At 39.1% G+C, this 144,179-nt stretch overlaps 1 long non-coding RNA gene across 2 annotated transcripts; it reads left to right on the forward strand.

Annotated features, from left to right (window-relative positions):
- The first annotated feature begins 17,911 nt into the window (after positions 1 to 17,911).
- LOC137502390 (uncharacterized) lies at positions 17,912 to 117,707 on the forward strand. 2 transcript variants are annotated; one of them, XR_011018760.1, is made up of 4 exons: positions 17,912 to 18,056; positions 26,486 to 26,613; positions 62,507 to 62,587; positions 116,500 to 117,707. It is a non-coding gene; the product is annotated as an uncharacterized lncRNA (long non-coding RNA). The 2 variants fall into 2 exon arrangements; XR_011018761.1 differs by lacking the exon at positions 17,912 to 18,056 and adding an exon at positions 18,401 to 18,503.
- Positions 117,708 to 144,179: the final 26,472 nt, after the last annotated feature.

Consider the following 144,179-nt stretch of genomic DNA (forward strand, 5'->3'; position numbering starts at 1 on the left):
TGTTTGGAAACAAAGCCACGTGCTTTTTTGACAGCTACCATCCGCCATCTTTAATCAAGGGAGCACCGTGCTGCACTCTTCAGTTGAAATGTGGTGGCGGCAATAAGAAAAATTCTACTCGCTCTTGTTTGGAAACAAACCCATGTGATTTTTTGACAGCTGCCATCCGCCATCTTTAATCAACTGCCCTCTTTAGCTACAAACATTTAACATGTGGTGGCGGACAATTTGAAAAATTCTTTTTGACAGCAGCCATCTTTAATCAACAGAGCACCGTGCTGCTATCTTTATCGTAGTGGTAGACAATTTCTACGTCACAGCTGTCATCCGCCATCTTGCATCACAAACCTCAGTGGCGCACTCTTTAGCTACCACCTTTGATATATGGTGGTGGATAATTTAAAAAGAAAAATTCTACACCAACCATCTCTCGACGCTAATTGCACAAAATGGTGGCTATATATGACTCCTTAAGGGTGCTTACGCAAGATGGCTGCTATACATAGGTTCTTATGAGACTCCCTTGGGATGCTTGCGCAAGATGGCGGCTATACATGGCTCCTTATGAGACGCCCTAGGGATGCTTGCTCAAGATGGCGACTGGTCTTATGTGACGGCTTAAGGGTCCTTGCACAAGATGGTTTGAGACGCCCTAAGGATGCTTGCGCAAGATGGCGGACACAAGATGGCGGCTGTACACGGCTCCTTATGAGAGGCCTTAAGGGCGCTTTTACAAGATGGCTGCTGCTCTTATGAAGAAAGCTTGCTTAGAGGATAACGTGCCGTGCTAGTTCGATTCATTAAATTTGGGGCTTAAATGCAAAATGTTAAATATCTCGAAAACGGTGCATTGTAGAGCAAAACGGACAAAATTTTTCCGCCTCATACCTAGGTTCGCAGTATGAGGAACATGATAGCATAAGAAAAACATAGTCGAATGATGAGATCAACGGTTCGGTTCCTACTTAGGCCCTTTGGCTTTTGCACTGTTTTAGCTTGTATTGAAGCAAGTTTTTGTAACATGATCAGGTCTAGGTATGGTAGAGAGTACAACGTGCAGTGCTGGTTCGATTCATTAAATTTGGGGCTTAAATGCAAAATGTTAAATATCTCGAAAACGGTGCATCGTAGAGCAAAACGGACAAAATTTTTCTGCCCAATACCCAGGTTCGCAGTATGTGGACCATGATAGCATAAGAAAAACATAGTCTAATGATGAGATCAACGGTTCGATTCCTACTTAGGCTCTTTGGCATTTGCTCTGTTTTAGCTTGTATTGAAGCAAGTTTTTGTAACATGATGAGGTCTAGCTATGGTAGAGAGTATAACGTGCCGTGCTGGTTGGATTCATTAAATTTGGGGCTTAAATGCAAAATGTTAAATATCTCGAAAACGGTGCATCGTAGAGCAAAACGGACAAAATTTTTCTGCCCAATAACCAGGTTCGCATTATGAGGAACATGATAGCATAAGAAAAACATAGTCTAATGATGAGATCAACGGTTCGATTCCTACTTAGGCCCTTTGACATTGACGGCTATCTAATTCTACAAGATGGCGGCTATACCTAGCTTCTTATGAGAGAGCTTAAGGGTGCTTGCACAAGATGGCTTGAGACCCCCTAGGAATGCTTACGCAAGATGGCGGACACGAAATGGTGACTATACATAGCTCCTTATGAGACAGCCTAGGGGTGCTCGCACAAGATGGCGGCTACTCTTATGAAGAAGGCTGGTTTAGGGGCTACTGCGCAGGATGGTGGCTGCTGTTATGCATGCGGTGGAGGAAAATTTGAAAAATTCTATTTGCTTTTCTGACGAGCTGCTATCCTTAATTAACAGAGCACCGTGCTGCCATCTTTAGCTACTACCTTAGGTACGTTTTAGCAGGTAATTTGAAAAATTCCACGTGCTTTTCTGATAGCGGTCATCTTTAATCAACAGAACACCGTGCTGCTATCTTTAGCTACTTACCTTTGGAATGTGCTAGAAGGCAATTTGTGACAGCTCTCATCTTTAATTAACAGAGCATCGTGCTGCTATCTTTACAGCACTAAATCTCATACTTTTGAAATGTGGTGGATAATTAAAAAAATCCTCGTGCTTTTTTTAACAGCTACCAGCGGTCATCTTTAAACAATAGCGGTTATACTTAAGCTGTTAAGGCCTCTTCTTATGTCAAGGCATTGCTCTATAGAACAAGTTTAAACCTGCATCGCGAAGGCAAGAGTGCAGTGATAAGATCATTATGCATGTTTAGACTTGCAGATGATAAAAGAAACATAACAAGACTAGAATCAAACGCTGTACTCGATACAACATGTGTTTAGAACATTGCTTGATGCATTCAGAACACTAAATAAGTCATCAAGACTAGAATAGAACACTGAACTCGATACAACATGTGTTTAGAACATGTTAGGGGATACCTGAAGATCAGATTAAAAAAGAAGTGATTGAAATATAACAAGACTAGAATCGAACACTGTACTCGATGTCGTTAACTTCAACATGTGATCAGAACATTGGTTGATGTGTTCAGAACACAAAATAAGTGACCAAGACTAGAATCGAGCACTGTACTCGATACAACATGTGTTTAGAACATGTTAGGGGGTACCTCTGTTCTAAGAAGATCAGATTGAAACATAACAAGACTACAATCGAACACTGTAATCGATGTTGTTAACTTCAACATATGATCAGAATGTGTTCTAAACACATGTTGTATCGAGTACAGTGTTCGATTCTAGTCTTGTTATATTTCAATCACTTCTTTTGAAATCTGATCTTCAGGTATCCCCTAACATGTTCGAAACACATGTTGTATCGAATACAGTGTTCTATTCTAGTCTTGATCACTTATTTAGTGTTCTGAATACATCAAGCAATGTTCAAAACACATGTTGTATCGAGTACAGCGTTTGATACTAGTCTTGTTATGTTTCTTTTATCATCTACAAGTCTAAACATGCATAATGATCTTATCACTGCACTCTTGCCTTCGCGAAGCAGGTTTAAACTTGTTCGATAGAGCAATGCATTGACATAAGAAGAGACCTTAACGGCTTATGTATAACCGCTATTGTTTAAAGAACCGCTGGTAGCTGTTAAAAAAGCACGAAGAATTTTTCCAATTACCCACCACCACATTTCAATAATATGAGATTTAGTGCTGTAAAGATAGCAGCACGATGCTCTGTTGATTAGGGATGAGAGCTGTCACAAATAGCCTGCTAGCACCTTTCAAAAGTAAGTAGCTAAAGATAGCAGCACGGTGTTCTGTTGATTAAAGATGACCGCTATCAGAAAAGCACGTGGATTTTTTCAAATTACCTGCTACCACGTACCTAAGGTAGTAGCTAAAGATGGCAGCACGGTGCTCTGTTAATTAAAGGTAGCAGCTTGTCAGAAAAGCACATAGAATTTTTTTTCAAATTTCCCTCCACCGCATGCATAACAGCAGCCACCATCTTGCGCAGTAGCCTCTAAGCCAGCCTTCTTCATAAGTGTAGCCGCCATCTTGTGCGAGCACCCCCAGGCTGTCTCATAAAGAGCTATATATAGTCACCATTTTGTGTCCGCCATCTTGCGTAAGCATCCCTAGGCGGTCTCAAGCCATCTTGTGCAAGCACCCTTAAGCTGTCTCATAAGAAGCTATGTATAGCCGCCATCTTGTAGAATTAGATAGCCGTCAATGTCAAAGGGCCTAAGTAGGAATCGAACCGTTGATCTCATCATTAGACTATGTTTTTCTTATGCTATCATGTTCCTCATAATGCAAACCTGGGTATTGGACAGAAAAATTTTGTCCGTTTTGCTCTACGATGCACCGTTTTCAATGTATTTAACATTTTGCATTTAACCCCCAAATGTAATGAATCGAACCAGCACTACACGTTGTACTCTCTACCATACCTAGACCTGATCATGTTACAAAAACTTGCTTCAATACAAGCTAAAACAGTGCAAATGCCAAAGGGCCTAAGTAGGAACCGAACCGTTGATCTCATCATTAGACTATGTTTTTTTGCTATCATGTTCCTCATACTGCGAACTCAGGTGTGAGGCGGAAAATTTTTGTCCGTTTTGCTCTACGATGCACCGTTTTCGAGATATTTAACATTTTGCATTTAAGCCCCAAATTTAATGAATCTAACTAGCACGGCACGTTAGCCTCTAAGCAAGCTTTCTTCTTAAGAGCAGGAGACATCTTGTACAAGCGCCCTTAAGGCCTCTCATAAGGAGCCGTGTATAGCCGCCATCTTGTGTCCGCCATCTTGCGCAAGCAACCTTAGGGCGTTTCAAACCATCTTGTGCAAGGACCCTTAAGCCGTCTCATAAGAGCAGTTGCCATCTTGAGCAAGCATCCGTAGGGCGTCTCATAAGGAGCCATGTATAGCCGCCATCTTGCGCTAGCATCCCAAGGGAGTCTCATAAGAACCTATGCATAGCAGTCATCTTGCGTAAGCACACTTAAGGAGTCATGTATAGCCACCATCTTGTGCAATTAGCGCCGAGAGATTGTTGGTGTAGAATTTTTCTTTTTAAATTATACACCACCATATTTCAAAGGTAGTAGCTAAAGAGTGCGGCACTGAGGTTTGCGATGCAAATGGCGGATGACAGCTGCGACGTAGAAATTGTCTACTACTACGATAAAGATAGCAGCACGGTGCTCTGTTGGTTAAAGATGACTGCTGTCAAAAAGAATTTTTCAAATTGTCCGCCACCACATGTTAAAGGTTTGTAGCTGAAGAGGGCAGCACGGTGCTCTGTTGATTAAAGATGGCGGATGACAGCTGTCAAAAAAGCTCGTGGGTTTGTTTCCAAACAAGAGCGAGTAGAATTTTTCAAATTGCCGCCACCACATTTCAACTAAAGAGTGCAGCTCAGTACTCCCTTGATTAAAGATGGCGGATGGTGGCTGTCAAAAAATCACGTGGCTTTGTTTGCATACAAGAGCACGTAGAAGTTTTCAAATTGCCGCCACCACATTTCAACTAAAGAGTGTAGCACTGTCCTCTCTCGATTAAAGATGGCTGCTGTCACGTGGAATTGCCTGCCACCAGGGTGCAGCACGGTGCTCTGTCGATAAAGATGGCTGCTATCAAAAAGCATTTTTCAAATTATCCGCCACCACATTTCAAAGATATGTAGCTAAAGAGGGCAGCACGGTGCTCTCTTGATTAATGATGGCGGATGACAGCTGTAAAAAAAGCACGTGGATTTGTTTACCGATTCAAATCTCGCGCTAGTAAGGTTATGTTGGTAGTACTAAGGTTTAGGCCCGTCAAGATGGCAGCACTGAGGTTTGCGATACGTTGTTGTCTGTCAAAAAGCACGTGGCTGTCAAAATGCACGTGGCTTTGTTTACCGATTCAAATCTCGCGCTAGTTAGGTTAAGTTGGTAGCACTGAGGTTTAGGCCCGTCAAGATGGCAGTACTGATGTTAGCGATGCGTTGGTTTCTGTCAAAAAGCACGTGGCTGTCCAAAACGTACGTGGCTTTGTTTACCAATTCAAATATCCCGCGGGAGGAGGAGCAGGCCCCTGGGAAGGCCTCCCAGGAGGAGGAAGAGGAGGAGCAGCCCCCTGGGAAGGCCCCTCGGGAGGAGGAGGAGGAGGCCCCTGGGAGCCCGAGGAGGAGGAGCCGGCGGCAGAATCCCTGTATTATACTACTTGTCGGCAATGACACGGTAGTTTTCAACACCCTCTTCCAGCATCACCCAAGGCATATGTACACTGGATATCGCCTCGTGATAGAGTCAGGAATCTGATTGATTTCATCTTGGTGACACAACGTTGGAAGACATCTGTTCTAGATTGTAAGACCTTTCTTGTATCGGAATGTGGCAGTGACCATAATCTGTTGTCCATGAAAGTACGGCTAAAACTAAAAGTCACCATGAAGATAAGAGCAAGACAGTTTAGATTCACTAACCAGGAATCTCTTGCACGCTTCGGGCACCTTGTACTGCCAAAGCTCTCAGATTTGCTACTAAAGGAAGAAGAATCACCTTGTCTGACGTGGGACAGAATTAATGAAATTGTCTCCTCATCTCCTTTGTATTCTTTTGCGTCTACCTCCCACCTACTCTGTATGGTTATTTGTGTCACCGCGAGGCCTGACTCGCTCTGTACGAATCGCAATTTGGATGGGTTTTGATGTGAATACGGGACCTGCTGATCCCATTGCCAAATTTATACTTATGTATACACATGACCCTAATAATTGGGAACCGCCTTATACCGTCCTTGGTGTCGTGTTATTGAAGATTTTGAATCCTTTATGGACACTCAGGACCGCTCTTCGCGTTTATTGCTTTGTTGAATGACTGTATTGTCCCCGACCAGGTCCGCCGGTGAACAAGAGACACCCCAGGGGTGCTCAGTTCGACGGGCCGCTGACTTAGAAAAAATATGAAAGTGGCAGGATTGACATAGGGTTCGGAAAATAAGAATGTTCTAAATGTAGAGAACATATTACATTTTTATTCAATGAAAATAAAATATTAACCATCCTGACATCTATGATAATGAAAATGATCGCTACTTTACGTTAATTACTATGGCACTTGATGTGACAAAAAATATACAAACAAATGGGGTGGAACACGCAACTTAGTTTTCCTATCATTCTAACAGAGTGTTTGAACATAACATTGTTTTCCTTCGTTTTAAATGATTCATTTAGTAATTTAAAGTCGAGTTAATTTTTTAAAGAAAAATTAGGTCTTGCGTATCATTCCTCGAACAATCTGAAAAATGCATTAATTTTAATAAAGGGTATAATAAAAATATCCAAGATTAATTAATTTCACTACCATGACAAAATAAGGGTGAAATTCTGTTCATCAAAATTTTTGTTAACATTGAAATAAAAATTTGAATTTGCCTTTGTTTTCTACAAGTTAATTCGAGACGTCGAGTATACCTGTTCACGTCTTCCCACATATTTCCTCGTGATAACTAATAACAAACTCATAATCACTTGGTCATTAAATGAACAAAAAATTAGCATTATGACCCTACGGAAAATCAATGAATAGGGAAAAATATATCCTCAACGTGGAAATCCTGTCCACATAACGAATTAACACCATTAAAGTGTCACACATCACCACAACACAAATGTATAGAAAATAAGTGTCTTACCAATAGAAATTCTCTAAATCTACTACTAGCTACTGAAAATATTAAAGAAGAAAATATCTACAATATTTACACATCATCATCAGGTGATAATCAATCTCACCACTCTCCCATTAACACGTTCCAACATGTTAAAAAGATAGATTCTCCACGTGAGTACGAAATAATACCTCGAAAAATGAGCATGCCTTGTTTCGAACTGAAACATTATCAGAATATTTAATTGAGGATCTGTTCTCCAGACCTAAGGTCTTCCAGTAAATTGTACACGTACCTTAAACTCGGAATTATTGACTTTCACGAACACTATTAGGATATTATCTTGAATTATGGAGTACCTCGATCAACATGGACTTGTCCTTATCATCAGAAGACATAATCATATTAACTACACCTCGTAAAATCTCGAAGATTCCATACTTCCATTATATCACGATCAACATCATGTTTCAAATATTACTACATTAACATGTGAAAACTCAGTTTCACGAAGACTCATATCGTACATACAAATTCCTCATAAATGACACGTACAGTACAATATCATAACGACGACCCTAACTCATCGTAACCCATTATCACTCACATGTAGTCATGAAAATTATAAGGACCTATCATCGTCCCAAAACAAGTAATATCCTCCTTAAATTAGTCTCGATGATTAACTAATCCATTAGTTATCACATACCACAATGCATGTACTGTAAATAAATTCACACACTCGATTCGGTATTAGTATCCTGATGACACGCTATCGTAAATGTAAGTTACGAGTAAAAGTCCAATTTCCATGAAAATGTTAAAAATATCGGAAAAATATCACCTCGATAAATTCACCAGACACAGGTCTGCTCACTATCGTAATGAAATTCGTACAATAAGAAAGGATGATTTCGATAACACATGGATAACCTCAACTGATCCATCATCATCAAACTCGTCAACACGTGGTCATGAATTAAGCAGGTATGCAAATTAAGCTACAAGTCCTGCCACACATCTAGAAATAACCAGTGAAATGTCGTGAAAATAAATCACTAGATATTATAAAACAAATCTAAGGAAAGATGAAGAGTAGAAATAAAGAACTGCATAGAACAGATATAAATAAGACGTAGTCGACTTAACTTATTTAGATGTCTTCACATCTCGAAGTCCGGGTCCTCAATCAGCCATTCTAAGGCGAAAGTCTCTTCATTTCGCCGCTGCCGACGCTGGTCGATGGCTTAGAACTTAATGATGAAATACGTGGAGTCCATAGCACGAAATCCCATCTTCTTCTGGCGCTGATAACGTAGAGGTCCTCTTCCACGTTCACTCGTGAGGTTGCTGAAACTTGTACCAAATGTGTTAAAAGAAATCCTGAACACACATGTAATTTAGGATGAACAGAACACGTGCTTTAAAAATTTTATCTGCTCTTTCGAAGTCTGTATACTGCACTAACTCAAGTAGTAGATTTACCGGTACATAATTGTAGAAAGCGTCGAACACAGGAATGAGTCCACTATCCCTGATGATTGTATTCCACTGATGTTCTGCTTTGAAATCCGCTAGCGAAGTACCCGAAGTAACTACAGATAGTAGACCAGGAACATGTCAGCATGTAAGAGCTTGTACTCATATGACTTGCCTTAAATATCGTGCGTGGCACTCGTGGTCGGAAGTGAAGTCAACTCAAGTACTGAATTCTTCTGGGGTTTCATTACATAATTTCACCATCATTCTAGCCGAAATACCGCTGAAATTAAGTAAAAAATCAGTTTTTAATTTATATAATTTACACGTGATATTATTAGCACAGTTCAGTAAAATATGATTCATGAGTACTTCGTAATTATGCATATCACGCCACCAAAGACATTATAAATATTTCATTTATTACGAATCGATGTATTGCAGGTGAACACACACTGGTTACTTTTTATCTCTCGCCCGCTTTTATTTTTATTACTTTTTGTCAGTCAGCCAGCTATCCCCTTCAAGTCAGAAACTGGTTCTCTATCACCTGGCCAAGGCTCCACGCGCCGTTGCTGACAATGTGAAACCCAGTAGCACACTGACCCATATTCAGTCAGCCGAGACCTGATTACGGTCACAGTATGTGTGTACGGACGTGAGTGTAAGTGGGTGGGATATGAAGAAGGAATATCTTTGTTTGAATTTTATTTTGTTCTTGTTTTTAATTTTATTTCTCTACCTGATTGTTGGTGCATTTTCCTTTCGGGCATTACACCTATCTTAGCCTCTTGGATCGTTTCTGGCCGAATTGTTTTATCTTTCTATCATGTATGCACATGTTTTTGGCCCTTACCATTATTTTTGAAGTTCGTGTTCGTGCTCCATTTAAATCTACTCCGGAGGTTCTACGAATAATTATTTCCTTTAATCTGCTGTTTCATGCGTATGGGTATAGTGTTTTGGGGGTGACGGATTGTTAATCATAAGAGAAATTAAAGAAGAGAGGTGTGATATATGGGAGTGGAGATAAGTTGAGAAGGTGAAATTAATAACTGTTAAAATTTAGACCACCTTTTAATGAACTGTGTGGAATGCGTCGTGTTTGTGTGGGGAGAATCTGAATGTAATCGCACGCTTCTAAGCGGTTTAACTGATTGTATTATAATTCGATTCTCAATGATGGTATACCGTCTGTTACACTGTTGCTACATCTCGGTAAAAGGGGAATTTCTTATGTATAATTCTCATATTAATTATCTTTCCCCTATTTTCAAATTCATTTACTTTCTCCATTTTTCATTTTATTAATTCAATAAATATTTTCTTGTTTCTTAATTTCTCGGTAGTTTGTTTAGAAAATTAGTCACTTGGTATTTTCTGCCGAAAGGCTCATCTCCAGCTCAAGGCTTATAGCTTGTGGCCTTTTCCAGTCGCGATCCAGGCCTCACTTTTTAGCTAATGATGTTATATTGAGCAGGATTTTTTGCTTGCGGGGTGTGACTCAAATGGTAGCAGTCACACGGTTAGACTGGGTAATCTCCTTCGAATGAAATTCAGAAGAAGTAGAGCTGGGGATGGAAATGTATTCGGGGGATGTTAAATCCCTCCCGAAAACCAAATCTCCATGTGTGATGTTGTCAGAACCTAGATTTAATTTTGGGCGTGCTTGCTGAGTTACGGTACGTAGTTCCGTTATCCTTTGCGTGTCTATTGCTGCTGAAATTTCGGCCTAAGTACGGAAGAATATAATTATTTGATTATGGGCAGTGGGAGTGAAATTTTTGATGGAGATATCTCCAACAAAGGAAAATAAATGGGTCATGAATTAGTTGAAATTAACAAGTCTTCCGTATCTGGTAGTGAGAGTGCTAGATATCTTGAAGCGAGGGATACGTTTGCTCGTTGAAAAACGCGTGAACTCTGATTCACAAATTACTAGTCCAATTAGTGACCGTATTCCTAATATTAACCCGGTTTTTGACATTGTCCTTAAATGGAAGCTGAATTTCTCGGGGGAATGTAATAGTTCTAGCATTATTGAGTTCTTAGGACGGTTTGATGATATTGCCGAATGTAGCTCCTTATTCCCTGATCTGTTCGTAACGGTCAGCCCTGGAATGCTGGAAGGGCCGGCTTTGAAATGGTTCAGATTAGCAAAAGCGAATATCCAGTCCTGGGGAGATTTTGCTAGGCAAATAAAACAGAGATTTGGTTTGTCCGATATGGACTACTGCTTGAAACAGGAAATTTTCAGAAGAACTCAGTTAGAAGGAAAACCCATTGACGACTCTGCCACTGGAATGTTAAAGCTATTCAACCGTTTGTTTATCAAGACCTCCGAATCAGAAGTAATTGATCAGTTTTATCGGAATCTGGCCGCCGATTAAAACTTTACATAAAACAATCACAGGTTGAGAACATGGAAGGAATCACTAGACTGGGTCGTTTCCCGACGTCACATATCATGAATCGTCAAAAGCTGTCTCCTTTGGTGCGATTCCTTCTTCATCCCGTTCTCCTGGAAGTTCCGATCGTAAGTTGAACTTCATCTCTCCTACTCGTTGATAAGAAGACTGATGTAGCGAAATGTTGAAAATGTGGGAAATTAGGTCACGTCTCTAAGTATAGGCCTAGTTGCTCTAAGTCTTCCTTAAAATGTTATAAATGTGGTCTAAATGGTGCCAAGCACAATGTATGTCCTAGGTGCAATTCTCAGCAGGGAAACTAAATCCGAGCAGGCGTGATGGCCCATCGTTAGCGCCTGATAGGCATGTGTGTAAAACATTTAGGATCTTCCCTCGTCTGCAACCTGTGCCAGATATTTTTGTGTATTGCGTTGTTAGGTACTGGATGTTGTAGTTCCTTCATGAACCAATCTATTGTCAGTGGTATGAATTTGAAATACCTCCGAGATAGTGAGGACTCAGGGCAATTTATGTCAGCTATTGGCCCTTACCTTTCCTTTTCCTTGTAGTTCGTATTCGTGCTCCTTTTAAATCTACTACGGAAGTTCTACGAATAATTATTTGCTTTAGTCTGCTCTTTGATGCGTAGGAGTATAGTTTTATTTGGGGGGAGGTGACGAATTGTTGTACAAATAAGAGATATAAAAGAAGAGGAGTGTGATATACGGGAGTGGAGATAAATTGAGTAGGTGAAATTAATAACAGTTGGAAAATTAGACCACCTTTTAATGAAATGTGTATTGCGTCGTGCTTGTGTGGGGATAATCAGATTGTAATCGCACGCTTAAAAGCGGTTCAACTGATTGTAATATAATTCGATTCTGAATGATGGTATACCGTCACAGTGACACTGTTGCTACATCCCTGTAAAAGTTGAATTACGTATTTATAAATTTCATATGGATTACCTTTCCCTATCTTCAAATTCATTTACTTTCTCCATTTCCTCATTTTATTAATTCAATAAATGTTTCCTTGTTATTTGTTGAATTTCTTGGTATTTTGTTTCACAGTTAGTCTCTTGGTATTTTTCTGCCGAGAGGCTCATCGCCAGCTCAGGGCTTGTAGCTTGTGGCCTTTCCCAGTCGCGATCCGGGCCTCAGTTTTTAGCCAATGATGTTATATTATGCACGGTGAGCAGGATATTGTGCGTGCGGGGTGTGGCTCAAAACTCACTTGTTCATGATGCACACTACACGTTTGAAGCTCTGACAAAACAGGGTCTTGAGTCAACTTATGAGGCACATTATCCCAGATCTTCTTTACAGCATTCGCATCTATATTAACCAAAAATGCCTTTGGTAATGCATTCAACTCTTCTTCGGTAAAAGTGTTTGGTTTTCTTTTGCATGCATAAAACTTTACGACTGCCTTTTCAACTGCGTTGTACTTAGTATCGGATATAAATGACATGATGTTTTTACTCTACAAATGTTTCTTTCACACTGACGTCATGTCGACACTGCAATTTACATATGTTGTTCACCTCCCGAAATGCACTGCAACACAACCAATCAAAGAGCGTGCACGCAATCCGTAAAGACTGTTTAATTGTTACTCCACTACGCTCCTTGTAAAGAGTTTTAAATGATGGACATTCTGATTCATGTATGTCGATAATTTCACACGTTGATGGTAGATACTCACGCAACCATTCCTTCTTTCATAACCCTTAAAAAACAAGATCTGCTCTTGAAAAATAGGCATTCATGATCGAAGATAGGAAGCGATAAGGTATTCCTTTATCTTCCCACTGCAGACCTAAATTTGGCGCCCACAACACAGTGCAATCCAACACAGCCCTCTCTTTAAACACAAATTTGTTGCCGTTTATTTTGAAGCCTTGGACATCAACTATGAATGTTCTTGTCATGATGGAATAAAGCGCTTTACTCTCTGTCACAGTGCCTCAGAGACTTAAAAAAATTCACACTCATACTATCTATAAAGGCTTGAGTTTAGTAGAGGGTTACCTTGATAAAGAACAAGTCTAAACATGCATAACCATGTCGACGTCATCGCTGCATGTTAAAAGCAGAATAACCTTAGTATCGCACGTGCTCAGACCCCTTGGGACGTAATGCCTTAAGCACAAGATCACATCGTCATGGTTATACATGTTTAGACTTGCTCGTTACTGTCGGATGGAGGCATAATGCAATGACCTGACCTCTTAGCCTCCCTCCAAGATGGAGTCGGGAAGGGTGTATGTCGAGAAGGGCAGCTAGCCTTAAAACTATAATACTCTGAGGTTAGTCGCCCTCTAAGGTAGTGTCGGGGAAGGGGGATGTCGCGAAGGGCACTTGTTCAAAATTCGCACCAAACAAGTGCACGTGGTTACGAGTTGTCGAGACGGCAGCTGTCATCTTGTCGGCTGTTTAAATACCGCGTCCGACGTAGTTAAGACTGCAGCAGTGAGGTTAGGGCTTGTCAAGATGGAAGCAGTGAGGTTAGCCACGTTCACTTGTTCAAAATCCGCACTAAACAAGGCCACGTGGTTAGGACTTGTCATGATAGCAACTGTCATCTTGACAGTTGTTTAAATACCGTGCACCACGTGGTTAAGAAGGCAACGGTGGGGTTAGGTACGTTCTTTTTTCCAAAAAGTCAGGTTAGGTTCGGTCAAGATGACAGCTGTCACCTTGACATCTGTTCAAATTCCGCTCCCACATTGTTATGATAGCAGCAATGAAGTCAAGATCGGTTCGGATAGCAGCAGTGAGGTTAGGAACGTTGAAAATTCCGCACCAAACATGTGCACGTGGTTAGGACCTGTCAAGATGGCAGGTCACATCTTGACAGCTGTTTAAACCCGCGTCTCACGTAGTTAAGATTGCAGCAGTGAGGTTATTTACGTTCACTTGTTCACAAAAAGTAAGGTTAGGACCTATCAAGTTTGCAGAATTGAGGTTAGCGACGTTCTCTTGTCATAAAAAGTGTGGTTAGGGTCTATCAAAATGACAGCCATCAAAAGCACGTGCTTTTGCTTACAAACAAGTCCACGTGCTCTTGACGTCACGGCCGCGTGGTCATGAAGTCATTGGGTCACTGACCTCGGGTGCTGACCCAGCAGAAATAATGCTGGCGCCAATGATTTAGAACATGCATTTCCCTACTACTACTACTACTACTGCATTCGTCAAGTAAAAGATGGAGATATCTATGATGCCGTCACATCACTGGGCTCAGCAATGGACACGTATTGAGAAGTGTCACCTAAATGGTGTTTTTTTTGCTAGGGGCTTTACGTCGCACCGACACAGTCACCTAAATGTAACACACAGGCTTCTGATACGCAACTATGTGACACCACAACCTATGGTTTGTAAGTCTGGTATCAGATGGGAGGAAGATAAGGTTCTTCAACGAAATAAGTCTTTCAAAGACCATCAATTATAATATCTACATGATATAGACTTTGGGGGTTATGACGTGCCAAGAAAATAAGGCATAAGCCCAAAAGCCTGTATCATGTCTACAAGTACGGGCCGTGAGTGCAACAATGGCCAAATCATAATGTCAATCATTATATACAATGTTGCAAAGTTTGGGCTGGGAAGACTCGGGAGAAAGGAGACGAGTTGCTCGATTATATGGTATGTTCCGAGGTGTCAATGGAGAGATGACGTGGAATGACATTGAAAATCCATAGCCTGTTTTCAGTCATCTGACCGGGTCAGGAATGGAATGAATGAAGCCCCATCTAGCGGCGAGGATAGGAAATGTGCCGCCTGCCGAAGCCTGTCGCACTCTTCTGGGGCAATGGTTAATGACTGATAGATGAAATGAAATGTTAATGGAGTGTGTTGCTGGAATAAATGATGACAGGGAAAACCGAAGTAGGTACCCAGAGGAAAACCTGTCCTGCCTCCGCTTTGTCCAGCACAAATGGAGTGACCGGGATTTGAACCGCGGTATCCAGCGGTGAGAGTACGACGCGCTGCCGCCTGAGCCACGGAGGCTGCTTGGAATGACATTAGTAGTCGAATCAGTTTGAGTGGTGCCTTTAAAAGTAGGAAAGATAAAGTTGGAATTCAGAAGGACAAATTGGGGCAAATATTCGTTTATAGCAAGCGGAGATAGGAATTGGAATAACCAAGGGAGATGTTCATTTAATTTCCAATGTCTTTGCAATAATTTAAGAAAAGGCTAGGAAAACAATAGATCGGGAAACTTTTTTTACCTCACAAATATTATTTTTATACTCCTTCCTCAACTTACAGAAAAACTCTCTTTCTGCCCCCCACCTTTCTTTCTATACTCCTTGAACGCACTCAGCACCCTCGTCCGCATTCCTTCACACTCTCTGTTAAACCATTCTTCACCCTCTTTCTTTTTCTTCCTTCTACATTCTACCTTCTGTGCTATCATCTTTATTGGATGTAGCATCAATTCCAAGGCTTTATCAACATTATTCTCCTGTAACGCACCTTCCCAACCATATTTCAGAAATTGTAATTCCTCTATTAATACCCTATCCCATTCCCGTCCCACTTTCTTTGTCCGTTTGTACTTGTTATATCCCCTCCCTAATTTATCCTTCATCTCAACTTCCTTCCTTATATGCGTTTCTTCCCCTCTTTTCAACATAAGCCACACTGGGAAATGGTGTGTTCCAATCCAGTCGCCTACTTCCATCCTTACAATATCCTCCAAAACTCCTTCCGAGCTTAAAACCATATCTATCACACTACCTCCCTTCTCAGTAATATACGTCAATTTCCCCGTCCTGTCGTCCTCCATCCATCCATTCAGAATATACGAATTTCTCGCAGCGCACATCTGCAGGAGTTTCTCCCCATAGCTGTAGATAATTTTATCCTCACTACTTCTACTTTTCAACATACACCTTCCATCCTCCCTACTATATACTGGGCCCTGTTCCCCTATTCTAGCGTTCCAGTCTCCGAATAACAACATATCCTCTTCTCCTGCAAACTTCTCTCTTATCATACTAATATCCACCAATAAATCTTCAAAAAGATACTTATTTGCATATGGTGAACTACTAGGATGGCAATATACGAACGCTAGATTTATTTTCTTCTCCCTTCTCTCTACCCCTCCCATATTCAATCTCAACCATATAGTTTTTTTCATATCTGTCTCTGTATCCTCCACCAGTTCACTGATTTCTTCCCTGATTAATACTATCATCCCTCCTGGTGTGCGTCCCTTTGTCCTCTCCTTTCTTCTATATTTATATTTAATCACAAACCCCTTCCATGAGATTTCCCTCCCTGTTTCTAGCCAGGTCTCCAAGAGTACCACAACATCGTAACTTTCCATTACTTCCCGAACTTTCTTATTTCCTAATTTGTTCATCAGTCCCTCAATATTCACACATCCTATTTTCCAATATAGTTATAACTTTCCCTCCCTCCCTTCTAAGTTTCCTCCTCTAATCTTACCCCTTGTAGTTACCGACCCCTCACCCCTTGTCTCCATTCCTCCTTTTTTTACCAACCTGTTCCGTTCCATGCCCACCGTATCCTCCATCCCTTTACATACTTTACCCCAGAGGTCTTTTAAACTCCTAATTCTTCCTTTGCTCATAATTGCTTTCCCTTCCTGTCGATCAGTCTTCTCATGTCCTTTCTTGCTCACTAAACTACTGCACTCTGCTCTCACCGTTTCTTGCTGCTCACCCTCACTTACCCCTTCACTGTTTTGATCCTCTGAATCCGCACTGCATTGTCCGTTCTCACCTGAGTTGATCTCCTCTCCTTCCTCGTCTCACTCCTCTTTGTTACTTCTTTCTTCCTTCCATCTTGCCTTGTCATCTCTCCTCCCTCGGAACTAACGCATCAGTCCATCTCCTTTAGCTTCGCCACTGAGTGCTCCCTAACCCATTGTCCGTTTGTCACCACCAACCTCTGACCTCTTATTCGGGCCTTTAGCCCCTTATTTCTCGCTCTCCATAGGTGTCTGTTCAAGATCTCCATATTTTCACTTCCTTCCTTTCCCATGTCTCTTTTCACCCCTACTTTCTGGCCCTGTAAATTATTACTATTTCTTATCACAATTTCTGCCATTATGGTTGAGAAAACGTTTACCCTAATTGGCCTCCGTCCTCTAGTTTTTCCCACTCTCTCCACATCGTCTATGTTCGCTTCACTGAAGTGTATCTTCATCCTATCCCGTATGATCTCTACCACCTTGGATATCAGGACAATCTTGCCTTCACTCTCACCTTCCTCCACACCATATATAATTATGGCTTTCTTCATTCTCTCCTGCCTGTACCCCTCCGCTTCTCTCTTCATCATCAACACCTCCTCTTCTAGACGTTTCACTTTCCCTCTTAATAAACTCTATTTCCTTCTCATTATTGTCCACTCTCCTGTTCGATTCCTCCGTCTTCGTTTCTAGCCATTTCTTCATGTTCCATATCTCCTTCCTCTGCTCCTCCATCATGTCCTTTATTTCCTGTACCTTATCCCATTTACATTTTTCCTGCATTACCTCACTCACTACCACCTTGAGTGCTGCCATGTCCTCCATGCTAAATTTTCCGCTGGTATTTGGGCCTGGGTTTAATTCCACCCCCTCCCCCCCCCCCCCCCAATAACCAGTAGCCCCGCTATCACTGTCACTACCAGCACCGCTTCACCCATTTTTACTCCTTCTTTTCTTAACACCCGTCCATTCTTGGTCTACTTCTTCTGCTTCACCTGCCATTTCCCAATCGCGGCCCGGTACTGCTCAATACCGACCATGTTCTCGGCACGCACTGCACCACGAGACTTCACTCCACGGTTGCTCAAGCCAGACTGAGATACGGAATCTGACACCTGGACGACTGCCCTAACTGCAGATCAGTAGTGAAAGATTGATTAACTGATTGATCGAAACTGCAGACACAAGTTTGACATCAATAATGAAGCGTAACGGCCAAATTGTATGCTAGGCAACCTATGAGCATAGTGGTAATTGGTGGTGTACGCTACTTACTCCCATTCGTCTCCCGTCTCTCGGTACGTACGCACACCATGTACCTATATTCTGTCATATGGTCTGAGTGTAATGGTTGGTCTTCGTTGTCCCAGATGACTTTTGACTTCTATCCATGTGCAGTAGTTAGCTGGAGATAAGTGAATTTTACCGGCTGTGTATGTATACCGTCGAGGAACGACACACAGGTTATAAATTTGTGAGGGGACCTATTCGCTATTTCCGGTTTACTTTCTAAGTGATTGGCTTGTCGTTATGTAATGTTCGAATTAATTTGTTTTGTACTGTGCATCAGGGACATATTGTGGCTACTTGTGTAGGTTTATTCTGTGGATTGTGATGTTTCTCTTGAGATTTTCTACATCAGGTAATTGCAGTTTATTACGCTTTACGCTGTGTTCAAAGGATTCTAAGTCTTGTACATCTCCGTAAGGAACATTACATACGTACTTTACGTGATAGGAAATAAGGTAAGCTTTATTGTTCATTTCGTATTTAAACATAAAAGATCACCGGGAGATAAATCTGTTTTACAGCCGACTGTAGGCTGTCTACATTAAATATATCTCGGCTACCATTCTTAGTGATAATACATGCAAATTTGTTCCAACGTGGTACCGAATTGATTCTGAATAGCCTGCTCAAGCGCAGCAGTATACGCTGGCTCCAAAAAGTACAAATTCCTCACAAATAAAGGTGATGCTAAGACAGCAACATATTTATTGAAATGTACAGTAGTAAATATAAGGTTCTTCGAGTATAATTGGTTTCTCACAACAAAACTAATAGTTTACAAAACAAAATCAGTTGCTCTACACATCATAAAAGTATTGGCACACCTATACACAAATGAAGTTAAAGTCTCTGTAATTCACGTACCTCAAGTCTAGTAGCCTGTGTGCATACCGTTGGCACTGATGACAGCTTGTAGACGTCTTGGCATGGAGGGAACAATATTGCGAGTTATCTCTCCTGAGATCATTGACCATTCCTCTAAAGCGGCCCTTACACCATCAATATCATTGACAATATCAGTATTGTCAATACAGTCGCTTACTCCTGTCAATATTACCGTCAATATCGCCATACCGTACACGGTCAATATTATTGTCAATAATTGTATCAATAAATGTGCTCAGTACGTTTGTTTCCACCATTCGGACTATTGAAATAGTGTCTTTTCAAGTGAATTTTTGTGGCCTTGTGTGTTTTGAAAACATGGACGATCGATAAAAAGGTTGTGTAGCCATAAATATTGCTATGGAAGGTATTCGTCAACTTCAGCGAAATCGGTGGACCGAGCTCGATAGCTGCAGTCGCTTAAGTGCGGCCAGTATCCAGTATTCGGGAGATAGCGGGTTTGAACCCCACTGCCGGCAGCCCTTAAGATAGTTTTCCGTGGTTTCCCATTTTCACACCAGGCAAATGCTGAGGCTGCACCTTAATTAAGGCCACGGCCGCTTCCTTCCCACTCCTAGCCTTATCCTATCCCATCGTCGCCATAAGACGTATCTGTGTCGGTGCGACGTAAAGCCAATAGAAAAAAAAAGAAATCGGTGGATGACAGAGTGGTTGAAGAAACGTAAAGAATATTCTCATTTGAGGCTGCTGACAGAAATCATATTGGCAGATTATTTCAGAATGAAAGAAAAGATGTTCATAAAATTATTACAAATGGTAGAACCACTCTCAAGAAAGCAGAATAATAATAATACTACTACTAATAATAATAATCATATGGCCTCAGCTACCGTGTGCAGACATTTCGATTTGACACCATCTGGCTGCCTGCTCGTCAATTTCGACGTTCTGTTTTACTAGATGGCAGACTGAGTAAAACAAAACTCTCTTGGGTGTCTATGTCTGAGATTTAATGAATTTTGTCGGATAAACACCAAATGTGTCACCAGAGATCTTTTACATGCCGACATCGTACGGCAGGAAGTGTCGAATGGACTTTCTTCCGCCCTTCAAAAATCCGACTACCTCTGCCAGGTTTGAACCCGCTATCTTGGGATCCAGAGGCCGACGCTCTGCCACTGATCCATAGAGGCAGCTTCGAAAAAGGCAGAACACAAACATGAGGGATTTCATCCCTGTTAATGAAAGATTAGCCTTAACCATCAGGTACTTAGCTACAGGAAGAAATTTTGAAGATTTAAAGTTCTCTGTCGTCATGTCGCCTGCATCTATCGAGGCTATAATTGACATGTGTGAAATTCTTGTTCATGTCTTACGATACTATATTAAGGTGTCTTGAATATATTTTCCGGACACCTTCCAACTTACCTAAGTACTGTGTATCAGTCTGCCATCGCACACAACCTCTTCACACCTGTATGAAATTAGGCCTAGTTAGCATGGCAGCAGAAGTAGGTAAACGCATATTGAATAATTTAAAACAAAATATAATATTAGTTAGGTAGTGATTAAACAGAAAGGAAAAAGAAATAAGGCAATCAAAATTTAAAATCCTCAATCTGCGAAGGTGTTGAAAAAAGTCCGTTCGTTCGTTCGTTCGTAATCTGTTTACCCTCCAGGGTCGGTTTTCCCTCGGACTCAGTGAGCGATCCCACCTCTACCGCCTCAAGGGCAATGTCCTGGAGCCTCAGACTCTGGGTCGGGGGATACAACTGGGGAGGGTGACCAGTACCTCGCCCAGGCGGCCTCACCTGCTATGCTGAACAGGGGCCTTGCGGGGGGAGGGGAAGATCAGAAGGGATAGACAAGGAAGAGGGAAGGAAGCGGCCGTGGCCTAAAGTTAGGTACCATCCCGGCATTTGCTTGGAGAAGAAGTGGGAACCACGGAAAACCACTTCCAGGATGGCTGAGGCGGGAATCGAACCCACCTCTACTCAGTTGACCTCCCGAAGCTGAGTGGACTCCATTCCAGCCCTCGTACCACTTTTCAAATTATTTGGCAGAGCTGGGAATCGAACCCGGGCCTCCGGGGGTGGCAGCTAATCACACTAACCACTGCACCAAAGAGGCGGCAGGTTGAAAAATGTCACCACTGATAAATCCTGATGTTTGTTGTTGATTAGTGGGGTATCACTGTGAGTAGGAGAAGAATAATTAAATGTGGAGAAGGATGAACTGCTGTCACTTCTTGTTCTCGGATGTGTGGTAATCTGAGGGCTTAAACAATGACATACGGTACTTCATTTATTTCTACGGAGTTGCGATGGAGAGTGCCCAAGCTTGCTTCAAAAAGCACGTCATTTACTGCTTTCTCAGCAAGTTGTCCCTGCTTGGCATCCAAAGTGAGCAGTTTTTCTCCCCAAGTTTTGCGATAGTCGGTATGTTGCTGTCAGGGTTCACCGAGTCTGCCGCTTCAAAGTCTTCAGACATCGTCTCAAGGTCACTCGTATAATCTATAATACTCCGCAAAAAGATCACTTCCGTTCCCTATGAAAGCGCGGCGACAAATGAGTATTGACAATAATATTAACGTCCTCCCCTAGACGATCAATAATATTGACAATATCCCTCCCACTTTTAAATATTGACGCCCTGAGATCAGACAGTCTGGATTTCATCAATATCGCTTCAATACCTACCGTCAATACTCTTTTTTTCACCTTACACGATCAATATTATAGTCAATATCATACTGTATTGTCAATATTATTGATCGTGTAAGGGCCGCTTAACAACACGGTCTGAAATTTGTACTTCCCTGTAGAATGTCACTTTCAAAGTTTTGTCTCCAAGTGATTTCAGTGATGCTCTATTGGTTTAAGTCAGAGCTCTGTGTGGAGTGAAAACTCTTCTTGGTGCTTTATAATATACCATTCCTGCTTTCATAGAGCGTTACGTTTCGGGTCGTCGTAATGAAAGTGAAAGATGCCATCAAGACCCACATTTTCGGCACTGCTACATAAGTGGCCTCGCAACACATCGGTATATATACGATGATCCATGACACATTCAATAATTGCCAAGTCACCAACACCACAAGTTCCCATGCATCCCCAAACCACTATGCTTCTTCCCCCATGTTTTACTGTAGGAAGGGGATGTTGTGATTGGAGCTCTCTATTTGGTTTGCACTACACTTTTACATTTCCATCAGATCCAAACAAGTTAAACTAGGATTCGTCAGGAAATATCACAGAATTCTGAAAATCGATTGACATCATCTTCGGCGAACTGGATGTGTTTCCTTTGGTTAACTTCCAAAATAAATGGTTTATTTCTGGGAGATCTCCCATGAATATCAGCTGCGTTCAAAACATTCCTAATAGTTTGGGGACGGACCTGTTTGTTGGACGTTGACTGGATATCCGATACAATTGACCCTGCATTTTAAAGGCCGCTTTTTTTTTTTTTTTTTTTTTTTTTTTTTGCGAGACGAACTATGCTTCGATGCTCCCTACATATAAGAACACTTGGACATCAAGATCTGTGTTTATTGTCTGTTGTACCAATCTCTTGGAACTTCTTGATGATTGCCCGCACTGTTGAATAAGTAACAGAAAGTTCTTTACCAATTTCACATTAACGTTTGACCTGCGAATGCAATAAAACAGTCTTGGTTTGGAACGCCATGGAATGCTCCTTCGCCCTCGGATTCTAAGTCTTGTCCATCAAGCGACTGAACTGTTCGTCAACTCCGATTTCACAAATCTAGTAGACGCGACGCTGTCTGTAAAGCTCAATAACGGATGACATACAGCGTGCCAATACTTTTTTGAGCAGGAGGAAACCCTAATTTTATGGATTACATGTCGCACCCTCAGAACAAGACTGTCGTAACTACCAAATCACTGTTTTGAGTAAATTGCAATAAAAGATTTTGAATGCACTTCAAAATTCAGGGTTTTAAGATAGTCGCTAGAATTTCTTTACTCACACTTGTATATCAATCTGGCACCCGGAAATGTAACTTTTTACCTTCAATGTATAAAAATAGGCATAAAATAAACAACAAACTATAGTGTTATGACAGTTTGTGTGTTGGTATATTGTTGAAATGGAAAAGTTACATCAGTCATACAATACAATAGGAAATGCACACAAGTGAGTTGAGACATCGTGAGGATTTAAATAAAGTGTTATTAAAGTGAATAATATTACAATTCATACTTCCTAATATTAAATGGGCTATAAATGCTTAAAATAAAAAGGATAAATAGTATTATAAAATTTACTTTGTGAAAATGGCAATGATTGTTAAAAAGCATGATACACTCTTGGTACGGTATTATATTTCCATCACACAATGACATTAGGTCTTTCTTCTTTTCAGCCGAGATACACGGTTGTCGTTTGTAGGCAGAAGTAATTGGATTGTGTTCGAATTGACCTTCTTCCCTTTTGACGGCCCCTAATATTAATATAATTGCACTCTTCACACTCAAAGTTGTCTTTTAGCATAGAGTATACTTCTGGCCCTTTTCGACTTTCAACACTCTAATTTCATTCCATTTAAGCGATTCTCCTTTATTATTCACTGTGTAGTTGCTACCCATTTCGTCAGTTAATTTCTTCAAGTCATGGAATTAATTCTGTCCCTACAATTAAATATTTGTGGGCTATGGATTGTAGGATTGGAATGGTATCCACTGCATACAGATTACATTGTTGCCAGGAACTTATTCTGGTTCTGTGAAGGGTAATTACCACTTTAAAACATAACGTCTTTACACTCAATAGATTTGAGATATTCATAGACACAGGATGCAATTGCTATTGCTCCTTTCTTACCAGATGCTTCATTCCAAAGGTAGCAATAACCTTTTTTGGTTGCATTATCAAAAATTGTGAAATTGTACATATTTAGCCGTCGTTTATAATAAAACACCGATAGGTCATTACAAGGTGCCTGAAGGACAGACTGCAGATCAAATTCGCATACTTTAATATCGTTACCTCCAAGTGCTTTTTCTAAATCAGCATTTCTCTTGGCCTCTAGTGGACACGGCAGTAGGTCTATGTATGTTCTTTGAGATGGCAAATTATCGGTGTCAACATGCATGATATGCGAGTTAGAAGCATTCACTTCTTCTGCTCTTTCAATCACACTAATACAACATTTGCCAGAAGAAATGTGACAGAGTAACGATCCTCGACTTGGGAATACACATTTGAATTCTCGACAGGACATAATTGCATCTATATCACTTTGTGGAATTTTACTCGCAACACAATCGCAACTTGCCAGTGCCTTGGTACAATACTGTCTTTCTGTAGAAAGCATAACACTGTCAACACTATACAGACAATAATAATGTGCCCCACGCACAACGACTTACGACAATTTGTCAGTATGTACCTCTGCAAAATGTTCTACAGGAAGACTGTCGTAATAGAGTTACGACAGTTTATCAGTATAAACCTCTACAAATTCACAAAACCTAAAAACTGTTGTTTGAGTGTTTTGAATGGTATGGTATGACTTACAGTTACAACAGTATTACTGTTCGATAGAGGACAAAATATCAGTTTTTAATGTGTTTGTAACTCAAAATTCAACTTTTGGGAGTTAACGACAGTCTTGTTCTGAGGGTGCGATGTGTTTATGTTGTTTTTAGAAAAGAGTTTATACAAATTATTTCCTTTATTGAATAAGGGTTAATGGTGAAATGAAATGGCGCACGGCTTTTAGTGCCGGGAGTGACTGAGGACAAGTTCGGTTCGCCAGATGCAGGTCTTTTGATATGACTCCCGTAGGCGACCTGCGCGTCGTGATGAGGATGAAATGATGATGAAGACGGCACATACACCCAGCTCCCGTGCCAGCGAAATTAAGCAATTAAGGTAAAAATTCCCGACCCTGCCGGGAATCAAACCAGGGACCCCTGTGACCAAAGGCCAGCACGCCATGGATTCAGACAGTGTTAGTGGTATACATACAATGTTCCTAGTATTTATACAGTTCTGTTATACGGCAAAAGTGTCTGTGCCACTACTTTTTTGGTGCCAGTGTACATGCTGTTCCAACAGAAATTCAGAACTGCTTCTGAACTGTGAGTTCTGAATTTATGCTGTTCTAACTACATTCAGAACCATTTCAAGAGCCAATGCCAGCAGTGCACGTTCAATACCAGGGACTGTATGTTGTATACCTGCATATTTGATTCGACCAGTAAATGGTGTAACTAAATGCAGTACTTCTCATTGGAATAGTGAGCTCTTCCATCATCCATTGTTTAATGTTTTGTAACAGTTCGTAGATGGCATTGATACAGTTCACAAATACCATTTACTAATTCCAACGTTCGCACAGTCAGTTCTGGAAGCATTCTGATTCGTATATGCTCATTAAAATAATATTGAAGGCGTTCATAGCCAGTAGTTTATAGCCAGTTAAGAAACTGTTTGTTGTAATGGACATACAGTATATATTGTAGCATAATCAATAATGGTTGCAACCTTTTGGATAAAATTGCCAATGAGTACCTGGCTATCCTCTGTCAAGTAATTTGTTTGATCATTAAGGAATCTGGCTAAACTACTACTGAATTCAACATATTATTTGGTAGCTCTTAAAGGGGCTGCTAGCCCAGGTGATTACTGTAGGTACTTCAAGAGACGAACTAAGGCTATATCTGTATAAGAAACTGGCTTATTACAATACATAATGCACAGGGATTACCCCCAATTGTCTTTAACGTCCAGGATGCTTTACATAATTTGTAAGTGTTATGAATAAGACTGGGCTCTCCACTTACTATCCGAGGGTTTGTGGATTGAAAACAAAACTGAATGTACTATATCAGAACATTCCTAATGGTGACTTTCAAATTTTATATTGTATCTGAATCACCGCTGGACTCTAGTGTAGAGTGAGGTTTATATTGAGCAGTACAAAATAGAGTTAGCGGGGGGGCAGGGCGCGGGGATTGTGTCTTCACAGTGGCTAAAAGTGTATCATTTGCCTTGCAAGTTGAGCAAGAAATGAATAGTTTAGATGTTTAGTTGTAGAATATTTTTTTTGTTACTATTGTCTTTACATTGCACTGACACAGATAGGAATTACGATAATGATGGGATAGAAAAGGGCTTGGAGTGTGAAGGAAGTTGCAGCCCTATAGGCAGTTTTCTGTGTTTTCCCATTTTCACACCAAAGAAATGCTGGGACTCTACCTTACTCAAGGCCACAGCCACTTGCTTCCCACTCCTAGCCATAATGCCTTAAGTCCTATCTTTGTCAGTGTGTTGTAAACAAGTCATAAAAAGAAAAGTAGGTTCATCAAACCAGTCATTAGACTCCCAGTGTAGTGGGCGATATGCAAGTTGCATAGTCACACTCTCTACATAAGGGGAGTGCAAATGAATCCCATTGTGTGGGTGTGGGTTGTTCTTTCATTGAAAATGTTTATCCTTGAGGTTCATTTCCCAGGTAAAACTGGAGGTCTTGTGGCTATGGGCATAATATCAACAGTCACCTAAAGCTACAGACTTGACTACAAAACAGCAATAATAGTGTTTGTTGCTCATGTTTCAGTGCAAGGTCTGTGGAGGTAATCTACATCCCAAAACCGTCTAAACGTTCGCACACTATTTAAAATGGACTTGGAAGTAAAGATAAAAGAGGAAACAATTTGCTTAGAGGAAACTTCAAATACTTCATGCGTAAGTATAATTCCAGGTAACTTTATAGTGATTACAATTAAACCCTTAGCAGTCGTCTGAGTTCGACTGGTTAGATAACTCTACTTTTATCTGATGTTCAGGAGATATATGAGTATCTTGCTGTCTTTTCTTAAGGCACATATATATTTGTTTACTAATCTCAGATTGACTAAGTATACTTTTTATGATTAAATAAATGCAGAATTTACAGGTATGCACCTTTTATTTGGCATAGCATGTCTGAAAGCTGAAGAAGAAGTGGGTTTCTCTTTATCTTTCTTTGCTTTGTAGCTTATATCAGGAAAAATGGCAGTCTGAGTAGCTCAGGCTGTGGATAGCTTGCCTGCTGGTTTCAACTTGGCATATTAAATCCTTTACCACCCTGATTGTATTAAAGATGCTGAAATACATTAGCCTCTTGCGGGAACAATTTCTGTCATCTTAGAGTTTTGAAACCTTTAAGGCTAGTTTGCATGACATAGAATCAATATGTGTAGGGCTGGTGAGTGGGTAGTCTTCATATGCTTTGATAATTTACAATGAGAAGAGCCAATAATAGCCACGAATTCAAGACCATGATGGGAGGTTTGATCCGCTCTGTCGTAATTCCAGCCCAACACCAACATAGAAAGATTCCATCTGACATGATATAATGAATTACACATTTAGATCTTAGGAAGTGAAATAATTCAGTTGTAAACAAGTTCATTCTAGGAAGTGTTCTAAGAATAACAAGGCACAAATATAAACTTTGGTAGTATAATAGTTAACTTTTGAATAGGCCTACGCTTAAGAGGGCCACAGAAAAAAACATTAGGAAGAAGCATTTAATCACTGATCAATTTTTTTAAGTAAACGATCTGACATTTTAATACATATTTTAAGGTGTTACATAACATAAGAATAACCAGTTGAACTTTCTATAAATGTTTTAAACCAGGCGAATTGGCCCTGCGGTTAGGGGCGCACGGCTGTGAGCTCGCATCTAGGAGATAGTGCGTTCGAATCCCACTGTCGGCATTCCTGAAGATGGTTTTCTGTGGTTTTCCATTTTCATACCGGGAGAATGCTGGGGTTGTACCTTAATTAAGGCCATGGCTGCTTCCTTCCAACTCCTAGCCCTTTCCTATCCCATTGTCACCATAAGATGTATCTGTGTCTGTGCAATGTGAAGCCAATAGCAAAAAAAAATTCTAAAGTGTTCCATTACGACAAACATTATCAAGAAGTGGTCATTATGTGTGTATGTGTTATAAATAATAGTATATATTGATGATGTCTTTTTAGATGAATTATGGTAGACCTTAAGGTATGGGGAATATTGATTTATGGTGTAGAAATTGCTGATGAAGTGAGTTAGGTCTCTCAAAACATGTACTAGTGAAATAATTGTACAAAATTAGAAACTGATTATATATAGACGGCACAGTCCAAACCGTCACCCATGGTGTATTATATGCTGGATGTCATTCATTGTTATTGGAAATATTGGATAGTTGTTGGCATTGGAACCTTGTATTCATTATTTTTCCCCATGGATAGTTTAACAATTGGTTATGCAACACTGATTATTTTCAGCGTAAATTAACTGAACGGGTCCTATTCTGGAAAGAATGATCCTCTTTATCTTACCTACAAGGCCCCAGTGAGATTTCCAATGAGTTTGAGAAATGAGTACCTGAAACATAGTGCTGATTCTCGCTCCTATCAGTGCTACAGACTTTCTTCTCATTAGGTAAAACTACTACAGTGACATTTAGGTTACTGTTCATGATAAAAATTCTGATTGTGACTGGTTGCTTTTTTTGCCTAAAGTCATGAGGGGATTGAGTCCATTAATGCAGTATTGATAATTCTACTGTATATTACCCTCTTTGGCACCAACAGATTTAAAATAACGTTTATATGGGGACATTGCTCAATATTGATTTTTACTCCTCTTTTCTCCTGATTGAAAAGATTTTATAACATTGATGGTCAACTTTTTTTTTTTTTTTTTTTTTTTTTTTTTTTTTTTTTTTTTTGCTAGGGGCTTTACGTCGCACCGACACAGATAGGTCTTATGGCGACGGATGGTCAACTTTGATAACTGGATTTTCCACTGTCACAATACTTTTAAGACTTCCTAAAGTGTTGCTTTTGAGATTGCACAGAGGGATATATCTAGGGGAGAAGAATAATTATTCCCTATTAGGGTAAGGAATTTACAGGGCTCATGTGGATAGTGAGAATTTTAGGTACTCCATTGAAGTGAAAATTTACCTTAAACTGCACTGGAAAACCAATTAATGGCAAAATAGTTGACCACCTCTTTTTCATCCATGATATTACAACACTGGTATCACCTAACCTGATTGTGTGGCTGTAGGTCCTGCAACAACGTTATTTATTATATTTTTTAATGCTATTTGTTCAGGCCATTGACCTATAGAGATCTTTTGCCCCTTCTTGCAACATGTGATATGAACCTGCACGTAATTGGAATGGAGGAAGTGTAGATTGTTCAATGTGAGAAAAGGAATGTTAAGAATGATGCAAGCACCCAGTCACCAAGCCAGGGATATTAATCATTTACAATTAAAAACCTCTAACCCAGCTGGGAATTGAATCCAGGGTCGCCAGTTGAGAGGCGGACATGTTGCCCCTAAACCACGGGGCCAGCTTGTTAATGTTCTATGAAATCTAGCACAACTGAAAGAATGTTATAACAACCTTCTGATTGTTGTCTTTTGAGAAACAAATTCCTGCAGGATTTCATTAATTTAGTTTGGGAGGAAGTCTAGAGGTTTATGTTCATGTGATAAAAGAATGATAATAAATATTAGTTCAACTACAGAGCTATCCCTAAGACCTCCTGATGGGTGAAGTGCCCTGCTATGTTTATGGACCACCCAGCTAACCGAACCTAGATATGCACTAATTACAGACTGAAAAGCTGTTTAGTTGAATGATCAATCGTCATTTTCAGTATAATTACTTCGGAGTTTCAATGTTTAGTGGTTTTGAATGATGTCACAAACCCGTATGGCACTCCACAGCAATTGAATAGTAATGCCCGGTATTGAATGATTATGAATGAGAAGTAGAACACAAGAAGTTCAAAATCCTCTGTTGTCTTGCTCTGTTTCAAAATACAAAATTAGTTATATATTGCAGTTACTGTTATCCGTCTGTTAATATGAATGCCATGAGAGGAATAAATTCAAAAATTTTCATATCCATTTTAGTGCACAGTATTCCCCACGTAGCCGCTCATTCCTGATACCTGGCTGACAAAATTTCTAGGGAAAACACTGCACTACTTAGAGAAGAAGAGGCTGGTAGGACTGGATAAATTGACATGGAAAGCTGCATCATTCTAGTGCATGGACTGATAAGCCATGTATATTAGTAATGTCTTTAATAGTAATGACAGTAATCTATGTGAAAAATTTGTAACAACTGTGCATCTATATATTGATTATTTTGGCAGCATTCTCTTTTAATTATCCATTTCAGGTGTAATAATGATCCCTAAATATTTTTTAGCTTAGGGGTCTTGCCTTTTTTTTGCTGTTGTTTGAGTTCTTGTTACTGAAAAACTACCGGATTCATTTCAACACACATTTAGAGTCTTCTTATCCATGGATAGTTTTTAGGTTCAATATCATTTCAACATGTGTGAATTGAATGGGGATTTATGTGAAGACTGAAACAGTGATTTTACATTCCCAAAAATGTATGTAGCAAACCGTATTTGATTTCTACCAACCTTACTGGAAACCTATTTGTAAAACTTCCTGCTCATGTACACTATTTTGATAGGAGGATTAATGAGGGAGATATCTTTTCAGAATGCCTTACAGTCTTAATTCGTAATGCACATGGCCTGTGAGAAACTTCTTTCTACCTGAGAGGAACTTCACATTTCTTGTAAATCACTTAGATTTAATCAGTTTTTATATTCACATGTAGCAGTAGATGTACTGTCATAATACCACTTTGAGGAGTGATGAGTCCCACTGTTCATGAGAGTGAAAGCTACTCGGACAGTCGTCAGCATTCTCCTTCACAGTTTCGGAAGTTACTGATGTGGACTAGTCACCTCACCTGACAATGTTTTATACCTGACAAATCTTCAAACTCTTTCCTACGATACACTCCCAGCATTCTCCTTCACAGTTTCAGAAGTCACTGATGTGGATTAGTCACCTCACCTGACAATGTTTTCAAACACACAAATCTTCAAACTCTTTCCCACGATACATCCCAGCACCCGTGTTAATGGCCAGTCGATCCAGTTCTTCCCATCAGCTGCAACCAGCACCACATCCCTTTCTCCAGTGTTTATAGACATCTTATTCTGCATCTGGATCAACTGACTTAGTACTTTCCTCAAAATCTTGTTGCAGCTGTAGTAGAAATCAAAATCTCCTTGAAAAGTTCACAGAATCCAGTTGATCTAAATCTAGTATTGCCAAGCAGACATTGTCTTGCAAAATACTTGAAGGTGAAAGTTGCTTGAGATCATCAGGCTTCTCAGGCAAGTAGGTAAGAGGACGGTTTTAACGACGGCTTCACACCCACACAGTATTGTCATCATCTCTTCGCAACAGTGTAGCTGTCCCAAGGACACATCTCAAATTTCTCTTTACTATCTGAATCAGATTTTGCCACCAACCAACCCACCAGCGTGCTGCATTGTGGATTGGATTGTCTTTCTGTGTGGTTTTAGTTGACACTTCAAAACAAATTATCTGTACCAGTGAAATATGTTCCATTGTTTTTGTAAACACTTTTGGTCTTTGTCATTGAGTGATGAACCAACGAAAACTCAGTAAAAATCCATTCATTATGAAATTGATGCCCAGTTCCAAGTGCACTGCTCTATACACAGCAAATGTGTAGAGAATATTCCACCTCTTCCTCTTTACTTTCAGTATCGAGAGTCCAGCAAGGTCTACACCTGTCGCCTCAAGTACCACAGCACCTTTTATTCTGTTCCAGGATCAGCATCCACCTTCTTAGCTTTGTGCCATTTTTCATCTCGCACATCTTGACAGCATGATCTGGCTTCTCCTTCGTCCTTGTTTAACTGAAAATCTTTCATGCATGTGCAGCAGTAACATTCAAGTGCCAACGTGTAATATTCTATCACCCACTGGATTCTCTCTAAACCTGAACAGAACAGAGGGGATCAGTCCAATTAAGTTTGGACCTTTGTCATACAGTCATTCAGTAACAACTCCCTCTTCCTTTTACTGGATACGTCAAATATGGGCCTAATTCACATCATTGCACTGTCCTTAAATACACCCTAATTAGGTAGAATGTAACATTTACCTCTAGCCCCTTCATAATGTCTCTCTTCAACAATACCATCTTTAGCCCATTCCGGCAGTACAGCATCATACTCATGAAATTAATTCTCACGAATAATTATCTCAGTCATAGAACACAGTCTTTTTTCTGCAACGTCGCTGTGTCATATATTATTTGCAATCCCTATTGTTTCTCAACTCTCGTGTCAGGAAGGCAATGATGTTGGTGTAATTATTCTTAAGGAATTGGAAACGATGGTAGATGAACTCCATTGTCATAAAGCAGCAGGAATAAATGAAATTAGACCAGACATGGTGAAGTATAGTGGGAAGGAAGTGTTGAAATGCATTCATAAAATAAGATTATCATGGAGTGTTAGTCAGGTACCTTCAGATTGGATGAAAGCTGTATTTTCACCTTCCTATAAGCAAGCAAAAAGAAGGATTGCAACAATTATCAAGGTATCTTAATAATCAGTATACCAGGCAAGGTGTTCACTGGGATCTTGGAAGGGAGGTAAGGTCAGTCGTTCAGAGGAAGTAGGATGGAAAGCAGTGTGGTATCATTCCATAACGGGACATTCAGGATTGGATTTCCAGTATTTGCCAGAATTTTGAAAAATGTTTGTTGTTTGTAGTTTACATAGATCATCTGCTATAAGGCATAAAGTGGCAGGAAGGGATTCAGTAAGGTGAAAATTTAGTAAGCCACCTGGCATATGCTGACAAATTGATCTTAATGGCAGGTGTTGCCTAAAGCCTGCATTCTACTCTCTTGGAACTTGAAAATAGGTGCAATGAGTATGGTATGAATATTAGCCTTGCTAAGACTAAATTGATGTCAGTAGATAAGTCATCCAAGATAAATGAATGTTAGATTCAGGATACAAAGTTGGAACAGGTAGATAATTTGAAATATTTAGGATGTGTGCACTCCCAGGCTGGTAGTATAGTAAGTGAACTTGAATCAAGCTAATTCAGTCTGCTCACAGTTTTAATCAACAGTATTCTGGAAGAATGAAGTCAGTTCCTGGACAAAACCATCTTTACATAGGTGTTTATTCAGACCAACATTGCTATATGGGAGTGAAGGCTCGGTGGGCGCAATATAACATATTCCCAACTTAGAAGTAACAGACATGAAAGTAGCAACAATGATAGGTGGTAAAACAGGTGGGAACAATGGCAGGAGTGTACTTGTTATTAAGAAATATAGGCTAAGTTAGGATTGAACTCAATGGATGTGGAGTTGTAGTCATGAGCAAATCGTTTAGGGGTCATGTGAGGCGAATGGAGCAGGATAGGTTACCTAGGAGAATGATGGAGTCGGTCATGGAGGGTAAGAGGAATACAGGGATACCAAGGTGATGATGATTAGACTCAGTTTCTAATGACTTAAAGATAAGAGATATAGAACTAGTTGGAAATAGGGGATTGTTGTGGCGATTTGTACATTCACAGAGGCTTGCAGACTGAACACCAAAAGAAATAACAGTCTATAATGAGTATGTATGTATGTATCTACTCCTTTAACAGGAAATTTCATAATGTGCTCATGGATAACAATTGCATTAGCGCAGTGTCCCTGTTTGGCACTATTGGCAGCATGGTCTGAAGTTATCTGGAAGATTCCTCTGTTCTTTATGCAGTACAAAATACTATGCATTCTTACATAAAATGATCAGTTTATTGCCTTATTACATGATATACAAAAATGCTACCTGATTTGAGTGTTGGTTCACTTTTAGTTCACCCCCTTGATGGTGATTTTTGATCAGTCAGCCCCATTAAGGAAGAGTCTTGCTATTAGAGTAAGAATGAAACAAAGTTTTTAAGGAATGGTCCTTGTACTCTTAATTTAGCCATTCAGAATAATAATAATAATAATAATAATAATAATAATAATAATAATAATAATAATAATAATAATAATAATAATAATAATTGTTACCGTGTTTTTGTGGTAGGTAGAGGAGAAAGAAGGTGCGGGTGTGAATGGGTCTCAAACTACGAAATTAAAGTTAATGTAAAATTTAACAAGGTTATATTCTCTTTTCAAAATTCAGAAATAACAAGAATGGCAGGTACAGAGTAGCAAGGCAACCAAAGTACCATTACAGTATTTACAGGATTTGGGCTTCGAGCCCTGAATTCACAATTCTTGGGCAACTAGCCCAACTTTACCCCAAAACAAGATTTAACAGAGGGGCAGAAAACCCCATTCATGCCCAGGAGCACTTGCTCTAAATTACACAGAAAAGCCTCCTCGAGGCATACATACTCAATTCTCAAGAAAGAGCCACTCGCTCTCAACTTTAAGCCTATCAAAGGCCACACCAAACTCCACCTACAAGTTGTCCTCTAAGGACATAGACACGGGGGTAAAATACCCAACCTACTGAGGTCTATTAAGTGAGAAAAAGGTTAATTACATGACCTCCAAAATAACAATTTGAGAGGAGGCGATCTGCACTCCTAATACACTTGTTTAAAAACCTAATCTGGCACTAGGCCGCTAATGCAAGGGCTAATCCCATACTAAAGAGGTGACTTAAGAAAGAAACAAATTTACATTACTGTTACGGAAGAATCGGTTGTGAGAAATAAGTTCACCTCAAAACAATGTGAGTGGGAGCTCGAGAGGGTTAAGCACTCTCTATCCCAATATGTAGCTTGAAAGAGAATAGATACAAAGATTCTTTACATTTTAGGGAAGGTTACATGGTAGAAATGCTTCGGACCCGCCCCGAGAGTTAAACTGCTGAGCAAGCAAGAAAAGAAGTTATTATACGGCCATTACCTGGTTGTAGAACTGCTGCCCGAAGAAAGAGGCGCTTCCCGCCCCCTGCTATGTACTTTACACACTGAAAGATGGAACTGAAGTGGCGCAGAGACCCTAAAATCAGCAGTTTATATACTCTCGCGGAAAGTTCGAGGCGTTTCAGGAAAGAAAACACCCGCCCACAATCACTTTATTGGCTAGGGTACAGCAACATATCCCCTTTGGAGAAGATACACCTGATTGGTTAGAAATTAATTTTTAAAATTCGGGATTGGCTAAATACAAAACAAGGGGAATGAAAGGGATATCACCTCTGTACAGGCCATGAAGGCCCTTGAAGGAGTGGAAGGTAAAGGCTTCCACCATTGCTAACCTCGGCACGTGATGGGGTAGAGTGGTTAGCTCTACGCCCGGCCGCCTTTGCTCCCAGGAATTAACCTGGTACTCATTTTTGGTGTAGGCTGAGTGAACCTCAAGGACATATGCACCTCCGGAAGTGGAAATCTCGTTTCGTAAATTTTACGACTTCCTGACGGGGATTCGAACCCACGTCCTTCCGGGCGAACCGAGTACGCCTTTACCGCCTCGGCCAGGCAGCCCAATGAAAGGGATATACAGCCAACTTAAACAATAACAGAAAGAAATTTAACAAGAAACAAACTTTTGAAATAAAAATTTCTCCAAAAAACAGTTCTTTCACTTCGCACTAGGTTGCACCATTGTAGTTTTTCAGTAGTGTCCTCTAGAAGAAAAGGTTCACACTTCTCACTACAGGTAAAACAAAAATACATCAAAAATGACACAGTTCAAAAACTCCAAAACTTCCAAGTAGTGGCATCATAGAAACTTGAAAATTAATACCGTAGATAAAGTTCAGACTTCCTCCAGCAGAGGAGTTTCAAATGGCGCAAATTTTAAATAAGCGGCGTAGAGGTGTTACGCCCGGTACAGACCTCCCCCCCCCAAAAGTTCCTCCAAGGGGTGACACATGAAATTTGTTTGAAAACCAGGTCCAAGTTATGATGTTGATATGGAGATTAATTGCAGAAGCATTTATAAAATTTTCTAAATTTGGTTTGATTCAGTTTCAAAATTCTCGTAGTAACTGCTGAAGTAATGTCTTTATGTTTGTAGAAGTTAAATTCAGAAGGAAATCTTTAGTTTTTAAAGTTGAGGAAAAATTTTCTAAGTCCACCAGATATTGCTGTTGAATTCCCAAGTGTAGTAATTGCTGATAGTAAATGTCCATGTAGTTGATTAAATATTTCGATGTTGATTAAGTTGGATGGCCAGACCGGCCGTTGCAGCTTGTGTCCAGAGGAGGCCGCTCGGACTCCTCAAGTACCCTCAGATACCGCTCGCCCGCACTATGAGAGGAGTAGTGGTGTTGAAGCACGCCGCGCCCGCGGCGAACATATACAGGCTGCGGGCCAGTAGCAGGTTGTGCGCCGCACATCAGGCTTGGCCGGGAGGAGGGCTCCGGCTCGCCGTACACAGGTTGGCCTCGCTGGAGTAGAGGGGGCCCTTCCTCTATCCCAGTAGCGGCACGGCGCCGCGCGGCTGCGGGGGCACTGAAACATTAAAGCTAGGCGGCAGAATTTTGTTGGACCATCATCATTTTTGAGGGCACAGGCTTTGTGGAAAGGTTGAGGTGCCAGCGGTGTGCAGATATCCATTTCGTGTACAAGCCACTGTGTGTAGTGGAGCAGGAGACGGGAGCATGGTAATGGCCGTGGCAACGACAGGATGCAGTTTAACGGTTCGGGGAAGGTTTTACAAAAATGCTTACATATAAAACAAAATATTATAGAAGGGGCAGAAGGCCTTAAAAGTGAAAACCTTCAAAACAAATATAACCTTCATATTCCTTTCAAATTATATGAAGCAAGTTAACACAAAAATTACACCGGTTTCACCTGGGACAGGTGAACCCTAAATATCCTATCGGTGGCTGGATTACTTAATAACAACGTAACCGGCGTAAGGAAATCGAGAATTATGCACGGCCCATGAAATCTGGGGGCAAGCTTGCCCGCGGGAACAAAATTTTTGACCATTACCTGGTCACCTATCTTCAAATTGGTGGGTCTCCGTCCACGATCATATCTTTCCCTAACCTTTTCATGAGACACCTTAAGATTGGCTTTAGCCTTCTTCCAAAGATCTTTAATGTTGTCCGGGTCTATTGTCTCAGGTAGAATGTCACTCAGAGACCAGAGGTTAGAGAGCGGCGTGTTGGGAACAAACTTAAACATCAAAGAAGCTGGAGTAAACTTGTGAGATTCATGAACCGCCGAATTCAAAGCAAAAGCTTGTCAATGCAGGGACGTGTCCCATCTAGAATGATCTTCATGATGATAGGCAATAAGCGCGGACCTGAGATTACGATTAACCCGTTCAGCCAGAGATGGTTGAGGGTAATAAGCAGAAGTTGTCACATGAGATATGGACAGGTCAAAGCAGAATTTACGAAATAAATTAGATGTGAAAGCCTTAGCATTATCAGACACAATATATTGGCACGGACCAAAAGAAGCAAAAATAGAATTTAGGCAAGTAATGGTGTACTGAGCGGTAGCCAGCTTAGTCGGAAATAACCAGGAAAATCTTGTAAAACCATCTACGCATACAAAGATGAACTTGTTGGCATTTCCCTTTGACTGGGGGAAGGGTCCTACATAATCAATATACAGGCGTTCCATGGGGCGCGACGCTTGATGCGACGACAAAAGGCCTACCTTGGTGGACATGGTTGGTTTACTAAGCAAACAAGATTTACAAGCCTTTACTAGTTCACGGACTTCACCGTCCATACCTTTCCAGATGAACCTTTCCCGAATCTTTTCACGAGTTTTAAAGATTCCAAGATGCCCCCCTAATGGGGTCTCATGATAGTACTTGAAGATCATAGGCACAAGAACAGCTGGAACGACAACCTTCATCATCTTATCATGCCTTGATGGGCAACATAAAACACCATTCCTCAGAACATAAGGGACGACATGTTCCCCAGAAGAAAGGGTTTCCATTATCGGAGCCAGCGTCGGATCTTCACGTTGGTATTTCTCGATATCCCTAAAGAGCATGGGAGCATCTGTTAAGATGGCATTAACCTCAGATAGCATGGACTCGGGAGGTGAAGAACTATCGACCGGATCATGGGTCTCGACCTCGTTGGAAAACATACGGCTGAGTCCATCAGCAACAACATTTTCGGTACCTCGGATATGCCTGACATCGAATTGGAAGGCAGAAATACGGATGGCCCAACGGGCTATACGACCAGTACGACGCGGCCTACCTAAGACCCAGCTTAAGGCTTGATTATCTGTCTCCAGGTCGAATTTGACATGTTCCAGATAGAGACGGAACTTTTCTATGGCAAATAAGACTGCCAAACCTTCGAGCTCATAGATGGAATACTTGGCTTCCTGAGCCGACAAGGTCCTAGATGCATAGGCGATGGGTCGCCTCCCTAGTTCAGTTTCTTGAAGAAGGACTTCAGCTACTGCTGACGACGACGCGTCTGTTTGGACGATGAATTTCTTTGAGAAATCAGGCATAGCAAGGACAGGGGCATTACAGAGAGCTAATTTAAGATCTTCAAAAGCGGCTTGTTGAGAAGGTCCCCACTCGAATTTGATGCCTTTCCTACGAAGAAGGTTCAAGGGCGCCGCTCTATTAGCGAAGTTAGGAATGAACTTCCTGAAGAAATTCACCATACCAATGAACCTGGCGATACCTTTGATGTCCTTGGGAGGTTTAAAATCACGGATGGCCTGTGTTCTAGAATGATCGACTGCAACACCATCAGGTGACACAATATGCCCTAGGAATGACATGGAGGGCTTAGCAAAGGCGACCTTGGACAACTTAACAGTTAACCCAGCCTTACGGAGGCGATTAAGAACTTCTCGCAGATGATCTAGATGTTCTTCAAAAGTCTCCGAAAATACGACGACATCATCCAAGTAGTGATACAAGTACTCAAATTTGATGTCGGAGAAGACCTTATCTAGCAGCCTAGTGAGTACAGCTGCTCCCGTGGGGAGCCCGAAAGGCACGCGGTTGTATTCGTATAAATTCCAGTCCGTGGCAAACGCTGTAAGATGTTTAGACTCTTCGGCTAGAGGAATTTGATTGTAGGCCTGATTCAAGTCCAAGATGGTGAAGAACTTGGCCTTACGGAACCATGAAAAACAAGAATGAAGGTCAGGAAGGGGCACAGATTGTAACACCACCTTCCGATTGAGAGCCCTATAATCAATGACAGGCCTGAAGCCACCTTGGGGTTTCGGGACTAGAAAAATAGGTGAAGAATACGCCGACTTAGAGGGCCTAATAATACCATCCTTCAACATCTGATCGATGATTTCTTTTTGAGCCTTCATTTTAGGTGGAGATAGCCTATAAGGTGGAAAACGGACAGGAATCGAATCCGTGACCTCAATTTTGTATTCAATAAGGTCAGTAACACCAAGAATATCCGAGAACACCTCTGGAAACGACTGACACAGCTTACGAATACTATCAGCCTGCTCCTCAGGTACATGTCTAAGGTCTAACAACATCTCATCCTGGGTAGGCGAAATAGATGAACAAGATGCAGAATTACATTTTAACAAGGGGATTTTACAATTGGAAGCAAATTTGAAAGTGCACGACCTACTCTGAAGATCGAGCACAAGACCAGTGTAAGAAATGAAGTCAGCTCCCAATATAATGGGGCAAGACAAGTGCTTGGCCACAAACAATTTGATTTTCCATGTAAATTTAAAGATACGAATTTTGACATGTAAAGAACCGAGAATTTCTAATGGAGAGGAATTAGCCGAAACATATTGGATCGCAGACAAACAATAGTTAGGAAGCTTACAAACAGATTTCAATTTTGAATACCATTCAGCCGAAATAATAGAACAAACACTGCCTGAATCTAATAGAGCTGTTATTGGTTCGTTATTTAACTCAATCTTAAGAAAAGGAACAGGTGCGGGGGTATCCGCCGCAATCCTAAGACACTCTTTAGGGCATTCAAAAGATGAATTTGAAGACTGAACTTTCCCTGAATTTTCGACCTGTTTACCAGGGGCTGAGCCTCGGGAAGAGGGATTAGTCGACTCAGCCGAAGCCACTAGTCATTTTTTATTATTGGCATTGGTGGAATTTGCACCAGAAGTTGAGCAGGAGGGGGTGCTATTTGAATTTGGGCAATTCTTGGCGATATGTGAGAAAGCCCCACATTTAAAACAGCCTTGTGATGAGCCAGCTCCATTATTTGCCCTACTAGATTTGATCAATGGACACTTGTTCCGAAGATGGTCAGGCGACCCGCAAGCGTAACATTTACGAGGTGTGACTGATCGGCGAGGTGGAGGCCGAGTATTACTAAAAGAAGGCGGGGGTTCTTTCGCGACACGCAAGGAATCGGCGTATCTAACTCCTTCCGCTGAGACGGCCAATGCTTCAAGTTCAGAGAAGGTTTGGGGGCACGCCGCGAAACACAAATATGACCTATAGGATGGTGAAATTCCTTCTACAATAGCCTGTACAGTCTGATCTTCAGGAAAATGAAGAGCAAACACCCTAGTATAAAACTTAATGTCTTGTATGAAATCAGCCAAGTTTTCATCCAAGCGCTGTTCACGATAATAGTACTTCTGAATAAGGGAGGACCTTGCCCTAGCCGGGATGAAGTTAGGTAGCAAGTGGGCATGGAAGTCCTCAATAGATGATTGCTCGGCAATGGCTCTTACTATTTTGTCAGAGAGAATACCAATTGCATAAGGATAGATGATTTGCAAAATTTGACATGGAGAAAGAGAAAAAACAAGGGCATGATCCTGAAATTCAACTAAAAACCTTAAGAAAGAAATAACTTCACTGGTGGTGTTGACAGAAAACTTCGAGATACCTCTGAGCAACATTGCCAATGGATGGGGCAAACTGCTGAACCCAGGTGACAGTCGGTAAAGGTTTAAGTGGCAAAGAAGTTAATTCAGAACGTACATTATTCAATGAGTTACGGCGTTCAGACTCGTTGTCTAATGGGGCAGAGATAGTTTGAGCAGCAACGGTTATCCTATTGACTTCTCCCTTAGGAGGCTCTTCCTCGCTACCTGCATTCATCGTGGTGGGTTGATCGATTTTGGGAGGAACTTCCCCAGTTAACAATTGGGTAACCTTACTGGATAATTCAGAAATATTTTCAAGCAACATACTAGCTTCCTTCCTCTGAACGTCATTCAACTTCAGAGACAACAGATCGTTAACTCTATTTGAAAAATGGAATAGCCTGGCTTGCACACGCTTAATTTGATTAGGAGAAGGATCATTTTCGTCAAAAAAACTAACTACAGATGCTAGCCCTGTAGTATTCTCGGTGATCGTGGAAAGAGAGTCGTCAATTTCTTTCTCTCCCAAAGTGGGGATGGAAATGGGCAAATCAAGGGACTCTCTAAGCTTGTTTGTGTCTACAGCAACCGTGCCTCCAGATTGCACATTTCTAATAGTTAATTCATAGATCAACTCCTCCTTGCGCAAATAGTTAAGATGGAGAACATCGCGAGGGCCGGGCATGATGACAGAACAATTTTGAAAAAATCAAAAAATTCCAGCAACTGAGAAAATTGTTAGAGTTCGGAACAAAACAATGTTTAGCCGTCAAAAGTGGCTAAATTGAGACCCATTCAACCACGCTCTGCTACCACTTGTTACCGTGTTTTTGTGGTAGGTAGAGGAGAAAGAAGGTGCGGGTGTGAATGGGTCTCAAACTACGAAATTAAAGTTAATGTAAAATTTAATAAGGTTATATTCTCTTTTCAAAATTCAGAAATAACAAGAATGGCAGGTACAGAGTAGCAAGGCAACCAAAGTACCATTACAGTATTTACAGGATTTGGGCTTCGAGCCCTGAATTCACAATTCTTGGGCAACTAGCCCAACTTTACCCCAAAACAAGATTTAACAGAGGGGCAGAAAACCCCATTCATGCCCAGAAGCACTTGCTCTAAATTACACAGAAAAGCCTCCTCGAGGCATACATACTCAATTCTCAAGAAAGAGCCACTCGCTCTCAACTTTAAGCCTATCAAAGGCCACACCAAACTCCACCTACAAGTTGTCCTCTAAGGACATAGACACGGGGGTAAAATACCCAACCTACTGAGGTCTATTAAGTGAGAAAAAGGTTAATTACATGACCTCCAAAATAACAATTTGAGAGGAGGCGATCTGCACTCCTAATACACTTGTTTAAAAACCTAATCTGGCACTGGGCCGCTAATGCAAGGGCTAATCCCATACTAAAGAGGTAACTTAAGAAAGAAACAAATTTACATTACTGTTACGGAAGAATCGGTTGTGAGAAATAAGTTCACCTCAAAACAATATGAGTGGGAGCTCGAGAGGGTTAAGCACTCTCTATCCCAATATGTAGCTTGAAAGAGAATAGATACAAAGATTCTTTACATTTTAGGGAAGGTTACGTGGTGGAAAAGCTTCGGACCCGCCCCGAGAGTTAAACTGCTGAGCAAGCAAGAAAAGAAGTTATTATACGGCCATTACCTGGTTGTAGAACTGCTGCCCGAAGAAAGAGGCGCTTCCCGCCCCCTGCTATGTACTTTACACACTGAAAGATGGAACTGAAGTGGCGCAGAGACCCTAAAATCAGCAGTTTATATACTCTCGCGGAAAGTTCGAGGCGTTTCAGGAAAGAAAACACCCGCCCACAATCACTTTATTGGCTAGGGTACAGCAACATATCCCCTTTGGAGAAGATACACCTGATTGGTTAGAAATTAATTTTTAAAATTCGGGATTGGCTAAATACAAAACAAGGGGAAAGAAAGGGGTATACAGCCAACTTAAACAATAACAGAAAGAAATTTTACAAGAAACAAACTTTTGAAATAAAAATTTCTCCAAAAAACAGTTCTTTCACTTCGCACTAGGTTGCACCATTGTAGTTTTTCAGTAGTGTCCTCTAGAAGAAAAGGTTCACACTTCTCACTACAGGTAAAACAAAAATACATCAAAAATGACACAGTTCAAAAACTCCAAAATTTCCAAGTAGAGGAGTTTCAAATGGCGCAAATCTATATAAATAAAATTGTTTCTGTTTGTCTGTTTGTCTGTCTGTTTGTCTGTTCCACCATCACGTCGAAACGGCTGGATAGATCTCAACCAAACTTCATATTTAGAGTATACTGACCCCGGGGAAGGTTTCGATATGCATATCATTTTAAAATCTTTGAAAAGACTGGGGTTTTATAGGAAAAACGGTTTTCCTCCATTTTCTCTTATACTATTATAGGCAAAATATCGAATTTGTCGTATAAGGACGAGACAAAGCTCAATTTAATCCTCTTGACGCAAAGAACAAAACTCGGTAAGCCCTACGGGCCCGAAAACCATGTTTTAAGGCCCTAAAACCAACCGTTACGGAGATATTGGCACCACACTACCCCTGCTCTAGGAATCGGATAAAGAAATGAACTGCCGTAACCATGGCAACGTCAGCTCCAGGATTCTAGAGCAGTGAGATTATGCATGTACGTTTGGGCATAGCTGTCAACCAAAATAGGTACAAATAAGACTTAATATCTGGGAAAAAAATATACTGTTGTGTAAGGCACTCATAGGACTCCTTTGGGCGGGGATGGAAAGGGGGTGAAGAACGAGTGTAAAAATCTTACTATATATAGAAATGGAAGTGTATGTGTAAATGACACATCTCCAACTAAACCACTGGAGCAATTTCAACCAAACTTGGTACACGAATCACTTACTATCGGGAGACGATCACTGTGGGGGGTAAGCCATCCCTAGCGCCCTTAAGGGAGAGGGTCAGGGGGGTGGTAGTTACAATAATAATCGAGAATAGTGTCGAATTCATAGTTTTCGGGGTCGCTGAGTTGAAAAGTGATACTCTAGAATTTTTTTAAAATCCAGCCCCCTTTTAGGTTGGGAGCAAAGGGCGGGGGGGTGGGGTGAGATATAGAAATAATTAAAAACAGTTTCGAATCCATAGATTTCAGGGTCTCTGAGATGAATAGTATTACTCCGGATTTTTTGCAAATCCAAGTGGGGAGCGATGGGGGTGAGATATAAAATTAATCGAAAAACTACATATAAAAATATTATCTTCTTCTTACTATATATAAAAATTGATGTATGTGTGTGCGTGGGTGTGTGGGTGTGGGTGTGTATATGACACATCTCCTCCTAAACCACTGGAGCAATTTCACCAAACGTGGTACACTTATCAATTAGTATCAGGAGACAAACCGCGTGAGGGTAAGACACCCCTAGCACCCTTTTGGCAGGGGGCGAGGGGAGTGGTATAAAAATAATCTTATAAATAAAGTTGTTCGTTTCTGTTTGTCTGTTTGTCTGTTTGTCTGTTTGTCTGTTCCACCATCACGTCGAAACGGCTGGATATATCTCAACCAAACTTCATATTTAGAGTATACTCATCCCGGGGAAGGTTTAGATACGCATATCATTTTAAAATCTTTGAATACACGGGGGGTTTATAAGAAAACCAGAATGGTTTTTCCACCATCACGTCGAAACGGCTGGATAGATCTCAAGCAAACTTCATATTTAGAGTATACTCCTCCCGGGGAAGGTTTCGATATGCATATCATTTTAAAATATTTGAATACACGGGGGGTTTATAGGAAAACCAGAATGGTTTTTCCACCATCACGTCGAAACGGCTGGATAGATCTCAACCAAATTTCATATTTAGAGTATACTCATCCCGGGGAAGGTTTCGATATGCATATCATTTTAAAATCATTGAATACACGGGGGTTTATAGGAAAATCAGAACGGTTTTTCCACCATCACGTCGAAACGACTGGATAGATCTCAACCAAACTCCATATTTACAGTATACTCATCCCGGGGAAGGTTTCGATATGCATATTATTTTAAAATCTTTGAATACACGGGGGGTTTATAGGAAAACCAGAATGGTTTTTCCACCATCACGTCGAAGCGGCTGGGTAGATCTCAACCAAACTTCATATTTAGAGTATACTCCTCCCGGGGAAGGTTTCGATACGCATATCATTTTAAAATCATTGAATACACGGGGGGTTTATAGGAAAACCAGAATGGTTTTTCCACCATCACGTCGAAACGGCTGGATAGATCTCAACAAAATTTCATATTTAGAGTATACTCATCCCGGGGAAGGTTTCGATATGCATATCATTTTAAAATCTTTGATTACACGGGGGTTGATAAGAAAACCAGAATGGTTTTTCCACCATCACGTCGAAACAGCTGGATAGATCTCAACCAAACTTCATATTTAGAGTATACTCCTCCCGGGGAAGGATTAGATATGCATATCATTTTAAAATCTTTGAATACACGGGGGTTTATAGGAAAACCAGAATAGTTTATCCACCATCACGTCGAAACGGCTGGATAGATCTCAACCAAACTTCTTATGTAGAGTATACTCCTCCCGGGGAAGGTTTTGATATGCATATCATTTTAAAATCTTTGAATACACGGGGGGTTTATCGGAAAACCAGAATGGTTTTTCCACCATCACGTCGAAACGGCTGGATGGATCTCAACAAAATTTTATTTAGAGTATACTCATCCCGGGGAAGGTTTCGATATGCATATCATTTTAAAATCTTTGATTACACGGAGGTTTATAAGAAAACCAGTATGGTTTTTCTACCATCACGTCGAAACAGCTGGATAGATCTCAACCAAACTTAATATTTAGAGCATACTCCTCCCGGGGAAGATTTCGATATGCATATCATTTTAAAATCCTTCAATACACGGGGGTTTATAGGAAAACCAGAATGGTTTTTCCACCATCACGTCGAAACGGCTGGATGGATCTCAACCAAATTTCATATTTAGAGTATACTCATCCCGGGGAAGGTTTCGATATGCATATTATTTAAAAAAAATTGAATACACGGGGTGTTTATAGGAAAACCAGAATGGTTTTTCCACCATCACGTCGAAACGGCTGGATATATCTCAACCAATCTTCATATTTAGAGTATACTCCTCCCGGGGAAGGTTTCGATATGCATATCATTTTAAAATCTTTGAATACACGGGGGGTTTATAGGAAAACCAGAATGGTTTTTCCACCATCACGTCGAAACGGCTGGATAGATCTCAACCAAATTTCATATTTAGAGTATACTCATCCCGGGGAAGGTTTCGATATGCATATCATTTTAAAACCTTTGAGTACACGGGGGGTTTATAAGAAAACCAGAATGGTTTTTCCACCATCACGTCGAAACGGCTGGATAGATCTCAACCAAATTTCATATTTAGAGTATACTCATCCCGGGGAAGGTTTCGATATGCATATCATTTTATAATCTTTGAATACACGGGGGTTTATAGGAAAACCAGAATAGTTTATCCACCATCACGTCGAAACGGCTGGATAGATCTCAACCAAATTTCATATTTAGAGTATACTCCTCCCGGGGAAGGTTTCGATATGCATATTATTTTAAAATCTTTGAATACACGGGGCGTTTATAGGAAAACCAGAATGGTTTTTCCACCATCACGTCGAAACGGCTGGATATATCTCAACCAAACTTCATATTTAGAGTATACTCATCCCGGGGAAGGTTTCGATATGCATATCATTTTAAAATCCTTGAATACACGGGGGGTTTATAGGAAAACCAGAATGGTTTTCCCACCATCACGTCGAAACGGCTGAATGGATCTCAACCAAATTTCATATTTAGAGTATACTCATCCCGGGGAAGGTTTCGATATGCATATCATTTTAAAATCTTTAATACACGGGGGGGTTTATAGGAAAACCAGAATGGTTTTTCCACTATCACGTCGAAACGGCTGGATAGATCTCAACCAAACTTCACATTTAGAGCATACTCCTCCCGGGGAAGGTTTCGATATGCATATCATTTTAAAATCTTTGAATAGACGGGGTGTTTATTGGAAAACCAGAATGGTTTTCCTCCATTTTCTCTTATACTATTGATTTTCTGTAAACTTCGTTTACCGTACGTGAAACGTCTCTTCATTATAAACAACTTTCGTTATGTTTATAATTTACCTTACTCTTTACATGACGGAGAAATTTACAATTTTCTGCTGGTACCATGCTCTGCATTGAGTGACCGACAGACCGACAACGAACCTACAGGTTACCATGGCAACGTCTCTGACTGCATGCCAGCAGGGAAGTAACGTATTGCCATTTTCCTCATTATGCTTTTAAATTCTTGGTTGTTCCTTGGGTAGAATGCAAGAAAGGCGTCAATCGGCCTATCTGCGGGATATTGGCGGAATATCGTTGGATGTTATAACCGCCTTCGAATAGATTAAATAATAACACCATTAGTCATCTTCTTATTATTTGTTTACCTAGGAATCAATGGACCTAAATTGCTCCTCTGTTACCGTTTTATTATATCCATAACTCACACTAGCATAATTTATGGAGGGGCATTTGTTTTTCCAATACATTAACTTGGCATTTACATATTTGTCGTTTTCCGGCTGTCCTCAGTTATAATCCATTTTCTATTACTTTCAACTATCTTAACTGTATTATTTTCTTCCTTAATTACGCCGTATGTACGCGAGTGCTACAAACTACTGGATGTATTTCCACCAATACTCATATTTAGAATACACCTGTCCTTGATAGATTTTAGGGCAAATATTGTTTCTAAATCCCTGAACTGACTGGGGGTTTATACGAAACCGAAACAGTGATTTTGCACTTCCACAAAATATACACAACCAACGTTAATTTAAATCTACCTGCCTTGGTAGAAATTAATTTCTAAACCTTTTTTCTCATGTGCATCATTTCGATACGAGGATTAATAAGGGAGATATCATTAACGGACCGTTTTTTTGTACAAGTCCCATCGGACTTAACTCACGAGCGGGTGCGTGTAAAGCGTATTCCTTACAACTTGAAAACTACTGAAGACATTCGAACCAAAATTCATATTTAGCATCCACCTGTCCAAATGCAGGTTTTAAACGTAAATAACATTTCATATTCCGGAATGGACTGGCGGTTTATAGGGAACCGAAATGGTGATTTTACTCTTGCACAATATATAGAGAACAAGACCAACCTGACTGGAAATCGACCAAACGTGATGGAATTCCACCTCTAAACCTTTTTTTCATGTGCATTTTTTCGTCAGGAGGATTAATAAGGGAGATATCATGAATGGTCAGTTTTGCAGGTTAAGTCCAGCGGCCATAACCAAAAAGGTGTTTTACATGGAGCAGATTCCTTATCTATATAAATCAAATCGTAACGACTGTGTGCCTCTACACTGACTATTTTGGCGAAATTTTCGTACAGCTTTCCGTTTAAGGGGTAATAATGACCATCTGCATAATTTTTGGTTTAGTTTCTGAAAGTCCTAATTTTTACCCGCCTCGCCGAAAATCCAGATTGCGGCATAATCTGCCAGAAGAAAAAGAAGATAATTGAAATTTGACAAAATTATACGTTTTAGCCTGTAACGAACGGAAAACATCCAAGATCATTAAATTCTTCACTTTTTATCCCCGAAGAATATCGAAATATGCAGGCAATTTTAATAATGGTGCAGACCTTCTGAAATTCCTATCGCATAACAGATTGCACAATCTCCGTTCAATTTGGAATGATCCACAACCTTGGTCTTATTACTCTTTGCCGTATCTGTATCAATTTTACGTTTGATTTTTCTCTATTAATGGATGTTAAGTCAATTTGGAATTTTCACATGCATAATTTACACCTTCGATTACTTATATGAAATACAGAATCATCAAACTCTTCACGAAAATTGGCCCACCCAGTAGCCATATATGAGCCAAATGCTATGTATATAGCTGTCACATAATTATCCGAAAAGTAATGTAATGTGAGATAATCTTACAAGAACGTTACCCTGTTCCACGTTTCTAACTCAATCTGACCCAAGAATAGATTACATATCATAGGACCAGCCATTTAGGCCACTAAATCCGGCGTGTCTTATGGTATAATCCTTTGTCGATATGACGTACGTTTAGTAGCAGTTAATCTGTAAATGAAGGTCTTCAGTATTGTAAACACGCATATAGTTTCGTATGTCGATCTATATATATTCACTGATGTCGATTTGTAGCGATCGAGAAAGGGTGGGTCTGCTATTGTAATCAGTACTCCCCACACCGACTTTGACTGGCAGTATGAAAGGGTTCCTTCTCCAACTCCTGTGTAACTGTCATTAGTAAGGAAGGTCTACAATTGTAATGAATAGTTCACTTCTCGATTTGACTTGCAGAAGGCAAGTGAGCATGCAGTTTTGTTTAAAACTCCCCTACCCGATTGTGTTTGGCAGTAGGCAAGGGTGCCCGCCATTATAAAGAAATGTCCTCATCTAAAATGTGACTGGCATTAGGCATAGTGGCCTGCTATTTTGATGGAAACTCACCAACTTGGTGTGACTGGCAGTAAGCTGGCTGAAAGTAGGAAAATGGGCCTGACATTATAATGATAACTGCACAACTTAATTTCGAGTGGTAGTAGGGTAATTGCATGCCATTATAATAAAAACTCTAATCTGTCTGGAAGTAGGAAAGGGGGGCTGCCATTTTAACGAAAACTCCCCAAATCGATTCTGTCCGCATAGTAGGCAATGGGGCCTGCAATTATAACGTAAACTTCCCAACTCGATTGTGAATGGCAGTAGGCAGTGAGCCTGCCGTTATATCACAAATCCATAACAAACACTTTACATTGGAAACAACGTACGGGGACCTCCCCATGCTCTTTCTCGGATAACGCTAAGAGACATGCAATTTTAAAACAATCTTATTTACTGCATGCACACTATTTACTTCGATATTCGAATACAATGTAGAATACCGTAGCGAAGCACGGGTACATTCGCTAGTTTTAAATAAGCGGCGTGGAGGTGTACCGCCCGGTACAATAATAATAATAATAATAATAATAATAATAATAATAATAATAATAATAATAATAATAATAATAATTGTGGCCTTTTGCAGATTTTTTGAACTGACACCTTTAGAAAAACATGAATATCTAATCACTGAGGAAATGAACAATAAATGTGTCATATATTCCATACTGTGCATCTCTACCATGATGAGAAGAAAAGAATGTGTTTCATGTAGACTCATTACACTGCACCAATCCACGTTTGTCAGTGCTTGTACACTACAAAGGAATTACACCTTTATAGGACTCTATTGGATCATCATATTCAATACAAGATATGAATTGCATTAATGCAGTGTCCATATTTTTCCCTATTGGCAGCATGGCCTGAAATTATCAGTGAAGTTACCCGGAAGTTAGTGTTGATTAGGAGGATGTAGTAAAGTCTTGTAGGTGTATAATTCAGTACTGCCAGTACGGATATGGAGCTGATAGGTATTATGTAACATTGCAAAGGATGCAACTACTGCACATATTTAATTGATTTAGTGGTATATTTGCACACTATTAAGTTAAAGAAATATATGATTGTTCAACCTTTCAATACTATTAAAAGAAGAAATGTAATTTTACATTCTTACTTAATTATAATTGGTACGGTTTTGATCATTATTCCTGGTCATCATCAGCTGATCACAAAATATGTATAAAAGATAATGCACAGGTAAATGAAATGTGAAGTTTAAATAAGCGCAGTGCTGATCTGCACATATGTCTAGCTACTTTTCAGGAACGTGTTCCATACTACATTTACGTATTTGATCCTAGACTTCTTCATAACATTGACTTTCCAACACACAGTGTTCCCTTAAGTGTTACAGTACTTCTTAGACAGTATCTGACAGAATTTTTTAACTTCACATTTTGTTTACCTCTGCATACTATACGTTTTAGTGATAGGCTGAAATTTCAACACACAGTGCTCCATAAATTGTTTTAGTGCTTCACAAACAGCAACTGAAGGAATTATTTAAACTTCACATTTTTTTTACCTGTGCATTTTATGTTATACCTATTTGTGATGGGCTGATGATGACCAAGAATAATGGTCGAAACTGGTACCAATTATAATTATGTAGGAATGTAAAAATTACATTTCTTATTTTAATAGTAATGGAAGGTTAAAGCATCATATATCTTTTAAGTTAATGCTGAACTCACCTCAATACAGAAAACTATGAAATCCTTATCTCTTAATATTTTACATACTGCTTGCAATATAATCAACATATTCACTATATAAAGAAAGTTCTACATAATTGGTGACTTAATCTAGATCAAGTCTGTCAAAATCAATTTCTGGTTGAATTGTCTGTACAAGACCATGGTTCAATAAAAGAGTACTTTTCAAAAACATGTACTAGAATTACAAGATGGTTCGATCTGACCAGTGAAAGGAAAAAATGGTGTATGGCTTTTAGTGGTAGGAGTGTCCAAGGACAAGTTTGGCTCACCAGATGCACGTTTTTTGATTTGACTCCCGTGGGTAACCTGCGCATCTTGATGAGGATGAAATGATGAAGATGACATATACACCCATCCCCTGTGTCAGCGAAGTTAGCCAATTATGGTTAAAATTCCTGAACCTGCCGGGAATCGAACCCATGACCCCTTTGACCAAATGCCAGCACACTAACCATTTAACCATAGAGCCGGACAATCTGACCATAGGGACACTTCCTATATGCAGCTTTGTGTTCACCAGAATTTTATATCCAGCTCTGTTCCTCACACATGAGAGGATGAATTCCAGATGATCTTGGCTTAAATTGCATGTGAGGAAGTATCTTAGTACAGAATCCTTTCGCCAGACATATATTTCTGCAAGACCTTGCACACTTAATAAATCGGAAATGATACCATACATTGCAGTTATTTTCATAGAGTTACAGAGGGACAAACCATCAGTTAATATTATTAGGATAACTTATGCATTTTTCAATATCAGAACAGATTTAGGCCTCATTGGAATATCTGTTTCCAGCCTTGGTATGCTTACATGTAAGATGGCATGAATTTATTAAATCAAACGCATGATTTAGGAACATTGCAAACTGAATGGTACTTTCACAATCAGTAAACACTTCAAGACCCAGATGACTGCAAAATTTAAGGGTATTAGCCACAGAATTACTGAAGGTTTATGCACATAAAAAAGTGTTTATCTTCTGTCTCACCCACTCTAAATTATTTCTACTTAATCTATAACCAGTGTGCAGGCCTGTCACTTCCTGTAATAGTACCTAGTTCTTCCTGGTATTTCACCTCAGTAATATTTTCTTGGTCTGGAGCACTACCATCTCTGAGAACCTGCTTTTCTGCAAGGGAATTAATTGCAAGGTTTGTATTGTGAGTAGCATCAAGGAAAGTTAATGCCTTTTGCTCAAACTCTGCTGGATGTGGAAAAGAACACAGGGAATTCAGTCCAACAAACTTCATTCCTAAGGCTATTAGTCGCAATCCCATCACAGCTGCTGACCATATGATAATTTGTATGAGCCCTCCACTCACGTGTATTTTTGAGCTCCTGTTCAGTGTTGCAACCATAAAGTCTAATACTTCCATGGCCACTTCATACTCACCAGTGTCTAAATATCCCTGACCTAAGTCAACATAGACACAAAACTGTTTATTATGCTGCACCAAGTTCTTCTTATCAGCCATTTCATTGAACATCTAAGTTCCGAGGATTGATTATGAAAGAACCCTAACTTTCTTTTAAAAGCTCTACTCTGTAAAACCTGGACTGCCATCAATAGATGTTGTCCAGTGACAAAGATTTTGAATATGTGGTGGTGTAAATATTTCTTGAGGTACTGGTAACAATAGGGATACTGGGGATATCGATGCATGGTTGGGTTAGCCTGAAGCCTAACAAGGTCTTGGTTCACCTCCTGGGAATAGCTACCCAGAACTTTGAGACCTGAATCATTATGTTTCTTGTGAAGACCTTCAATGATATATTGCTGATGGAAGACTTTCCTCCTGTTCTTCTTTATATGCTTTGCTATGATTTCAGCTGATTTTTTCCTGGTAGCCTGCACCAGTTGCTGATTTAATTTCTTAGGGATGGGACAAAAGTTGTAGTTTTGTTCTTAGGTTTGGTGATTTAAAAAATAAAATGAAAACAATTTTAAAACAATGTCGCCCAGATCACTGCAGTTTTAAATGGCATGATAAATAGGAGCAGCAAATAGTTAGGGAAAGATTACTGTGACCTTTCACGCATCTCTAAATTCAGGGTTCTTGATGATAAAGTATCTCACGCGGAGATACAAGAGATTCCACTCTAGGGACGTGAAAGTTCATTGAGTTGGGTCACAGAATCGTATCGTTGGCTCTAAGTTGATTCGACTGACGTAAGAAGACGATTCCTAATTAATACCTTAATTTGGGCTATCATATTGACATATCTTATACTATCAAATGAGGACACAGAAAATATAACTTTTCATGGATAGATTTTCCGTTTAATGACTAAAGAATATTTAAAATAACAACTACAATGCTAAGAAAATAAAAAAGCAATACAAATGGATGTTGGAAATGATTAAATGTTTCGTTAATTAAAAGGAAACAATCTGAACTTCTGATTCTTGTCAATATTTCGTCCACAACATCAATGATAACTTCAAATTAATCAGAAAAATTAAAAGAAAATTCGTACCACAATGCTGAAGGCTTCAGTTTTAACTAAGTCCATCATTCACCACATTCATCTTCAAACTGATGGATAAAAAAGTCATAAATTATTGTTGACTTGGCATATCTATTCACTGACCTCAAATAAATGTCTCAACATCCCGTTATTATGTTTAAATCATCGCTTAATTTGTCAAAAATCTATCTAACAACTTGATTGCACCGGTAATCTGTGCTCATCATTATCATTCAGGTCAAGAAAATGATCAAATAACATAAGACAACATCGTAAGCCTTCAAACAATAACATTGAACAAATAAGAAGTGAAATTGATCTCTTCTTAGCTCCATCGACATCTGCACCTAAATAATGAACATTTGAAAACATTTGAAATCAACCTGTAAAACTACATCACCTCTAAGCGTCAAGAAATTCAGCTAGCAAGAACAGTTAATCTACTCACCGTATATAAATGAAGATCATACATTCTATTTGTGACATTGTTCTCAACTATGTAGTGTCATTAACCCGTGAAGATCTTATATCACTCCAACATTGTGCGCAATCATCTATACTGTAGTTAATTATTATATTTTATACGATCATACTACCAGTGTTCTCGAAATGTCATTGTAAATATCGCCTTATGCCTAAGTAATTGCCTTTCATTACAGCAAAATCAAATTCATACGCATGACTAAATCAATCTCCACTACAATAAATCTCACCAGGACCTCTACATCGCACCATTCTATAAAATGCTTAATCCCAGTAACACATTCACGACGATCCATATAACGTTGATCATTTTCATATTTCGACGACCCTGTCACAATAAACCTTTCATCATATTACACACAAGTCATGCTCAACGAATTCTCATTTCATTAAAAAATATACTCAGGCACTTCCCATTACGAAAACTTTACATTTTAACACCATTATTACCACAATATCATCGCAACAACATCACAATTACATTACATTACATTACAATTACACTCGCGAACACTACGCTTAACATAAAAATATGATCGCAGATGACTCTAAATCACGCACATGTTATTACCGATTCCTTCCAATATATATTCGAACCATAAATTAAACTGAAATTTCTTCATAATGACACTATCTTAACACGGGTATTATCCATGCCTAAATCTGTCTGCATAACATTTACTAGCGACCGCTTAGATTCACACGACATAGCGTACGATATATCATAATTCAGGATCATTCACGACACAACTTACAACATTCCTACCCATCGTAAGGCAATGATTGACGAATAAAGCGGTTGCCTTCAGGTTGTGTAATTTGGCATGTCACAAATTTAACATTGTAAAACATACTACTCTACCTAAAAGCAGCTACATAGCGGGATAATAAGACATTGACTTTGAGTACTCATCATTCGTTGGCTTCATGAAGAAGACACCTCTCATCCTCCAGTATTGGTATACTATCCATTCGTATCCATCCCAGTTTTCGTCAGGTCAGTTGAGACCGTATACTGAACTTAGCAAGACATCACCATCTCATAGTCATCCCCAATAGTACTTGGCTTCATGATACCTGAAACTCTTAATAAGTTATTAGTATAGATTTACTCGCATTAATATCATTCACAATACTCTTATACAACACTTGCCTTAATGTTCTGAGAGAACCAGATACGTATCTCGTTTCTTTACAAATGTTATTTCTTATTACAGTTGACAATATTGTATTACAATCTAGCTTCACGTCTAATCTCCTTCCTATGCGTGTGCAACACTTCTAATACCCAAGTTTTCAACAGAACTGTAAACTTATCTTATTTTGAAACAAAATCTAATACTAGATTACAATAATAACAGACGGTTTGCTTCCAAAAGACTTCTCCATATTTCCTAGCTTTCCATATGTCTTTGACAATTAAACACTTGACTTCTTGATACAGAGTACTCTTATATAATCATTCTGGTCGGCAAAGGAATTAATTTAATAATCTATCACATAATATTTCGGTTACCAATCGACAATTTCATCACCAGTCTCAATTATCGAATCGTATCGGACTAGATAGGCAAGGTATGGGCATCATGTACAGATTGAACTTAGCCCATTTAATCCAACTCATTCCATGGCCTCCGATACATTTCTATCATTGATATTCTCGCCATTTATTTACATTTATTAAACTTTTACTTGAAGAAACTGCGATATTTACTTAATTCTGTATTTCGTGCCACGACATATTATTATCCACCGTAACTTAACGAGATTCCACGGGGTTCAGAGCTTATCATTTTTGCCGATACCTTCAATCCGTTGCCTGTTGTTCGTATAGTTGAGCGAGTTATTTGGGTTCCTGTCACACTTGGACGTGTAGTAATCGGACATACGATTTCATTGATTTTTATTTCACCATGTGTTGTGAACAGCCAAGCTCATGGGGAGGAGGAAAATGATGTTGGTGAAATTATGCTTGAGGAAGTGGAAAGGATGGTAAATAAATAGATGAAATTAGACCTGAAATGGTGAAGTATAGTGGGAAGGCAGGGATGAAATTGCTTCATAGAGTAGTAAAATTGGCATGGAGTGTTGGTAAGGTACCTTCAGATTGGGCAAAAGCAGTAATTGCACCTATCTATAAGCAAGGGAACAGGAAGGATTGCAACAACTATCGAGGTATCTCATTGATTAGTATACCAGGCAAAGTATTCACTGGCATCTTGGAAGGGAGGGTGCGATCAGTCGTTGAGAGGAAGTTGGATGAAACCAGTGTGATTTCAGACCACAAAGAGGCTGTCAGGATCAGATTTTCAGTATGCACCAGGTAATTGAAAAATGCTACGAGAGGAATATGCAGTTGTGTTTATGTTTCGTCGATAGTAGTATAATTGGATGGTTCGGCCGCCACCACCCCCACCGGCTCCCAGAGGCCACCTCCACCACCACCACAGCCAGAGGCCTCCCAGATGCCTCCTCCACCACCACCACAGCCAGAGGCCTCCCAGATGCCTCCTCCACCACCACCACAGCCAGAGGCCTCCCAGAGGTCTCCTCCACCACCCGCGGGAAATTTGAATTTGTAAACAAAGCCACGTGCTTTTTGACAGCTGTCATCGACAACAACGCATCGCTAACCTCAGTACTGCCATCTTGACGGGCCTAAACCTCAGTGGTACCAACTTAACCTAACTGCGCGAGGTAAACAAAGCCACGTCTTTTTTGACAGCCACGTGCTTTTTGACAGACAACAACGCATCGCTAACCTCAGTACTGCCATCTTGATGGGCCTAAACCTCAGTAGTACCAACTTAACCTAACTAGCGCGTGGTAAACAAAGCCACGTGCTTTTTGGACAGCTGTCATCCGCAATCTTTAAACCACAGAGCACTGTGCTGCCCTCTTTATCGCAGTAGCTGCAAATTCATCACCTGTCATCGGCAGTGCTGCCATCTTGACGGGCCTAAACCTCAGTAGTACCAACTTAACCTAACTAGCGTGAGATAAACAAATCCACGTGCTTTTTTGACAGCTGCCATCCGCCATCTTTAAACCACAGAGCACTGTGCTGCCCTCTTTATCGCAGTAGCTGCAAATTCGTCACCTGTCATCCGCAGTGCTGCCATCTTGACGGGCCTAAACCTTAGTGCTACCAACTTAACCTCACTAGCGCGAGATAAACAAATCCACGTGCTTTTTTGACAGCTGTCATCCGCCATCTTTAATCTATAGAGCACAGTGCTGCCCTCTTTAGCTACTTGCCTTTGAAATGTGGTGGCGGATAATTTGAAAAATGCTTTTTGACAGTAGCCATCTTTGCGCACCGTGCTGCCCTCTTTAGCTAGATACCTTTGAAATGTGTTGGCAGGCAATTCCACATGACAGCAGCCATCTTTAATCAAGAAAGCACCGTGCTGCCCTCTATGTGGTGGCGGCAATTTGAAAAATTCTACATGCTCTTGTTTGGAAACAAACTCACGCGCTTTTTTTGACAGCCTTCATCCGCCATCTTTAATCAACGGAGCACAGTGCTGCACTCTTTAGCTAGATACCTTTGAAATGTGGTGGCGGCAATTTGAAAAATTATATGTGCTCTTGTTTGGAAACAGAGCCACGTGCTTTTTCGACAGCTGTCATCCGCCATATTTAATCAATAGAGCACTGTGCTGCTATCATGCGGGCAATTTCGTCAGCTCTCATCCGCCATCTTTAATCCACAGAACACCGTGCTGCCCTCTGTAGTAGCGGGCAATTTGAAATGTTCTGTTAGCTGTCATCCGCCATCTTTAATCAAGAGCGCACCGTGCTGCCATCTTTAGCTAGATACCTTTGAAATGTGGTGGCGACAAATTGAAAAATTCCACGTGCTCCTGTTTAGTAAACAAACTCGCGCGCTATTTTGTCAGCTGTCATCCGCCATCTTACATCGCAAACCTCAGTGCTACACTCTTTAGGTACATACCTTTGAAATATGGTGGCGGATAACTTAAAAAGAAAAATTCTACAGCAGCCATCTCTCGACGCTAATTGCACAAGATGGTGGCTATACATGACTCCTTAAAGGTGCTTATGCAAGATGGTCGCTATGCATAGGTTCTTATGAGACGCCCTTGGGATGCTTGCTCATGATGGCTGTTATACATGGCCCCTTATGAGATGCCCTAGGGATGCTTGCGCAAGATGGCGGTTGCTCTTATGAGGCGGCTTAAGGGTCCTTGCACAAGTATGGCTAGAGACGCCCTAAGGTTGCTTGCGCAAGATGGCGGACACAAGATGGCGGCTATACACGTCTCCTTATGAGACGCCTTAAGGGTGCTTGCGCAAGGTGGCTGCTGCTCTTGTGAAAAAAGCTAGCTTAGAGGATAACGCGTCGTGCTAGTTCGATTCATTAAATTTGGGGCTTAAATGCAAAATGTTTAATATCTCGAAAGCGGTGCATCGTGGAGCAAAACGGACAAAAAAATTTCTGCCCAGTACCTCGGTTCGCAGTACGAGGAACAAGAAAAACATAGTCTAATGATGAGATCAACGGTTCGGTACCTACTTAGGCCCTTTGGCATTCGCTCTGTTTTAGCTTGTATTGAAGAAAGTCTTCGTAACATGATCAGGTTTAGCTATGGTAGAGAGTATAACATGCCGTGCAGGTTCGATTCATTAAATTTGGGGCTTAAATGCAAAATGTTAAATATCTCGTAAACGGTGCATCGTAGAGCAAAACCTGATACCTAGGTTTTCAGTATCAGGAACATGATAGCATAAGAAAAACATAGTCTAATGATGGGATCGACGGTTCGATCCCTACTTAGGCACTTTGGCATTGGCATCTATCAAATTCTACAAGATGGGGGCTATACATAGCTTCTTATGAGGCAGCTTAAGAGCGCTCGCACAAGATGGCTGCTGCTCTTATGAGACTCCCTAGGGGTGCTTGCGCAAGGTAGCAGCGACAAGACGGTGACTATACACAGCTCCTTATGATACGGTCTAGAGGTGCTCACACAAGATGGTGGCTGCTCTGATGAAGAAAGCTAGCTTTGCATCGTGCAGGTATCTTTACAGCACTAAACCTCATACCTTTGAAATGTGGTGGCGTGTAATTTGAAAAATTCTACGTGCTTTTTCTTAACAGCAGCTATCTTTAAACAATAGCGGCTATATATAAGCTGTTAAGGCCTCCTCTTATGTCAAGGCATAGCTCTATCGAACAAGTTTAGACCTGCATCGGGATAGCTAGAGTAAGCACGTGCTGCAGTGATGACGTCATTATGCATGTTTAGACTTGCAAATCACTAAAAAAACATAACAAGACTAGAATCGAACACTGCACTCTATGTCGTTAACTTTATCATGTGATCGGAACATTGATTGAAGTGTTTAGAACGCTAAATAAGTAGAACCGAACACTGTACTCGATACAACATGTGTTTAGAACCTTTGTTCTAAGAAGATTAGATTACCGCACATTCCTTGTAGGGCTAATAGGCTAAAGGGCTAATGGGCTAAAAGACTAATGGGCTAAAGGGCTAGGGTGCCTCTCCTCTCTTTATCCGGGCTTGAGACCGGCTCTACAACTAGAGGCGGAGTTAACACCCTAAGGAAGGGAGAATGTTGGGAAATAATCTATACGAATATAGCTACTCGATCGACTATATACTACAGATGGATGACTTAGGTGAGGGTAAGCGCTTACTTAATAATACCTACACGCCGTAATTCATACTCTATTTCAAAAATATCTTCTTTGTACTGTGTGTAACCAGCATCATGATAGGCTCTTAGCAGTTGTAAACGTTTTACGAGTACGTTGGGGTCTTTACAGTAGCTTATATCTACATAGGGTAACAGAGGCTTGTTGTGAACTTTGAGTCTATATGCAGACAGTTGATGTGCAGGGACTTGTTTTGATGTAATACGTGCTTCAGCAGTAGCGTTTCTAGGTACAAACTTAACTTGTTTCGATAGCGATGAAGCGTTGAATTTTCCTTCTTCTTTACCTTGCATCTCTTCTTGAGATGTTTGCACTTCGACAGAACGTGTAGTAGGCTTAGGAAATGAAGTAAAATAATCAAGCTGTGATAGCAATGAATTTTCTTCTTCTTCTACTTTCCCTTTACTACTGTTTTGATCAACATCATTATCCTTATTATCATAATCATGATCTTGCCTCTCTTTATCTTGAAGTTTGTGCTTAGTAACAGAACTTGCAGCAGGCCTAAACAACAAGGGAGAATTAAAAATCTCTCGCAGAGGTGTACTTTTTAAACATAAATCAGTGTTCGCTGGAATATGGTTGAGCTCTTTGTATTTTGTTCCCGATGAAGCTACATTACACGCGGCTTCATGACGTTGAGCGTTGTATGCGTTCTTGAACTCTCTTCTACAATGTTTGCATTGAAAAATTGTCCTACACGATATCTCATGACGTCTCCTGTGATAGCTTCGGGAAAATGCTTTTCCACACTCCTCGCAAATATACCTAGAAATAGGTTTTTCCATGACGGACTTTTATCTTCTGCTAACAGATTCTTCTTTAAATCTACTCGACATTTGTTACTCTCTACTTCGATGATGCGAACAGCTTAGCGATTAACAGTAAACTAACACAAAAGCGTATAACCAAGGTAGCAACAGTAAGGTTTAAGCCCATCAAGATGGCAAGAGTGAGGTTAGCGACGTTCTGCTGTTGGATTTTAAATTCCGCGCTATAACATGCATAAGGTGGCATAGGTATAGAACTAAATGAGACCACAACACTAGTTGAAAATCGAGGATTGTGGCGACGTTTATTAAAATTCGCAGAGGCTTGCAGACTGAACTGAACGCTGAAAGGCATAACAGGCTCTAATGATAATGTATGTATGTTATTTCACCATAAGCTTCAAATGTCTTCGCCGACTCCAGTGGTTGTATTACTTAAAACTATTTAATAGTCCCCACTTTATATACTTTAATTTTAACAGGTTGCCTCTGGTGGGTTTTATTGGCAGTGAGCACTCTATTTTACTTGTTTGCAAACGCGAGGGAAAATTAAATGCTTAGTACCATGTCATGTCTGGCAGTAATAGCCACTGGTCATTTGATACAGGTACTTAACTTCGAAGTGTGCAGAGAATAAATGACTGTATTGGGTAGGATGCAATTTGTCTCTTTTCATTCTCACAACCAGTTGTTAATTCCTTGGTCTTTAAAAACGAAATCAGAAACATGATCATATGTATAACAACTCACAGTACTTTCTTTGTTTAAACATTGAAATGGGTTTAATATCAAACAGGATTTGCAGAAACAATGTAAGTTATAATTCAGTAACACTTAGTTAAAACAAAATGTATCCTTGGATTAGTTACACTGATTAGTGCCGCCTAATGCTGAACATAGGACTGGCATTCTAGGGACAACAATCTGACCTTTTGCTTCTCAATACATATGAAGTCCTGTCACAATGCACAATATATCTGCATTGAACAAGTGGCCATGCAGTTAGGGTCATACAGCTGTGAGCTTGTACACAGGAAATAGTGGGTCGAACCCATATTGGCAGCCAAGAAGATTGTTTCCTGTGGTTTCCTGCTTTCACGCCAGGAAAATGCTGGGCTGTGTCTTAATTAGGGCCACGGTCACTTCCTTTCCACTCCTAGCCCTTTACCATCCCATCGTCGCCAAAAGACCTATCTGTGTTGGTGCAACATAAAGCAAGTTGCAATATCCCTGTCAGCTGACCATATGTGCTCTTGCCTTCACAAGGAGCACTGATGTCAGGCATACAGGCCCTCTATGATAGTGTACTGTATATAAGCTATAGGTTATGGTTCATGTTGTTTAGGGCTTATGACTTCCATATGAGGTGGCCTGCCCTAATCCATTTCTGGTGAGATACTGTGTGCTCAATGCCTGTTGTCTTCTGGATTCGTTCAGAACAAGTTTGTCACTTTCATTTTGGGTCTCACTCTCATCCATGCCTCTTACAATATGAAAGTGACTGAGATATGAGCAGTATGGGTAACACCATTGCTAATACAGCCAGATCCTATAGGAAAATGTGTGAAAAAGCTGGTCTGTGTGTACAGTTCAGTGAACATGAGAGACTGGTATGTAACAGCACTGTCTGGCTGGAAGAGGAAAGCAATGGAAAACTACCTTATTCTTAATTTCCTTAAGCTCTCTATGGCAGCTGATGGCAGAGCTATTGAGGACTCTCCCTGCCTTCAGGCTGAACACTTCATATACAAGAGAAAATATGGAAGATACATTTTCCAGCTGAGTTTTATTTGCTGGTACAGGATGTCAAAGATAACAGTGATAAATTTTGAACTTCTTAATGTTTCAGAATTGGTTTGTTTATAATGAGCAGAATATTTGTAAGTATGTCAGTACGTTTTACTGATCATTTGGTGTTATTTTGGAAGGTTTTATATTATATAGTTGTTCTACCCTTCAGAAATAATTCTGATCATACGAACAGGTCATTCCTCCACTCCTGAAGGTCTCTTAGTTGTCATGTTTTTATGGATATGCGATTTAGATTTTATGACAAATGATAATGAAGATTTGAAACTGAAACTGTCTCATTAAGTAGGAAATGATGAATTGTTAAGCCCACTCATATATAAATACATCTCCAGATGTGTCTGAAAAATTACCCAAATACATTAACTTCTCCACAGGACAATTACAAGATTATATTTGAAGAGATGCACCTGAAAGAAGAACCAAAATCAGAGTTGGCAGTGCCAGGAGAAACACAGGTGAACACATTTGAAATAATCTAATATTTTGATGACATTTTTCTGATAATGAAATTTGTAACAAACTGTTGAATAGACTTCATTGAGCAATTCCTCATTTTAAAGCAGACATTTTGGAGATCCTTGTAAAGATGTATAGTGAGATTTCCAATATTTTGAAATGATTTTCATATTTTCTTCATGTAGTGTGATTTTTTATGCTAGGTATTATATAGCAGCTATTATTGTTCAAAGTGCCTCATATGCATGGCATCTGGTGCATGGTTTCTTCACTGTTACTGCTACCTTATCCTAACTGGATTTAGGCTATGAGCATGGCTATCTTCCTTTTGTCACGTGCCAAAGAGCTCCTACACATTTCTTTAAAATATTGATCCCAGATGTCCGTCTTCTTCTAAGTCCTCTATTGCCTTAATTTTTTCCTCAAAGTATTACTTGTAACAGACTGTCGTTTTTAGGAGTCCTCATAATGTGATACATGTATTTCAGCCTCTTGAGTTTAATTGTCTTGATAAGCTGAGGTCGACAGCTTGTTGTGTGGGGTACCCTACTGTTGGCAGCCCTGAAGATGGTTTTTATAGTTTCCCATTTTCATATCATTAATATGTCGGGGCTGTACCTTAATTGAGGCTATGGCTGCTTCCTTTCTACTCCTAGCCCTTTCCTATCATTTTGTTGGCGAAAGACCTGTCTTTATTGGTGCGACATGAAAATAACCCACAGGAATTACACAATTTGTCATTATATATCCACATCATGAAATTTTGGATTCTATTTTCTGATGGTAATAAAATGTATAGGGCTCTACAGTATTTAGTAGGGTGTAGAGGACGCAGCATTTGTTATTCTCTTTTTGCACTTTATTGTGAGATTGTTTCAGGATAGGAGTTGCTACATGCTAATGAAGATGGACTCTGCTTTCTCTATCCAGAATTTGATTTCAGCATAATTGTCCTATGTTACTCCCTATATATACCATATTTTTTATCCTGTCTGCCTGTATCTTGTACATCGGAAAGCTTTCTGATGGTGTAGGTTTCTTTTTACATTGCTTTTGTTGTGTTGAGGACAAAGTTACAATCTTTGGGTACAGGTTTTGCAAATTGTGGAGAACACTAATTTATGTGCAGGACAGGAAGTGCTCTGTAATGGAAGGTGACAAGGACTAAGATCGAGCATACATAGGAGAGTATAAGTAAGGATATTTTACAAATGCATGCCTTATGAAACATACAATCTCATTGTAAATCATAGTGTTCCTTTTAAGAAGCCTTTCACAAATCATTCCAATAATTACATACATAACTGCACCTTACACATAACTCAGTGTGTTAATCAATTGATAGAAGACTATGGATCATTCACTGTCACTATATCTAGGTATACTAAATCTCTTAGAGAATGCCCCTCCCACTGTTACATCATATTCTGTATCCATGCCTATTTCACTTCCGCTGGCAGAACTGTGGTTTTATTACAACTTTCCCTTGCGGTTTCAGTATTGCTTCCATCACTGTCACTATTTCTGTCCATTTCACTTCCCATGTTTATGTTTACCATGGTCCAATAAACCTTTCCATGAAATTACTGATCTTCAAATTGATTTACATGCTCACAAATTTTATTTCTAGTCCTCATTTGTAATAGAAGAATTTTTTTCACCGTAAATTATAGTAATGCTTCCATTCTGATCATCACATTTGGTTCAGAAATACCATTCTTGACAGTTGCCCATATCAGCTTAATGGGATTCAATTCTGGGTGATATGGAGAAAGGTGTAATACAGTTTGACCATGTTTGGCTTAAATACAGTCTATTTTATAAGTGCACTGGACTGGCTTGTTCATCTTGATTAATGAATATAACCGGGTTCTTAGCTTGTCCTCTTGGAAATGAATTGCAGTCTCTGTTAACCAGGACACAATTTCTCACATGTTTTTGTTTGAGAGTTATCAGTCCAAAGACTGGTTTGATGCAGGTCTTCATGTGCCCATATCCTGTGGTGTCCTTTTCATCTCCAGATAACTACTATATCCTACATTTGCTCTGATTTGCTTGTCATATTCATATCTTGGTCTAACCCTACTGTTCTTACCGACTACACTTCCTTCAAAAACCAACTGAACAAGTCCTGCGTGTCTTGAGATTTGTCCTATCATTCTATCTCTTCTTGTCAAATTTAGCCAAACTGATCTCTCACCAGTGTAATTCCGTATCTCTTCGTTCGTGATTCGAACTACCCAACTCACTTTCAGCATTCATCTTTAACACTATATTTCAGGAGCATCAACCCTCTTTTTTTCTGGAGCTAGTTATCGTCCACGTTTTACTTCCATACACCACCGTGCTCCAGACAAATGTGTTCAAAAACATCTAAGTAATCCATTTATCACCGTTTGAAAGGTGCAAACTTGTTTTCTGAAGAAAGGCCTTCCTTGTTTGTGCTAGCCTGCAGTCCACATTTTATGTCCTCATTACTTCTGCTGTTGTTAGTTTATTTACTACCCAAGTAACAATATTTATCTGCTGCCTTTAGAAGTTCATATCCTAATCTAATTTTTCCTGTGTCAGCTGACTTCGTTCTACTGCACTCTAGTACTTTCGTTTTGGATTTATATATTTTGGTCTTGTACTCCTTCCCCAAGACTCTCTCTGTACCATTCAACAATTTCTCCAGATCTTCTGCAGACTGAGATAAAATAATATCATGAGTAAATATGACAGATTTGACGTCCTCTCCTGTGATTGCAATACCCTTTCAATATTCATCTTTGATTTTATTTACTGCTTCTTTCTTCTATATGAGCATTGTGAATGAGGAGGAAACTCCAGTCCTGCCTCACTCCCTTGTGGAATACTGCTGCTTTCTCAAAGTCTTCGATTCTTATCACAGCAGATTGATTTTTGTGCAGATTGTAAATTATTCTTCTTTCTCGGTACCATATAATGAATGCCCTTTGTTGTTCTATGGACACTATATATCTGTGCTTGTCCTTCTTATTTCAATCCTCTAAGATCAGACGTAAAGTCAGGATTGCTTCATGTGTCCGTACATTTCTTCTGGAGACAAATTGATGCCCTCCAACTCAGTGTCAAATTGTCTTTCCATACTAAACTAATGGTGCAATAGTTTTACACTTGTCAGCACCGTCATCATTCTGCCAATAATCAATGGCAATTCTCCTTTTCCATGCATCATCCACACTAAAGGGAATAGCTTCACCATGCTGGTTTCTCTTACGGCAGTCAGTAATTCTGAAGGCATGTCATCAGTTCCTGGTGCCTTGTTTATACTTAGGTCTTTCAAAACTTCTCGAATTCTGTCCTCAAAATTCGGACTCCCATTTCATCAGCATCAACAGCCTCTTATTTTTCCAGAACCCTATCATCTACTTCTTTAACTTGATACTGGTGTTTGATATGTTCCCGCCATATTTCTGCTTTGTCTTTTTTGATATAAGTTTCTTCCATCTGAGCTCTTGTTGAGGGTATGTGCTTGGATGCAGAAGGAAAATTTCACATACAAAATGAGCCCAATCATTTGACTGCAGTTTCATAGGATTATCAGCAAGTTGTTGATTATATTCTTCCATATCCAATCATTTGGCACTGTTGTATCATCCATCACTACACTTTCTTACCTAGTTTTCTTTTCTCCAAAGGCTTCTTTGATTTTTCTGCATGCAGTTTCTACCTTTCCTAGGACCATAAAGCCTTGAACATCTTTGCACTTCTTTTTCAGCCATTCTTCCAAAGATGGTTTTCTGTGATTTCCCCCTTTAAACCAGACAAATTCTGAAACTATACATTAATTAACTCATTGGAACCTGAGTAATATTCTAACCTGCGGGGACAGAAAACTATTTATTTTTGAAAATTATGGTTTAATTTTTTATATTGAGGATTGGTCAAAAAGTTGCATTTTTTGAAGCTATATACATCACAGGTCAATGCCTAACTGTTCATTAACTGTTTCTCAGTCTTCAGTAGTGAATCATCGTGTGATCTCCAGATGGAGTGGAATACCACATTTTTTCACTTTGGACCTTACCTTGTGGCTCTTGCATACTTTGCAGGGCCTAGAAGGATGTTTTTTTCCTTTCTTTTGGAGGAATAGGCACTGGAAAATGTCCCCATACATTTGCCTGAAGCCGCATGTGGCTGTGTTGACTGGGCGTTCTTCGTTTTTTTGTCCTAGGCAGGAGAGCAGCACTGCAACAATCGCTCGGCAAGTGCTGTGAGGAATTCTGTATAATGCAGTCTACTGCCAGTAATAATAATCGTATGGCCTCAGCTAGCGTTTGCAGACATTTCAATTTGACGCCATCTGGCTGTCTGCTCGTCAATTTCGACGTTCCGTTTTACTCTAGGCCCCCACTAGATGGCAGACCGAGTTAACCGAAACTCTCTTGGGCGTCTATGGCTGAGGTTTAATGAATTTTGTCGGGTAAACATCAAATGTGTCACCAGAGATCTTTTACATGCCGGCATCGTACGACATGGAGTGTCGAATGGACTTTTTTCCGCCCTTCAAAAATCAGACTACCTCTGCCAGGTTTGAACCCGCTATCTTGAGATCAGGAGTCCAACAATCTACCGCTGATCCACAGAGGCAGCTGCACCACCTCAGGATGAGGACACGAGTTTACTAACTGCCAGTAACCTTCATGAACACAGTGTATGAATGAATTGATGATAGCCCTATCCAATAGATACAGCATTATCTTTTTATAACCCTTGATAGACCATCGCATTATGGGGAAACATGCAAGGACTTGGTCTTTACGATATACTGCATTCATTTTCCGGTTGTATCTTCCAATACCCTTGGGGTTTTTCACTACTTCCTCTCCTCTATCTCATTTTCTTTGAATTTTCACATCAAAGTCCAACTCCTTATCAACAGTTTAAAGTAAATGCACATACTTTTTGTCTCTCCATTTTATCATATGTCTTGGTAGGTGTGCTAGGTACCAACTGATGAGCCCAACCTAGCACACGAGGGCGAAACGCTGGCAACCAGAAATGAGTTAGCTGGAAAATTTAAATGTCCAATAACGGACCATTTATATTGGTATTATAAATTTACTCATTCGGGACAAATATTTCAGATTCCCTATGGGAATCAACATCTATATCAAATTCCATGTGGACGATCCATCTCGTAAAGCAGTCACGCCACCTCGGTCTTCGTTTACATCGCCATGCTGTCGTCATCACTAGAATAATTTTCCCTAACACTATCATTATTTTTGTAAGGAATAGCAGTCTCCTGAAGAAAAATCATTCTGGGCCGATGACCTGCGATGTTACGCCCCTTAAAACAACAAGCATCATCAACATAAATCATTCTCATAACTTTTTAACCTCTTAGAATGTATCTACATAATCATTAGCCATGTTTGTTTACTAACAAGCGCAAGCAGATAGCATTTTGTTTTCTATAGAGTATTCTGTGGTCTGGGGAGGGTGGATTCCATTTGCACTAGTGTCCAAAAGTTAAGCAGAAGATACGAGTAAGCAGGGCAACAGGAACAGACCGCAAATCGCACGACATATGCACCTATTCAAAGATATGAACTTTTTTGTACCCATATTGTACTGGGATCACAGAGATTAGTTTTTCTAAGGTTCAACCATTTCAATACAAATTACGAGTTGTATAAGATTTATTTAATAATGGTACTGGTTTCGACATTTACATGTCATGATCAACCATAAAAGGTCATTTGGAGAAAGGACATGATCATTAAAATTGACGTTATGATACATAAATACATACATAGTTTTTTAACAATAAAAATTTTGGCATGTTATCGACGTATAAAAGTCCTTTGAAACGCCCATTTACACTGTCTGCTGAGTAAAATAGTAAAAATTTAATGCAATCACTTGATGCACTGTTTTTGTTGATCTGTTTGTGTGTTAATTCTCTAATCATCATGTCATATTTACGGTTGCATTTGAATCTTTGGCGATAATTTGTCCGTCTTTTAAGAGAATTGTAATTCAAATGTTGTCAAAGTGAAAACTTAATTTTAGTTGATAACACCTTGTTTATATAAAGAACTTGTAAAAATACGTGTCAGTATATCTCATTACACTCGTCTCGAAAGGATTGTTGTGCTCGTTGAATTTATACAATAATGTATAAAATAATAATAAAGTAAGAAACTGTTAATGGCAATTGGTTTTCCTTCCGCCTTCTCTTCTGATGTAATACAGGTGAACTAAAATTTCCCAGTTCAATCGGAAGGATTTGAATCAGCCTGAAACGAAATCAAAACAAAGGAATTATAAGTATTAAAATATAATTGGTCTGGACAAGTTTAAGTGTGAGTAATATATTGCCCCCATTATTCCCGAGCTAAGCCCAGCCAGCGAACGAGAGATCCCGAGGTGGACCGTTCGATCGTTGGCTATCACTTTCTAGAGGCATTTAAGGGAAGTTAAGGGTTGATGACCAAGCAGGATAAAAAGAAATGTTAAAACAACACTCTGACATTTATTCACATAAGCCAATAATAAATGAAAATATTCTTAATGATATTACTTTTTTACATAGAACTTCCATAATATTGTATTTCTTCCTCGATTTTGAATGACACGTGTTCTTAATCTCCAGCCTTACTGTGCTGTAATGAAAACCAAAGAAAAATTAGGCCTCTTGCCTTTCCAAATCAAAATATTTGATTGAAAGAATTTAAAAAAATTAACATTGAGGTTCATAAAATAATTAAACAACTGTCTTGCTAACGAGAGTTTTACAATAAATGTGTTCAAAGCTTTACCAATTCAGAGTAGTCTCAACACGTGGTTTTAAGATGAACTCAACTAAATTTATCATTTACAGTATTTAATATTAGTCAATGACACCAACATGAACTTCAGTAGAAAATGAAAATTGATTTCAAAATTCTCAAAATTAATTAATTATTATTCTGATTATTATTATTATTATTATTATTATTATTATTATTATTATTATTATTATTATTAATAATCTCTCATCATTTAATTAACCTATACTTCACTGTCACACGATCATGTTCTCATTAATTTTCCACTGCATCATTTACCTAACGATCGTCATTAGCATTCCAGAATAATCATTTTCCAATTAATTATTATAACTTAGTTCCACAATAACTCAAAGTAATCATGCGGCTAACGAACTTCTACTTCTGATCTTTGTATTGCATTTCCAATCAAATTAATCTTAAAATATTTCAAAGTTCAACTATAAATGTGTCAGAAATTTACGTTATCCACGTGTGAGCTAGTTAAATAAATTTTATGTACAAATCGAGTGCCTTCGTAAGATAACGAGATGATCTTTCCTCTTAAATCTCGCTAATGAAGAAAATAAATCCTTTTCTAGTCTTCCTCGACTTAAGTTGATCAAATTTTCCCTTAAGGGCATGAAAATTACTTCTTAAGGCAGCACACAACGATGAATGTAATCTGCGTCGCAGCAAGTGCACGACCAGATCAAATTAAATGGGACCAACATGATACAAGAGAAATATACGTATTTACATATACACACACATTCACACTAGGAAACACGTATTTTAAGTACATTATTTATATCGAATCCTGTTTTGGCAAGTTTATTCATGATTTTTACGAGTGGTCAGGTCACGTAATATCTAGCAGAAATAATCTGTGTACTGAAATTTTTCTTCATTAATGTTGACTAGTGATCGAAGTCATGGATATCACTTGGTAGAAACACATTTCACATATCGATGTGAGTTCATCTCACTCTTGAAATTATAGTGGAAGATTCTAGTAAAATCCATAAGCACTACCATCGCTTGGGCTACAGGTTGAAACTATCGCGAGCGTGAGCCTTAATCGTATTATTTTTATTCCCTACGTGCGAAATACACTCGCAACACGTACTCCAATAATTATAATCTATCTTGTGCTCCCAATACACAAGAATAAGTCAAATATCATCATTAAATCATCAATCGCTCAATTATACAACAAATATCCCTCAGGATTGGTCATATTCCAGACCCTTCATGAACAGAGCACATTCAATCTCACATATAAGGACTCTACTGTAAATTTATGGCTCACGAGCGTTTAATTCTGTTTTATCCGATCTTTAGTCAATATTATTATTATTTAAGTGATTATTACATCCACTGATCCTCGTGGAATATCATAAAATTAGATGACTTCATCATAAATACAACAGGTGATCTTGAAAGACACTAGGTTCGACCCTATTCACTCAAAATTTACACGTAAATTTCAGTCCAGTAACTTTCAACATTACAAGGGAAGTAGATTTATCGTGTGGTCAGTGATTTTAAAATATTAAGCTCCTAAGCATGGGAAATCATTCAAAGACAACCTACATGTCTACTCTAACAGATTCAAAATTTCATTCACACGTATCTGGTCTACCACGACACCTTAAGAAGTGGAAAAATGAAATGTTTCTAACTACAACAAACTAATAGATCTACGACTTAAAGAAGAAAGACCTCTAGTTGTACAAAAGGTGAGACAGATAAATTAAATTAAAAGGTACTCAAGTTTTAGATGGAGTTCGATCTCCGTCGACAGTCAATTATTCCAGCATTTTCCTCCGGTCAGTCTCCTTCCAATTACCAGATACGCCTCACATTTTACAACTCCATGGAGGCTTTGTAGCAGGTGTCCCTCGATGAAGTTGTGTTATAGGTGGTTGTGGAATTGTCCATCTTGAGGTATTCAGCTTCTAAGACGACTTCTGTAGAATTCCGGTCACAAGCTGTAACTGAGATGACAAGATTATGTATTTGCACAAGCACACGTCGAACGTTAATAACTCGTCTACACAGTCACACTTAACTTGGTTCTTAAGGCGTGTTTTACTCCATAGGAATTCGCTAATTATCTCGCTAAATTCTTGCAGAACGGGCGTCGACTTGAACTGGAAATCATTTCTCCACGTGGTCGGATAACGTAGCGTCGCACATCCAAGTGTAGAGTTCAGAATAGCAGCACAGCGAAGAATATTCAGAGAAAAAGAGCAATACAGCGAAGGATATTCAGAGAGAGCAATTTACTCGTAACAAGGCCTTTTTATCTTATCGGCCTGGGAGGTGTGATCTTCAACGAGAACGGTAATTGGCTGATGGTCTCATTTAATTGGCTCAGACTATTCCAGATTCAGAATGTGAGTTGCGCGCGTGCTGCGGTAGTCACGTGATTTGCTTCGACCTTGGCACGGTCCGGGCCATGTATCACCCCTCTGAATGACGAAAAAACTCGTTCTTAGCTCGCCACTACTTCCCCAATGACACATTGCAGTTCCAAGCAGACAATAAAACTTTTAATTTCCACTTGTTGAAAATATACACAATATCGCCAATTTTAACGGGGACATCTCTCCCTTGGTTGGGGTATAATTTCGTTAGCAGATGAAATTATAACATAACAGTGTCCACTTCTATTGTTCCGGTAAATTGGCTGAAAAATCATATGGTAGTAACGTAGTTGATTTCGCGACAGGTGTCCGTCCTCCTCGAGACTCAGAGTTCTTCGTTCCGCTCCTTGCATCCAGTAACCTAGATTCTCCATACAGGGTGTTCCACAAGTTTTGTTTCCATCTTCAATAACTAATTTTCCCTTTTAGTAGATGGTTACACGGTGTCAGTTAATGGTGTAGGTGTTCGGTAGAGTCTTAAATTAGCGGCGTTGTGGACAGCTTCGTAAGATTTGTCCAGACTTTGTATTTTATAAGAATTATTGCCAAATACTTTAATAATCTTGTAGGGTCCCACAAACAATGGTGCAAATTTCGCATAAAATTTGCTCGTAGGCTCGGACACAGCAGGTCTCCTCAATAATACATATTCATTTAATCGGAGAGGCCGGTGAAATTTTCTTCCTTGAACCCTTCGGTTACGCCTCTCAGCGTGGCTTTTCAGTGATTCCGTTGCCTTTTCAATGTTTTCCTGGGGAGTAGGTCTCACGGTACCAGGATATTGAATGATGTGGTCCCAAGATCTCACAGGGTAATTATTAAAATGAAGCACTGATGGAATTTGGGAGGTTGCTTCGTGAACAGTGCCATTAGAACACTCCATGATAATTGGAAGTACGTCTACCCATTTCCAATGAGCATTCCCACAAAATATTCTACAGAACTTGGCCAGCTCTTGCATTACACGTTCCGCTGGATTACTGGACGGATGTCTCACGGAATTTAGGACATGTTGGATGCCCAGTTGGGTCATGGCTTGCTTGAATTCCGCCGAGGTGAATTGTGGTCCGTGATCCGTTAATATAGCCTTAGGCTTTCCCATGTGAGGAATTATATTCCGGGTGATTCTCCACAGAACGGCTTTAGTAGTGGCCTTCTGGATTGGATACAACGTTACGTACTTGGAAAATACATCGATGGTCACAACCACATGACGATTTCCTCTCTTAGAAGTTGGAATTTGACCGAACAGGTCCATTGCATAGAGTTCTTTCGGAGCAGATGGCAAAATAGGAATGGGACTTTGCTGTAACAAATGAGAACTTGGTTTGACTCTCTGACAAGTGTCACACGTCCTGATGACATCATTTACAAAAGTTCTCAATCCTTCCCATGTGAATGATTCCAATATCGTGGCAACAGTCTTATCCACTCCACCATGACCTGTAATCCTATGGACGTGCCAAGTAAGAAGTTCCCGTAGCTTCGGTGGAATAACAGCTCGTAATTCCATCTTGGCGGGGTCAATAAACTTATACAGGATTCCATTGACATAGCGGAAATTTTTAGCTTGCCTCCTTATTTTCCTAAATCCTGGCTCGTCTGGAGTAAGCTTGTCTTCAAGACAGTCAATGATAGGCCGTAACTTAAGGTCCCGTTTCTGTGCCTGTCGAAGGTAACCAAGTTTGCGTAGGAACTCGTGGTCTTCCTGTATTAATGCTATCTGATGTATCTCTGCGACTTCAGAGTTAGGATTTCGACTTAAGCAGTCGGCCAACAAGTTGTTTTTCCCAGAGCAATGTTCTAACTGAAGATTAAATTGTTGTACAAAGAGTGTCCATCTGAAGACTCGTTCGGAAGCCATAGTTGTTTTTAACATGAAAGTTAATGCACGATGGTCAGTCCTAACAACGATGGGAAATCCATAAATTAATTTCTGCCAATATTTAAAAGCGTAGACTATGGATAACATTTCTAGTTCAGTTGCGGAGTAATGTCTTTCGTGCTTCCTTATCTTCCTGCTGACGAAAGCCAAGTATGTCCTATTTTCAGGGTTCTCCATATCTTCTTGGAAAAGAACGGCTCCTATCCCAATGTTTGAGGCATCTGTTTGTAGAATGAAGGGCCTAGTTAAATCAGGGTATCCCAACTTAACATTGTTTATGAGCATTTCCTTCGTTTTAGCGAAGGCCTTGTCACATTCGGTGCTCCACTTCCATCTGTTGCCCTTTTTTAAGAGATCCTGCAACGGAGCTACCGTCTGAGTAAAGTTTGGACACTGGTTCGAAAAGAACTGGGCCATTCCCAAGAATTGTCTGACTTGTTTCACTCTCACAGGCTTAGGAAAATTGCTAATGGCCTGGACCGACTGAAGTTATTTTCTGGTTACGCCACTGCATCAACTCACTATTTAAGGTACAAGGTAAGCCCGAAGAATGGTTGGATACTCAATATACACAGCCATAAATGATTTGGTTATGGTTCAAAAGTACTAAAGAAAGGGAAATGACGGGATCTGCGGTTTTTAGTAGATTCGGAATCAATAGAATGTGAAATCCCATTTTTAAAATTTTGCATGCATCGGCTGGGATTCAAGCCTCCGCCGTCTTGATGAGACAATGGAACCACTGGAACTGAGTTATCAGGCCCGCCAATTACAAAATAGTTACCCGCACTTTTGATGGTTAAATTTCATGTTCCAATTAGTCCCCGGGCATTTGAAAAACCGAACTGGCCTACCTATACAACTTAGGCACTTGTCCGCGATCATTTATTACTAATATATGCTAGTGCTGCTGTTAGAATAAAAAATACGTTTATATAACTTACCGAGGATGTATATAGCTTTGAATTCTTTATGACAAAATGGTCCAAATTATAAAAGTCACCAATATGGAACAAAATGAGGAACTAACTTGCAGCTCACAATTCTGTCACAGTCTTTCAAACATTGCAACTCAAACACAGCACATGATTTTCTCAACCTCGGTACAAACCGGCAATCGCGACCGCGCTGTGCCAGTGTCCCTTGGACGTTTTTGTTTCTTGGAACCGATGCACAAAAGCTTACGCGACGTCGTAAGCTTGCAACTGTTTCCTACCGTGATCCCGTGGTCACGTACCGGCCCCTTTAGCGTAATCGCTTGCTAATTGCCCTTCACCTCATCTGTTGTCATTTGTGAACACAAGGTTATATTCCGAATACTGAGGCCTCCAAGTAAATATTCCCGCGCATCATAATCCTACTTTTCTTTCATTCAAGCTTCTTCAAGCAATACAGACATGGAGTATCACGTATAGCCCTACTGAGCCTTACTGGCAGATTCTTTGTCGCTACGTTAATTTTAACATTTCGGCGTAAGATCTTAATTTATTCGTACCATACGTAAACCTACGGCTAATCCTCTTTCTAGTTTCAGGAAACCTTTCTTTAGGGCAGTGGGGCGGCCCAAGGACAACAAGAAAGACTGGCACGGGCGCGCTCACGAACGAGCGAAGTCACGTGACCCGTACAGTCTTTGCCAAACAACTGCGCTTATTTGAATTATCCTTGGATTGGCCTTCTTTGTTTCACACGAATTGGTACACTGTAACAGTAATCTCTGCATCATATATGGCCAGCTATATTACGAATCGTGAGCAACCGAAAAAGAAGTAATCGTTGTGAAAGTGCAGAGGAAATAAACAGATAATTTGAGGATTGAGAGGTGTCTCTAGATATTTATATTTTAATCAAACGATCACCACAATTCTTCGTGATTGAAAATTTTACTTTTTAAGTAATTTGAAATATACTGATTAGATCAATTAATTAAATTTATTTCATACAATACACTTCCTTCACATTTGTTACTACATGAGATAACAAAAATAACTTACCAACTTACCTGAGTTTTCCATTGTCCTACTTTACTCCTCGGTCCTATTGAAGGACAACGTGAAATAACCGCTGTATTAGTTCATATATACACTGACACGGAGCAAATGCAACACCAAGAAGGAGTGGTCAGAACTTTATGCCAATTGCAGGGTAGACTGACGTCACTGAGGTATGCTCATGATGTGAAATGCGCCGCTGTGCTGCGCACGTAGCGAACGATAAATGGGACACGGCGTTGGCGAATGACCCACTTTGTACCGTGATTTCTCAGCCGACAGTCATTGTAGAACGTGTTGTCGTGTGCCACAGGACACGTGTATAGCTAAGAATGCCAGGCCGCCGTCAACGGAGGCATTTCCAGCAGACAGACGACTTTACGAGGGGTATGGTGATCGGGCTGAGAAGGGCAGGTTGGTCGCTTCGTCAAATCGCAGCCGATACCCATAGGGATGTGTCCACGGTGCAGCGCCTATGGCGAAGATGGTTGGCGAGTAGTATATTATACGGATTCGGCGGCCGCCACCGCCATCGGGCTCCCAGAGGCCACCTCCACCACCACCACAGCCAGAGGCCTCCCAGATGCCTCCTCCACCACCACCACAGCCAGAGGCCTCCCAGATGCCTCCTCCACCACCACCAGAGCCAGAGGCCTCCCAGAGGTCTCCTCCACCACCCGCGGGAAATTTGAATTTGTAAACAAAGCCACGTGCTTTTTGACAGCTGTCATCGACAACAACGCATCCCTAAACTCAGTACTGCCATCTTGACGGGCCTAAACCTCAGTAGTGCCCACTTAACCTAACCAGCGCGAGGTAAACAAAGCCACGTGTTTTCTGACTGCCACGTGCTATTTGACAGACAACAACGCATCGCTAACCTCAGTACTGCCATCTTGACGAGCCTAAACCTCAGTAGTACCAACTTAACCTAACTAGCGTGAGATAAACAAAGCCACGTGCTTTTTTTGACAGCTGTCATCCACCATCCTTAAACCACAGAGCAATGTGCTGCCCTCTTTATCGCAGTAGCTGCAAATTCGTCACCTGTCATACGCAGTGCTGCCATCTTGACGGGCCTAAACCTCAGTAGTACCAACTTAACCTAACTAGCGTGAGATAAACAAAGCCACGTGCTTTTTTGACAGCTGTCGTCCGCCATCTTTAAACCACAGAGCACTGTGCTGCCCTCTTTATCGCAGTAGCTTCAAATTCGTCACCTGTCATCCGCAGTGCTGCCATCTTGGCGGGCCTAAACCTTAGTGCTACCAACTTAACCTCACTAGCGCGAGATTTGAATCGGTAAACAAATCCACGTGCTTTTTTTGACAGCTGTCATCCACCATCTTTAATCTATAGAGCACAGTGCTGCCCTCTTTAGCTACTTACCTTTGAAATGTGGTGGCGGATAATTTGAAAAATGCATTTTGACAGCAGCCATCTTTGAGCACGTGCTGCCTTCTTTAGCTAGATACCTTTGAAATGTAGTGGCAGGCAATTCCACATGACGGCAGCCATCTTTAATCAAGAGAGCACCGTGCTGCCCTCTATGTGGTGGCGGCAATATGAAAAATTCTACATGCTCTTGTTTGGAAACAAACTCACGCGCTTTTTTGACAGCCGTCATCCGCCATCTTTAATCAACAGAGCACAGTGCAACCCTCTTTAGCTAGATACCTTTGAAATGTGGTGGCGGTAAATTCCACGTGCTCTTGTTTGGAAACAAAGCCATGTGCTTTTTGACAGCTGTCATCCACCATCTTTAATCAATAGAGCACCGTGCTGCTATCATGCGGGCAATTTCGTCAGCTGTCATCCGCCATCTGTAATCCACAGAGCACCGTGCTGCCCTCTGTATGACATGTAGTAGCGGGCAATTTGAAAAGTTCTGTTAGCAGTCATCCGCCATCTTTAATCAAGAGAGTACCGTGCTGCCATCTTTAGCTAGATACCTTTGAAATGAAGTGGTGGCAATTTGAAAAATTCTATGTGCTCTTGTTTGGAAACAAAGCCACGTGCTTTTTGACAGCTGTCACCCAACATCTTTAATCAATAGAGCACTGTGCTGCGCGCAACTTCGTCAGCTGTCATCCGCCATCTTTAATCCACAGAGCACGGTGCTGCCCTCTGTAGTACCGGACAATTTGAAAATTTCTGTTAGCTGTCATCCACCATCTTTAATCAAGAGAGCACCGTGCTGCCATCTTTAGCTAGATACCTTTGAAATGTGGTGTCGGCAAATTGAAAAATTCCACGTGCTCTTGTTTAGTAAACAAACTCACGCGCTTTTTTGTCAGCCGTCATCCGCCATCTTACATCTCAAACCTCAGTGCTACACTCTTTAGGTACATACCTTTGAAATATGGTGGCGGCTAATTTAAAAAGAAAAATTCTACAGCAGCCATCTCTCGACACTAATTGCACAAGGTGGTAGCTATACATGACTCCTTAAAGGTGCTTATGCAAGATGGCTACTATACAAAGGTTCTTATGAGACACCTTTGGGACGCTTGCGCAAGATAGCGGTTATACAAGGCTCCTTATGAGACGCCCTAGAGATGCTTGCGCAAGATGGCGGTTTCTCTTATGAGGCGGCTTAAGGGTCCTTGCACAAGATGGCTAGAGACGCCCTAAGGATGCTTGCGCAAGATGGCGGACGCAAGATGGCGGCTATACACGACTCCTTATGAGACGCCTTAAGGGTGCTTGCACAAGATGTCTGCTGCTCTTATGAAGAAAGCTACCTTAGAGGCTAACGTGTCGTGCTAGTTCTATTCATTAAATTTGGGGCTTAAATCCAAAATGTTAAATATCACGAAAACGGTGCATCGTAGAGCAAAACGGACAATCTTTTTCTACCCAATACCTCGGTTTGCAGTATGGGGAACAAGTAAAACATAGTCTATTGATGAGATCAACGGTTCGGTTCCTACTTAGGCCCTTTGGCATTCGCTCTGTTTTAGCTTGTATTGGAGCAAGTCTTCGCAACATGATCAAGTCTAGCTATGGTAGAGAGTATAACGTGCTGTGCAGGTTCGATTCATTACATTTGGGGCTTAAATGCAAAATGTTAAATATCTCGAAAACGGACAAAATTTTTCTACCTAATACCTAGGTTTTCAGTATCAGGAACAAGAAAACATAGTCTAATGATGAGATCGACGGTTCGATTCCTACTTAGGCCCTTTGGCATTGGCAGCTATCTATTTCTACAAGATGGCGGCTATACATAGCTTCTTATGAGACAGCTTAAGAGCGCTTGCACAAGATGGCTGCTGCTCTTATGAGACACCCTAGGGGTGCTTGCGCAAGGTCGCAGCGACAAGACGGCGACTATACACAGCTCCTTATGATACGGCCTAGAGGTGCTCACACAAGATGGTGGCTGCTCTGATGAAGAAAGCTAGCTTTGCATCGTGCAGGTATCTTTACAGCACTAAACCTCATACCTTTGAAATATGGTGGCGGGCAATTTGAAAAATTCGACGTGCTTTTTCTTAACAGCAGCTATCTTTAAACAATAGCTGCTATACATAAGCTGTTAAGGCCTCCTCTTATGTCAAGGCATAGCTCTATCGAACAAGTTTAAACCTGCATCGGGATAGCTAGAGTAAGCACGTGCTGCAGTGATGACGTCATTATGCATGTTTAGACTTGCAAATCACTAAAGAAACATAACAAGACTAGAATCGAACACTGCACTCTATAACGTGATCATGTGATCGGAACATTGATTGAAGTGTTTAGAACACTCAATAAGTGATCAAGACTATAATAGAACACTGTACTCGATACAACATGTGTTTAGAACATGTCAGGGGATACCTTTGTTCTAAGAAGATTAGATTACCGCACATTCCTTGTAGGGCTAATAGGCTATCAATGTTCCGATCACATGATCACGGTATAGAGTGCAGTGTTCGATTCTAGTCTTGTTATGTTTCTTTAGTGATTTGCAAGTCTAAACATGCATAATGACGTCATCACTGCAGCACGTGCTTACTCTAGCTATCCCGATGCAGGTTTAAACTTGTTCGATAGAGCTGTGCCTTGACATAAGAGGAGGCCTTAACAGCTTGTGTATAGCCGCTATTGCTTAAAGATAGCTGCTGTTAAGAAAAAGCACGTCGAATTTTTCAAATTGCCCGCCACCAAATTTCAAAGGTATGACGTTTAGTCCTGTAAAGATACCTGCACGATGCAAAGCTAGCTTTCTTCATCAGAGCAGCCACCATTTTGTGTGAGCACCTCTAGGCCGTATCATAAGGAGCTGTGTATAGTCGCCGTCTTGTCGCTGCGACATTGCGCCAGCACCCCTAGGGCGTCTCATAAGAGCAGCAGCCATCTTGTGCAAGCGCTCTTAAGCTGTCTCTTAAGAAGCTATGTATAGCCGCCATCTTGTAGAAATAGATAGCTGCCAATGCCATAGGGCCTAAGTAGGAATCGAACCGTCGATCTCATCATTAGACGATGTTTTTCTTGTTCCTGATACTGAAAACCTAGGTATTAGGTAGAAAAAGTTTGTCCGTTTTCGAGATATTTAACATTTTGCATTTAAGCCCCAAATGTAATGAATCGAACCTGCACAGCACGTTATACTCTCTACCATAGCTAGACTTGATCATGTTGCGAAGACTTGCTCCAATACAAGGTAAAACAGAGCGAATGCCAAAGGGCCTAAGTAGGAACCGAACCGTTGATATCATCAATAGACTATGTTTTACTTCTTCCCCTACTGCGAACCGAGGTATTGGGTAGAAAAATTTTGTCCGTTTTGCTCTACGATGCACCGTTTTCGAGATATTTAACATTTTGGATTTAAGCCCCAAATTTAATGAATCGAACTAGCACGACACGTTAGCCTCTAAGGTAGCTTTCTTCATAAGAGCAGCAGCCATCTTGTGCAAGCACCCTTAAGGCGTCTCATAAGGAGTCGTGTATAGCCGCCATCTTGCGTCCGCCATCTTGCGCAAGCATCCTTAGGGTGTCTCTAGCCATCTTGTGCAAGGACCCTTAAGCCGCCTCATAAGAGTAACCGCCATCTTGCGCAAGCATCTCTAGGGCGTCTCATAAGGAGCCTTGTATAACCGCTATTTTGCGCAAGCATCCCAAGGGAGTCTCATAAGAACCTATGTATAGCAGCCATCTTGCATAAGCACCTTTAAGGAGTCATGTATAGCTACCACCTTGTGCAATTAGCGTCGAGAGATGGCTGCTGTAGAATTTTTCTTTTTAAATTAGCCGCCACCATATTTCAAAGGTATGTACCTAAAGAGTGTAGCACTGAGGTTCGCGATGTAAGATGGCGGATGACGGCTGACAAAAAAGCGCGTGAGTTTGTTTACTAAACAAGAGCACGTGGAATTTTTCAATTTGCCGCCACCACATTTCAAAGGTATCTAGCTAAAGATGGCAGCACGGTGCTCTCTAGATTAAAGATGGTGGATGACAGCTAACAGAACTTTTCAAATTGCCCGCTACTAAATGTCATAAAGAGGGCAGCACGGTGCTCTGTGGATTAAAGATGGCGGATGACAGCTGACGAAATTGCCCGCATGATAGCAGCACGGTGCTCTATTGATTAAAGATGGTGGATGACAGCTGTCAAAAAGCACATGGCTTTGTTTCCAAACAAGAGCACGTGTAATTTACCGCCACCACATTTCAAAGGTATCTAGCTAAAGAGGGCAGCACTGTGCTCTGTTGATTAAAGATGGCGGATGACGGCTGTCAAAAAAGCGCGTGAGTTTGTTTCCAAACAAGAGCATGTAGAATTTTTCAAATTGCCGCCACCACATAGAGGGCAGCACGGTGCTCTCTTGATTAAAGATGGCTGCCGTCATGTGGAATTGCCTGCCACTACATTTCAAAGGTATCTAGCTAAAGAGGGAAGCTCGGTGCTCAAAGATGGCTGCTGTCAAAATGCATTTTTCAAATTATCCGCCACCACATTTCAAAGGTAAGTAGGTAAAGAGGGCAGCACTGTGCTCTATAGATTAAAGATGGTGGATGACAGCTGTCAAAAATAGCACGTGGATTTGTTTACCGATTCAAATCTCGCGCTAGTGAGGTTAAGTTGGTAGCACTAAGTTTTAGGCCCGCCAAGATGGCAGCAATGCGGATGACTGGTGACGAGTTTGCAGCTACTGCGATAAAGAGGGCAGCACAGTGCTCTGTGGTTTAAAGATGGCGGATGACAGCTGTCAAAAAGCACGTGGCTTTGTTTATCTCACGCTAGTTAGGTTAAGTTGGTACTACTGAGGTTTAGGCCTGTCAAGATAGCAGCACTGCGTATGACAGGTGACGAATTTGCAGCTACTGCGATAAAGAGGGCAGCACAGTGCTCTGTGGTTTAAAGATGGCGGATGACAGCTGTCAAAAAAAGCACGTGGCTTTGTTTATATCACGCTAGTTAGGTTAAGTTGGTACTACTGAGGTTTAGGCCCGTCAAGATGGTAGTACTGAGGTTAGCGATGCGTTGTTGTCTGTCAAAAAACACGTGGCTGTAAAAAAAAAGTGGCTTTGTTTACCTCGCGCTAGTTAGGTTACGTTGGCACTACTGAGGTTTAGGTCCGTCAAGATGGCAGTACTGAGGTTAGCAATGCGTTTTTGTCGATGACAGCTGTCAAAAAGCACGTGGCTTTGTTTACAAATTCAAATTTCCCGCGGGTGGTGGAGGAGACCTCTGGGAGGCCTCTGGCTGTGGTGGTGGTGGGGGAGGCATCTGGGAGGCCTCTGGCTGTGGTGGTAGTGGTGGAGGAGGCATCTGGGAGGCCTCTGGCTGTGGTGGTGGTGGAGGTGGCCTCTGGGAGCCCGGTGGCGGTGGCGGCCGCCGAATCCGTATATTATACTACTACTTTGGCGCAGGGACATGTGGCACGTGCGAGGGTTCCAGGCGCAGCCCGAGTGACGTCAGCACGCGAGGATCGGCGCATCCGCCGCCAAGCGGTGGTAGCCCCGCACGCCACGTCAACCGCCATTTTTCAGCATGTGCAAGACACCCTGGCTGTTCCAATATCGACCAGAACAATTTCCCGTCGATTGGTTGAAGGAGGCCTGCAATCCCGGCGTCCGCTCAGAAGACTACCATTGACTCCACAGCATAGACGTGCACGCCTGGCATGGTGCCGGGCTAGAGCGACTTGGATGAGGGAATGGCGGAACGTCGTGTTCTCCGATGAGTCACGCTTCTGTTCTGTCAGTGATAGTCACCGCAGACGAGTGTGGCGTCGGCGTGGAGAAAGGTCAAATCCGGCAGTAACTGTGGAGCGCTCTACCGCTAGACAACGCGGCATCATGGTTTGGGGCGCTATTGCGTATGATTCCACGTCACCTCTAGTGCGTATTCAAGGTACGTTAAATGCCCACCGCTACGTGCAGCATGTGCTGCGGCCGGTGGCACTCCCGTACCTTCAGGGGCTGCCCAATGCTCTGTTTCAGCAGGATAATGCCCGCCTACACACTGCTCGCATCTCCCAACGGGCTCTACGAGGTGTACAGATGCTGCCGTGGCCAGCGTACTCTCCGGATCTCTCACCAATCGAACACGTGTGGGATCTCATTGGACGCCGTTTGCAAACTCTGCCCCAGCCTCGTACGGACGACCAACTGTGGCAAATGGTTGACAGAGAATGGAGAACCATCCCTCAGGACACCATCCGCACTCTTATTGACTCTGTACCTCGACGTGTTTCTGCGTGCATCGCCGCTCGCTGTGGTCCTACATCCTACTGAGTCGATGCCGTGCGCATTGTGTAACCTGCATATCGGTTTGAAATAAACATCAATTATTCATCCGTGCCGTCTCTGTTTTTCCCCAACTTTCATCCCTTTCGAACCACTCCTCCTTGGTGTTGCATTGTCACTGTCAGTCAGTGTATATTTCCATGAGTGAAGTCGTTTATGTTAAATACACTACAGTTGATGACCCTGACAGCGAAGTGGGATGTATAGAGAAGGTAATAGTTTACTGTTTTTGAAAATGGTAAAATAATTACTGCCAACAATCATTTATGAAAGGCATTAAGAACACAGGAGAAAAGTACACCAAAATAAAGGGAACAAAAGCAGAGTTGAGAACCAAAATCAAACTCAGAATTTTGAAATATTCTACCAGTTTTCATATGTAACTCATATGTTAATTTCATGACAGTGTGGGCTGAAAATATTATGACAATGAATTTTCTTCCCAACTCTGGTAGCTATTTGAGTCAGCATTCATGCTGAAATAAAACAATGGTATTTTCTGTACGTACATTAATTTACAAATCTATGTTTATAAATGGCCATTCCATATAAAATTCAGCCAGGGTCATATACCATTTTAAAGTAAAAATATATTTATTTTGGTTTTCCACCCCCACATCCAGTGTTAAGCTTTTTTAAATTTCATAAGTTTCCTGCCAGCATTACACATTTTTTCATAATTTATTTAATTATTCAATATTATTTTACAACCATTGTCACTAATATTTACATATTTTATGGCCACTTTGAAGGAACAAAAACAATATTCTTCAAATCCCATTCTAGTATTGCAAACTTTCATACATTTAATCAGTGTCTGTGAAGTCGATTTCTGCAGAAGTCCCAGCTGATTCATCCAAACTAAAATTTTCCGTTAAAATTATCAAGTATGATCTGAATTACTAACCATACAACACAAATTGCAATGAAAGACAGTTCCGAAGGTAACATAAGCGTACGTCTGTCTAATGACTCAATTAATTTGAAATCAGGTGGTATTTCAACATTCACAGTTTTCTTACTTCGCAGCCATGAAACACACAATTCACAACTTTGTTGACATATTTCATGCCTGCAGTCTGACCTAAAATTGGAAGTACTTCATTCAGATATATGCTGTATTGAAAATTCTGATTTCAAACCTGAACTGAATGGTGTAATGGGTACAGCAGTATGTGGTTCATCACAACATGCTAATAGTGTTGTTCAAGAAACATTTCCATCCTTGCCTGCTAACAACACTACAGGCTTAAACCTGAGATTCTTCTTGCTCTCAGTTAACTGCAAGAATTATATGTGGTAGTTAGCTCCACTTAATTTCTGTAGCATTCCCTCTAACACATCCTTTTGAAACTTACTTATTAGTAGGTAATCTATCTTGTATGCAAAAAGCATATACTGTATGAGGTGAATGAACGAATCTACAGTTATAACGAATGCCTGAAAAGTTTCTGCAGAGAGCGATTCATTACTAGACATATTATTTCTCCATGTCTTTAACCACAATGGCAATTTTTGTAATAGTGCAATTGAAAATCCCCACCCTCTCTAAATGGTTCTCTAAAATTGTCATTTAATTTTCCCCTTCAAATGCGCATTTTACATTTTCCACCATGAACAAACAATGTGTAGAAACTGCCAAGTACCCTCAAATCCAGGAAGCAAAATATTTTCCTTAGACACACATATAAGTGCTGCAATATTTTTTCCACGAAAATGGCCAGAGCTGGGTTTATATTTTATTTTTCGATTGAGTTTGGATATAAAGCCTTATATGATAAAGTATGTCCAAACTTAACAGGTGCATTATTTCCATTTTGATAGAGTTTTTCCAAATGTTTGAATTTGGCATCAGAAGTTTCATTAAAATAATTGAGGCAATTTCTTTTACTTATCCAGTTGTTACTAATACATTTAATTATGAGCACAGCATCAAATACAAATAAGAGTTTCCTGTCACTACAGATTCTAATTTCTGACTGGCAGAACTCAAAAGCCTTCCTATTGTATCAGATATTGTCACAAACTAAAGCTATTACCCCGAATCCTGTGTTATCAGATCCTTGTATAACCTTCACCAACAAACCGTTGTACCAGCCGTACCGTCTCTCTGCTGGAACAATTCACACAAGGACAAGAGACATAAAAAACACCCCCTAAACAAAATTAAAATGAAACTACAAGATACTCACCAAAATTGTGGAACAGCTGAAAACAGTGCAGAGAAAGTGAAAATGGTGTAAGAATATTCGGCATAGTAAGAAACAACAGAAATATAACCAAGAAGGAGAAGAAATATTTCCCTTTCGTTAAGAAATGATTATTTAGTTATTTTCTTTAAATTTACAACTTATAAATATGAAAGGTGTCCACAATTTAAAGACCCTAGGTGCGCCTTGTGGTAAACCAATATAATAATTTTAAAAGTAGCGAGGGCAGTCTAGGTAACTGAAAATGCACAAGTACTTGAATTAAAAGTGAAATAGTAAATTAAAAGAGAAATTACTTAATTAAATATATCAAGGACTGCATTTGTCACTCAAAAGACTCAAGTACCATAAGATGGAAGAGTCGCACTCTAATTTAAAGTTCAAAAATAATTTTAAATCAGTAAATTAATTATTAAATAACAAAGACTGTTTGAGTCAGCCCAAAGAAACAAGCACAAAGAAAAATACTTCCTCTAATTTCAAGCACAAAATAAATTAAAATCAGAAAATTAATTAATTTAATACAGAGGTCTGTGTTAGTCAAGGAAATGAAACGAGTACAAAGGAAAAACATCCTCTAATTTATAAGGAAAGAATGAATTAAAATTAAAATTTAATCAACAGGTAAGTTAAAGAGCTAATGAGAACTGCTTACAAGATAATAAGCTTTAACAGGTCCAGATTCACCAACTGGCAGAAAGATTTGGTAGAATAAATGACTCATCTCAATTAACTGATTCCTTTAAAGGTTATGAATAATTCCAGTTTTCACCAGTATTTCTTCTCTTTTTGTTCACATCAGGACATAGTAAGGGAGGCCACAGAGATTTTCCCAAGGGATCGGATCTCAAATGTACATTAGAGAAACGTAAATTAACATAGAATATATCACTTGTCACAAAGACAAAAATGGGTCAGAAAGAATAGGAAATTAATAAAACAGGTCACAATAAGAACGGGAACATTCACCAAACCTCACCAAGAAGTAAGAGCAGAACCAGCTCAAATCTTCACGGACACGCCCACACCAATCAACTATCAATAATCATCAACATCGGTTGCTATGGAGACGACAACACACACATAAGCCTCCGAAGTGACCAATCACAATAATATAAACTAAGAAACACAAGAAAAGAATGTAATAACAGCGAAAGAAAATTAAAGAGAGAAAAGAATAGCACAAAATCTGAAACTGAAATAGAGATTGCTATTCCTAGACAAAATCCCCTGTGGTCTCTATAACTTTAGTGGATGACACCCAGTAAGCAGCTTAATTCCATCCAAGGTTAAATAGGTACCATTAATACAGTTCTCTTAATCAAATTTTTCTTTAAGAAAGTAATAATAACAGTAATGGCGAACTATAATTTCCCAGAATAATGTAGTAACCGTAACAGATTTCGAAATTACCAGCCCCTTTAGGAGGTTTTAACAGTATAAATGATCAAGCAATTACGTATTTATTTTACACTTTTTTAAATAATTTATTTAAACTGAAGTTCGAACTAAGGTAGCAAAATTTCATAGAGGTCCCGAAGTCGAAATCATTTCTTCTGAACAAATTAAATCCATTAGTCGTTTCTGACCAGCCCCAGGAGGAAAGATAAACTTGATATAGATAACTTACATGGAGTCTTTGGAAAAATACATGCAGTTACTCACTCTGACCAAGATTACAGGATACAATAAATAAAGGTGAGGACGTCCACCGACTAAATAAGAATCAAAGAACTGAGGGCATAAATTCCTCGTACCCAATGACTTATCCAGGCATAAAAGCATAGGCCAAAGCCACACACTCAAGCGTCGCAGGACTGAAACGCGTCCGCTGGTATTGATTTATTATTACACGACCTAATATCCCCAAATAATTATCATAATGTCATTTAGTGGTCGTGAAAGTCTACGTATTAAGATTACATCCGTATTCCATCATGGCTAACAATGAACTTAGCTCGGCGGGCTAGGCCACATGAAGCAGAAGCTACTCCAGATCCCGGCAAGAGATCTGATTGGCAGGAGAGAAGACGAGCCTCCAGACAGACTCGCACTAAAGGTGACCCGAAACGGGACCAGAAAAATAACTCATGGCGAGTAGTGACATACAAAATACATTAAAGGTAGAATGTAACTCCCAGAACGGAGAGGATGAAATTGAAACTTAGCGACATAGAGCTGCACAGAAAATAGCAGCGGAAAACAAGTAGGAATTACATTCCCAAACGACAGAGATTTCCCCGGCGATACAGCCGGACCAAGAATATAGTTGGAGAGGCCTAAACACGTCACCTCGATGACACCGTACAAATGCACTGATGTCATGTGGCTAACATGTACAATTGTTCCTACATCTTTATAATTTGAAATTACAAAAGATAACATGCATTAAAATTAAGTTTAGGATTTACATATACCTCATCAATATGTACATTCACAATTAACTCATTTTCGTACAACAGTCTTACCTTACTCTTTAAGTAGTTCTCAGTACTCCAGTCAGTCAGAGAAACAGCACCTATTAGTTCCCCAATGTTCCTCGGGCGGTGTAAAAGTAACAATTTTCTATTGTACAGAGCGATATAAGCAGGTGTTGAATGAAGGAAAGGAGAAAAAGCAAGTAACATAGTGTGACCTATATATTGCTTATTGTTGGCTGACATTTTCCATAAAACCAACTGCTCTTTCAGGAAATCTGAAGTTTCACATTTGCTATCAATTTCTGATAATGTTTTAACCACTGTTACAAGTATTGCTATATTGTTTTTCACAAACTCTAAAAGCTCATCAAGTATATCCACTGAACATAATTTATGTAAATGATCGGGATCTTATCTAACCCCAATTTCTTGTTCATAATAACCACATTACGTACTGCAGTTAGATCTGTTAAAAAGCAAATAAACGTTTCCATCATGAACTTGCAATGTCCATCCTTTCCCAGACAGACATCATCAACACTAGAAATCAGCTCACCTTTAATAAATTCTGGGTTTGACTTGAGGCTCGCTACAATTACCACATTGAGTTCGTCTTCCTCCAAATCTGCTAATGTTTTTTGGTACACATTATATTTTACCGATATACTTTGGAACAATTTGAAAACCACAAGTATTGCACCTTGTTTTAGTTCTGAAATTTTTCGAGGAAATTCCTTTAATTCACATTTAACAATCCACTTGCCACCTCTAATATTATCACTTTCAAAAATGTCTGATAGAGACGGACGGGGTTTTTAGACCTCTGAAATCGGTTCGTAATTTTCTTAGCCATTTAGCCTTCAAACCTTCATCCTTGGGAAGAGAAAACGTAGAAACAGCCGCTTCTGCTAGGGTGTAATTGGACTTGCGCCCATTCACGCTACTGCGATGAGGCATGTTGCATTGCAGGTTAGGTCACACAATCTCAGCATTATCACAGACAGTACCTAATTCACCGGAATTTATAGCATGTTGCACGGATAAGTATAGACGAGTGCAAAGAGATATCTCATGAAAAAGAACAAACTCGTATCCCATTTACTGTACCTTTCAAGCTCCAAATCTTGCACACGCTTCTGAAATGATTATCCCACTCGAACGACAACGAAATTTACTTACACCATAAGTTCACACGTAGGGTACACGAATTTATAAATAAATAATATTACACATGCAAAATAACTTTCTTCTCAATAAAATTAGACATGGAATTTAGTTGAAACGATACTTGGATGTTAAAATATAGATGATCTTGTAGCAACGGACATAGACAAGACAACATGAACCTTCGCCATATTGGAGACTGACTTGATCACGTGATAATCCCGCACCAAGGCCTGTCATTCTTGTTGTCCTTGGTTGTAGAGCACCTGGCATTCAGCACCAGCAGCTTTCCTGCATTTTCTGTATGAGAATGCAGTTTACTTGAGCGGATGCTTGCGGTGATATCACACAGGGCTGGTAGCGTCCTTGAAATTTATTTTATTCCTCTCCAAGTTTTCGAAGTATCCCCCAGGCCTTTCTGGTAGTGCATGAAGCTCAGTTCTTAAGTTTCTCTCTTCCCTTCCCTGAGATGTGGTGAGTGCAGCGGTACTTTAGACGCCTTCGAACGGATCTTCGTCTCAAACAGCGACTGTCGGTGCTCCCGGGGAAATCACTTGGCAGAACTCGAAATAGGCTAAGTCTCGCACAAAACACTTCAGCAACAAAACAGGGGAGGCGCGGATCTTATGCTTGCAGAGTTCCAGATGAAACTAAAGGCAGCTTACATCAAATTTGGAAAACCTTACAGAAAGATGGACATCGAGAAATTTCAGGAAGACACGGACCTTAAAGTCGGCGAAACTTTTAAAACATAACCTTTTCATTTCTTAATTTCTTTTAATATTTATTTCATCACACATTTATAATTTATCAGTTTCTATATATATTCATTATTTCTTCAACTTAACTTACATTATTTCAACAATAATTTATTAAATGCAGGTTAATGATATGAGAAGTATGATATTATTTGAGTGTTTCTTTTGATCGATGCGCTCTCAATAATATTGGGCGTGCATGGCTGCATTTTGTCTCATTGGGTTCATAATTTAGTCTTCTTATCACTGGTGCAGTAATCGGGCGTTTTCGCTTGCTTTATTGCGGTTTAAAGTGGAACATTATAAACATTTGATGACAATATCACAAACTACATTTTCAATGAGACGTCTGTCGTTAAAGGCTCCACCAAATGAAATGATTGGAAGTATTACATAGGATTCCCCATGGCACTTCGTGTGTAGAAACATGATTGACGGTTTCGAAGTTACAAGGATTACCCTAAAGTGTGGTGCAGACGAAATAGGGTGGTATTTCTTCTTTTGACGAGTGACGTCACAGAATTCTTTCGGTGTCAGATTTTATTTTAGTAGTTCATCATTGCAACAATATTATTGTAAAGGAGATATCTCTAATAGGTACGGAGATGTCAGCGTTGCAAATAGCGTCACGGGCGTTTCGTCAAAATAAACCACGAACAGTACATGCACCAGGGAACTCACCAGTAATGGTAATGACGAGCTAACATTAGTCACTCTCAGTGTACTGGATGTCCCAGTTCTCCTCAAGGAGCAAGCTGACAAGGACCAGGGGAGAGACATGAGAGTTGCCAACTTTAAATATAGTATAGTCCCTGCTATTGAGCGCCAACCACAGAACATAAAAATCACTATTGATGCAAGTTAAATCAGGCAGGTGGATTTCTCGTGTTTGTCTCTGGTTGGGGAGGATCCAGTCGTAAAACGGGGCCCAGGGTGCCTAGGAGCTTTATCTTGGGAGCTTAGGTTGGCGACTACGGATTCCATAGGTGAGTTGGGCGTTGATTCCACTTGTTTGTGTAAGGGTACTCACCTTCAACTTTCCTGATGGACCTTCCTTGGTCAACACTTGTTCTTTTCCTACAACGACGGTCTTAGGTTTTCGAGGATTAGGATATCTGATGCCCTTCATGGACCTTGTGTTCCTTTTGCTCACGCCCACATTTTTGGAATTGCCGGACCTGTTCCCTCTGATTGGTGTTTGGACTGCATGGTTGTCCAGTTGTACTTCAGCAATCCCAGTATGACGACATGGTGTGAGGAAGTGTGAAGATTTCTTTCATTCGTAAAACAGGGGAACAATATCCACTGGAATATCTTTGAATTAAATGATAATATGTTAGCAATGAAAACTCAAACCCAGGTACTGTCATATCAAGTGACATCGACACAGGCCGGTATCTTTGTCCAAGCTGCCACACGTTCATTTCTCATGTCCATGGGAGGATGTATCACACGAACTATCATTCGATTACAACCGCAACAGGAATAGTAGATTAAGTTACCCCACCCCCGCACGCGAAAACCCTGCTACCCAGGCAACTCCCGCAAGTGTGGCGTCATAGATGCTCGGGCGTATTCTGGTCTTGTTTCCGCATAGTTAAAGACAGCTAGTGGTGTGAACTTTGGCCAATCAACAACTTTTAGAATCCATCAGCAAAGAGCCTCTATGGATTTCAGTTTTAACAATGGAAGAACAATGGTAAAATTGTCACTGTCCCAGAAGACATCATCTATATCCCACCAAAGCAGAGGAAAGGGGGCACGGTTAACGACTAACATCAATGCGGTGGAAGGTACCATGCGCTACGCCGAAGTGCGTTCCTTCCCCTGATTTCAAAATGCATAAATCCTGCTCTCCTCGCAATTTTTCCAACTCCCTTCCTCTGGGCTAAGGCATTTCACAACCCCATGAAGCGGGATGGTGTTAAAATCACCCAATACGAGGAAAGGTGGACGGGGCCGAGCTATGAGATCAATTACGTGGGAAATAAACATTACAGACTGTGGTTATGACAGGCAACGAAACACGTACCACTACTGCGTCCAGCTGGGTTCTTAGTGAAACCGCTTCATTCTGGGTGCCAGAACGAGTGAAGATAGAAACAACAACACATGTCCGGTTAGCATAATCCCGTTCTGTCTAGTATAGTCTAAAATATCTCTCAAGACCATATGACGTCTTGGTCTGCCAGTAATTATGTATTACCATTGCACCTGAAGCATTCGTAATTTGCAGTAAAAAACTGGATTTATTCAATAATGAATTGCAGCTATGAATAGCTGTCCTCTGAAAAACTATGATCTAACATATTCACTAAGGTTTCCACCACTAATTTCTTGTATAAGTTCCACTAATGATTCAATATACTTAAATATACTAAAGAACACATTCTATGATTTTACTGAAACACATTCACTAAGCACTTGATATATTTTCACGGAATGTGGTACAGTTAGATCTGACTTAATTGTCAATAAAGCAGGAATGTTGGATATTATATCGCTCATGCCAGTACAACACGATACTACCTTTTGTTCACTCTCAATTAAGGACCGCTGTTGTTTGTTTATATGGGTGGAACGTGGAAAATACTTGCAAATATAGGCCTATCTCCCAAATTGTTAATAGCAGTACTGTCCGTAGTCTTCTAAGATTCTTCGACTGCTATTGTTAAAATGTTCACTTTCTGCATCACATAACGTTCTGCATGAGGATCCAGCTGTTGCCGCGTACCTTATCCTGATAAATTAGGACAACTGAAGGGACTGAATCTGGCTTCAGCTATGTAAATATCTTTACTCCTTGTAAATATCTTTATTTCTCCATCATATAAGAACCGTTCTCGCTTGATTATGCACTCTTCACTAAAGTGTTTTATTTATATAGGAATCGTCCTCCATGCCATGGCCAAATTTTGAAATCTATTAAGATTGTTCACCCCAGTGGTTGTCATTGCATAGATTCTTTTCCAATCGATTGGGAAGAGGTACTACCAACAGAGATGGCAATCCTGGAAGTCGAAAGTACAGAGTTTATCGGATATGCGCATTCCAAGATAGATTGGCGTATGCAACAATCAAATCGACTTTCCGACGCTTCGAAAGGAGTTTACGTTGCGGATTTTTACATATGATCTGCCTCTAACACAACCTTTTCGGTACGACTGGTTTGCAGCAAGACTAGACTTGCACCTATAAGGAAGGTCACACTTCCTCGGTTGGAACTGCTTGCCGCATTTATCGGCTCACGTCTACTTCGCTACTTTTGTACAGCAACTGATTTGAACACAACGAAGGCCACCATGTGGAGTGACTCCATCCTCGGATGGATAGGGAATTATACAAACAAATGGAACGCTTCTTAATGTAATAGTGTAACCGAAAAACGGTAGTACACTACACTCAGCCAATGGAGACACTCCCAGCAACCCAGAGCACAGCGGATCACCTCACACGCGGTAATGAAGCACGTAAGTTATGTTTACTCGACAGGTGTGGAAAGAACCACAAAAAGAAAACACGTCTTGTCTTCCAGGTGATAACAGCTTGGTACAGCACTACCAGTAGCCAAGAAAACCCAACCTCCATTTCTTGTAGTTAATACTTCTACATCTCTCCTGAGGGTGGAACGATTCAGTTCGTACTGAAAATTACTACACGTCACTGCTAGGATCATCTGCTTCATGGAGGCAATGGAACACAGATTATGATTTTCCCATGCACTGACAGCTGCCGAACTGCAAGCAGCTCGGGATTACTTGATTAATAGAGTGCAGATGTACTGGCCACGCTACGCAGGAAGGCCATCCTACGAACATCATTTTCGATCGTCTGTTTCATTCCGTATCCACAGGACGGTGCCATTCGGATAGGAGAAATATTCCAATTTGCAGACTTGACAACGACCGAGAAAACATCCAATATTCATGCGTAGAGCGCATCATATAAAATAATTGTTAATTATACAGGCACATATTAGACTTCACCACCTTGGAGTCCGCATTGTACTGACGGAGCATGAGACAGAATCTCCTCTGATTCCTGATCGGGTAGAACCTACACGGCCATTTGCAGTTACAGAGATCGACTTTGCTGGTCCACTGTACGTAAAATTTGACAAAAAAACTCCAGGAGTCGTATATAATCTTATTCACTTCCTCCAATACACGCACAGTTCATCTTGAATTAGCCAAAGACGTCTCGACGGACAGATTCCTAATGGCAATGCAGCGATTTATTGGATGTTGGACATTACGTCACACAGTCCTTTCAGACAATGCTCAACCTTTCGTTTCAGCTAAAAAAGAACCGGTGGAACTATTCAAGCTCCTACAAGACTCCAAGGTACAGCATTACTGCGCACACCACGGAATTTTCTGGAAATTTATCCCGGGACGGGCAGCTTGGTGGTGAGGATGGTGGTAGATGATGATAGGCTCCACCAAGCGCTGCCCACGAAAAGTTTTATGAAGGTCGCAAGTAGACGAAGAAGGCTTAAGCTGTTACTTATTCCAATTACGCGCCCACGTGGTTAAGATGGCAGCAGTGAGGTTAGGGTCTGTCAAGATGGTAGCCATGAGGTTAGCCACGTTCACTTTTCAAAATCCGCACCATACAAGTGGACGTGGTTATGAACTGTCAAGATGGCAGCTGTCATCTTGACAGCTGTTTAAATGCCGCGTCCCACGTAGTTAAGGTGGCAGCAGTGAGGTTATGGCCTGTCAAGATGGCAGCAGTGAGGTTAGCAACGTTCACTTGTTCACAACATGTAATGTTAGTACCTGTTAAGATGGCAGCAGTGAGATTAGCGACGTTCTCGTGTCCAAAAATTGGAATTAGAGCCTTTCAAGATGACAGCTATCAAAAGCACGTGCTTTTGTTTAAAAACAAGGCCACGTGCTCGTGAGTAACGCTCACGTGGTCATAACGTCATAGGGTCAATGACATTGGCTGGGGTCAATGTCTTCGGGTAGTGACTCAGCAGAAAAAATGCTGACGCCTGTGATTTAGAACATACATTGCCCTTGAACTACTGCATTCGTCAAGTGAAAGACGGACATATTGATGATGTCATCACATCACTGGGCGCAGCAATGGACACGAATTGAGAAGTGTCACATAAATTTAACACACTGGCTTCCGATACGCAACTATGCGACACCGCTACCTATGGTTTGTAAGTCTGGTATCAGATGGAAGCAAGATAAGGTTCTTCTAATAAATAAGTTTTTCAAAGTCCATCAATTATTATATCGACATGATATAGACATTGAGGTTACGCTGTGTCAAGGAAATAAGGCATAAGCCCGAAAGCCTATATCACGTCTATAAGTATGGACCATGTATGCAACAATGGCAAAATAATCTTATCAATCATAATATACAATGTTGCAAGGTTTGGGGTGGGAAGACTTGGGAGAAGGCTCGATTATGTGGTATCTTCCGACGTGTCAGTGGAGAGATAGCAAAGAATGACATTTGTAGACGAATAAATTTGAGAGGTGTCTTTAAAATTAGAAAGATAAAGTTGGAATTCAGGAGGACAAATTGGAGCAAATATTCATTTATAGGAAGCGGAGTTTGGGATTGGAATAACTTACCAAGGGAGATGTTCAATAAATTTCCAATCTCTCTTCAAACATTTAAGAAGGCTAGGAAAACAACAGATAGGGAATCTGCCACCTGGACGACTGACCTAACTGCAGATCAGTAGTGATTGATTGATTAATTGATTGACAATCTACATATCGAAACTGCAAATACAAGTTTGACAACAATGATGAAGCGCACCGGCCAACTTGTATGTTAGTCAGCCTATGAGCATAGTGGTAATTGTTGGTGTACGCTTCTGATTCCCATTCGTCTCCCGTCTCTCAGTAGGTAGGTACGCACGCCATGTATTTTCTGTCTTGTGGTCTGCGTGTACGGCCGTGCGCACATTCGGACGCAGGCGAAGCAGCTAAAGCAGCGCAGCGCAGAGCAGATTTTTGTAATCCCCACATATCATTGCCCCTCCGCAAGTTGACAGACAGGGCAGGTCAGAGCAGAGCAGAGTGGGTCTGCACCTACTTCCATCTACCACGCGCAGTCTTCGAAACACAGTTCCCTGCGCACGGGTCGCGTAGTTAGTTGAGTAGTTGAGAAATGGAGGAAAAAATAATCGAAGCCGTGCGGTCGTAACCTTTTTATACGATGTGAATCGTGTGGACTACGTGAAGACTAAATTAAAACTAGATATTTGGATCGAAATTGCCGAGAACGTGATGTTAACAATGATAAATACAATCAAAACAATTTATTCAGATATTACTTTTTAGAAAATAAATGAGGAAAATGACATATTTGTGCTGAAAACGAATAATCGCAATACAATAAATCATTATGTAATCTTCGTAAATACGAAAATTTAAAAGAAATTAAACAACGTGAAGGATATGCCAGCACACCAGGCAATAAATTCGGCTTCCCCAGGTATATTCTTGACATAGTATATAAGACTGAGAAAGGGTAACAATGTCAGTTACTTGGAATTTCTTCTCCTCGTAAAAAGTCAGTAGTTCACTCTTGAAACTTTATCCGCTTGCCACGGCACACTTTCTACGGTGTTGAAATAATTGGTAAAAGCACGGGATGCACTCCTTCTCTTGTTGTGTGCCAATGGAAGCAACTGGTTTTCAAGCATTTTGACAATGTCCTCGTCTACTTCATTTTCAGGCAAAGTGTTGTATCTCAGAAAATGATGCAACACACAAGCCGCCTTTATGACTTTATCAACACTGTCAATTTTGATCTCGAACGGTTTTCGGAAAACACGGAAACTGGACGCCAGTATGCCAAAAGAACATTCAACAGTTTGCCTTGCTCGTAACAGACTGTAATTGAACATCTTATTTTCATAGTTTCCGGTAACACTTCGTTTGCGATACGGCCTCATTAAATTTTCAGATAATGGAAGAGCCTCATCATCAACAAAAACCCACGGCAATGGTTCTTCAAAATTATTCACCATTGCTGGAGGCGGAATTTTCAAATTTTCTTCATTCAATATTTCCAAAGACACTAGTTGAAAATATGCTTCCATCACTAAATTTTCGCACTGAATCAACATCAGTTATTATGAACTTGTAGGTGATGTCAACTTCAGCCGTTAACACGACCGAGAAAGTGTGCTTGTAATTGAAGAACGAAGAATCACTTTTTGATGTGTTCTTTATGACTATATGCTTCCCATCCAACCCACCAATGTAGTGTGGAAAATGCCAGCGTTTTTCAAATCCAACTTCAATCTGTCCCCCACATTTTTCCTGTAGGTCCTGGTAAATACAGTGGTTGCAAGACGTCCCATATTGCGGTTGATACTTCATTAAGAATCTTCGAAACAGTTCGATCGCCCATTCTATAGCTGTAAGCAAGATGTTTGTAACTGTCTCCAGAGGCCAATAACCTGTAAACAAGTGGAACATATGGAAAAGAAAGACAATTACATGTTATAATTCTCATGTTAGGTCCGTATTGAAATGTACGTAAATACAAAGTATGTTACAAGTGTTTATTTATATATCCACCTATTCAATACAAAGAGATCTTTTTAGAAATTAAATATTATAATAAAATGTTAAGGGACATGTTTCGCCCATCAGCCTCAAATTCAAACCTGTATGGTGAAAAATCAGGATCCTGATTGCTCTTACAAGCCATAAAAAGAAGATATCATAGGTGTCAGTCTAAATATACAAAATATTAGAATGTCCTTGGCTAAAATTGCAGTATCAAGCTGCATGTCGTAAGTTCACATGAATATACTTTCCGGAGCGTTGAAAAACTTGTTGGGGTAGGGCAGTAAACAGCTCAGTCTTTATAATGAAACAGAAATGTGCCTCCTTGAAGATGATAAGAAAAAAGCAAAGCTGATACACTGTTACAGATGTCAATATCGTATGTTGTGATAAGACAACAGATCTCTTAAATGGCTGTTCAGCTGCTTATAGTCTATTTAACTGGCTGAAGGAGTGAAAGTCGTATGTGTTATGATAAGATAACAGTCTTCCTTATGTAATTGTGGGAGCAAGGAAAAAGCATTCGGTTGTCTATCGATGTATTTATCTTATTTGAAGGACGAAAGTCGAAGGTTTATCGACGTTGATAGAGCTCTTTGGTGTGAAGTCTGTAACAAGAGGAGAGTGAATGCTTAGGAAGGTATTTTTGAAGAGAATGTGGGTTTAAAGAAAGGTAAAACATGGAAAATGTATAAAAACACTTACCCTTTCGTCTGTGAAGATGTAAATCAGTTGTGGAAAGGTTAGTTGAAGAAGAATAACGTTATGTGTAGGTTCATTTATTTCTTTGACTGTTAATGCAGTTGCTATGGTAGCGTTGAATGACTGACACTTGTACTTCTGGTATTGTATCGATGTGAGATTGGCGGAGGAGGGTGTGGTTGAGGGGAGGGGGTAGGCGGAGCGTTAAATTTATGTGTTGTTGGTTGCGAGAGATTTACATGGTCGGACAGGGAGGGAGTCGTGTTGGGTTGCGGGAGAATTGTGGGGGTGGGCATGAAGGGAGTCAAGTTAGTTAAAGTAGTGGAGGTTCTAGAAGATGTTAACTTAAGATTTTTAAGAATGTAGTTATGTTTTGAATTTAGAGTTTGCAATAATTTGGGTAAACTTTTGTATAATGGATTCTTGACTTCAATTAAATCATTGAGGTTTAGATTTTTGTTGTAGTGTTGGTCCAAAAAAATATAGATGGTTTCAAGTTCATTCATCAACTTTCCTTTGTCTACTCTTTTAATAATTGTGAGGTCTCTTTCTATTGTTGTGAAGTGATGTCCTGTTTCTTTCATATGGGAGCTCATTGCTGAAAATGTATTGTGCTTAATGGCATTATAGTGTTCTAAGTACCTAGTTTGAAAACTCCGGCCTGTTTGACCAATATAAGAGGCGTTGCATTGCGTGCATGTGAGCCTGTATATGCCTGATCCTGAGTAAATGTTTTTGCTTGAATTGACTGTGTTGTGATTAAAAAATAATTTTTGGTTAGTGTTTGTTGTTCTAAAAGCTATACTGGTATTTTTGTTTTTTATTGGGTTCAAGATCTGGTGAACGTTTGGATTGTTGTAGGTGAAGGTAACGAATTTGGATTTTTTGGGTTTGCCAGGGATGAGGTTTGTTGTTAATTTGAATTTGACCTTATTTATTAAACGGTTAATCATTTCAGGTTTATATCCATTGATTTTTGCTAAATCCTTTATATAATTTAGTTCTGTTTGAAGGTTCTTGGGTGTGAGAGGGATTTTTAAAGCTCTGTAAATTAAACTGTGAAATGTGGCCAATTTATGGGAGTTAGGGTGTAAAGAAGTATTTTTGATTGTTAATGAGGTGTGAGTAGGTTTTCTGTAAATTTTAAAATCGAAGTTGCCATTAATATGAGTTACTGTGAGATCTAGGAAATTTAAGGATCCACTGACTTCATCTTCCTTGGTGAATTTAATATTTTGGTCTAGGTTGTTTAAATAATTTAAAATATCGGTACTGTTATTGAGATCTTTATTGATTATTACGAATGTGTCGTCTACATACCTTAGCCATAAGCTAAGGCCTTTTATTTTATTTATTATTTTATGATGTTCTAAAGAATCTAAATAGATGTCAGCTAAGATGCCTGATAAGGGATCACCCATAGCTAGGCCATCTTGGTGGTAAATTTTACCATTAAAGGTGAAATAGTTGTTTTTTAGCACAAAATTTAGGATTTTTATGAATTCTTCTAACTCAAGCTTGCTGAGGTTGCTGTGTTTTGCGAGGTTAGAAGAATTCATAAAAATCCTAAATTTTGTGCTAAAAAACAACTATTTCACCTTTAATGATAAAATTTACCACCAAGATGGCCTAGCTATGGGTGATCCCTTATCAGGCATCTTAGCTGACATCTATTTAAATTCTTTAGAACATCATAAAATAATAAATAAAATAAAAGGCCTTAGCTTATGACTAAGGTATGTAGACGACACATTCGTAATAATCAATAAAGATCTCAATAACAGTACCGATATTTTAAATTATTTAAACAACCTAGACCAAAATATTAAATTCACCAAGGAAGATGAAGTCAGTGGATCCTTAAATTTCCTAGATCTCACAGTAACTCATATTAATGGCAACTTCGATTTTAAAATTTACAGAAAACCTACTCACACCCCATTAACAATCAAAAATACTTCTTTACACCCTAACTCCCATAAATTGGCCACATTTCACAGTTTAATTTACAGAGCTTTAAAAATCCCTCTCACACCCAAGAACCTTCAAACAGAACTAAATTATATAAAGGATTTAGCAAAAATCAATGGATATAAACCTGAAATGATTAACCGTTTAATAAATAAGGTCAAATTCAAATTAACAACAAACCTCATCCCTGACAAACCCAAAAAATCCAAATTCGTTACCTTCACCTACAACAATCCAAACGTTCACCAGATCTTGAACCCAATAAAAAACAAAAATACCAGTATAGCTTTTAGAACAACAAACACTAACCAAAAATTATTTTTTAATCACAACACAGTCAATTCAAGCAAAAACATTTACTCAGGATCAGGCATATACAGGCTCACATGCACGCAATGCAACGCCTCTTATATTGGTCAAACAGGCCGGAGTTTTCAAACTAGGTACTTAGAACACTATAATGCCATTAAGCACAATACATTTTCAGCAATGAGCTCCCATATGAAAGAAACAGGACATCACTTCACAACAATAGAAAGAGACCTCACAATTATTAAAAGAGTAGACAAAGGAAAGTTGATGAATGAACTTGAAACCATCTATATTTTTTTGGACCAACACTACAACAAAAATCTAAACCTCAATGATTTAATTGAAGTCAAGAATCCATTATACAAAAGTTTACCCAAATTATTGCAAACTCTAAATTCAAAACATAACTACATTCTTAAAAATCTTAAGTTAACATCTTCTAGAACCTCCACTACTTTAACTAACTTGACTCCCTTCATGCCCACCCCCACAATTCTCCCGCAACCCAACACGACTCCCTCCCTGTCCGACCATGTAAATCTCTCGCAACCAACAACACATAAATTTAACGCTCCGCCTACCCCCTCCCCTCAACCACACCCTCCTCCGCCAATCTCACATCGATACAATACCAGAAGTACAAGTGTCAGTCATTCAACGCTACCATAGCAACTGCATTAACAGTCAAAGAAATAAATGAACCTACACATAACGTTATTTTTCTTCAACTAACCTTTCCACAACTGATTTACATCTTCACAGACGAAAGGGTAAGTGTTTTTATACATTTTCCATGTTTTACCTTTCTTTAAACCCACATTCTCTTCAAAAATACCTTCCTAAGCATTCACTCTCCTCTTGTTACAGACTTCACACCAAAGAGCTCTATCAACGTCGATAAACCTTCGACTTTCGTCCTTCAAATAAGATAAATACATCGATAGACAACCGAATGCTTTTTCCTTGCTCCCACAATTACATAAGGAAGACTGTTATCTTATCATAACACATACGACTTTCACTCCTTCAGCCAGTTAAATAGACTATAAGCAGCTGAACAGCCATTTAAGAGATCTGTTGTCTTATCACAACATACAATATTGACATCTGTAACAGTGTATCAGCTTTGCTTTTTTCTTATCATCTTCAAGGAGGCACATTTCTGTTTCATTATAAAGACTGAGCTGTTTACTGCCCTACCCCAACAAGTTTCTCAACGCTCCGGAAAGTATATTCATGTGAACTTACGACATGCAGCTTGATACTGCAATTTTAGCCAAGGACATTCTAATATTTTGTATATTTAGACTGACACCTATGATATCTTCTTTTTATGGCTTGTAAGAGCAATCAGGATCCTGATTTTTCACCATACAGGTTTGAATTTGAGGGTGATGATGCCCTTAATATGGGCGAAACATGTCCCTTAACATTTTATTATAATATTTAATTTCTAAAAAGATCTCTTTGTATTGAATAGGTGGATATATAAATAAACACTTGTAACATACTTTGTATTTACGTACATTTCAATACGGACCTAACATGAGAATTATAACATGTAATGTAAAAGCCAACCAGGCCTATTATATGCTAAACAAATTTCTCAACCTGAAGGTTAAGATTAGCAGTTTAAGTAAAGACATAGCTTTCCTAAAAGAATGTCTGAGACTAAAACTTGTACCAAGATTCTTAAGACATGTCCAAAGGAGAAACTTATCGGCTCGTAACTTATTAAAAACCCAAAACAAAACTAATGAAATCTGGCTTAAGGACGAAATAAAAACTTTCTATAAGAAGAAGTCACTCTTAAACTTACAACTGTACAAGCTACACTTATCGGTGTCGCAATATGTGAACCCTATAGAATGGAATTCATTTCAGTTACATGTCGATTATAAATTAAATGATATACTAAGCAGAAAACAATTCACATTAGATAAAAAACTGGCTCACTTAAAAGAAAATCAGCTACAAGCACCCATACACTTAAAGAAAAGAGTTCCTTCTTTCAACAACTCTCCCGCCGTAGTTAACATGACGAACACAAGCTTCTCAGAAAAAGAAATGGAACTTTTAGGTAAAGGTTTAAAACACAATTGGCCTAGTACACAAAAAGAAAACGATGTTATCACCACCATAGCAGAAGTCGAGACGAATATTTCAAAACTTCCTCTTGAATTACAAAATGACACTAGATACGAGATAAAAAAGAAACTTCCAACACTAATTGAAGGTTTAAATAAAGACGCTATTCTCAATCATTCAAAATTAATTAAAGAGGTAAAAAACAAAGTAAAAGATAACAACATAATAGTAACTAAAGCCGATAAAGGAGGGACTACTGTTTTAATAGATAAGAAAGATTACATTGAAAAAACAGAAGAATTTTTCACAAATGAAACTTTCACAATAGTCAATAAAGACCCCACAATAAGAATCCAACGAAATTGAAAAACACTATTAAAGAATTCCACATTTTTACTAAATGAACAAGAACAGCAAAAACTAATCCTTATGAACCCTAAAACCCCCACAGCCAGAGCATTGCCTAAATTACATAAGAAAAACACACCCATACGCCCAATCATCAACTGTAGAAGTAGTCCGACATATAAAACCTCAAAATATATCCACTATTTTCTAAAAAGACATTACAGGTTCAACAATAAATCCCCCTTTCAAAAATTCAATAGACTTCTGCAAAAATTTAAAAAAATTCACCTTACTACCAAATCACATTATGTGCTCTTTTGACATTACTAATATGTATTCTAATGTACCAACAAAGGAAACTGTAAATATTATCAAAGACAACCTCGCAAAACACAGCAACCTCAGCAAGCTTGAGTTAGAAGAATTCATAAAAATCCTAAATTTTGTGCTAAAAAACAACTATTTCACCTTTAATGGTAAAATTTACCACCAAGATGGCCTAGCTATGGGTGATCCCTTATCAGGCATCTTAGCTGACATCTATTTAGATTCTTTAGAACATCATAAAATAATAAATAAAATAAAAGGCCTTAGCTTATGGCTAAGGTATGTAGACGACACATTCGTAATAATCAATAAAGATCTCAATAACAGTACCGATATTTTAAATTATTTAAACAACCTAGACCAAAATATTAAATTCACCAAGGAAGATGAAGTCAGTGGATCCTTAAATTTCCTAGATCTCACAGTAACTCATATTAATGGCAACTTCGATTTTAAAATTTACAGAAAACCTACTCACACCCCATTAACAATCAAAAATACTTCTTTACACCCTAACTCCCATAAATTGGCCACATTTCACAGTTTAATTTACAGAGCTTTAAAAATCCCTCTCACACCCAAGAACCTTCAAACAGAACTAAATTATATAAAGGATTTAGCAAAAATCAATGGATATAAACCTGAAATGATTAACCGTTTAATAAATAAGGTCAAATTCAAATTAACAACAAACCTCATCCCTGACAAACCCAAAAAATCCAAATTCGTTACCTTCACCTACAACAATCCAAACGTTCACCAGATCTTGAACCCAATAAAAAACAAAAATACCAGTATAGCTTTTAGAACAACAAACACTAACCAAAAATTATTTTTTAATCACAACACAGTCAATTCAAGCAAAAACATTTACTCAGGATCAGGCATATACAGGCTCACATGCACGCAATGCAACGCCTCTTATATTGGTCAAACAGGCCGGAGTTTTCAAACTAGGTACTTAGAACACTATAATGCCATTAAGCACAATAAATTTTCAGCAATGAGCTCCCATATGAAAGAAACAGGACATCACTTCACAACAATAGAAAGAGACCTCACAATTATTAAAAGAGTAGACAAAGGAAAGTTGATGAATGAACTTGAAACCATCTATATTTTTTTGGACCAACACTACAACAAAAATCTAAACCTCAATGATTTAATTGAAGTCAAGAATCCATTATACAAAAGTTTACCCAAATTATTGCAAACTCTAAATTCAAAACATAACTACATTCTTAAAAATCTTAAGTTAACATCTTCTAGAACCTCCACTACTTTAACTAACTTGACTCCCTTCATGCCCACCCCCACAATTCTCCCGCAACCCAACACGACTCCCTCCCTGTCCGACCATGTAAATCTCTCGCAACCAACAACACATAAATTTAACGCTCCGCCTACCCCCTCCCCTCAACCACACCCTCCTCCGCCAATCTCACATCGATACAATACCAGAAGTACAAGTGTCAGTCATTCAACGCTACCATAGCAACTGCATTAACAGTCAAAGAAATAAATGAACCTACATATAACGTTATTTTTCTTCAACTAACCTTTCCACAACTGATTTACATCTTCACAGACGAAAGGGTAAGTGTTTTTATACATTTTCCATGTTTTACCTTTCTTTAAACCCACATTCTCTTCAAAAATACCTTCCTAAGCATTCACTCTCCTCTTGTTACAGACTTCACACCAAAGAGCTCTATCAACGTCGATAAACCTTCGACTTTCGTCCTTCAAATAAGATAAATACATCGATAGACAACCGAATGCTTTTTCCTTGCTCCCACAATTACATAAGGAAGACTGTTATCTTATCATAACACATACGACTTTCACTCCTTCAGCCAGTTAAATAGACTATAAGCAGCTGAACAGCCATTTAAGAGATCTGTTGTCTTATCACAACATACGATATTGACATCTGTAACAGTGTATCAGCTTTGCTTTTTTCTTATCATCTTCAAGGAGGCACATTTCTGTTTCATTATAAAGACTGAGCTGTTTACTGCCCTACCCCAACAAGTTTTTCAACGCTCCGGAAAGTATATTCATGTGAACTTACGACATGCAGCTTGATACTGCAATTTTAGCCAAGGACATTCTAATATTTTGTATATTTAGACTGACACCTATGATATCTTCTTTTTATGGCTTGTAAGAGCAATCAGGATCCTGATTTTTCACCATACAGGTTTGAATTTGAGGCTGATGGGCGAAACATGTCCCTTAACATTTTATTATAATATTTAATTTCTAAAAAGATATCTTTGTATTGAATAGGTGGATATATAAATAAACATTTGTAACATACTTTGTATTTACGTACATTTCAATACGGACCTAACATGAGAATTATAACATGTAATGTAAAAGCCAACCAGGCCTATTATATGCTAAACAAATTTCTCAACCTGAAGGTTAAGATTAGCAGTTTAAGTAAAGACATAGCTTTCCTAAAAGAATGTCTGAGACTAAAACTTGTACCAAGATTCTTAAGACATGTCCAAAGGAGAAACTTATCGGCTCGTAACTTATTAAAAACCCAAAACAAAACTAATGAAATCTGGCTTAAGGACGAAATAAAAACTTTCTATAAGAAGAAGTCACTCTTAAACTTACAACTGTACAAGCTACACTTATCGGTGTCGCAATATGTGAACCCTATAGAATGGAATTCATTTCAGTTACATGTCGATTATAAATTAAATGATATACTAAGCAGAAAACAATTCACATTAGATAAAAAACTGGCTCACTTAAAAGAAAATCAGCTACAAGCACCCATACACTTAAAGAAAAGAGTTCCTTCTTTCAACAACTCTCCCGCCGTAGTTAACATGACGAACACAAGCTTCTCAGAAAAAGAAATGGAACTTTTAGGTAAAGGTTTAAAACACAATTGGCCTAGTACACAAAAAGAAAACGATGTTATCACCACCATAGCAGAAGTCGAGACGAATATTTCAAAACTTCCTCTTGAATTACAAAATGACACTAGATACGAGATAAAAAAGAAACTTCCAACACTAATTGAAGGTTTAAATAAAGACGCTATTCTCAATCATTCAAAATTAATTAAAGAGGTAAAAAACAAAGTAAAAGATAACAACATAATAGTAACTAAAGCCGATAAAGGAGGGACTACTGTTTTAATAGATAAGAAAGATTACATTGAAAAAACAGAAGAATTTTTCACAAATGAAACTTTCACAATAGTCAATAAAGACCCCACAATAAGAATCCAACGAAATTGAAAAACACTATTAAAGAATTCCACATTTTTACTAAATGAACAAGAACAGCAAAAACTAATCCTTATGAACCCTAAAACCCCCACAGCCAGAGCATTGCCTAAATTACATAAGAAAAACACACCCATACGCCCAATCATCAACTGTAGAAGTAGTCCGACATATAAAACCTCAAAATATATCCACTATTTTCTAAAAAGACATTACAGGTTCAACAATAAATCCCCCTTTCAAAAATTCAATAGACTTCTGCAAAAATTTAAAAAAATTCACCTTACTACCAAATCACATTATGTGCTCTTTTGACATTACTAATATGTATTCTAATGTACCAACAAAGGAAACTGTAAATATTATCAAAGACAACCTCGCAAAACACAGCAACCTCAGCAAGCTTGAGTTAGAAGAATTCATAAAAATCCTAAATTTTGTGCTAAAAAACAACTATTTCACCTTTAATGGTAAAATTTACCACCAAGATGGCCTAGCTATGGGTGATCCCTTATCAGGCATCTTAGCTGACATCTATTTAGATTCTTTAGAACATCATAAAATAATAAATAAAATAAAAGGCCTTAGCTTATGGCTAAGGTATGTAGACGACACATTCGTAATAATCAATAAAGATCTCAATAACAGTACCGATATTTTAAATTATTTAAACAACCTAGACCAAAATATTAAATTCACCAAGGAAGATGAAGTCAGTGGATCCTTAAATTTCCTAGATCTCACAGTAACTCATATTAATGGCAACTTCGATTTTAAAATTTACAGAAAACCTACTCACACCCCATTAACAATCAAAAATACTTCTTTACACCCTAACTCCCATAAATTGGCCACATTTCACAGTTTAATTTACAGAGCTTTAAAAATCCCTCTCACACCCAAGAACCTTCAAACAGAACTAAATTATATAAAGGATTTAGCAAAAATCAATGGATATAAACCTGAAATGATTAACCGTTTAATAAATAAGGTCAAATTCAAATTAACAACAAACCTCATCCCTGACAAACCCAAAAAATCCAAATTCGTTACCTTCACCTACAACAATCCAAACGTTCACCAGATCTTGAACCCAATAAAAAACGAAAATACCAGTATAGCTTTTAGAACAACAAACACTAACCAAAAATTATTTTTTAATCACAACACAGTCAATTCAAGCAAAAACATTTACTCAGGATCAGGCATATACAGGCTCACATGCACGCAATGCAACGCCTCTTATATTGGTCAAACAGGCCGGAGTTTTCAAACTAGGTACTTAGAACACTATAATGCCATTAAGCACAATAAATTTTCAGCAATGAGCTCCCATATGAAAGAAACAGGACATCACTTCACAACAATAGAAAGAGACCTCACAATTATTAAAAGAGTAGACAAAGGAAAGTTGATGAATGAACTTGAAACCATCTATATTTTTTTGGACCAACACTACAACAAAAATCTAAACCTCAATGATTTAATTGAAGTCAAGAATCCATTATACAAAAGTTTACCCAAATTATTGCAAACTCTAAATTCAAAACATAACTACATTCTTAAAAATCTTAAGTTAACATCTTCTAGAACCTCCACTACTTTAACTAACTTGACTCCCTTCATGCCCACCCCCACAATTCTCCCGCAACCCAACACGACTCCCTCCCTGTCCGACCATGTAAATCTCTCGCAACCAACAACACATAAATTTAACGCTCCGCCTACCCCCTCCCCTCAACCACACCCTCCTCCGCCAATCTCACATCGATACAATACCAGAAGTACAAGTGTCAGTCATTCAACGCTACCATAGCAACTGCATTAACAGTCAAAGAAATAAATGAACCTACACATAACGTTATTTTTCTTCAACTAACCTTTCCACAACTGATTTACATCTTCACAGACGAAAGGGTAAGTGTTTTTATACATTTTCCATGTTTTACCTTTCTTTAAACCCACATTCTCTTCAAAAATACCTTCCTAAGCATTCACTCTCCTCTTGTTACAGACTTCACACCAAAGAGCTCTATCAACGTCGATAAACCTTCGACTTTCGTCCTTCAAATAAGATAAATACATCGATAGACAACCGAATGCTTTTTCCTTGCTCCCACAATTACATAAGGAAGACTGTTATCTTATCATAACACATACGACTTTCACTCCTTCAGCCAGTTAAATAGACTATAAGCAGCTGAACAGCCATTTAAGAGATCTGTTGTCTTATCACAACATACGATATTGACATCTGTAACAGTGTATCAGCTTTGCTTTTTTCTTATCATCTTCAAGGAGGCACATTTCTGTTTCATTATAAAGACTGAGCTGTTTACTGCCCTACCCCAACAAGTTTTTCAACGCTCCGGAAAGTATATTCATGTGAACTTACGACATGCAGCTTGATACTGCAATTTTAGCCAAGGACATTCTAATATTTTGTATATTTAGACTGACACCTATGATATCTTCTTTTTATGGCTTGTAAGAGCAATCAGGATCCTGATTTTTCACCATACAGGTTTGAATTTGAGGCTGATGGGCGAAACATGTCCCTTAACATTTTATTATAATATTTAATTTCTAAAAAGATATCTTTGTATTGAATAGGTGGATATATAAATAAACATTTGTAACATACTTTGTATTTACGTACATTTCAATACGGACCTAACATGAGAATTATAACATGTAATGTAAAAGCCAACCAGGCCTATTATATGCTAAACAAATTTCTCAACCTGAAGGTTAAGATTAGCAGTTTAAGTAAAGACATAGCTTTCCTAAAAGAATGTCTGAGACTAAAACTTGTACCAAGATTCTTAAGACATGTCCAAAGGAGAAACTTATCGGCTCGTAACTTATTAAAAACCCAAAACAAAACTAATGAAATCTGGCTTAAGGACGAAATAAAAACTTTCTATAAGAAGAAGTCACTCTTAAACTTACAACTGTACAAGCTACACTTATCGGTGTCGCAATATGTGAACCCTATAGAATGGAATTCATTTCAGTTACATGTCGATTATAAATTAAATGATATACTAAGCAGAAAACAATTCACATTAGATAAAAAACTGGCTCACTTAAAAGAAAATCAGCTACAAGCACCCATACACTTAAAGAAAAGAGTTCCTTCTTTCAACAACTCTCCCGCCGTAGTTAACATGACGAACACAAGCTTCTCAGAAAAAGAAATGGAACTTTTAGGTAAAGGTTTAAAACACAATTGGCCTAGTACACAAAAAGAAAACGATGTTATCACCACCATAGCAGAAGTCGAGACGAATATTTCAAAACTTCCTCTTGAATTACAAAATGACACTAGATACGAGATAAAAAAGAAACTTCCAACACTAATTGAAGGTTTAAATAAAGACGCTATTCTCAATCATTCAAAATTAATTAAAGAGGTAAAAAACAAAGTAAAAGATAACAACATAATAGTAACTAAAGCCGATAAAGGAGGGACTACTGTTTTAATAGATAAGAAAGATTACATTGAAAAAACAGAAGCATTTTTCACAAATGAAACTTTCACAATAGTCAATAAAGACCCCACAATAAGAATCCAACGAAATTGAAAAACACTATTAAAGAATTCCACATTTTTACTAAATGAACAAGAACAGCAAAAACTAATCCTTATGAACCCTAAAACCCCCACAGCCAGAGCATTGCCTAAATTACATAAGAAAAACACACCCATACGCCCAATCATCAACTGTAGAAGTAGTCCGACATATAAAACCTCAAAATATATCCACTATTTTCTAAAAAGACATTACAGGTTCAACAATAAATCCCCCTTTCAAAAATTCAATAGACTTCTGCAAAAATTTAAAAAAATTCACCTTACTACCAAATCACATTATGTGCTCTTTTGACATTACTAATATGTATTCTAATGTACCAACAAAGGAAACTGTAAATATTATCAAAGACAACCTCGCAAAACACAGCAACCTCAGCAAGCTTGAGTTAGAAGAATTCATAAAAATCCTAAATTTTGTGCTAAAAAACAACTATTTCACCTTTAATGGTAAAATTTACCACCAAGATGGCCTAGCTATGGGTGATCCCTTATCAGGCATCTTAGCTGACATCTATTTAGATTCTTTAGAACATCATAAAATAATAAATAAAATAAAAGGCCTTAGCTTATGGCTAAGGTATGTAGACGACACATTCGTAATAATCAATAAAGATCTCAATAACAGTACCGATATTTTAAATTATTTAAACAACCTAGACCAAAATATTAAATTCACCAAGGAAGATGAAGTCAGTGGATCCTTAAATTTCCTAGATCTCACAGTAACTCATATTAATGGCAACTTCGATTTTAAAATTTACAGAAAACCTACTCACACCCCATTAACAATCAAAAATACTTCTTTACACCCTAACTCCCATAAATTGGCCACATTTCACAGTTTAATTTACAGAGCTTTAAAAATCCCTCTCACACCCAAGAACCTTCAAACAGAACTAAATTATATAAAGGATTTAGCAAAAATCAATGGATATAAACCTGAAATGATTAACCGTTTAATAAATAAGGTCAAATTCAAATTAACAACAAACCTCATCCCTGACAAACCCAAAAAATCCAAATTCGTTACCTTCACCTACAACAATCCAAACGTTCACCAGATCTTGAACCCAATAAAAAACAAAAATACCAGTATAGCTTTTAGAACAACAAACACTAACCAAAAATTATTTTTTAATCACAACACAGTCAATTCAAGCAAAAACATTTACTCAGGATCAGGCATATACAGGCTCACATGCACGCAATGCAACGCCTCTTATATTGGTCAAACAGGCCGGAGTTTTCAAACTAGGTACTTAGAACACTATAATGCCATTAAGCACAATAAATTTTCAGCAATGAGCTCCCATATGAAAGAAACAGGACATCACTTCACAACAATAGAAAGAGACCTCACAATTATTAAAAGAGTAGACAAAGGAAAGTTGATGAATGAACTTGAAACCATCTATATTTTTTTGGACCAACACTACAACAAAAATCTAAACCTCAATGATTTAATTGAAGTCAAGAATCCATTATACAAAAGTTTACCCAAATTATTGCAAACTCTAAATTCAAAACATAACTACATTCTTAAAAATCTTAAGTTAACATCTTCTAGAACCTCCACTACTTTAACTAACTTGACTCCCTTCATGCCCACCCCCACAATTCTCCCGCAACCCAACACGACTCCCTCCCTGTCCGACCATGTAAATCTCTCGCAACCAACAACACATAAATTTAACGCTCCGCCTACCCCCTCCCCTCAACCACACCCTCCTCCGCCAATCTCACATCGATACAATACCAGAAGTACAAGTGTCAGTCATTCAACGCTACCATAGCAACTGCATTAACAGTCAAAGAAATAAATGAACCTACATATAACGTTATTTTTCTTCAACTAACCTTTCCACAACTGATTTACATCTTCACAGACGAAAGGGTAAGTGTTTTTATACATTTTCCATGTTTTACCTTTCTTTAAACCCACATTCTCTTCAAAAATACCTTCCTAAGCATTCACTCTCCTCTTGTTACAGACTTCACACCAAAGAGCTCTATCAACGTCGATAAACCTTCGACTTTCGTCCTTCAAATAAGATAAATACATCGATAGACAACCGAATGCTTTTTCCTTGCTCCCACAATTACATAAGGAAGACTGTTATCTTATCATAACACATACGACTTTCACTCCTTCAGCCAGTTAAATAGACTATAAGCAGCTGAACAGCCATTTAAGAGATCTGTTGTCTTATCACAACATACGATATTGACATCTGTAACAGTGTATCAGCTTTGCTTTTTTCTTATCATCTTCAAGGAGGCACATTTCTGTTTCATTATAAAGACTGAGCTGTTTACTGCCCTACCCCAACAAGTTTTTCAACGCTCCGGAAAGTATATTCATGTGAACTTACGACATGCAGCTTGATACTGCAATTTTAGCCAAGGACATTCTAATATTTTGTATATTTAGACTGACACCTATGATATCTTCTTTTTATGGCTTGTAAGAGCAATCAGGATCCTGATTTTTCACCATACAGGTTTGAATTTGAGGCTGATGGGCGAAACATGTCCCTTAACATTTTATTATAATATTTAATTTCTAAAAAGATATCTTTGTATTGAATAGGTGGATATATAAATAAACATTTGTAACATACTTTGTATTTACGTACATTTCAATACGGACCTAACATGAGAATTATAACATGTAATGTAAAAGCCAACCAGGCCTATTATATGCTAAACAAATTTCTCAACCTGAAGGTTAAGATTAGCAGTTTAAGTAAAGACATAGCTTTCCTAAAAGAATGTCTGAGACTAAAACTTGTACCAAGATTCTTAAGACATGTCCAAAGGAGAAACTTATCGGCTCGTAACTTATTAAAAACCCAAAACAAAACTAATGAAATCTGGCTTAAGGACGAAATAAAAACTTTCTATAAGAAGAAGTCACTCTTAAACTTACAACTGTACAAGCTACACTTATCGGTGTCGCAATATGTGAACCCTATAGAATGGAATTCATTTCAGTTACATGTCGATTATAAATTAAATGATATACTAAGCAGAAAACAATTCACATTAGATAAAAAACTGGCTCACTTAAAAGAAAATCAGCTACAAGCACCCATACACTTAAAGAAAAGAGTTCCTTCTTTCAACAACTCTCCCGCCGTAGTTAACATGACGAACACAAGCTTCTCAGAAAAAGAAATGGAACTTTTAGGTAAAGGTTTAAAACACAATTGGCCTAGTACACAAAAAGAAAACGATGTTATCACCACCATAGCAGAAGTCGAGACGAATATTTCAAAACTTCCTCTTGAATTACAAAATGACACTAGATACGAGATAAAAAAGAAACTTCCAACACTAATTGAAGGTTTAAATAAAGACGCTATTCTCAATCATTCAAAATTAATTAAAGAGGTAAAAAACAAAGTAAAAGATAACAACATAATAGTAACTAAAGCCGATAAAGGAGGGACTACTGTTTTAATAGATAAGAAAGATTACATTGAAAAAACAGAAGAATTTTTCACAAATGAAACTTTCACAATAGTCAATAAAGACCCCACAATAAGAATCCAACGAAATTGAAAAACACTATTAAAGAATTCCACATTTTTACTAAATGAACAAGAACAGCAAAAACTAATCCTTATGAACCCTAAAACCCCCACAGCCAGAGCATTGCCTAAATTACATAAGAAAAACACACCCATACGCCCAATCATCAACTGTAGAAGTAGTCCGACATATAAAACCTCAAAATATATCCACTATTTTCTAAAAAGACATTACAGGTTCAACAATAAATCCCCCTTTCAAAAATTCAATAGACTTCTGCAAAAATTTAAAAAAATTCACCTTACTACCAAATCACATTATGTGCTCTTTTGACATTACTAATATGTATTCTAATGTACCAACAAAGGAAACTGTAAATATTATCAAAGACAACCTCGCAAAACACAGCAACCTCAGCAAGCTTGAGTTAGAAGAATTCATAAAAATCCTAAATTTTGTGCTAAAAAACAACTATTTCACCTTTAATGGTAAAATTTACCACCAAGATGGCCTAGCTATGGGTGATCCCTTATCAGGCATCTTAGCTGACATCTATTTAGATTCTTTAGAACATCATAAAATAATAAATAAAATAAAAGGCCTTAGCTTATGGCTAAGGTATGTAGACGACACATTCGTAATAATCAATAAAGATCTCAATAACAGTACCGATATTTTAAATTATTTAAACAACCTAGACCAAAATATTAAATTCACCAAGGAAGATGAAGTCAGTGGATCCTTAAATTTCCTAGATCTCACAGTAACTCATATTAATGGCAACTTCGATTTTAAAATTTACAGAAAACCTACTCACACCCCATTAACAATCAAAAATACTTCTTTACACCCTAACTCCCATAAATTGGCCACATTTCACAGTTTAATTTACAGAGCTTTAAAAATCCCTCTCACACCCAAGAACCTTCAAACAGAACTAAATTATATAAAGGATTTAGCAAAAATCAATGGATATAAACCTGAAATGATTAACCGTTTAATAAATAAGGTCAAATTCAAATTAACAACAAACCTCATCCCTGACAAACCCAAAAAATCCAAATTCGTTACCTTCACCTACAACAATCCAAACGTTCACCAGATCTTGAACCCAATAAAAAACGAAAATACCAGTATAGCTTTTAGAACAACAAACACTAACCAAAAATTATTTTTTAATCACAACACAGTCAATTCAAGCAAAAACATTTACTCAGGATCAGGCATATACAGGCTCACATGCACGCAATGCAACGCCTCTTATATTGGTCAAACAGGCCGGAGTTTTCAAACTAGGTACTTAGAACACTATAATGCCATTAAGCACAATAAATTTTCAGCAATGAGCTCCCATATGAAAGAAACAGGACATCACTTCACAACAATAGAAAGAGACCTCACAATTATTAAAAGAGTAGACAAAGGAAAGTTGATGAATGAACTTGAAACCATCTATATTTTTTTGGACCAACACTACAACAAAAATCTAAACCTCAATGATTTAATTGAAGTCAAGAATCCATTATACAAAAGTTTACCCAAATTATTGCAAACTCTAAATTCAAAACATAACTACATTCTTAAAAATCTTAAGTTAACATCTTCTAGAACCTCCACTACTTTAACTAACTTGACTCCCTTCATGCCCACCCCCACAATTCTCCCGCAACCCAACACGACTCCCTCCCTGTCCGACCATGTAAATCTCTCGCAACCAACAACACATAAATTTAACGCTCCGCCTACCCCCTCCCCTCAACCACACCCTCCTCCGCCAATCTCACATCGATACAATACCAGAAGTACAAGTGTCAGTCATTCAACGCTACCATAGCAACTGCATTAACAGTCAAAGAAATAAATGAACCTACACATAACGTTATTTTTCTTCAACTAACCTTTCCACAACTGATTTACATCTTCACAGACGAAAGGGTAAGTGTTTTTATACATTTTCCATGTTTTACCTTTCTTTAAACCCACATTCTCTTCAAAAATACCTTCCTAAGCATTCACTCTCCTCTTGTTACAGACTTCACACCAAAGAGCTCTATCAACGTCGATAAACCTTCGACTTTCGTCCTTCAAATAAGATAAATACATCGATAGACAACCGAATGCTTTTTCCTTGCTCCCACAATTACATAAGGAAGACTGTTATCTTATCATAACACATACGACTTTCACTCCTTCAGCCAGTTAAATAGACTATAAGCAGCTGAACAGCCATTTAAGAGATCTGTTGTCTTATCACAACATACGATATTGACATCTGTAACAGTGTATCAGCTTTGCTTTTTTCTTATCATCTTCAAGGAGGCACATTTCTGTTTCATTATAAAGACTGAGCTGTTTACTGCCCTACCCCAACAAGTTTTTCAACGCTCCGGAAAGTATATTCATGTGAACTTACGACATGCAGCTTGATACTGCAATTTTAGCCAAGGACATTCTAATATTTTGTATATTTAGACTGACACCTATGATATCTTCTTTTTATGGCTTGTAAGAGCAATCAGGATCCTGATTTTTCACCATACAGGTTTGAATTTGAGGCTGATGATGCCCTTAATATGGGCGAAACATGTCCCTTAACATTTTATTATAATATTTAATTTCTAAAAAGATCTCTTTGTATTGAATAGGTGGATATATAAATAAACACTTGTAACATACTTTGTATTTAAAGAAAGACAATCCATCCACCTAAATACATTGGAGCTTATCAAATATTAACAAAGAATAATGAATTAAATTGAAATTACAACTACACATCTAAGTTGATGTATCCATCGCTTTACCAGGATAAATGAAAATGATCTCTTTTTCTTTTCAGGTAATGAAGCTAAGTCCATCTGGATAAAATTAAGGAGCTGTCATAGAGATGCGCTTCGTAGGCGACGCAAATATCTTACAAGTGGAGCTGCAGCTGAGACCCTTAAGGAACGGAAATTAAAGATACACATGGAATTTTTATTGCCATATATGGTGCACGTCAGCGATGAAAAGTCACAGGCCCAGTGTGGAAATGTTGATGAGGACATTGAAGATATGGAGTCAGCAATAGCAGACGAAGATGGCGAGACGCAAAATGATGACACTGTCCTAGAAGATGTTACAGACAAAAACGGAAATATCGTTGAGTCTGAGAAAGATATATCTGTATCAGCTGTCAAAAAGCCGATTTTGAAACAATCGCGCAAGAAAATTGCAAAGCTTGACATGAGCAGCTTACTACATAGGTCACTATGGAACGTGAACGCAGGGCAATGGAGAGAACAGCCGAACGCCAAAAATTGCATGATACGAAAACTTCAGATGACGCTTTGTATCATTTTTTATCTCGATATGCCGTGCAACACGAAAAATGCCGCCAGTAATTAAGCGTATTGTTAGAAATAAAATATTTGAAGTAGTTGACGAAGCTGAAGCTGCCCTATTGAACACGCCAGGTACTTCGTTCCAAAAACAGCCTAAGCAATTGAATGAACTCCAGTTTCCCTCCTGTTTTTTCTCAGTTTCACCGGCAAGTACTCCACCCCTGACCCATTCAAACAGCACCATAGATGACACTCAGTTAATCGAGATCGGAAATCGCAAATATCTGATGCACTATATAAACAGTTTCCCAGGATCTATGTAACAACCTTGGAATGATAATTATGAGAAACTTATATTTTGTGTGTATCCAGTAATCGGGAGATAGTGGGTTCGAGCCCCATTGTCGGCAGCCCTGAAGATGTTTTTCTGTGGTTTCCCATTTTCACACCAGTCAAATGCCGGGGCTGTACCTTGATTAAGGCCACGGCCGCTTCCTTCCACTTCGTAGGCTTTTCCTATCTCATGCTCACCATAAGACATATCTGTGTCTGTGCGACGTAAAGCAAATAGCAAATAAATAAATAAATAAATAAATAAATAAATAAATAAATAAATAAATAAATAAGTATATTTTGTGTAATTTTACTGTTTGAATGCATGAGTAAACTATACCTACTAATGTATTTTTGTGCTCTGTGAAAATAATGAAATTTTTCTATTATTTACCGCTGAACTTTTATCTATTGGCCACAAGACACAGTAGGTACCTATTCTAAAATTCTATCAACACTAACAATCTGTTGTAAATACTTTTTGATTTATGTTGAATCAAACGCGAGAAATAAAGGAGCTTGCCTAAGGAATACAGCTAATTTTTCTTCAGGCTCAATCGATATTTGTGCATTACAACCTTCAGATTGAATAGAATTTCCTAAGATATGAAGAACTTCGTTGAATATTCCTGGAATAATTACTGAACAAAGAGAGTGTGTATGTGAGGATCTTCAAAAGGCAGATGTATTCAGTCATCAGTATGTAATGATTGTTGGTTACAAGGAAAATGTCCGGATAGAGGAGGTGACTAATGCTAAACAAGCATTAAAATTTACCAATGATAACAATGATTTTTACAATAAGTTACAAAAGTTGAAAACTAGAAAAGCAGCTGGAATTGGTAAGATTTCTGGGGATATACTAAAGAAAATGGGTTGGGATATAGTACCATACCTGAAGTACTTACCACATGATTATTGTTTGGTTGAAGTAACTATACCAAATGAATGGAGAGTTGCTATAGTAGCCCCTGTGTACAAAGGAAAGGTTGATAGACACAAAGCTGAAAATTACAGGTCAGTAACTTTGACATGCTTTGCATGTAAGCTTTGGGGAGGCATTCTTTCTGATTATATCGGAAATGTTTGCGAAATTAATAACTGGTTCGATAGAAGGTAGTTTGAGAAAGGTTATTCCACTGAATCTCAACTTTTAGGATTCCAGCAAGATATAGCAGATATTTTGGATTCTGGAAGTCAAATGGACTGTAACGCGATTGACCTGTGTAAAGCATTTCATAGGGATACCACTGGCAAAAATAAGTGCAGTTGGACTAGACACAAGAGTGACTGAATGGGATGCTATATTACTAGAAAATATATCCCAGATAATTAGAGTAGGCAAGCTTTATCTGACCCTGTAATTATTAAGATGGGAATTCCTCAAGGCAGTATTATTGGACCTTTATATTTTCTTCTATATATAAATGATATGAGTAAAGAAGTGAAATCAGAGGTAAGGCTTTTGCGGATGAGGTTGTTCTGTACAGAGTAATATTTAAGTCACGAGATTGTGAGCAACTGCAAAATGATCTCGAAAATGTTGTGAGATGGACGGTAGGCAATGATAAACGGGCTTAAAAGTCAGGTTGTGAGTTTCACAAATAGCAAAAGTCTTCTCAGTTTTAATTACTGCGTTGATGGGGTGAAAGTTCCTTTTCGGGATCACTGTAAGTATCTGGGCATTAATATAAGGAAAGATCTTCATTGGGGTAATCACATAAATGGGATTGTAAACAAAGGATGCAGATCTCTGCACATGGTTTTGCGGGTGTTCAGGGGGTGTAGTAAGGATGTAAAGGAGAGGGCATATAAGTCTCTGGTATGACCCCAACTCAACGAGCTAGAATAACATAGAGAGGCGGAAGCGCTGCCTGGGTGAAGCTAATAGAACGAAAGTCCGCCATGTTTCCTGTTGTCACACAAGCAAGGGGGCATGGCCTTTAAATGACGAAAAGTGTAGAAAATACGCATTTTAGAATCAGTGGGGGAGAATTAAGGACCGCTGCCGATAGCTTGAAGCATTAAAGCGAATACCGCCACTTCATCATATTGCGGCACGAGGCCAACATCACGATCAGTTGATTGTAGGGTAGTTCGAAATCATCGCACAGTGACATACGAATAGGCCTCGAAATCGAAACAAGAGCGTAACCCTGCTTGGCTGTTGTGGTTAAACGTAAATTAGAATAAAAACGATGGACATAAATATTTATGACAGGAATCCTTAAAATCATAGGGACCTACAATAGGGTACAACCTCATTCTGTTCATATTTTTAAAATTATTGCATCCTCATGAGTACCGTGTTACTTTCTTAATCTGTTTACCCTCCCGGGTTGGTTTTTCCCACGGACTCAGCGACGATTGAATTCCCTGAAGAGGGAAGGAAACGGCCTTGGCGTTAAGTTGGGTCGGGGGATACAAATGTGAGGGAGGGCTGCACCTGCTATGCTGAACAGGGGCCTTGTTGGGGGGGGGAGAAGGAAGCGGTCGTGGCCTTAAGTTAGGTATCATCCCGGCATTTGCCTGGATGAGAAGTGGGAAACCACGGAAAATCACTTCGAGGATGGCTGAGGTGGGAGTCGAACCCACTTCTGCTCAGTTGGCTTCCCCAGGCTGATAAAATCCCGTTCCAGTCCTCGTGCCCCTTTTCAAATTTCGTGGCGGAGCCGGGAATCGAACCCGGGCTTCCAGGGATGGCAGCTGCTCACGCTAACCAGTACACCACAGAGGCGGCCCATGAATACTTTACCACAATAATCGTTTAGTGTAATTAGTTATTATTATATAGGGGGATATCATGTTTCTCCCATTACCATATCATACTGGGATTACTAGCTGAAAGGTAAGCTTGAAAGTTGTCCATTATGAAGTGTGGCATAGTTTTAAAAACCAAGGCAACAGACATCTACAATAAAGGCTGTGTATATTTAAAAAATAGCAGTAAAATACTGTATTTACCATACTTAGTGTACGTTTGAACGAAATAAGTGTTTTTTGTGGTTACGTTTTCTTGGTTGTGGGCGCTACATTTCCTTTATTTGTAAATGTGAATGAAAATTAAATAGGGCTGGAAATGTACAGAGCATAAGCAACTGAATTGAGTGGGATACCATTTACCTCTTTTCGCCCTCACAACGCATTGTTCCGTTAATTCCTTGTTCTTTAAACGAAATCTGAAACAAAATTCGACAAATAATTACCGAGGCTATCCGTACTTTCGCTAAGTAAACAATAAAATGGATTTAATTACAAACAGAAATTACAAAAAGGAATCTCGGCTATAATTCAGTAATACTTGCTTAAAGTACGATATATCCTTGGTTTTATTACTCCGATTAGAACAACCATACGCTGAGCTTACGGCTGGCATTCTTGAAAGCGAGAATCTATGTTTTCACTTCTTAAAACTTAGGGAATTAAATTCGCATGCACGATCTCCCTGTCACCTCAACATATGCTCTCGCGCCAATTCGCTTTGTTTTGACAACCGTTAACATGGCTGCCCCTTATCAACTTGCTTCAAGCAGGGAGCGCTGATGACAGGTTTACAGCCCTTCTATGTTATTCTAGCTCGTTGCCCCAACTAGAATATGGCTGCAGTGTATGGGATCCTTACCAAGATTACTTGATTCATAAACTGGAAAAAAATCAAAGAAAAGCACCTCGATTTGTTCTGGCTGATTTCCGACAAAAGGGTAGCCTGACAAAATTGTTGCAAAGTTTGGGCTGGGAAGAACTGGGAGAAAGAAGACGAGCTGCTCGACTATGAGGTATGTTACGAGCTGTCAGCGTAGAAATGGCGTGGAATGACATTAGTAGACGAATAAGTTTGAGTGGCGTCTTTAAAAGTAGGAAAGATCACAAAATGAAGGTAATGTTGGAATTCAAGTGGACAACTTGGGTCAAATATTCATTTATAGGAAGGGAAGTTAGGGTTTGGCATAACTTACCAAGGGAGATGTTCAATAAATTTCCAATGTCACAGAAATCGTTTAAGAAAAGGTTAGGAAAGCAACAGATAGGATATCTGCCGCCTGGGCGACTGCCCTAAATGCAGATCATGATTGATTGTATTGAGTGATTGATTGATGTGAATTCTGTTTAAACGAAAGTAGTTACTGAACTGTTTATCTGAAAATTCTGACGTCAAGGCGAATTCATCATGAGCTTTCCTCTTCTTCGTATACTCGCTTTTCCAAGTTGACTTTTTACGTTAGCATAATGGTATCGATTTCTAAATCGGAATCTGATTTGCAACTTAGATCAATGTAGCTAGTCATTGCTTCTTCCTTCTAAGAAATGACGCGAAACTGCGTGGGAATGTGCGCTCACATGCATTTCGCAGTTTAGTCAGAATTACGCTGTTCTGACCTAATCTGCCCTGTTCTGTGTGCCCGGCTTAATGGTTGGTCATGGTTATCCCAGATGACTTTTGATTATTATCCATGTGCATTAGTTAGCTGGAGATGAGTGAATTATACCGGGTGTGTATGTATACGGTAGAGGAACGACGCACTGGTTATAAATTTGTGAGGAGTCCTATTCGCTGTTTCCGGTTTACTTTCGAAGTGGTTAGCTTGTCTTTATTTAATGTTCGAATTAATTTGTTTTGTACTGTGCATCTCGAACATATTGAGGCTGCTTGTGGAGGTTTATTTTGTGGTTTGTGCTGTATCTCTAAAGATTTTCTGCGTCAGATAATTGCAATCTCTTACGTTTTACACCGTGTCCAAAGGAGTCTCAGTCTTGTACATCTCCATAAGGAACTTTATATCATACTTTACGTGATAGGAAATAAGGTTAGCTTTATTGTTCAGTTCGTATTCAAACATAAAAGATCGGTGGCAGATATTTCTGTTTTTCAGCCGACTATAGGCTGTCTACATTAAATATACCGGTATCTCAGCTAACATTCTTATTGATAATACATGCAAATTTGTTCCAACATGGTGCCGTATTGATTCTGAATAGCCTGCTCATACAGAGTAGTATATTATCTGCGCACTTTTTAGTGATAGATTTACACGCTAGTGCCGAATCAGTCGACTTCGGTTATATTCGAGATTCATATTGGCAACCTTTGGAACACAAACTAAGAATCTCTTATCATCGCTGTGCGACACCTGCGTACACTTTTAAGTACTCGTACTGTTGTTGTTTATACAGCAAAGCCAAACTATAGAATTCATGCTAGGAACACGTTTCGCATCGGGAAATGTTATATAGTAATATATATTGTGTGCGTGACACAGTTGTTGGCGTAAGATAATAAAGGTTTAGAAAATTCATACTGATCGATCATATTATCGATTCAGTTCAGATTTCATTTCCATTCACTGGGCAGTAGGCCCTACTACCGGAACCGCCAGTGCTCCCTTGTTACTCCTCAACCGAGTACAAAAATCTATCACTAAAAAGTGCGCGCAAATAATATTGGCACACCTACCATTATATATAAATTCCACACAAATAAAGGTGATGCCAAGACACCGATATATTTATTGAAATGTATAGCAGTAAATATAAGGTTCCTCGAGTATAATTGGTTTCTCACAACAAAAATAATAGTTTAAAAACAATATCCGTTGCTCTACACATCAAACAATTATTGGCACACTTATACTCAAGTCAATCTGCAGGCCTGCGTGCTGAGCAGCGGTCGCATGCTAGGCCTTGGTAGGCCAAGGTCCTTCAAGGGCTGCAGTGCCATGGGGTTTGGTTTGGTTTGGTTTTATACACAAGTCTAGTAGCATTTGTGCATACCGTTGGCACTGATGACAGCTGGTAGACGTCTTGTCATAGAGGGAAGCATGTTTCGGGTTCTCTCTCCTGAGATCTTTGACCATTCCTCCAACAACACCGTTGAAACTCGTGCTTCCCTGTGGAACGACATTTTCAAACTTTTGTCTCCAAGTGATTCCAAAGGTGCTCTATTGAGTTAAGATCAGGGCTCCGTGTGGAGTGAAAACTCTTCTTGGTGCATTATATAGTAACCACTCCTGCTTTCGCAGAGCCGTATGCTTCGGATCGTTGTCTTGTTGAAAGTAAAAGATGCCATCAAGACCCAGTTTCTGTGCACTGCTCCATAAGTGGCCTCGTAACACATCGGTATACAAAGACTTAGCAAATGCCATGGGATAGTCACCTAATAGCGTGTGTGGCCTCATCTGGCCCTGCAAACTGCAGTGAGATGCCATGGAGGTGAGTCGACAAGTTCCTGGTAATCCTCTGGACGCAGCTGTCACCAAATCGTCACAAAGCCGCCAATGCTGGTCTGTTCGTGGGTGCATGATCCATGACACGGAGTCTGCATTCCAGGCCATCCCAGATATGCTCGATATGGTTCATATTGGAGCTCCTGGGTGGCCATGGCAGTCGTTGGACCTCCGCTGCATGTTCCTGGAACCATTCCCTGGTGACATGAGAGCGATGTGGCGGCGCGTTATCATCTTGAATCACCGCAGAACCGTCTGGGCGCTGGAAGGCCAAAAATGGGTGGAGATGGTCTCCGAGCAGTCAACATAACGCGTACCATTCAAGGTCTCTTCCAGAACAACTAGGGGGCCCATTCCATACCAGGAAAATGTACCCCAGACCAAAACAGAGACACCAGCGCACTGGAACACACCGTCGAGGCAGGCGGGATCCGTCGCTTCATGTGGTCTGCGCCATACACGGTGCCTCCCATCAGCATGGTGCAGCTGAAAAGGTGATTCGTCCGACCATATCACGTTACGCCATTGTTCCCGTGTCCATCCCTGGTGACCGGCGACAAATGCGCGTCGTTGTGACGGATGACGTTGGGTTAGCAGTGGCACCAGTGTGCGGCGCCAGCTCCCATACCCCATAGAACCCATATTCCTACGGATTGTCCACTCGGAGACGTGTCTAGCACGGCCTGTGTTGAATTGAGCCGTAATTTGTCGCACGGTTGTCCGTCTGTCACTATTGACAATCCGTCTCAGATGTCGCCGGTCACGGTCATCGAGGGTAGCTGGACGGCCGGTCGTTCATTTGTTGTGGACGGTGACACCCGCATTGAACCATTCACGATACACCCTGGACACGGTTGATCGTATGAAGCCGAATTCCCGCAGGACTTCCGAAATCGCAATTCCCATTTACACCTGTCACATGCACAGCCACGGCTCACAAGGTCTCCTATACAACTGCCGCTGGCACGGGGGGCGCGTGGTGCGCAGACAACACACTTGCGCATCAGTGCGCCGCTATCCCATGGCATTTGCTCAGTCGGTGTATACACTGTGATCCATGACACCTTCAATAATTGTCAAGTCACCAAAACCAGAATTTCATATGCATCCCCAAAAAACTATGCTTCCTCCTCCATGTTTTACTGTAGGTTGGGCATATTGTGATTAGAGCTCTGTGTTTGGTTTGCACCATACTTTTACATTTTCATCAGATCCAAACAAGTCAAACTTGGATTCGTCAGAAAATATCACAGAATTCCAAAATTCAATCGATTTATTGACATATGGTTTCTTTCTGGAAGATCTCCCTTGAATATCATCTTCATTCAAAACATTCCTAATAGTTTGAGGACTGACCTGTTTGTTGTACGTTGACTGTTTTTCCGATACAATCGACCCTGCATTTTAAAGGACTCCTTTAGTGCAAGACGAACTATTCTTCGATGCTCCCTACATGTAAGAACTCTTGGACGTCCAGATTGCGTTTATTGTCTGTTGTACCAGTCTCTTCAAACTTCTCGATGATTGCTCGTACTGTTGAATAAGTAGCAAAAAGTTGCTTACCAATTTCACGGTAAGTTTTACCCTGCGAATGCAAGAAAACCACGTTGGTGCGGAACAACACGGAATGCTCCTTCGCCTTCGAATTCATCGTGACCAAGTCAATGACCCACACACTGGCATCAGACAAGCGACTGAAATGTTTGTCAACTTCGATTGCACAAATCTGGTATGCGCGGCGCTGTATGTAAAGCTCGATAACAAACGACGTACAGTGTACCAAAAAAATTTTGAGCAGGAGTAAAACCCTAATTTAATAGATTACATGTGTTAATGTTGTGTTCCGAAAATAGTTGAATATACAAATTATTTCCTTTCAAGAGTAAGGATTGATGGTATACATATTATAATGTTACCGGGCGAGTTGGCTGTGCGTTTAGGAGCGCGCAGGTGTGAGCTCGCATCCAGGAGATAGTGGGCTCGAACCCCACTGTCGGCAGCCCTGAAAATGGTTTTCTGTGCTTTCCCATTTTCACACCATGCAAATCCTGGGGCAGTACCTTAATTAAGGCCGCGGCCCCTTCCTTTCCATTCCTAGGCCTTTCCTGTCCCATCGTCGCCATAAGACCTATCTGTGTCGGTGCGACGTAAAGCAACTAACAAAAAATATAATTACTAGTATTTATACAATTGTATGCCAAAAGGTGTCTGTACCAATACAGTTTGGTGCTTGTGTACATGCTGTTCCAATAGAAATTCAGAACTGCTTCTGAAATGTGAGTTCTCAATTCATGCTGTTCTAAATACATTCAGAACCAATGCCAGCAGTGCACATTCAATACCAGGGATTGCATGTTCTATACATGCACATTTGATTCGACCAGTAAATGTTGTAACTAAATGCAGTACTTCTCATTGGAATAGTGAGGTCTTCCATCATCCATTGCTTAATGTTTTGTAACAATTTGTAGATGGCGTTGATACAGTTCACAGATGCCATTTACTGATTCCAACAAACCATTATTAACAATCAGTTCTGGAAGCATTTTAATTCATGTATACTCATTAAAGTAATTTTGAAGGAGTTCATAGCCAGTTAGGAACTGTTTGTTTTAGCAGAGTCATTTCTAGCCAGTTCAGAACTGTCTGCTGTAACAAAATAGTTTATAGCCAGTTCGGAACTGTTATAACGAAGGAGTTCATAGCCAGTTCGAAGCCGTTTGTTGTAATGGACATACATTATGTATAGTAGCATAATTAGGAATGGTTGCAACATTTTGGATAAAATTGCCAATGAGTACCTGGCTATCCTCTATCAAATCATTTGTTTGATCAATAAGGAATCTGACTAAACTGCTACTGAATACAACATACTGTATGGAACTATGGCTATATTTGTTTGAGAAACTGGCTTATTAAAATACATAAGGCACAGGGCTTACCCACAATTGTCATTAAGATCCAGGATGATTTACATAATTTGTAAGTGTGATGAATAAGCCTGGGCTCATAAGAAGGTTTGTGGATTAAAAACAAAACTGAATGTACTATATCCAAACATTCCTAATAGTGACTTTAAAATTTTATATTGTATCTGAATCATCACTGGACTCTAGTGTAAAGAGAGTGAGGTTTATATTAAGCAGTACAAAATGTACACAGCCAATAGAGCTAGCGGAGTGTCAGGGTGCGGTGATTGTGTCTTCACAGTGGGTAAAAGTGGATCATTTGCCCTGCAAGTTGAGCTAGAAATGAATAGTTTTGAAAGTTTGGTTGTAGAGTTTCTATTTTTGTTTGTTACAATTGGCTTTACATTGCACTAACACAGATAGAAATTATGGTAATGATGGGATAGGAAAGTGCTAGGTGTGGCAAGGAAGTTGCAGCCCTAGATGGAGTTTTCTGTTTTCTCGTATATTCACACCAAATAAATGATGGGGCTCTCCCTTAGTCAAAGCCACAGTCACTTGCTTCCCACTTCTTCCCATAATGCCATAAATCCTATCTGTATCAGTGTGATGTAAGCAGATCGAAAATAAAAGAAGGTACATCAGACCAGTCATTAGATTCCCAGTGTAGTGGGCATTATGCAAGTCGCATAGTCACAGGATTTTCACAAGGGGTTTGCAAATTAATCCCATTCTGTGGTTGTGGGATGTTCTTTCATTGAAAATGTTTATCCCTAAGGTTCAGTTTCCAGGTAAAACTGGTGATCCTGTGGCTATGAGCACAATATCAACAGTCACCTAAAACTACAGCCTTGACTACAAAACAGCAATAATAGTGTTTGTTGCCCTTGTTTCAGTGCAAGGTCTGTGGAAGTGATCTACATCCCTAAACCGTCTATACCTTCACAGGCTATTTAAAATGGACTTGAAAGTAAAGATCAAAGAGGAACCAATCTGCTTTGAGGAAACATCAAATACTTCATGCGTAAGTATCATTCCAGGTAACTTTCTAGTGATTACAATGAAACTGAGTCATCTGAGTTTGACTGGTTACATAACTCTACCTTTATCTGATGTTCAGGAGATATGAGTATCTTGCCGTCTATTCTTAAGGCACATTTATATTTGTATACTAATCTCAAATAGACTAAGTATATTTTTTATGATTACACAAATGCAGAACTTAGAGGTATGCACCTTTTATTCGGTACAACTGAAAAATAATTTAGTGTCTCTTCATCTCCCTTTGCTTTGTAGCTCTTGTCAGGAGAAATGGCAGTCTGAGTAGCTTAGGTTGTGGAGGGCTTGCCTTCTGGTTTCAAGTTGGCATATTAAATCCACTATCACCCTGATGGTATTAAAGGTGCTCAGAAAAATTATCCACTTGCAGAAACAGTTTCTGTTATCTTGGTGTTTCAGAACCTTTGAAGCTAGTTTGCATGACATAATATCAATAATTGTTAGCCTGATGAGTGGGTAATCTTCCTCCGCTTCGATAATTTACAATATGAAGAGCAAATAATTGCCACAAATTCCTGGATATGACAGGAGGTTTGTTTCGCTCTGTCGAAATTCCAGCCCAACATCATCAAAAAGATTGCATCCGACCAACATGATATAATGAATTACACATTTAGATCATAAGGAGTATAATAATTCAGCGGTAAACCAGTTCATTCTAGAAAGTGTTCTAAGAATAACAAGACAAATATGTTCACTTTGGTAGTATAATTAATTATTTAATAGGCCTATGCATAATTGGGCTACAACCGAAAAAACAGTAGCAAGAAACATTTTATCACAGATCAGTTTTTCCAAGGAAACAATCTGACGTTTTAATACATGTTTTAAACTGTTACATAACATAAGAATAACCAGTTAACTTTTCATAAATGTTCTAAAGTGTTCCATTATGTTTTAATGTGTTCAGTTACAACAAACATTATCAAGAAATGGTTATTGTGTGTGTGTCTTAAAAATAATGGTATATATTCATGATGTCTTTTGCATTGATGATTAATGTTAGACCTAAATATATGGGGAATATTGATTTCTGATGTAGAAATCGCTGATGAAGTGAGGTGGGGCTCCCGAAACATGTGCGAGTGAGATAATATTACAAAATTAGAAAGTGATAATACATTGACAGGGCAGACCACACCATCACCCGTAGAATATTATGTGCTGGATGCCATTCATTTTCATTGGAAATAGTGGATAGTTGTTGAAATGGAGCCTTGTATTCATTATTTTCCCCATGGATAGTTTCATGATTGTTACACTAATAATTTTCAGTGTAAATTAAGTTAATTCTTTAAAGAATGAAAACCTTTATCTTACCTACAAAGTCCCAGTAAGATTGCCAATGAATCTGAGATATCAGTACATGAAACTTAGTGCTGTTTCTGGATCCTATCAGTGCTATGGACTTTTTTACATTAGGTAAAACTACTGCAGTGACATTTACATTACTGTTCATGATAAAATTACTGATTGTGACTGGTCGCTTCCTTTTTGCCTAAAATCATGAGGGGATTGAGTCCATTAATGCAGTATTGATAATTCTATATTATCCTCCTTTGGCACGGACAATTTTAGATTAACATTTATATAGAGTGCTTGCTCATTATTGATTTTTAATCATCTTTTCTTCTGATGGGAATGGTTTTATAACATTGATGGTCAACTTTGATAATTTGATTTTCCACTGTCACAACTCTTAAGGCTTCCTAAATTGTTGCTTTTGAGATTGCACAGAGGAATAAATCTAGGGGAGTACTATAGTTACTCCCTGTTAGGGTGAGGAATGTACAGGGCTCATGTGGATAGTGAGATAGTTCACTAATCCATTGAAATGAAAAGTCACCTTATACTGTATTTAAAAACCAGTTAATGGCAAAAATAGTTGACCACCCATTTCTTCACCATGATATTACAACACTGGTATCGCTTGACCTGATTGTGTGGCTGTAGGTACTGCAACAGCTTTATTTATTATTTTTTCAAAATGCTCTTTGTTCAGGGTATCGACCTATGGAGATCATTTGCCTCTACTTTCACCATATAATATGAACCTGTGTGTAATTGGAATGGAGGCCATGATTCATGTGATGGAAGAATTGTACTAAATATTAGTTCAGCTGCAGGTCTCTCCATAAGACCTCTTAATGGGTGAAGTGTCCTGCCAAGTTTACAGACCGCCCAGCTAACATAACCTTGGTATGCACTAATTACATACTGTAAAATTGTTTAGTTAAATGATCAATCATTATTTTCAGCATAATTAGATCAGAGTTTAAATGTTCAGTGGTTTTGAATGATGTCGCAAACCCGTATGACACTCAGGAGAATTAATGAGGGAGATATATTTTCAGAATACCTTACAGTCTTAATTCCTAAACCACATAGCCTGTGAGAATGATTATGAATGAACAGTAGAACACTAGAAGTTCAAAATCCTCTGTTGTCTTGTTCAGGGTAAAAATACTAAAATAATTCAATATTGCAGTTACTGTTACCCGTCTGTTAATATGAATGCCATGAGGGGAATAAATTGAAATTTTATCTTGTCCATTTTATTGCATAGTATTCCTCACCTAGCCACTTATTCCTGGTACCTGGCTGGCAAAATTTCTGGGAAAAACACTGCACTACTTAGAGAAGAAGCCTGTAGAACAGGATAAATTGATGTGGAAACCTGCATCATAAACCATATTTGTAATGACTAATCTATATTTAAAAATTGCTTCAACTCTATATCTATATATTGATTATTTTGGCAGCATTTTCTGATAATTATCCATTTCAGGTTTAATAATGATACCTAAGTAATTTTTTTTTTTTTGCTTAGGGGTCTTGCCTTTCTTTTCATTGCTATTCGACTTCTTGTAACTGAAAAACTACGGGATGTATTTGAAACCACATTTAGAATCACCTTATTGATGGATAATTTTTAGGTTCAATATCATTTCAAAATCCATGAATTGAGAAGACTGAAACAGTGATTTTACTCTCCCAATACATAGTCAACCTTATTTGAAATCTACCAATCTCACTGGAAATCTATTTGTAAAACTTTCTGCTCATGTACACTATTTTGATAGGAGAATTTATGAGGGAGATATCTTTTCAGAATACCTTACAGTCTTATTCCTGAAGCACATAGCCTGTGAGAAACTTTCTTTCTACCTGAGAGGAACTTCACATTTATTGTAAACTGCTTAGATTTAATCAGTTTTTATATTCACATGAAACAGTAGATGTGCTGTCATAATACCACTTTGAGGAATGATGAGTCAGACTGTTCGTGAGAGTGAAAGCTACAGGGACACTCATCAGCATCCTCCTTCACTGTTTCAGAAGTCACGGATGTGGACTAGTCGCTTCACCTGACAATGTTTTCAACCTCGCAAATCTTCGAAGTCTTTCCCACGATACACTTCCATCACCCATGTTAATGGCCAGTCGATCCAGTTCTCCCCATCGGCTGCAATCAGCACGACATCCCCTTCTCCAATGTTTATAAACATCTTATTCTGCTTATGCATCAACTAACTTCGGTACTCTTCTCTAAATCTTGCTGCAACTGTAGTATAAATCAAAATCCCCTTGATAAGTTCACACAATCCAATTGATCTAAATCTAGTATTCCCATGAAGACATCGTCTTACAAAATCTCGAAGATGAAAGTTGGTTGAGATCTTCATGCTTCTCAGGCAAGTGGGTAAGAGAACGGGATAAACAACGGCTTCACGCTCACACAGTAGTGTTGTCAGCTCTTTGCAACACAGCGAAGCTCTCCTGAAAACACATCTCAAATTTCTTTTTACCATCTGAATCATACTTTGCCACCAACCATACCTCCAGCCTGCTGTGGGAGGGTTAAACCTCTACTGTATTCGCTGCAATGTGGACTCTCTTTCTGTGTGGTTTTAGTCGTCAGTTCAAAACAAATTATCTATACCAATGAAATTTGTTCCATTTATGTTGTAGACACTTTTGGTCTTTCTCATCGAGTGATTAACCGTTGAAAACTCAGTAAAAATCCATTCGTTATGAAATTGCTGACCAGTTCGAAGTGCGCTGCCCTATACACAGCAAATGTTAAGAACATAATCCACCCCTTCCTTCTTACATTCAGTATCTGGAGACAGCATGTTCTACACCTGTCGCCTCAAATACCACAGCATCTTTTATTCTGTTTTCCGATAGAGTTCTAGAATCAGCGTCTGCCTTCGTAGCTTGGTGCTGTTTTTCATCTCGCACATCTTGAAAGCATGGTCTGGCTTCTCCTTCATCCTTGTATAACCGAAAATCTTTCATGCAAGTGCAACAGTAACATGCGAGTGCCAACATGTAATATGCGATCACCCACTGGTCTCCCTCTAATCTTGAGCAGTTTAGAGGGAATAAGTTCAATTATGTTTGGACCTTTGACATTCAGTCATTCAGTGACAACTGGATGCGTCAAATATTGGTCTAATTCGTATCATTGCACTGTCCTTCAATACTACCCGATGAGGTAGAACATAATCTTTACCTCTAGCCCCTTCATAATGTATCTCTTCAACAATATCATCTTTAGCCCATTCTTGCAGTACAACATCATACTCATCAAATTAATTCTCACAAATTATTTTCTCAGTCATAGAACACAGTCTTTTTTCTGCAACATCGCTGTGTCATATATTAGTTGCAATCAATATTGTTTCTCAACTCTTGTGTCAGGAGGGCAATGATGTCAGTGAAATTACACTAATGGAATTGGATGAATGGTAGATATACTCCATTGTCATAAAGCAGCAGGAATTAATGAAATTAGACCTGAAATGGTGAAGCATAGTAGGAAGAAAGAGTTGAAATGGCTTCATAAAATAAGATTATCATGGAGTGTTATTTAGTTACTTTCAGATTGGATGAAAGCTGCATTTGCACCTACCGATTTGCATGCAAAGAGGAAGGTTTGCATCAATTATCAAGGTATCTTAATAATCAGTGCCGATCCGCACAAATGTCTTGCTACTCTTCAAGAACTTGCTCCGTACTACATTTACGTGTTCGATCTACGATTTTTTTCATGATTTTTGAACAATCGACACGCAGTGCTGATCCCTATAATTATATAGTGCCTCACGAACTACAACTAAAAATATGTATTTTATCGTAGACTTCTTCATAACATTGAATTTCCAACACACGGTGTTCCCTAAAGTGTTATAGTGCTTCTTAAACAGCATCCGACATAATTTACTTAAATTCACTTTTTATTGTGTTTTATACTTTTTAGTGATCAGCTGAAATTTCAACACACAGTGCTCCCTAAGGTGTTTTAGTGCTTCACAAACAGCAACTGAAGGATTTATTTAAACTTCACATTTTATTTGCCCGTGCATTGTCATTTTTACTTATTTGTGATCGGCTGATGAAGACCAAGAATAATGGTCGAAGCCACTACCAATTATAATTAGTAAGAATGTAAAAATTACATTTCTTATTTTAATAGTATTGATAGGTTGAACCACATATATCTTCTTTTAACTTAATAGTGAACTCACCTCAATAAGGAACACTATGAAATTCTTATCTCTTAATATTTTACACACTGATTGCAATATAATCAACATACTCACTATATAAAGAAAGGACTAAATAATTGAAGACTTAATCTTGATCAAGTCTGTCAAAATCAATTTCTTTTTGAATTGTCTGTACAAGACCAGGGTTCAATAAAACAGTACCTTTCAAAAACATATATTAGAATTTCAAGATGGTTTGATCTGACCAGTAAAAATAATGAAATGGCATATGGCTTTTAGTGTTGGGAGTATCTGAAGACAAGTTTGGCTTGCCAGATGCAGGTGTTTTGATTTGACACCTGTAGGTGACCTGCACGTCTTGATGAGTATGGAATGATTATGAAGACGACACATACACCCAGCCCCCGTGTCAGCGAAATAGTCAATTATGGTTAAAATTCCTGCAGAAGACCTACCTGTGCCGGTGCAACGTAAAGCAAATTACAATATCCCTGACAGCTAATCATTTATACTTGTGCCTTCACAAGGAACACTGATGTAAGACATATAGGCCCGGTATGATATTGTAGATAACCTATAGGTTATGGTTCATATTGTATAGGGCTTATGACTTCCTTATAAGGTGGCCTGCCCTGATACATCACTGCTGTGGTACTGTGTGTAAGATTGACGTTCATATTGTAACAGTAAGTGTGGTACTTCGGTGAGCACGAGAAACGCAGAGCGTGTACCAATCTGTTGAAGTGCATACAGAGGGAGAGGGTTTGTTTAGAGAAACATTTTTTTCTGAGTTTATTAATAAGTTCAAAATCATGTCACCTCTGTACAGAAGATACGTAGAAAGTGTTCCTCGCCCTAGGGTTGGCGATGTCCTTGGATTACTACAGCTCCTCTCCTTTCCATACCAGTGGACCACCATTCCTCCCTCGATGGAAGTTCTAGAAGATCCATTCGACGTCTAGAAGATCCATACAGTGCTGATGAAGGGCGTTGAGATAGACCACGTAAATGATGAACGTGAATGAACACCGTTAAGCCTTGGGGCGAGTTAATGCAAAAAGTGCTTTCGAATGAGCATATAAGTTTAACACTCATAAAATGAAAATCTACTCGAAACTTATCGTCGAATTTCAAAATAGTCACTTAAATTTTGTGGCACTTGGCATAATGTGAAGTTATGCCACACGACTTAGTTCTTAGTTTGAAGCACCATTCAATGTAACCAATAGCATTGGAAAAATAACGATGTTTCACTCGTGAATTCAGACTTGTTCACGCATTGCTAATGACATGCAATAAAAATAAAACGAAATTAATCATGTATTAACAGTCCTCGGTTCGACTGTTCATAGAATCGAAACGCACAGCTGAATGTTCGTAGAATGGAAATGTACAGTTCTTAGTAGAATTGAAATGCACAGTTCACATACACAGCCTACAGTTCATTACTTACAAATATTTACACAGTTCATGAAATGGTAAATTAGTGACGTAGTCATGCTTGCAATTTGAGTAATTCTGAATTAAAACACAGTCTCGTTAACTTGAAGTATTCAGTACTATGTAAGGAGCAAACTGTTCCAAATCCTGTCCACAACATTAAACTTTAAATTACGAGCACTTGAAAAATTTTCACAAGTCTTAGACACTCGTGTAGAATAAACAGTCACTTGATGATGCTCAGATGAAGCACAATTTACATCACGCCCCGTTGGAGCAGAAGTTTATAACTCACAGTTTAAAGAAACTCGTACAAGTTCATACTCGTCGCGATTGAGTTAAAGTCCACGGACTCGAAGTATGACGGCCGCTTCACGCTATATCGCGGTCCTCGCGAACCGACCGCACGAACTCCACTGCCATGCGTGCACATACACACACTGGTCACACACTGATCTGCTAAGGGGAGCAGTACTGTATTTATATCCGATCCGTGCCTTCACATCTCACTCCATAACTTTGTCGTCTCATGTCGGATTTACGTGAAACTTTGCAGAAACGTAGATAAAGGATTGGGCTACACGATGATGTGGTTAATTTTATCTAATTATTATTGTGTGTAAAGTTATTATCCATAGAAACTCGAGGAACATTCCACACTAGTCTAGGCTCTCTGTGTTGCGGTGAGGCAGGCTGTGACGTCACTCGTTCTACGTCACACGCACACAGCTGTTGCTCGCTGTTCAGTCAGTCTTTCGCTGCCGGTCTGGAGCGTAACGCGTAAGTTTTAAATTTCCATTACGGGGACTTAGTTTTGTACCGCCGTTACGGGTACAATATAGCTGGTCTGTGTACAATTCAGTGAACATGAGAGACTGGTATGTAACAGCACTCTTCAAAAATAACTCTGAGCATTCAAACAGGAAATTCGTCCACTCCTTATGGTCTCTTAGTTGTCATGCTTTTATGGATACTCAACATGGAGATTTTCTGACAAATGATAATGAAGATTTGAAACTGAAACTGTCTCATTTACTAGGAAATGATGTATTGTTAAGCCCACTCATATATAAATACATTTCCAGATATGTCTGAAAAATTTGCGTAATATATTAACTTTTCCACAGGGCAATTACAAAATTATATCAGAAGAGATGCATTTGAAAGAAGAACCAAAATCAGAGTTGGCAGTGCCCAGAGAAACACAGGTGAGCACATTTGAAGTTATCTAATATTTCAATGACATTTTTCTGATAATGGAAATTGTAACAAACTGCTGAATAGTCTTAATTGAACAACTCGTCATTTTCAGGTAGACATTTTGAAGATCATTGGAAAGATATATCGTGAGATTTCCGATATTTTGTAATGATTTTCATATTTTCTTCATGTTGTTTTAAATTTCATGCTAGATAATATATAGCAGCTATTATTGTTCAAATCCCCTCCACTGAATGGCATCTGGTGGCTGGTTTCTTCACAGCTACTGCTACCTTATCCTAACCAGATTTAGGCAGTGTGCATGGCTATCTTCCTCTTGTCATGTGCCAAAGAGCTCAAACCCATTTCTTCAGAATTGTGAGCTGAGATGACAGCCTTTTTTTAAGTCCTGTTTAGCCAAAAAAACGAAATCAAAATATTACTTGTAACAGACTGTCCTTTTTAGGAGTCCTCGTAATGTGATACATGTGCTTCAGCTTCTTGAGTTAAATTGTCTTGATAAGCTGAGGTGGACTGCTCGTTGTGTGGGGCACCCCACTATCAGCAGCCCTGAAGATGGTTTTTATAGTTTCCCATTTTCATATCATTAATATGCTGGCTCTGTACCTTAATTAAGGCCACGGGTGCTTCCTTTCTAACCCTAGCCTTTTACTATCCATTTGTCGGCATAAGACCTATCTCTGTTGGTGCTATATGAAAATAACCCACAGGAATTATTCAATTTGCCATTGTATATCCACATCTTGAAAGTTTGGATTCTCTTTTATGTGGCTAATAATATATATAGGGCTCTACAGTATATAGTAGGATGGAGAGGACACAGCACTTTGTTATTCTCTTTTTTGAGCTTTATTCTGAAATCGTTTCAGGATAGGAGTTGCCACATGCTAAAGAAAATGGACTCTAGTTTCTCTGTCCAGCATTTGATATCAGCGTAGTGGTCCTATGTTACTACCTAGATATACCATACTTTTTTACCGTGTCTGCCGGTATGTTGTACATCAGAAACATTTCTGATAGTGTAAGTTTCTTTTTAACATTGCTTTTGTTGTGTTGAGGACAAAGTCGCAATCTTTGGGTACAGCTTTAGCAAATTGTGGAGAACACTCATTTATGTGCAAGACAGGAAGTGCGCTGTAGTGGAAGGTGACAAGTACTAGGTTTGAGCATACATAGGAGAATATAAGGGAGGGTATTGTACAATTCCTGCCTTATGAAACATACAATCTCATCGTATATTATAGTATTCCTGTTAAGAAGCCTTTCACAATCCTTCCAAAAATTACATACAATGCAGTATGTTAATCACTTGATAGAAGACCATGGTTCATTCAGTGTCACTATATCTAGGCATACTAAATTTCTTAGAGAATGCCCCTCCCACTGTTTCATCATATTCTCTCTCCATGCCTGTTTCACTTCCGCTGGCAGTGTCTGTGGTTTTATTACCACTTTCTCTTGCAGTTTCAGTACTGCTTCCATCACTCTCACTATTTCTCTCCATTTCACTTCCCACACTTATGTTTACTATGGTCCAATAAACCTTCACCTGAAATTACTGGTCTTCAAATTTATTTACTTGTTCACAAATTTTACTTTCAGACCTCATTTTTTATTAATTAATTAATTATAGTAATGCTTCCATTCAGAACATCACATTTTGTTCAGAAATTCCATTCTTGACACTAACCCATATCAGCTTAATGAAATTCAATTCTGTGTGATATGGAGAAACGTGTAATACTGTATGACCATGTTTGGCTTGAATACAGTCTATTTTATAACAGCATTGGACTGGCTTGTTCATCTTGATTAATTAATATAACTGGGTTCTCAGCCTGTCCTATTGGAAACAAATTGCAGTCTCTGTTAACCAGGACACAATTTCTCACTTGTCATTGTGTGAGAGTCATCAGTCTAAAGACTGGTTTGATGCAGCTCTTCATGTGCTCCTATTCTGTGGTATCCTTTCCATCACTGGGTAACTACTACATCCTACATCTGCTCTGATCTGCTATTCATATCATGGTCTACCCCTACTGTTCTTACCAACTACACTTCACTCAGAAACCAACTGAACAAGTCCTGGGTGTGTTAAGATATGTCCTATCATTCTATCTCTTCTTGTCAAATTTAGCCAAATTGATCTCTAACCAATTTTATTCCATATCTCTTCGTTCATGATTTGATCTACCCATCTCACCTTCCACATTCATCTTTAACACTATATTTCAGGAGCTTCTTGCCTTTCTTTTCCTGTGCTAGTTATCGCCCATGTTTTCCTTCTATACAACACCTTGCTCCAGACCAGTTTGTTCACAAACGTCTAAATAATCCATTTATCACTTTTTGAAAGGTGCAAATTTTGTTTTCGGAAGAAAGGCTTTCCTTGCTTGTGATAGCCTGCAGTCTGCATATTATGTCCTCATTTCATCTGCTATCATATGTGGATTTACTACCCAAGTAACAATATTCATGTACTACCATCAGAAGTTCATTTCCTGCCTCAGCTTACTCCGTTCTACTGCACTCCATTACTTTTGGTTTGGATTTATTTGATTTTATACTCCTTCCCCAAGACTCTATCCTTACCATTCAACAATTTCTTCAGATCTTCTGCGTACAGTATCATGAGCAAACTTCACAGACTTGATTTCCTCTCCTTTGATTGCGATACCCTTTCTAAATTCCTCTTTGACTTTCTTTACTGCCTCTTTCTTCTATATGAACATTGTGAAGGAGTGGGAAGCTCCAGTCCTGCCTCACTCCCTTATGGAATACTGCTGCTTCCTCAAAGTCTTCGATTCCTATCAGAGTAGACTGATTTTTGTGCAGATTGTAAATTATTCCCTTTCTCAGTATCTGATAATTAATGCCTATTGTTGTTCTATAGACGCTATGCATGTGCGCTTGTCCTTCTTAATTCAATCCCCTAAGATCAGATGAAAAGTCAGGGTTGTTTCATGTGTTCTTAAATTTCTTCTGTAGCCAAATTGATGTACTCCAACTCAGTGTCAAATTTTCTTTCCATACTAAATTAATGGTGTGATAGTTTTCACACTTGTCAGCACCGGCTTTCATGGGAATAGATATAAGATCATTCATCCAAAAATCGTATGGCAATTATCCTTTTCCAAGCATCTTGCACACTAAAGGGAATAACCTCACCATGCTGGTTTCTCTTAAGGCAGTCAGTAATTTGTATGGTATGTCATCAATTCCTGGTGCTTGTTTATACTTAGGACTTTCAAAACTTCTCGAAGTCTTACCTCAAAATTGGGACTCCCATTTCATCAGCATCAAAAGCCTATATTGTTCCATAACCCTATCTTCTACTTCTTTACCTTGATACTGGTGTTGCATATGTTCCTGCCATATTTCTGCTTTGTCTTTTTTGCTAGAAGTTTTTTCCATCTGAGCTCTCATTGGGGGTATTTGCTTGGATGGAGTGGGAAAGATGCACATACAAAATGAGCCCAATCGTTGGACTGCAGTTTCAGAGGATTATCAGCAAGCTGCTGACGATGTTCCTCCATATCCAATCCATCGGCACTGTTGTATCGCCCATCACTACTCTTTCTTACCTAGTTTCCCTTTCTCCAAAGGCTCCCTTGGTTTTTCTGCATGCAGTTTCTACCTTTCCTAGGACCATAAAGCCTTGAGCATCTTGCACTTATCTTTCAGCCATTCTTCTGAAGATGGATTTCTGTGGTTTCCAATTTTTAAACCAGGCATATTCTGAAACTATACTTTAAGTAACCCATTGGAACCTGACTAATAGTCTGACCTGCAGGGAGAGAGAAACTATTTAGTTTAGAAAATTATGTTGTAATTTTGTATATTGAAGTTTTGTCAAGGAGTGGAATTTTTTTGAAAGCTATATACATCACAGATCAATGCCTAACTGTTCATTAACTGTTTCTCAGTCTTCAGTAGTGAATCATCGTGTGCTATTTTTTGAAGCAGCTCTCCTGATGGAGTAGAATACCACATTTTTCACATAGCCACCTCCTTTCGGACCTTATTTTATAACCCTTGCATACTTTGTAGGGCCTAGAAGGAAGTTTCTTCCTTTCTGTTGGAGGAATAGTCACTGGAAAATGTCCCCATACATTTGCCTGAAGCCGCAGTTGGCTGTGTTGACTAGGTGTACTTCCTTTTTTTGTCCTACTCAGGAGAGCAACTCCCTGCAACATTCGCTCACCAAATGCTGTGAGAAATTCTGTATAATCCAGCCACCTGCCAGTAACCTTCATGAACACAATGTATGAATTGAAAATAGCCATATCCAATAGATACAGCATTATCTTTTTATAACCTGATTGTCCATCGCATTCCGAGGAAACATGCAAGGACTTGGTCTTGACGATGTACTGCATTCATTTTCTGGTTGTATCTTCCAATACCCTTGGGTTTTTTCACTACTTCCTCTCCTCCACCTCATTTTCTCTGAATTTTCACATCAAAGTCCAAGTCCTTATCAACAGTTGAAAGTAAATGCATATCCTTTCTGTCTTTCCATTTTATGGTGAGAATATTATTAGCTGTCATACTAATAGCCTTTCATCAGTTTTAGTGTGTGGAACTCAGGAGGCACATTCTTCCTGTTACAACATAAGGTAACCACAGCATGAGTTCCATTCTCCAACAAGGTGTGAAAAAGTTCAGGAGAAACATAAGAGTTATCATGATATAATATGTGACCTTGGTTCAAATTTGCTTCCATTAGTTCCAACACTGCTGCTTTTGTTGCTGGAGTAACACCCTGTTTGCCTTGTCTGGTATAAATTTTGAACTGGGAACAGTATCCAGTTAGCACTTTCACAGAGTTTATGAATTTGAATAACAAACTTGGCTTTTTTGGAACGATTGTGTTGCACAAATGGGAGTTTACCTAGACATTTCATAACACCGTCATCAATATCTATATCTCTGTCAAGATTGCATATAGTCTGAAACTTTGTTTGCAAATATGAAATAACTGGTGTGATTTTTCTTAGACAGTCATTTGGATCTGTAGATATGGCAACAGAGAAGTGCAGAAATTGGGAAATTTGAGAAAATAATTCAGATGTCATAGTCTCTGAAAATATTTTACTTTGTGAACCTTCTTGTTAGACCAGCACAACTTGAGTTTAGGTTTTCTTACCCGACTTATGAGAATCATCAGCAAAAAAATATGTTTTTTATCTCTTCAACCATGCAAGGATACCATTTACTGTCATATTTCAGATTTTTATCATCAAATTATTCGCCTGGAAAGCAGGATGGTCATTGTTTCCTATTGCAATCATTTCCCACAACTCATCCCCAAGAAATTCTGAACACATATCTAATACAGTCTTCTCAGAACAATGGCACTGAGACCAGAAACACCTGTGAATGGAATTGTTTTCGGTGTATTGGCAATGTTTGACAATTTCCATGTTGAAGATCCATCTCATAAAGGAGTCACGCCACCACGATGTTCGTTTACATCATCAATGCTGTCGTCATCACCAGAATTATTTTCCCTAACACAATCATTATTAGTGTAAGAAATAGCAACGTCCTCTGAATAAAAATCTTTCTCATCATTTTCTAACCACTTGAAGATATCTACATAATCATCAGCCATGTTTAATTACTAACAGCGCCAACAGAGAGCATCTTTTAAAATACAGCATTCTCTGGTCTGGGAAGGGTGGATTTCATTTATACTAGTGTCCAAAAGTTAAGCATAAGTTACGAGTAAGCAGGGCAACGGGAAATACACGGCAAATCGCATGACATATGCACCTATTCAAAGATATAAACTACAATTTTGTTTTCGTATTGAACTGGGGTCACAGAGAAAAATTTTTATGTTCAACCTCTTCAGTACAAATTGCGAGTTGTATGAGATTTTATTTACAACATTTATTTAATAATGGTGCTATTTTAGACATTGAAATGTCATCATCAGCCGTAAAATATATTGATCACACAATTGAGAAAGGACTTGATAATTAAAATTGACGTTAATATGATACATGAATACATGCACAGTTGTTTAACAATAAAGGAATATGAGGTTTTGACATGTTATCGACGTATAAAAGTCTTTTGAAATGCTTATTTACACTGTGTGTTGAATAAAAGAGTAAACGAACTTAGAGGAATCACTAGATACACAGTTTTTGTTTATCAGTTTATGTGCTAATACTCAAATCGTCACATGTCATATTTACAGTTACATTTGAATCTTTGGCGATAATTTGTCTGCCCTTTAAGACACTTGTTATTCAAATGTTGTCAAAGTGAAAATGTAATTTTAGTTGACAACACCTTGTTCATGTAAGGAACTTGTAGAAATATGCGTTAGTATACCTCATTACACTCGTCTCGATAGGCTGGTTGTTTTGGTTAAAATTATACAATGGTGTATTAACGAAATTATATAGTCAGAAACGGTTAATGGTAATTGGTTGTCCTTCCGTCTTCTCTTCTGCAGGTGAACTAAAATTTCCCAGATCAATCAGAAGAATTTGAATTAGCCTGAAGCGAAATCAAAGCAAAGGAATTACAAGTATTTAATTACAATGGGCCTGGACAAGCTAAAACGTGTGTAATATATGGTATATGTGGCTCACTTTGGGCAGCGTGTTGAGAAGCTACAGTTTGTGAGAAGGTAAGGACTGATACTTATCAGTGGAATGTAGTCACTGTAGGTTATATCTGGTGGGGCGAGGGGGAGGGGGAGAGCAGTTTGAGGATGAGAGGGTAATAGGAGGGGTTTAAGGCGGGTCTTGTGAACAGTGTGGTAGAAGTTTGTAACATGATAGGGTATTGTGAATCACGCTAAATATTGACCGTCTATTCCGATGATCGAGACATCTAAAGACTTTAATTAAAAATCAAAAAGAATGTTAGTTTTTTCTGAGATTTCGTTCAGGTTTGAATTGGAGTTTAAGAACTGATCCAAGTGAATGGAGCATTCCTCTGCGACGTCAAGGACAATTCCTTTGTTTACATTTATAAGAACCTCTAAATCCTGTTTTATGTTACTGCAGTTATGCTTGAAGTCTTGAATGTGTTGTCCAACTGCCGTATATCTGTTATGTTTTAGGGCATTTACATTCTCCATGTATCAGATTTTGAAGCTCCTCCCTGTCTGTCTGATATACCAGGACTCGCAGTTTTAACATTGAAATTGGTAGACACCTTGTTTTTGATGAATGTCAGTTTTATTAATTGAGCTGGTATTGTACATGAAGTACAAGTATTGAATAGGTGGAATAAATTAAAACACCTTTATCATTGTTGAACTGTTAAATTTTCAATACGGACCTAAAATGAGGTTTATAACATGTAATAATTGTACATGATGTCCATAGTTCTATTATCAGTTCGATATGCAATTGTTCTGTTATGTTTTTCGAATATATTTGTAATGCTGTAAATATCTTCATTGAAAATAAAGGCTGAATAATGATCAGGTTCAGTTTTCTCTTATGTTAAAATTGAATTTAAGCGATATCTGCGTTTATTGATAATGCGCTCTATAAATCCATTATCATACCCGTTATATTTAGCTATGGAGCGAATTGTATTTATTTCATTATATAAATTTTCTTTATTTGACGATATAGTGAATGCCTACCATACTGCTGTAGGTAGCACATTTGTGTGCTTCCATTGAACTCGGATTCCAGAGTGACCTTTAAATCTTAAGGGTGGAGCCTGCATCAGTAATTCTTTTGTCAACGATAACGAGAGTGTCATCTACAAACCTGGCCCAAAATTGTAAGTTCGCAAAGTCACTATTGTTATTAATTGCCATATGCTCTAAATAGTCAATGAATTGTGCTAATATCCCTGAGACCGGTGACCCCATAGCTAAACGAAATCTTGGATATCGAATTTACTGAGGTTATTATATTTATTTAAATTGGTTTGGATAATACGAAAAAGTTTCTTAGTAATGATACTCGGATACATATTTGTTATGTCGAAAGAATGCAAAGAGCGGAATGGCTGTATATCAAACCTATCTAGTTTTTTTAAATTTACTCAGTGGTATTTATCAGACTTATTCGACAGAAAATTATAATTCTTTCTTAGAAATTTCTGGATAAATTGTGTTAATTTATACTATTGGCTTGGCCCATAATTGATGATGGTGTGTATGGGGACGCTGGCCTTCTGGCAGTCGGGGGTTCATAGTTATTTGTATTGTCTTGTCTTGTTCTGTAAATAAAACTTACGTACTTTTTAGAGTTGATTTTAGGAGACGTAGCTGTTGGGTTGGATCTCTTTTAGCCACTGTAAAAGTGCTCTTCTTTAAAAACTCTTTGGTTATTTCGGTGTGATCTGTTTTTTCTATTGTTACTGTCATGTTCACTTTATCTGCCCTAGTGATAATGAGATTCTTATCTTTAATTTTCGTTTTGAGGTTTATTACCGGTTCCCGTTCTACAAAATGTTCTTGGTTTCTATTACCAGTATGTAATGTTCTTCTTTTTATACATGGATTTTG

The sequence above is a fragment of the Anabrus simplex genome, chromosome 10 (genome assembly GCF_040414725.1).
Source record: "Anabrus simplex isolate iqAnaSimp1 chromosome 10, ASM4041472v1, whole genome shotgun sequence".
Taxonomy (NCBI): Eukaryota; Metazoa; Arthropoda; class Insecta; order Orthoptera; family Tettigoniidae; genus Anabrus; species Anabrus simplex.